The following is a 126210-nucleotide window of genomic DNA, read 5'->3' on the forward strand; positions in this document are numbered from 1 at the left end:
TCAAACGACTGTAAATGCATAATCTGAAAAGTGCTTTTCTACGTGGAAATCAGCGGTGGAGCCGATTCTTCTACGTTCCTCGTTGTAACGGTCAGCCTAGGATTCCACGAGCACTTCACTTGGGTTTCTCTTCTAACCCTCTGCCCTTCTGGAAAAGTGTTATTTTCTACCGACTTCATATGTCAGAGAAACAAACCTCCTTCGACTTGAGGAGCTTCTAAAACGCTTTACTTCCCTGAAAAGTGAAAACAGGTGAGACTGAAACAAGCATTTTTGTCCGGAGTCTGAAATACAGAAAAAGCAGCCGCTGGGCTTCCCTGGTGGCGCAGTGGTTGAGAGTCCGCCTGCCGATGCAGGGGACGCGGGTTTGTGCCCCAGTCCGGGAAGATCCCACATGCTGCAGAGCGGCTGTGCCCGTGAGCCATGGCCGCTGAGCCTGCGCGTCCGGAGCCTGTGCTCCGCAACGGGAGAGGCCACAGCAGTAAGAGGCCCGCGTACCGCAAAAAACAAAAAACAAAAAAACCAAACCAGTTTCAACACCTGTAATCAATCCGGCTTTCTCTGCTACACCTGGGGCGGAAGGGGCGGAGACTCCGCTTGCGTCATAAACCAGCGCCGGAAGTTGGCTGCCATACAGCGGCGAGGCGGAATCTGTTCGGAGCAGCCGGGAAGTTTCTCCGTGTTACGTGTGTAGGTAATTGGCGGATTGGGGGGTGGGTATTTGGGCCAAAACTGGAAAGACGCTAGGGGCTAAACAGGTCTGGTGTGGGGTTAGAGTTGGGAGAGACTGGGGATAGAGTCGATGCTGTTAGGCCTTTGCCTCTTAAGTTGTTGGGTTGTTTGCCTCTTTAGCTTTTGGCGTTTTAGCCGTTGGGAGTTATTTCTTTGTTCTTCCCTTATCTTCGGTTCGCATGTTCTCCTGTTGAGGGATACAGTTTTTTGGTAATCTCTTGCTAAAGTTTGGAACTTGTGTTAAATGAAGACGCGAGCTTTGCAGTCAGATCTAAATCTCTGACTCTTAACAGATGAATAATCCTGCCCAAATTAACTTCTTTAAACCCCAGTTCCTTCATCTGTAAAATAAGAGTAATACCTCCTAGAATTGTTGTAAAGATTATAATGAAATAGCATGCATAATTGAAATGACATATGTAAAGTGTTTATTATTGTGTCCAGTTTGGGGGTAAATGCACAATACGTTGTTTTTTTGTTTCGTTCTTTAGACCCACCTATAGGATTTGAAAAAAGCACAGATTAGGAATTGGGACCTTTTTAGCTTTCTCCGAGAAACATGAGGCCTGGTTAGATTTGTGAGGACGCCATTTGAGATATTAAATATTTGAGTCTGTGATTTCAGGGACAACAATGGACACCCAGAAGGACGTTCAACCCCCAAAGCAGCAGCCAATGATATATATCTGTGGAGGTAAGAGTAACACAAAAGTAAGAGTATTTCACCTCAGTTTTAAAAAAATTATTGCATTTATCTTTGGCTTAAATGAGTCATCTTTAAAGTTAGAAAGCAGAACAACTTTAACAATCTTAAAAAAAAATCCTCTTATTAAGATTTCATTTTCTTTCCTAGGAAAAATGCCACTGTCTTTTGTCTGCCACTCTTTTTCTTTCTCCCTTAATATGTTGGTAATGGCAACATACCCTTGAGACTGAGTATACTATATTTTAGTGCTTTGGGTGAAAAGTATGGTTAAGATAATTTGCTCGTCTGTGATATTTCTCTTTTAGGCATTGAATAAACGTGTTTTGTTTCTAGAATGTCACACAGAAAATGAAATAAAATCAAGGGATCCAATCCGTTGCAGAGAATGTGGATACAGAATAATGTACAAGAAAAGGACTAAAAGATGTATCCTTCTAACTAAGCTTTATGACTATGAGATAAGAGGAAGTGAAAAATAATGCATGGTTTGATAGTCAAAGACTAATTTCTGGTAAAAATGGTAACAACTTGGATTACTTACCAAAAAAACAAAAGGCATGATTAGCATTTTCATGGACCAGTACTCCAGTGTATAGACATATACTAAATAATCTAAATACTAGTTGATTTTGGCTTTCATAAGTGTATTTTTTCAGGGATTCTGTATATAAGTACTCATTCTTGAGCTTCAGTTTATGGGCAAACTAAATGATACAAGGAGAAATACAGATATTGAGTTTGTATGCTACCTAATGGAATAAGTGAGGCTTACAAATTAGCTGAAAGACTGAGAGTAAATTGTTATGTAATAACTACCAGTGTTTTTTAGATCACTAAATTATCACTTTTAACACTGCTTTAGTGTTTCTTGGTGCATTGGTCTCTTGTATCATGGGGGGGCTAATAATTAAAATAGTTTATTTTTTTAGTTCATTTCTAATTATAGTAAATAGTGAACTTCATTCTTTTGTGCATTTTAGATTAAATAACTAGCTTATTGCAAAGAGAAAGTGACTTGGAAGTATTAAATTTTTAATATAATTTTGAAGTACTTATTTTGTCCTTAACTCAGTTTTTGTATAGTGGTGGTTTTTGATGCTCGATGAAAGATGAAATACAGAGGAATGTCTTCATTTGGATTTGGATTTGCTATTAATGTTGTCATATAGCTTTTGATTAGTGTACTTTATGAATACAACTATATACACATGATTTCATTTTAAAAACCATATTGTACTTAGGTATCTATTAATAGCTTATATAAAGATAGTTTTGTTCAGTTACATGGTTTGTAATTTAATTTTATCGTATATGTAATCTGACACACAATGAAGGTTAAAAGTGATTCCCCAAACTACACTTTAATCAAAACCTAGAATCATCTGGGGCCCTTGTTAAAAATGAAGTTTGCTAGGGCCCTTTAAAGGTCTGATAAGTAAGTTCCTAGGAAACCACTGTTTTACATCACCAATTGTTTGTAAACTCTCCAGCGTCATTTTGTATAGAGTATACCAACGCACTTACTATCAGTGTGCATACCTCATTTTGAGTTATAATTTATTTGTTAACTTGGCATAGGTCTTTCTTTATTTGTATATAATGCTTGACTGTTTTTTAAATCTTTGGCAAGGGAAAAGAAACTTTAATGATTGCTTTCTCTAAGGCAAAATCAACCCCAAGTAAAGTAGATGAAGCAGACTATTAAGGCAGGTGCAGTTTCCCAGGTGTAATCATTAAGGTAAAAAACTCTGCTTTCAGGATATAGAAAAAATAGGAGTTGGTTTACACTAAATTGGATGAATGTTTAAAGCTTTTGCCTTGATAGGGATGTGGATGCTCAGATACTCCATCTGTTCCAGGATTCGATTAGATATATTTCAACTTTGTTAATAGTTTTGTGTGTCTCGCACATTGAAAGTATTAACTGTGCAACTGTGCCGTTTAAAAAAGAAAACAAAGCATTGTTTCTACTACCATCCTCAAATATTAAGTTCTGTAAATTTATTATGTGCTATACAAAGTACTACCATACTTAAGATTTTTAAAGAGTGCTTCCTTGGTCCAGGTTTTCCTGGACTGTGGCTTTCATAATTTTGTAATTCTGCCATGTTCCTTTTTTTTTTTTTTTGTGCTATGCGGGCCTCTCACTGTTGTGGCCTCTCCCATTGCGGAGCACAGGCTCTGGATGCGCAGGCTCACTGGCCATGGCTCATGGGTGCAGCCGCTCCGCGTCACGTGGGATCTTCCCAGACCAGGGCACGAACCCGTGTCCCCTGCATTGGCAGGCAGACTCTCAACCACTGCGCCACCAGGGAAGCCCTGCCATGTTCCTTCTTGAGCTGGTCCTTTTTGTACAAGAGTCCCAATAAATATCTCTTTATGACAGCCTCCTAAACCACAACTCATTGGGTAATGTTGCTCTTAACTATTCTAATTTCATCATAGGTCCTTTGTGTATCAATAGTTTAATTGAATACTGTTATTTGGTTAACTAGACAGTGGTTTAATGGGAAAAGTATTAACCACTGGAACTCAAGACCATCGTTTCAGTTACCTCTTCGTGTCCCCATCATCTATAAAATGGATGTAATTTTACCTCTTGCCTACCTGGACAGTTTTAAGAAAAGGTAAAATAGATATAAAATTGCTTTTAAAAGATCCTTTTGAATAGTACTCTATAAATATAAAAATCAGTAAATCTGAGCTTGAAGCTAATACATAACTTGTCCCCTACTAAACTGCTTACCAGTGGCTGTAAACATGCAGGTCCATCAAAAATATCAATACACGGAAATTGGTTCAAATCCAGCGCTGCTACTCAATTACTGGCCAGTTTATCTCTTTTGACTTCAGCTTGTCAAAGTCAAGGAATTAATGATAGTTCAGTGCTTTTGGACTCTGAAGCTATCTTCAGAGATTGAAGTTAATGACATTCAAAACTAGTAGATGAAATCATAAATGACCAATTTTAAGAAGATTAAAATATCACATAAAGTGAGAAAGTGTAAACTGAGAACATGTAAAAACAAGTTGCCTCCTTACGTGTACAAATACATGCACATCCATCCACCCTCCACCCTCTGCCCAGACTTAAAAGATTACTGGGTCTGTTCTGTGGGAATGGACAATATAGGGACGGGATGGTGGGAAGCCAGTTAGGGGCCACCTGTAAAAGTTCAGGCTAAGAGTAATGGTGGCTGGGCCAGGGTAGGCGTAGAGGGAGTGAGAAGTAGCTGGTTGTGAGATATGTTTTGAAGTTGAATAGGACTTACTTGTGAATTGGTTAGTACTTAGGAGCACAGTAAACAGTATGGACTTCGGCAAAAGGCTTTGGGTCCGTATTCCCAGAGTGTCCCTTGTTCTATGTCAGTGACTACCAAGATTCACTTTCCTTATTTGTAAAATGGGCATGAAATAATAGCACCTATGTCAAAGGTTTGCTGCAAGATAAAATTAAATACTCCATAAAAACTCTTAATCTAATAACTGTTAACACCATTACAGAAAGTATTAGCATTTTCTGCACAGGTGCTTGTATCAGTCTTAGGATTAGTCTCAGTTACTGGTCTTGCTGTTTTCCATACTCTTTAGTTTGCTCATTGTAGAGTCCTAACCGCTGGACCACTAGGGAAGTCCCAGCTTGCTCATTGTAAAATAGAAATTGCACAGCACTGTCTTGCTGAAAATTCTTAGTAGCTTCCCATTTTGATAAAATGAAAACTATTGGGAATAGTATATTTGGTAATAGTATAGACTCCTTTCCTGCCTCTGTCACCACTTCAACCCACCTCTCAATCTTGGTTTTAAGGAGATGTTTGCAGTTCCTTAAGCAGATAACAGACCTTTTTGCCTGTGCTCCTGCCTTTCTCTCTGCCTGAAATGACCTGTCTTGTGTTCTTCCCCAGTGTCAGAATGCCATCTAGTTTTCTGTATTATTGTGGGGAAGTCCAAAACTATTCTTCCTAATGCTTTGTATGTGACCTGTTTTCGCTCTAGAAACTTAGAATTTTCTTTGCCAGTGTCCTGAAATTTTGCAGTTTGTGCCTTGGTATGGGTCTGTTTTCCTTCCCTGTTTTGGTCACTTGGTGGGTGCTTTCAGTCTGGAAACTCAAGCTCTTTAATTCTGGAAAATTTTCTTGAATTGATAACTTCCTACCCTCAGTATTCTCTCTAGATCTTTTAAATCTAATATTAGACCTAACTTTTTCATCTTTTTCGATTTCCTTTTTCTTCTTTATCTGCTCTGTGAAAGATTTCTTCAACTTTACTTTCTAATCCATCTATTAATTATTGGACGCAATGTCTTTATGAAGATGATAGTGGTAATTTTCATTTGCCTGCATAGTCCATTTCCTTTGAGTTAGTTTTTATCCTGCTTGTTTATTCAGCATAATTGTATATGTACATAATTGTAACCAGAAAAAAACCAAAGTGTGCGTGAAAAGAAAATTACAGGGCACGTGGAATTGCAACTCTTATTTCTCGGCTAACGTTCTTCTGTTCGGGTGAAGCTGGGTCTGCAAGGCCAATCAGCCGGATGGCAAACCGGAGACTAGCCTGTCATCACTCAGAGGCCCTAATCCCCGCCCCCGGCGGTCCGCCGCAAGCCCTCGGGTGCCGGAGTGGGGCGGGGCGACACGCCCCTCCTTGGTTACGAGCCGCGCGACTGGTGGTGTGTGGCTGCGGCTTCCGCAAGGCTTGGGGTCTGAACTAGGTGAGTATCTGCAGGCCAGGAGTAAACTACGTCTCTCTATCGCAATCCCTTCCTCTGGGAGCCGGGGTGGAAGACGGACCCGGAGGAGCAAATGCGCTATCGGACTGCAGTTGGAGGGATGTCCTTGTCGGCCGGGGCAACAGCCTGGGGGCCTTCTGTTTCTCGGGCCTGACGGTGGCGGATGTTGGGGCAGAGCGGCAACGCTGAGGTGGTGGTGCGGCGGGGAGGTTCCCGGGCTCTGGCGGCGGCCACCGGTCCTTGTGAACAAAGCAGAGGAATGGGGAGAAGTTTCGTAGAGTCCTAAAGTGCCCCTTGACCGTTGCGGGTTGGCTGTAGAGCTCCCGGATCTCAGGCAGTCCCTGACCCGCGCTGTACATAGAAACCGTTGCTACTGCTGGAGGATGCCGTTTCCTTCCGGTCTCTGGCTGCAGGTGGCGCCCAGCCCTGTGGATGCTGGAAAGAACGTGCCTAGGTGGAAGAAAACCATTTTTCGTGTTACTAGCCCATTGCAATTTGTGCTGGAGGTATTACTGATATACTGATTAGGAAGTATGGGAAATGGATGTGGATTAGGACGGTGGAGAAGAAATTAACGCCAATTAGGACCAAAGTTTTCTAATCAGAGGCAAAGAAATTGCAAACAGATGTGGAAGAGTTCTAAATAGAGCAAACAAAGTATTGTATGACTTATTTTTTGGAGTTTGAGAGTTAACGTTTAGTGGTCTTGAGAATCTCTCCTACCCACCCCCCCACCAAGTGGTAGTTTTCAAAAAGGATTCTCAGAAACGTTGAAACAGTGTTCAGAATAAAATTCGCTTGATTAGGTAAGAGGTGTCTTTATCATTTCAAATGTTTTTCACCATATTTTATTCAAATCATAAAATCTCAGGGGCTTCAAGATTCTATTGGCAGGCAGATTCTTAACCACCACGCCACCAGGGAAGTCGGTATATAGTAATTTAGCCCGATGAATGTTAACTGTTCTTATCAGGGAGAGAGAATTTACAATGAGTAGCTTCCTCCTCAGAAGAAATACTCCATCTCCTTTTCTATGGAAATGAAAAATAAATATTACAGAAGTACCTAGATGGTTACTACTATCCAAATTGAGTATTAATGTATATATTAGATTCATAACTATTTTCCTACACTATATTTCAGCCATGACTGCCAAAGATTATCCATCATTGTGGGGCTTTGGAACAACAAAAACATTTAAAATACCTGTTGAACATTTGGATTTCAAGTATATTGAAAAATGTTCAGATGTTAAACACTTGGAAAAAATTCTTTGTGTGCTCAGGTAAGCATTTAAAAATCATATCATGTTTCAGTTTGCCAATTTTAATTATATTGTTGACTTCTAAAATTCAAAGCTACGTTAGAAATTTTGGAGCAGATTTTCCAATATTGAAATTGTTGTTTTTGTCCATGTTAGGTTCCAAAATAGTGGTTTCAATCCTGTGGTTAGTTTGGCGGGTTCTGGCTAGATCTACTTCCAGCACAAGACTTAGGCTAATTAGTATCCAAGAGGGCATTTTTCTTGCTTCCTGGCACTTTCTAGGAACCGGTAAAGCAGCTGTTAGGAGGCACCTGCTTATGCTGATAAAGTGCTTTGGCACTCTCCCACTTCACACTATCTGCCAGCAAAGGTGGGTGACTCACTGGGAGCCGTCGCATGGGGGATGGGGTGGGGGGGACCCCAGAAGTCAGGGAATCAAGGCCTTTTCTGGGTAAGAGCCCTGTGGCTGTGATTGTCAAACTTTAATATTTGCCAAACATGGTGGTTAGAAAATGCAAATTTGAGGGCCCCACTCCTAGAGATTCTGTTTCAGGAAATCATGAGTGGAGCCCAGGAACGTGTTTTTAACGAGCACACTGGCTGATCAACATGCGGGTGGTCAAGGGAACTCTACAAGAAACACTGCCCTGTGGCCTACCGACCTGTGCCACCTGTTTGGGGTTTTTTGAGGGTTTGTCATTTGGAGGATCGCCTCATTACTGCAGAAGCACTTGTGAGCACAAACTGCCCATTTCCGGGACATCAATAGTATTCCTTTTGCTCGGCAGTGGTTCTCTCTTTTCTTTCCTCTGATGCCCTTCCTTACTGCTGTGTCCTTTCCTTTTTCTTTCTCTTTTTTTTCCTTTTTCTTTCTTATCACCTTTAGCCTCCTGTCCTTCCTAAGCATCCCTGCTTGTCCCCAGCCAGTGTTGATGTAATAGCCTCATCATATCATTGTTTTCCCTCTCGCTTTTCTCAACATATAAGAACGTTTTCATTTTTATTTGATTAAAGACTAAAAGAAAATGTGAAGTTTATGGGGTGAAAGAGTTTGAAAGACATTTTATGAATAGCCTAATTAAATTGTATTGACTTGGGATTATTTTTTTAATTTACTTTGAAAATGGGATTTATTTTTATTTTTCTAAAAATTTAGAAGTAAACAGATTCACAAGAATGGGGAAAAGATTGATTTTCCTTAAAAAAAAAAAGCAAAAGAGAACGCATGTCTCTGTATAACTAAGGAAGGAATTCTGTTCCTTGAGTGGTTGAATTTAGAGGTGTGTTGTTCTAAACTGTTCTTCTGCCATTTTCTTCCTATCCCTTTGGGGGGAAAAAGAAAATGAGCTAGAACAGTAACTCCTCATTGGAAAGTAAGTCCAAAGTCTCACTCTTTGCCTGTCTCTAATAATGAATTTCCATTTATAAGTTTAAAATTACCTTATATGCAAAATGAACATATGTGTGCTAAAGAGGAGAGAAAATGTTACCTATTCAACTTTTAAAGTGTGTGATGGAAATTGATGTCTTCTTTGGAGCTCCTTTTTCCCCCTTCATCGCAGTACTCCATAGATTAGCATGTGAAAGTGGAGGTTGCTCTAATTGAGGACGGTGAGGGGAAGGCAGCAGCTCAGCCTTCATCCTCATTTGGGGCAGACTGTGAGATCTCTGTGGAACCCCTGGGCTCCATGGAACCCAGCTTGCAAACCACTGGTCTATATGATCTCTAAATGAAGTGGTAACTCTAAAATTCTGAATTTTTTAAAAGGTCTGGTGAGGAAGGATATTATCCTGAACTTACTGAATTTTGTGAAAAGCGCCTTTCAGGCTTGGCTCCTGGAAGTAGAGCTTTGAGGAGAGAGAAACCTGCAGCAACAGCAGCCAGTTTCACAGCAGAAGAATGGGAAAAAATTGACGGTGATATAAAGGTATAGAGTAACATCACTTTTTGTGACATTGTTGTGGATATATATCTACTTTACTTATCTGAAATCCTAGGCTTCCTTTTTTTGTCAGTAAAGGGCTTTTAGTAGTAATTACTTAGGTGGTACTGGCTGCTTCTTACACCGAGGAGAATATTGTGAATGTGTGTGTGTGTGTGTGTGTGCGTGCGTGTGTGTATGTCTGGATTTGTTGGTGGGGGGTGGGGAGGGCATGCTCATGTATTTTATTTTTTTTATTTTTTTAACATAAATTTATTTATTTATTTGTTTTTGGCTGAGTTGGATCTTTGTTGCTGTGCGCAGGCTTTCTCTAGTTGCAGTGAGCTGGGGCTACTCTTCGTTGCGGTGTGCGAGCGTCTCATTACAGTGGCTTCTCTTGTTGCGGTGCGGAGACTCTAGGCGTGCGGGCTTCAGTATTTGTGGCACATGGGCTCAGTAGTTGTGGCTCGCGGGCTCTAGAGCGCAGGCTCGGTAGTTGTGGTGCATAGGCTTAGTTGCTTTGCGGCATGTGGGATCTTCCCGGACCAGGAATTGAGCCCGTGTCCCCTGCATTGGCAGGCAGATCCTTAACCACTGCACCACCAGGGAAGCCCTGCACATGTATTTTAAATGACTGAATAATATCCCATCCTATGAAAGGAACATAATTCAGTCAGCATCTATAAATAGTGTTATGTTTGTTCATAATTTTTTTGTACCATCCTGGTTGTTTCCTTGGGATAAATTATTAGAATTCAAATTACTTGATCAAAGGCTCTAAATATTTTTAAGGCTGTTGAAACACATTTCTGTGTTCTCAGGAAGTTGTACCTTTGTACTCTCCCACCAGCAGTGTGTAAGAATGCTCACTTAGGTACTCTTCACTTGAAACTGTAATCATTCTTTACATTTTAAAGTCAATTAAACAGTTAAAAAATGATAGTACGTAGTGTATTGTTTGTTTACTAGTATCGTTAAATTTTTAAAAATCTGTCACTTGAATTTCGTATTTTGTTAATGACCTGTTTCTGTCTTTACTGATTTCTTTTAATCAGCTTTATTGTTATTATTCACATTCAATAAAAATTAGCTATTTTATAAAACAAACAAATGTATGCAACAAAGCAGAAACAGACTCACAGACATAGAGAACAAAATAGTGGTTACCAGTGGGGAGAGGGAGGAAGGAGGGGCAGGATAGGGGTAAGGGATTAAGAGATACAAACTACTGTGTATAAAATAAATAAGCAACAAGGGTGTACAGCACAGGGAAACAGAGCAATTCTTTTGTAATAACTTTAAATGGAGTATAATCTATAAAAATATTTAATCACTATGTTGTATACCTGAAACTAACATAATATTGTATATTAACTATACTTCAATTTTTAAAAAATTAGCGATTTTATGGTAATTTCACTGAGTTTTGACAAACTGAATTTGCTGTGGAATATTTCCATTATCCCTAAAAGTTTTGTTTTGCCCCTTTGCAGTCAGTGCTGACTCCATACCCTGGCTCCGGGCAACTGCTGAACTGCTTTCTATCATTATAGATTTGCCTTTTCTAGACTTTCATATAAATATAATTATATAGTGTATCTTCTTTCATGTCTGGGTTCTTTCACTTAGCATGATGCTTTTGAGATTCATCTATGTTGTTGCATGTGTCCACAGTTCATTCCTTTTAATTGCTGAGTAGTAGTGAATTGTATGGATATCTCACAGTTTAACCATTTACCCATTGATGAACAGATGCCAAAATGTTTTCCAAAGTGGCAATCAATCCTGCCAATAATGGATAAAAGTTCCACTTGCTCTATATTGTGGTCCATACTTAGTATTGTCAGGTTTGTTAATTTTAGCTATTCTATTAGGTATATAGTGGTATCTCATTGTGGTTTTCATTTGCGTTTCTCTAATAAGTAATGATGTTGAATGTCTTTTCATGTACTTATTTGTCATCCATATATCTTCTTTTGTAGAGTGTCTTTAAATCCTTTGTCCATTAAAAGAAATAGTTTTTTTGTGTTCTTATTGAGTTGTAAAATACACGTCTTTCATGTATTTTACACACAAAGATACATCTTTGCAAATATTTTCTGATATTGTGTGGCTTGCCTTTTCATTTTTTTAACAGTACCTTTGAAAGAGCAAACGTTTTTACTTTTGATGAAACCGATTTTTCTTTTTATAGTTTGTGCTTTTGTGTCCTATTAAGAAATCTTTGTCTAGTTCAAGATCCCTAAATTTTCTCCTCTGATTCTTCTAGAAAGTTTATAGTTTTAGCTTTTAAATATACGTCTAAGATCTGTTTCATTTTTTAGACACACACACAAATATATACATACACACACATACATATATTTGTACATACTAATATGGATATCCAAAAGTTCACGTGTCATTTAATGAAAGATTATCCTTTCCTCATTGAAATTCTTGGTACCATTATCAAAAATCAACTGACCATGTATGTTTAAGTCTATTTCTGAACTCTCTCTATTCTGTTCATCAATCTAAATGTGTGTCTTTACACCAGTACTCCATTGTCTTGATGACAGTAAGTCTATTTTTTAATTTTAATTTTATCAACATTGGAGTATAGTTGATTTACAGTGTTGTGTTAGTTTCAGGTGTACAGCAAAGTGATTCAGTTATACATTTTTATATATATTCTTTTTCAGATTCTTTTCCCATATATGCACTAAGTCTTGAAGTCAGATAGTGCAAGTCCTCCAACTCTGTTCTTCATTTTCAGAGCTGTTTTGAGTGTTCCAGGTCCTTTACTTGCGAATTTCTCTCTCTTTTTTTTTTTAACCTCTTTATTGGGGTAAAATTGCTTTACAGTGGTGAGTTAGTTTCTGCTTTATTACAAAGTGAATCAGTTATACGTATACATATGTTCCCATATCTCTTCCCTCTTGCGTCTCCCTCCCTCCCACACTGCCTATCCCACCCATCCAGGCGGTCATAAAGCACCGAGCTGATCTCCCTGTGCTATGCAACTGCTTCCCACTAGCTATCTACCTTACGTTTGGTAGTGTATATATGGCCATGCCTCTCTCTCACTTTGTCACAGCTCACCCTTCCCCCTCCCCATATCCTCAAGTCCATTCTCTAGTAGTTCGGTGTCTTTATTCCTGTCTTACCCCTTGGTTCTTCATGACATTTTTTTTCTTAAATTCCATATATATGTGTTAGTGTACGGTATTTGTCTTTGTCTTTCTCTTTCTGACTTCACTCTGTATGACAGACTCTAGGTCTATCCACCTCATTACAAATAGCTCAATTTCATTTCTCTTTATGGCTGAGTAATATTCCATTTTATATATGTGCCACATCTCCTTTATCCATTCATCCAAAGATGGGCACTTAGGTTGTTTCCATCTCGGGGCTATTGTAAATAGAGCTGCAATGAGCATTTTGGTACATGACTCTTTTTGAATTATGGTTTTATCAGGGAATATGCCCAGTAGTGGGATTGCTGGGTCATATGTTAGTTCTATTTGTAGTTTTTTAAGGAACCTCCATACTGTTCTCCATAGTGGCTGTACCAATTCACATTCCCACCAGCAGTGCAAGAGTGTTCCCATTTCTCCACACCCTCTCCAGCATTTATTGTTTCTAGATTTTTTGATGATGGCCATTCTGACTGGTGTGAGATGATATCTCATTGTAGTTTTGATTTGCATTTCTCTAATGATTAATGATGTTGAGCATTCTTTCATGTGTTTGTTGGTAGTCTGTATATCTTCTTTGGAGAAATGTCTATTTAGGTCTTCTGCCCAATTTTGGATTGGGTTGTTTGTTTTTTTGCTATTGAGCTGCATGAGCTGCTTGTAAATTTTGGAGATTAATCCTTTGTCAGTTGCTTCATTTGCAAATATTTTCTCCCATTCTGAGGGTTGTCTTTTGGTCTTGTTTATGGTTTCCTTTGCTGTGCAAAAGCTTTGAAGTGTCATTAGGTCCCATTTGTTTATTTTTGCTTTTATTTCCATTTCTCTAGGAGATGGGTCAAAAAGGATCTTGCTGTGATTTATGTCATAGAGTGTTCTGCCTATGTTTTCCTCTAAGAGTTTGATAGTTTCTGGTCATATATTAAGGTCTTTAATACATTTTGAGCTTATTTTTGTGTATGGTGTTAGGGAGTGATCTAATCTCATACTTTTACATGTACCTGTCCAGTTTTCGCAGCACCACTTATTGAAGAGGCTGTCCTTTCTCCACTGTACATTCCTGCCTCCTTTATCAAAGATAAGGTGACCATATGTGCGTGGGTTTATCTCTGAGCTTTCTATCCTGTTCCATTGATCTGTCTTTTTGCTTTTGTGCCAGTACCATACTATCTTGATTACTGTAGCTTTGTACTATAGTCTGAAGTCAGGGAGCCTGATTCCTCCTGCTCCATTTTTTGTTCTCAAGATTGCTTTGGCTATTCGGGGTCTTTTGTGTTTCCATACAAATTGTGAAAAATTTTTTTCTAGTTCTGTGAAAAATGCCAGTGGTAGTTTGATAGGGATTGCATTGAATCTGTAGATTGCATTGGGTAGTAGAGTCATTTTCACAATGTTGATTCTTCCAATCCAAGAACATGGTATATCTCTCCATCTATTTGTATCATCTTTAATTTCTTTCATCAGTGTCTTATAATTTTCTGCATACAGGTCTTTTGTCTCCTTGGGTAGGTTTATTCCTATATATTTTATTCTTTTTGTTGCAATGGTAAATGAGAGTGTTTTCTTGATTTCACTTTCACATTTTTCATCATTAGTGTATAGAAATGCCAGAGATTTCTGTGCATTAATTTTATATCCTGCAACTTTACCAGATTCATTGATTAACTCTAGTAGTTTTTGTTTTCTTTCTTTTAAACATCTTTATTGGGGTATAATTGCTTTACAATGGTGTGTTAGTTTCTGCTTTATAACAAAGTGAATCAGCTATACACATACATATGTTCCCATATGTCTTCCCTCTTGCGTCTCCCTCCCTCCCACTCTCCCCATCCCACCCCTCCAGGCTGTCCCAAAGCCCCGAGCTAATATCCCTGTGCCTTGCGGCTGCTTCTCCCTAGCTGTCTACCTTACTACGTTTGTTAGTGTGTCTATGTCCATGACTCTCTCTCGCCCTGTCAAAACTCACCCTTCCCCCTCCCCATATCCTCAAGTCCGTTCTCCAGTAGGTCTGCGTCTTTATTCCTGTCTTACCCCTAGGTTCTTCATGACATTTTTTTCCCTTAAATTCCATATATATGTGTTAGCATACGGTATTTGTCTTTTTCTTTCTGACTTACTCCACTCTGTATGACAGACTCTAGGTCTATCCATCTCATTACAAATAGCTCAATTTCATTTCTTTTTAAGGCTGAGTAATATTCCATTGTGTATATGTGCCACATCTTCTTTATCCATTCATCCGATGATGGGCGCTTAGGTTGTTTCCATCTCCGGGCTATTGTAAATAGAGCTGCAATGAACATTTTGGTACATGACTCTTTTTGAATTTTGGTTTTCTCAGGGAATATGCCCAGTAGTGGGATTGCTGGGTCATATGGTAATTCTATTTGTAGTTTTTTAAGGAACCTCCATACTGTTCTCCATAGTGGCTGAACCAATTCACATTCCCACCAGCAGTGCAAGAGTGTCCCCTTTTCTCCACACCCTCTCCAGCATTTATTGTTTCTAGATTTTTTGATGATGGCCATTCTGACTGGTGTGAGATGATATCTCATTGTAGTTTTGATTTGCATTTCTCTAATGATTAATGATGTTGAGCATTCTTTCATGTGTTTGTTGGCATTCTGTATATCTTCTTTGGAGAAATGTCTATTTAGGTCTTCTGCCCATTTTTGGATGGGGTTGTTTGTTTTTTTGTTATTGAGCTGCATGAGCTGCTTGTAAATTTTGGAGATTAATCCTTTGTCAGTTGCTTCATTTGCAAATGTTTTCTCCCATTCTGAGGGTTGTCTTTTGGTCTTGGTTATGGTTTCCTTTGCTGTGCAAAAGCTTTGAAGTTTCATTAGGTCCCATTTGTTTATTTTTGTTTTTATTTCCATTACTCTAGGAGGTGGGTCAGAAAGGATCTTGCTGTGATTTATGTCATAGAGTGTTCTGCCTATGTTTTCCTCTAAGAGTTTGATAGTTTCTGGCCTTACATTTAGGTCTTTAATCCATTTTGAGCTTTTTTTTGTGTATGGTGTTAGGGAGTGATCTAATCTCATACTTTTACATGCACCTGTCCAGTTTTCCCAGCACCATTTATTGAAGAGGCTGTCCTTTCTCCACTGTACATTCCTGCCTCCTTTATCAAAGATAAGGTGTCCATATGTGCGTAGGTTTATCTCTGGGCTTTCTATCCTGTTCCACTGATCTATCTTTCTGTTTTTGTGCCAGTACCATACTGTCTTGATTACTGTTGCTTTGTAGTATAGTCTGAAGTCAGGGAGCCTGATTCCTCCAGCTCCTTTTTTCGTTCTCAAGATTGCTTTGGCTATTCGAGGTCTTTTGTGTTTCCATACAAATTGCGAAATTTTTTGTTTTAGTTCTGTGAAAAATGCCAGTGGTAGTTTGATAGGGATTGCATTGAATCTGTAGATTGCTTTGGGTAGTAGAGTCATTTTCACAATGTTGATTCTTCCCATCCAAGAACATGGTATATCTCTCCATCTATTTGTATCATCTTTAATTTCTTTCATCAGTGTCTTATAATTTTCTGCATACAGGTCTTTCGTCTCCTTAGGTAGGTTTATTCCTAGATATTTTATTCTTTTTGTTGCAATGGTAAATGGGAGTGTTTTCTTGATTTCACTTTCAGATTTTTCATCATTAGTATATAGGAATGCCAGAGATTTCTGTGCATTAATATTGTATCCTGCTACTTTACGAAATTCATTGATTAGCTCTAGTAGTTTTCTGGTAGCATCTTTAGGATTCTCTATGTATAGTATCATGTCATCTGCAAACAGTGACAGCTTTACTTCTTCTTTTCCGATTTGGATTCCTTTTATTTCCTTTTCTTCTCTGATTGCTGTGGCTAAAACTTCCAAAACTATGTTGAATAAGAGTGGTGAGAGTGGGCAACCTTGTCTTGTTCCTGATCTTAGTGGAAATGCTTTCAGTTTTTCACCATTGAGGATGATGTTTGCTGTGGGCTTGTTATATATGGCCTTTATTATGTTGAGGAAAGTTCCCTCTGTGCCTACTTTCTGGAGGGTTTTTATCATAAATGGGTGTTGAATTTTGTCAAAAGCTTTCTCTGCATCTATTGAGATGATCATATGGTTTTTCTCCTTCAATTTGTTAATATGGTTTATCACATTGATAGATTTGCGTATATTGAAGAATCCTTGCATTCCTGGAATAAACCCCACTTGATCATGATGTATGATCCTTTTAATGTGCTGTTGGATTCTGTTTGCTAGTATTTTGTTGAGGATTTTTGCATCTATGTTCATCAGTGATATTGGCCTGTAGTTTTCTTTCTTTGTGACATCCTTGTCTGGTTTTGGTATCAAGGTGATGGTGGCCTCATAGAATGAATTTGGGAGTGTTCCTCCCTCTGCTATATTTTGGAAGAGTTCGAGAAGGATAGGTGTTAGCTCTTCTCTAAACGTTTGATAGAATTCACCTGTGAAGCCATCTGGTCCTGGGCTTTTGTTTGTTGGAAGATTTTTAATCACAGTTTCAATTACAGTGCTTGTTCATATTTTCTTTTTGTTCATATTTTCTTTTTCTTCCTGATTCAGTCTTGGCAGGTTGTGCATTTCTAAGAATTTGTCCATTTCTTCCAGATTGTCCATTTTATTGGCATAGAGTTACTTGTAGTAATCTCTTATGATCTTTTGTACTTCTGCAGTGTCAGTTGTTGCTTCTCCTTTTTCATTTCTAATTCTATTAATTTGAATTTTCTCCCTTTTTTCTTTGATGAGTCTGGCTAATGGTTTATCAATTTTGTTTATCTTCTCAAAGAACCAGCTTTTAGTTTAGTGATCTTTGCTCTCGTTTCCTTCATTTCTTTTTCATTTCTTTCTGATATGATTTTTATGATTTCTTTCCTTCTGCTAACTTTGGGGGTTTTTTGTTCTTCTTTCTCTAATTGCTTTAGGTGCAAGGTTAGGTTGTTTATTCGAGATGTTTCCTGTTTCTTGTGGGCTTGTATTGCTATAAACTTCCCTCTTAGAACTGCTTTTGCTGCTTCCCGTAGGTTTTGGGTCGTTGTGTCTCCATTGTCATTTGTTTCTAGGTATTTTTTGATTTCCTCTTTGATTTCTTCAGTGATCACTTTGTTATTAAGTAGTGTATTGTTTAGCCTCCATGTGTTTGTATTTTTTACAGATCTTTTCCTGTAATTGATATCTAGTCTCATAGTGTTGTGGTTGCAAAAGATACTTGATACCATATTAATTTTCTTAAATTTACCAAGGCTTGATTTGTGACCCAAGATATGATCTATCCTGGAGAATGTTCCATGAGCACTTGAGAAAAATGTGTATTCTGTTGTTTTTGGATGGAGTGTCCTATAAATACCAATTAAGGCCATCTTGTTTAATGTATCATTTAAAGCTTGTGTTTCCTTATTTATTTTCATTTTGGATGATCTGTTCATTGGTGAAAGTGGGGTGTTAAAGTCCCCTACTATCAATGTGTTACTGTCGATTTCCCCTTTTATGGCTGTTAGTATTTGCCTTATGTATTGAGGTGCTCCTATGTTGGGTGCATAAATATTTACAATTGTATATCTTCTTCTTGGATCTATCCCTTGATCATTATGTAGTGTCCTTCTTTGTCCCTTGTAATAGTCTTTATTTTCAAGTCTATTTTGTCTGATATGAGAATTGCTACTTCAGCTTTCTTTTGGTTTCCATTTGCATGGAATATCTTTTCCCATCCCCTTACTTTCAGTCTGTATGTGTCTCTAGGTCTGAAGTGGATCTCTTGTAGACAGCATATATATGGGTCTTGTTTTTGTATCCATTCAGCCAATCTGTGTCTTTTGGTGGGAGCATTTAGTCCATTTACATTTAAGGTAATTATCGATATGTATGTTCCTATTCCCATTTTCTAAATTGTTCTGGGTTCGTTATTGTAGGTCTTTTCCTTCTCTTGTGTTTCTTGCCTAGAGAAGTTCCTTTAGCGTTTGTTGTAAAGCTGGATTGGTGGTGCTGAACTCTCTCAAGTTTTGCTTGTCTGTAAAGGTTTTAATTTCTCCATCAAATCTGAATGAGATCCTTGCTGGGTAGAGTAATCTTGGTTGCAGGTTTTTCTCCTTCATCACTTTACATATGTCCTGCCACTCCCTTCTGGCTTGCAGAGTTTCTGCTGAAAGATCAGCTGTTAACCTTATGGGGATTCTCTTCTGTGTTATTTGTTGTTATTCCCTTGCTGCTTTTAATATGCTTTCTTTGTATTTAATTTTTTTTTTTTGGATATTTAATTTTTGACAGTTTGATTAATATGTGTCTTGGCGTATTTCTCCTTGGATTTATCCTGTATGTGACTCTCTGTGCTTCCTGGACTTGATTAAGTATTTTCTTTCCCCTATTAGGGAAGTTTTCAACTATAATCTCTTCCAATATTTTTCTCAGTCCCTTTCTTTTTCTCTTCTTCTTGTGGAACCCCTGTAATTCGAATGTCGGTGCGTTTAATGTTGTCCCAGAGGTCTCTGAGACTGTCCTCAGTTCTTTTTATTCTTTTTTCTTTATTCTGCTCTGCAGTAGTTATTTCCACTATTTTATCTTCCAGGTCACTTATCCGATCTTCTGTCTCAGTTATTCTGCTATTGATCCCATCTAGAGTATTTTTCATTTCATTTATTGTGTTGTTCATTGTTGTTTGTTTCATCTTTAGTTCTTCTAGGTCCTTGTTAAATGTTTCTTGCATTTTCTCTATTCTGTTTCCAAGATTTTGGATCATCTTTACTATCATTATTCTGAATTCTTTTTCAGTTAGACTGCCTATTTCCTTTTATTTGTTAGGTCTGGTGGGTTTTTATCTTGCTCCTTCGTTTGTGGTGAGTTTTTCTGTCTTCTCATTTTGCTTATCTTACTGTGTTTGGGGTCTCCTTTTTGCAGGCTGCAGGTTCGTAGTTCCCGTTGTTTTTGGTGTCTGTCCCCAGTGGCTAAGGTTGGTTCTGTGTGTTGTGTAGGCTTCCTGGTAGTTGGGACTAGTGCCTGTGTTCTGGTGGATGAGGCTGTATCTTGTCTTTCTGGTGGGTAGGTCCACGTTTGGTGGTATGTTTTGGGGTGTCTGTGGACTTATTATGATTTTAGACAGCCTCTCTGCTAATGGGTGGGGTTGTGTTCCTATTTTGCTAGTTGTTTGGCACAGGGTGTCCAGCACTGTAGCTTGCTGGTCATTGAGTGAAGTTGGGTCCTGGCGTTGAGATGGAGATCTCTGGGAGATTTTCGCCATTTGATATTATGTGGAGCTGGGAGGTCTCTTGTTGACCAGTGTCCTGAAGTTGGCTCTCCCAGCTCAGAGGCACAGCACTGACTCCTGGCTGCAGCACCAAGAGCCTTTCCTCCACACGGCTTTCGCGCTGCCCTAGTCTCGTAGCTCCTGCCACTGTTCCTCAGGCCGGGTCCTTGTGGGAGCTGCTTGCCAATTTCTACAAAATACCTTGCTTGTATTTGAGTTGGGATTGTGTTGAATTTGTGGATCAGTTTTGGAGGAATTGATATCTTAACAATATTGAGATTTCTGATCCATGAACATATATTTTTCCTGTTCATATAGGTCTTTAATGAAGCAGTGTCTCATAGTTTTCAGTGTATACTTCTTATTTTTAATGAAATTTATTTCTAAGTATCTAATATATTTTATGCTACTGTAAAAGTTAATGTTTTAATTTAAATTTTTTTGCTCATTCTTAGTCACTTCAGATATGAAATTTTATTGGTTTATATAAAATTTATCATCTTAACCTTTTTTTTTTTTTTTTTTTGCGGTACGCGGGGCTCTCCCTGTTGTGACTCTCCCGTTGCAGAGCACAGGCTCTGGATGCGCAGGCTCAGCGGCCATGTCTCACAGGCCTAGCCGCTCCACGGCATGTGGGATGTTCCCGGACCGGGGCGCGAACCCGTGTCTCCTGCATCGGCAGGCGGCCTCTCAACCACTGTGCCACCAGGGAAGCCCCTATCTTAACCATTTTTAAGTGTACAGTTCATTAGTGTTAAGTATATTCATATTGTTGTGCAACCAATCCCAAAAACTTTTTCATCTCCAAAACCGAAGTTCTCTACCCATTAAATAACAGCTCTCCAATCCTACCCCCACCATCAGCCTGTGGCAACCACCATTCTACTTTCTGTTTTATTTATCTTTTGATCTGTTTACGTTTTTAATTTTTTTTGCAGTGTAGTTGATTTACAATGTTGTGTCAGCGTCAGGTGTGCAGCACAGTGACTCAGTCATACATACATATATATCTATCTTTTTCTGGTTCTTTTCCCTTATAGGTTATTACAAAATATTGAGTATAGTTCCCTGTGCTACACAGTAGGTCCTTGTTGATTATTTTATATATAGTAGTGTGTATGTATTAATCCCAAACTCCTAATTTATCCCTCTCCCCCTTTCCCTTTTGATAACCGTAAGTTTGTTTTCTATGTCTGTGGGCCTATTTCTGTTTTGTTTATAAGTTCATTTATATCAGGTTTTTTTGGATTCCATATATAAATAATATCATATTATGTTTGTCTTTGTCTGGCTTTTCACTTAGTATAATCATCTCTAGTCCATCCATGTTGCTGCAGATGGCATCATTTCATTCTTTTTTATGGCTGAGTAATATTCTGCTGAATAAATATACCACATCTTCCTTATCCATTCACCTGTTGATAGACATTTAGGTTGCTTGCATGTCTTGGCTGTTGTAAACAGTGCTGCAATGAACATTGGGGTGTGTATATCTTTTCCAATTACGGTTTTATCCAGATGTATGCCCAGGATTTGGATTGCAGTATCATATGGTAACTCTATTTTTAGTTTTATAAGGAACCTCTATACTGTTCTCCATAGTGGCTGTACCAATTTTCATTCCCACCAACAGTGTAGGAGAGTTCCTTTTTCTCCACACCCTCTCCAACATTTATTATTTGTAGACTTTTTGACGATGGCCATTCTGACCAATGTGAGATGATACTTCATTGTAGTTTTGATTTGCATTTCTCTAATAATTAGTCATGTTGAGCATCTTTTCATGTGCCTTTTGGCCTTCTGTATGTCTTCTTTGGAGAAATGTCTCTTTAGATCTTCTGCCCATTTTTTTGATTTTATATATATATATATATATATATATATATATATATATAAAACTGTATTAGCTGTTTGTATATTTTGGAGATTAATCTTTTGTCACTTGCATCATTTGCAAATATTTTCTCCTATTCTGTAGGTTGTCTTTTCGTTTTGTTTGTGGTTTCCTTTGCTGTGCAAAAGCTTTTAAGTTTAATTAGGTACCATTTGTTTATTTTTGTCTTTATTTCCATTATTCTAGGAGATGGATCTAAAAAGATATTGCTGCAATTTATGTCAAAGAGTGTTCTGCCTATGTTTTCCTCTAGGAGTTTTAAAGTATCCAGTCTTAAATCTATTTTTATTTATTTATTTATTTATTTATTTGCTGTACGCGGGCCTCTCACTGTTGTGGCCTCTCCCGTTGCGGAGCACAGGCTCCGGATGTGCAGGCTCAGCGGCCATGGCTCATGGGCCCAGCCACTCTGCGGCATGTGGGATCTTCCTGGACCAGGGCACAAACCCATTCATGTTCCCTGCATTGTCAGGTGGACTCTCAACCACTGTGCCACCAGGGAAGCCCTTTAATTTATTTTTGTATGTGGTGGGAGAGAATGTTCTAATTTCATTCTTCTACATGTGGCTGTCCAGTTTTCCCAGCACCATTTATTGAAGAGTCTGTCTTTTCTCCGTTGTGTATTCTTGCTTGCTTTGTCATAGATTAGTGACCATAGGTGTGTGGGTTTATTTCTCGGCTGTCTGTCCTGTTCCATTGATCTATATTTCTGTTTTTTGTGCCAGTACCATACTGTTTTGATTATTGTAGCTTTATAGCATAGTCTGAAGTCAGGAAGCCTGGTTCCTCCAGCTTCATTTTTCTTTCTCAAGATTGCTTTTGGCTCTTTGGGGTATTTTGTGTTTCCATACAAATGTAAAATTTTTTGTTCTAGTTCTGTGAAAAATGCCATTGGTAATTTGATAGGAATTGCATTGAATGTGTAAATTGCCTTGGGTAATATAGTCATTTTGACAATATTGATTCTTCTAATCCAAGAACATGGTATATCTTTCCATCTCTTTGTGTCATCATCGATTTCTTTCATCAGCCTCTTATAGATTTTGGAGTACAGAGCATTTGCCTCCTTGGGTAGGTTTATTCCTAGGTATTTTATTCTTTTTTATGTGATGATGAATGGGATTGTTTCCTTAATTTTTCTTTCTGATCTTTTGTTGTTAATGTATAGAAATGCAACAGATTTCTGTGTGTTAAGTTTGTATCCTGTGACTTTACCAGATTCATCGATGAGCTTTAATAGTTTTCTGGTAGCATCTTTAGGATCTTCTATGTATAATAAGTATCATGTTATCTGCAAATTGTGACAGTTTAACAACTTCTTTTCCAGTTTGGATGCCTTTTATTTCTTTTTCTTCTCTGATTGCTGTGGCTAGGACTTCAAAAACTTTGTTGAATAAAAGTGGTGAGATTGGACATCCTTTTCTTCTTCCTGTTCACCATTGAGTATGATGTTAGCTGTGAGTTTGTCATTTATGGCCTTTGTTATGTGGAGGTATGTTCCCTCTTTGCCCATTTTCTGGAGAGTTTTTATCATAAATGGATATTGAATTTTATCAAAAGCTTTTTCTGCATCTATTGACCATTCTACTTTCTGTTTCTTTGAGTTTGGCTAATCTAAATACCTCATATCAGTAGAATTTTAATTTCAATTTCTACTTGTACATTGCAAGCTTATAGTTATCTAAAATTGGCCTTTTTATATTGATTGTGTATCCTGTGTCTTGTTTAATTCAAACTAACACATTCGTTCTAGTAGCTTTTTTTGTAGATTCCTTGGATTTTCTTTATGGAAGATTATGGCATCTGTGAATATTGAAAGATTTTCTTCTTTTCCATACTGGCTGCCTTTTATTCCTTTTACTTGCCTTATTCCATTGGCTTGGACCTCTAATACAATGTTGAAATGAGAGCAGATATCTTTGTCTTGTTCCCAATCTTAGGTGAAATCATCCAGCCTTTCATTATGTTACTTTTAGATTTGTATAGATGTCCTATATCAGGTTGAGGAAGTTCCCTTTTGTTCCATGTTTGATGGATGGAGAATTTTTATCATGAATGGATATTGAATTTTGTGAAATGCTTTTCCTGCATTTATTGAGATGAACATATGGTTTTCTTAGTAGTCTGTTAATAAGGTAATTTATGTACACTGTTTTTGAGTGTTATAGTAACCTTGCATTCCAGGATAAACCCTACTCATCATGATGTATCTCTTTCATATGGATTGGATTGCTAAAATTTTGTCAAGGACTTTTTGTGTCTATGGATCATGAGAGATATTGGCCTGTAGTTTTCTTGTAATGTCATTGTCTAGTTTCTTAGCAGGGTACTGTTGACCTCAGAGTGAGTTGGAAAGTATTCTCTCTTCTTCTGTTTCCTAGAAAAGCTTGTGTATAATTGATATTATTTCTTCCTTAAATGTTTTCTAGAATTTACCATTGATGCCATCTGGGCCTCAAGTTTTCTTTATTGGTAAGGTTTTAACTATTAATTCAGTTTCTTTAGTAGACTCAGGGCTATTCGGGTTATCTTCAGAGCTTTCTCTCTGTCCAGCTCTCTCCTCTCAGAAATCTTGCCTCCTCAGTTCTTGCAATCTTGGTCTCCCCAAAGTCTGACCTCCGTTCTTCTAAATTCATTGAGACCTAAGACTGTTTCCTTTCCCTATGCTGTAGCCTGGAAACACTAGGCAGTCAGTTTGGAGCAAATGTAGGGTTTACCTCATTTGTTTTCCTTCTTTCCAGAATTACTGTCCTGTGCTACCTGTTGTCCAGTGTCTGAAAACTATTGTTTCATATATCGGGTTTTCTGAAGTTTAGGCAGGAGGGTAAATCTAGTCCCTGTTACTTTGTCAGAGCCAGAAGCTCCTTTATTGACTTTTCTATTGATGTTTCTTATTTATTTGTAGGAGTTCTTTCCTACATATTTTAATTTTTCCCTCAATTTGTTAATTTGCCTTATAAGTTTTGTGTGTGATGTTTATTTTTTTTTATGTAACCACACCTCTTCATTTTATCCTTTATGATCTTTACATTTGTTTTATACTTAGGAAGACTCTGTCTCCACCAGATACATATTTACCTATATCGTCTCATAGTTCCTTTGTGGGTTCATTTTGCTTAAGAAATATATATATTTTTAAACAGACTCTGGGAAAACAAATTTTTTTGGTTTTACTTTATTTTATTCAGCGTATTTTTTTCTGAGGTAAATCATACACTTGAAAACAATTTTGAGTTATATGTATTCTCTAACTCAGAATGCTAATTTTTAAAAACTTTCAGCTTTCTCATTTTGTCATTTTATTGACTTGAGTTTGAAAATTTGGTAATTAATCTACAGGTTAAAATAGCAGTTCTTATCCAGCGGTCTTTGGCTTTATTTTCTGAGGGGTAAACAGCCGTTTTAATTGCAGGGCCTGTTTGTTCTTTCTCGGTCAATTCTTAAGTTAGTTTCCTTCTCATCTTTCCTTCATACTTTTCTTGCCACTTCTCCCTCTTTCCCATTCTCTCTCTCCCTTTCCTCCTCTATAATCCTTCCTCTCTCCTTTTACCTTTCTTCCCTTGTTTTTCTTTTTCTCTTCCTGTTTCTCCTGTTTGCCTCCTTTTCATCCTCCCTGCCTCCTATATGGGTAGGACAGTTAATATAGTTTATCCTAGCCCCTATTTGAAGAGTGTCTGACAAATATTAGACCCTCACTATATATCTGCTGAATAATAAATAATAGAATTTCACAGATAATAAGTAAATATCTTACTCAGTTTTTCTGGCCTCTGTGACGATTCAGTTTAATAAACATTATTGTAAACCTAGTATATGCCAGACACTGTGCTGGGTTTTTTTGTGTTTTTTGTTTGTTTTAAGTACTTCACCTTTTCTTGTATCTAAGTTAAGTTTTTCAGGGAATTTGTTTATTTTATCTAACTTGCAAAGTTACTGGTATAAATTTGTCTAAAACATCCCCTTATTTTTTTTAATATCTGTAGAATTATTAGTGACGTACCTCTTTTATCCCTGATACTAGTAATTTGTATTTTTTCCTTTCACTTTCTTTTGACTAGTCTTGCTAAGTGTTTGTCAGTTGTATTAATTTATTTCCAGAAAAACTAGTTTTGGGCTTCCCTGGTGGCGCAGTGGTTGAGAGTCCACCTGCTGATGCAGGGGACATGGGTTCGTGCCCCGCTCCGGGAAGATCCCACATGCCGCGGAGCGGCTGGGCCTGTGAGCCATGGCCGCTGGGCCTGCACGTCCGGAGCCTGTGCTCCGCAGCGGGAGAGGCCACAACAGTGAGAGGCCCACTCACCACAAAAAAAACAAAAAACAAAACAAAACAAAAAAACTAGTTTTGAATGTTGATTTTCTTTATTTTTCTATTATCTGTTTTATAGATTCCTACTTTTATTTTTATTTCCTTCTACCTACTTTGGCTTTAATGTGTTTTCTCTCTCTTCATTAGTTTTTTAAGGTAGAAGCTTAAATAATTGGATCTTAAGCCTTTCTTCTTGTTTAAAGTTGTATATTTCTCTCTAATACTTTATCTGAATCCTACAAATTATATGTCATGTTTTCATTATCACTTAGTTCAAATTATTTTCCAATTTCCCATCTGATTTCCTTTTAACCCATGATCTCTTTATAAGTGTATTGTTTAATTTCCAGTTACTTGGGGATAATTTAAATACTTATTATTACTGAATTCTAGTTTAGGTCTGTTGTGGTCAGATACCATACTTTGTCTAATTTCACCCCTATCTAATTTATTGAGACTTTTTTTGGCCTATGTTCCATGTGCTCTTGAAAATAACATAGAAGTTTTTAATATTGATTAGGTCAAGTTGGTTAATGTTCACAGCTGCTATAACATTACTGATTCTCTTTTTGTCCACGTTTTCCCTGTGTCCATTCTACTGTTAATCAAATAGATTCATTTTGGATACTGAGTTCTTCATTTTCAGGATTTCCATTAAATCTTTTTAAAGTTTCCATTCTTCTCCCAAAGTTCTCAATTGTTCATGCATGTTGTCCACCCTCCTCAGATATTTACTGTAGCTGTTTGTAAGTCCCTATTTGTTACTTCCAACATCCTTCCACTCTATGAGTCTGCTTCTATTGACTGTGGGTAATGTTTTTCTGCTTCTTTGTCTTTCTTGTTATTTGTATATTTTATACTGACCACTGTATATAAAAAAATCAGTGGAATCTGAAGTAATTAATATTTAACTACAGAAAGGAGCATGTTCCTTCTGTCAAACTGCTAGAGTTGGAGACTGGGTCAATCTAATCTGTATGTTAAGTTGCAGGTGATGTGCTAAGGTTCTTGATATTAAGACATAGGCTCTGCCCTCAAGGAACTTACAGTGTGGTAAGAGGGACAAACAATAAATAGAGGATTTAAAATCTATGCTAAACACAGAGGAGGAACACTTTCAGCCCAACCAGGAAGTTCAGAGAAAGTTTGCTGGAAGGGATGATGAAAAAGATCTTGTAAGATAAATAAAGTAGGAAGGGCACCAATGAATGTAGGAAGGGCTCCAATGAATATACTGAACAATACTGAACTGTACACTTAAAAATAGTTACGATGATACATTTTATGTTATTGTATATTTTCCTACAGTTGAAAAAAAAAACGAGAGGGTAAGAAGGGCATTTCAGGTAGGGAAAAATGGCATGATCAAATTGTCACCTAAAAATTGACCCACAGTAAACTATGATGATGTACAGTCCTTTCTAATGCCTGGTTAATTATTTCAAACTGTATATTTACCTTCTTTTTTCCTCTCTTCTTCTTAGAGTTGGGTATCAGAAATTAAAAAAGAAGATGATAAAATACACTTTCAAGAAAATGAAACATTTCCAGCAATGGAAGATAATTTGCCTCCAGTTCGTGGTTCAACCAGCCATCTTCATGTTGCCAAGGTAGGCCTTTTTGGTGTGGGGTGTGAGTGGTAGGGGGAGAAAGTTGTTTATTAAGAACATTATCTTGATTTAATCAGTGTAGCCGAAGTGTGATGTCTTGTAGGCAGCTGGGGATTTTTTTTCAGGTGATCGTGTGTCATCACCTTCTGGAGTAGGCCTCACCTGGAGATCAAAATCAAACAGTATTTTCATTTGAAGGCTTGCATCTTGAGTTTACCACCTTCCTCATTTTTTCTTTTGCTGTTCTGTCTCTTCTACTCTGACAAGTTTTGATGAGTACTTAAGATCCAATTCAGTGTGTGAGAGTTTCAGGGAGTAATTTCATGTACCCAATAGAGGTATAGAGGGAGTAGTTTATTACACAATTAAGTATGATTTAAAGCATTAAACAGCTGAATTAATCTGTTTAACCGATTAAACATGGATTTCAAGCAGTTATAGATATCATTTCTCTGTTTAGTGCATTTCTCCCCCCATTTCCAGCCCCTCATTTTTATTCCTCTGAGATTGGTCCCTATTTTGCCATGCAGATCTCTCCTTGGTAACCCATGGCTTCCATAGAGAAGGGGCTTGTTGGAGTTCCAGGTTCACTTAACTTCAAGTTAAAATTGAGCTTCTTGGCATCCACCTGACCCTGATATTATAGAAACCAGCCCTTGTCTCCAGTGGGCTTTCGCTTGGATCACACATTCCATTCCCTCTGCCCTTCTTTTTTTTTTTTTTTTCTTTTATTCCTATCATCTTTAAGAGGATGCTTACCTAAGTTTCTTCATTTTGGGTTGAGTCATTCTTGTTTTTCTCGTCTCTTCTTTGAGTACCCAGTTTTATTTGAAAAACATTCATAGCCTTTTCATCACTCTGCTCCTTGGTAATTTACCTTCCTGGGTCTTTTTACTCATTAGGAATTACTCAGGTAACTGAGGTACAAAGTAAGTAAGTATAGGAAGGATACTACTGTCTGTAATCAGTGAATTCGTATTTATTGAACACCCATTATGTGTTAAGTCTGTGTCCTGAAACTATAACAACAAAAAACATTTGGTCTCTGTCCTCAAAGAGCTTATAGTACAGTAGGAATAGACAGACTAGTAGTACAGTGGTTCTCAAAGTATGGCCCGTGGATGCTGATTGTCCCAGAGATCCTTCTAGGGGATCCAGAAAGTCAATGTTATTTTAAAAAATAATGCTGATGCTTTTGTCTCTTTCACTCGGTTGACATTTGCACTGAGGGTAAACCTGCTGGTGCCTTACCATGAATCAAGGCAGTGGCACCAACTGGACTAGTGGTCATTGTTTTCTCCACTGCTGTGCACTCATAGTAAAAAATTCCAGTTTAACTTAAAAGTGTCTTTGATGAAACAATAAAACTTTTTTGTCATTAAATCTTGAATCTTGAGGACATATCTTTTTAACATTCTGTGTGTACCAAATGTAAAATAGATAGCTAGTGGGAAGCAGCCACATAGCACAGGGAGATCAGCTCCGTGCTTTGTGTCCACCTAGAGGGGTGGGATAGGGAGGGTGGGAGGGAGTCGCAAGAGGGAGGAGATATGGGGATATATGTATATGTATAGCTGCTTCACTTTGTTATACAGCAGAAACTAACACACCATTGTAAAGCAACTATACTTCAATAAAGATGTTAAAAAAATACTCTGTGTGACAAAATGAGGAGTACACAGAAGGCACTTCACTGTGAAATGAAATATGGTTATCATAAGAAAAAGCACTTGTGTGATTGACCGCCAGCCGAAATAGCAACTCTTTCCTGGAACAATTTTTACTTGAAGAAATGACTGGCAGACAAGCTATAGTTATTCAGAGTTGAGTTTTGGGCAGACATTTTCTTGGAAATAGTGCAATGGTCTATCACTTCAAAGAAATCAATGAACAGTATTTGTTGCCAGTGCTAAAACCTGAGCTTTCAGGTAGAATTCAGAGTATTTCATATTATTGGGGGCTCTCAAATACCTACTTGTGACAAAAAAAATTTCCCCTTAAGGGAGACGCTTAGTGACTTTTATGATGAGCTCCATGAGGATTTTTTTTTTTTTTTTTACTTTTAAACAATTGAGATATAGTTGATGTACAATATTATACAAGTTACAGGTGTTATAACAGTGATTCACAGTTTTTAAAGGTTATACTCCATCTATAGTTATAAAATATTGGCCATATTCGCTGTGTTGTACAGTATATCCTTGTAGCTAATTTATTTTATACATAATACTTTGTACCTCTTAATCTCCTACTCTGGTTTTGCCCCTCCCCCTCCCCTCTCCCCATTGGTAACCACTAGCTTGTTCTCTGTATCTATGAGTCTGTTTCCTTTTTGTTATATTCACGAGTTTAGTTTTTAGGTTCCACATATAAGTGATATCATATAGTATTTGTCTTTCTCTGTCTGACTTATTTCACCTAGCATAATACCCTTCAAGTCCATCCATGTTGTTGCAAATGGTAAAATTTCATTCTTTTTTATGTTTGTATACACTACTTCTTCTTTATCCATTCATCTGTTGATAGACACTTAAGTTGCTTCCAGATCTTGGCAATTGTAAATAATGCTGCTGTGTACATTGGGGTGCATGCATCTCTTTGAATTAGTGTTTGCATTTTATTCAAATACATACCCTGGAGTGGAATTGCTTGATCGTAGGGTAGTTCTATTTTTAGTTTTTTGAGAAACTGCCATACTGTTTTCCACAGTGGATGCACCAACAGTGTACAAGGATTCCCTTTTCTTCACATCCTCTCTAATATTTGTTATTTATGGTCTTTTTGATGATAGCCATTCTGACAGGTGTGAGGTGATATCTCGTGGTTTTAATTTGCATTTCCCTGATGATTAGTGATGTTGAGCATCTTTGCGTGTGCCTGTCGGTGAACTCCATGAGGATTTTAACAGATATGATTTTTTAATTGTATAATGAAATGTAGGAATATTTGGAAGATCTGTGTAACTCCTAATGACCAATGATACAAAATCGTGCTTGTATAAATGACCCATTCAGATGGTTTCAAATTATGACTTTTAAGAAATCATTTAAGAAACTATTTGTAAAAAAAAAAAAAAAAAAAGAAACTATTTGTGAGCTGTTGTTTGCTTTCCTCCCATTCCCTTCAAGGTGCTTGCAGTGGACATGTGACCTGGGTTGAGCCACTTAGTAGCACCAAGCTAGTGCTTGGTCAGTGATGGGCCCATAACTGAAGCTAGCCAGAGTCCTTCCCTGGGATTTCTCTAACTAAAGATGGAGAGAAAAGTCACTCTCCTTTTCCTTTCTGATTGGGAGGCCTGTGAGGTTATAATCCCAGACTGTGTGTGGCCACATTTGCAACTACATAAAAGCAAGCAGACAGCAGGGAAAACAAAATCAGGGAGAGAGAAGCAGAGACTTCTGGGGGGAGAGAAGGAGAAAAGGGGAGAGAGGGAGAGCTATAGAAAGAGGGTATATGAACCCTTTATCCAGAAATACCCCTGCCCTTTCATCAGCTTGGTTACATAAGCCAATAATTTATTCTTTTTAACTAAAATTAGTTCAAGTTGGGTGTCTGTCATTGCAAGCAAAACAGCTCTGTCTAACACAGCAAAGTAGTTATACTTATTTCTTCAATGCCTAGGTTTTAAAAGAATGAATGATAGTTTAGTACTTTTCTATTATAAGAAAAATCAATAATAATCACATTTCACACATATAAGTTTTAAAATTTTATATATGTACTTAAAGTCCTGCCCACCACTCTCATAATTAACTACAAATTTAAAATTACTTTTTAACCTGCTGTATATTATTATGTTAAAAAAATTATAATACTGGAGTTGTTGTAACATCAAGGGTACCTATTTTTCTTACCCATTCAATTTGTGTACCTTAATCCAGTACTACACATTTATAGGAAAATCTGCTAATCTTATATTAAATATCTCATAAAATATAATTTTTTCTTTCAGGAAAAAAATTCTAAAAGTAGACCAGCTAAAAAGAAAATTCCAAGGGATTATGCAGAGTGGGATAAGTATGTTTTATATTTCTGTATATAAAAATTCTCTACCATAAAATACTGTAATAAATTCTTTGTTGTTTTAAACCTGAACATATCAAATATCGTTATGTCAGTAGAGTACTAAGAGTATTTGGATTAAGCACTCTTGATTTTGTTTTTTCATTAAATAAAAAACTACTGCATCCTTTTATTTATAAGGGTAACCAAAAATAACTAATGTAATACTTATAGCCATACAAAATAAAAAATAACAAATTTTTAAATAAAGAGAAATTGGTCACAATTTTAATACCAAAGTTCCACACAGTTTACGTCTGATTAATATTTAAGTTCTTACTAAATTCCATGTTTTCTAGGAAGGAATAGAGATGACTTCTAATACAAACCTATCATATATTTTTGGAATATTATTTCTAAAGGCATGGTGATACAAATACAAGAATATCAATAATAAATTTTACTCTCTTGTTTGTATTGAGCTTTTTTTTTCTAGTTTTATTATTCTTTCATTTAAGATTTGACGTGGAAAAGGAATGTGCGAAAATTGATGAAGATTACAAAGAAAAAACTGTAGTAAACAACAAGTTGCATTTGTCTAAAATTGAGACAAGACTAGATACAGCAGGTAATTTGGGGAAAATAAGAATAATTTAGTAGTCTCTAAATTTTTTGAAATACAATAAAAGCTGTTGACCCAAAGACATTCTCTTTAAGTGCTGCAGATTTCCATGAAAAGTTTATGGATTTTCTCCAAGAGCTTACCACCTCTAACAAAATCCATTCTATCCTTTAACTTCTTAATTTTATGAGTAAGAGTTACGATATTTAAATTTAGTAAGACTTAAAAATATATATGTAAACCTATTTTTTTTACTGTAATTCATTTTTCATTCCCTTTTTCAAATCATCTTTTTCCTCCAAATCCCTCAAATTTTTTTCTTTTTGCCTCAAAACAAAAAGATGGAGCAGGTTGTTTTCACTTGAAGTCCACAGGTGTATAGTACCATTAAAGTAAAACAAAACAATTATTCAAAAAATCTAAACCTTCAAAAATTCTGATAAATTAAAAAAAAGAAAAGAAATATCTCTAAACTTAGGAAACTTTTATCTTGTTTTATTTATTTTATAATTTTCTGCTTCTGTTAAAATAAGCATTCTTGGGTTTAAATTTGTTAAAGTTGTACTAAGTTATATTTTTACTTATAGCAGGTAACATTTATTTCTAGGTCTAACTGAGAAGGAAAAGGATTTTCTTGCTATTCATGAAAAGGAGAAAGGTAATGAAGCTTTTAACGCAGGAGATTATGAAGAGGCTGTGATGTATTATACTCGGTGAGCAGATTTTCATTGTGGTTTAAACTTGCCATTTATTTGTCTATGTTTTAATTAATTTATTTTATTTTTTTGGCTGTGTTGGGTCTTCATTGCTGTGCGCAGGCTTTCTCTAGTTGTGGCAGGTGGGGCCTACTCTTCGTTGCGGTGCATGGGCTTCTCATTGCAGTGGCTTCTCTCGTTGTGTAGCACGGTCTCTAGGCACACGGGCTTCAGTAGTTGTGGCTTGAGGGCTCTAGAGAGCAGGCTCAGTAGTTGTGGCGCACAGGTTTAGTTGCTCTGCGGCATGTGGGATCTTCCTGGACCAGGGCTCGAACCCATGTCCCCTGCATTGGCAGGCGGATTCTTAACCACTGCACCATCAGGAAAGCGCAAAACTTGCCATTTAAAAAAATGATAATATTTAAATTTAATTGTTGAAATGATGTAAATAAGCTAAATAATCAGTGTCAGAACCACTTAAGATATTGTACTTGTGATTTATCATAAATTCACTTGTGTTTGCCTTGTTTTCTCAATAATTTCCTTAAACGTCCAAGCTCCCACTTCATCCCCACTTTTGACAGAGGTTCTAACTTTACTGTTTTACAGAGAAAATAGAAGCTGTCTGAATGGAACTCGACAGAAAGTTCATATAGCATAGAGGTTAAGAACTCAGGTTCTATAGTCAGACTGCCTGGATCCTAGTACTTATGGTGCTACCTCCCACCACAGGGCCTTTGCATATGCTGGGTCCTCCATCTAGCATACTATCCCCTCTTCTCATGATTTAGTTAATTCTGACTTATTCTTCAGATCTCAGCCCATGTCTCACTTCTTTGGGGAAGTCTGCCTTTAGTTTTCAGGCTAGGTTAAACCTTCACCCTACTCAGTTTAACCCCCCCCCAATTTACATACCCATATAGTAATCTTAACTCTACTTTGTTGGAGGTACAATTCAAGTGTGTGTGATTTGGCACTAACTGGACTGTAAGCTCTGTAAGAATAAAGCCCACTTGTCATTTTTTTAATATCATTGTATCCCTAATACCCAGCAGAGTACCTGGTTCATAGTAGATGTTCATTGTACGCTTGCATGAACTTATGAAGCTCTTACAGTCTATGAAAAGTAAACTAATTTCCTAAAATATTGTTAGAGACAAACTGTGCTTATACAACCACTAATGCTATCTTAGAGCTAAACTCTGTACAATCTTGCTTCCACCTTTGGAAAGAAAAATTTTTTTTAATGTTGTTGGTGTCTGTAAAGAAGTTTGCTCAACTGTTTAAGTGAACATACAAAGTAAAGAGGATATTGAGGTATCATTCGTTCAGTACAGCCTCCCCTGTTCAGGCAGGTGGATGTCAGCTCTGGAATTTTGTTTGTCTTTTTGTAGATTTCCACCAGTGGAGAATCTCTTGCCTATTACAGGGAACAGACTTTTTCTTGTCTTCCTCTTTGAAGAAATCACAGAGGTGCAGAATTAAAGCAGCATATTGCAATGGTTAAGGGAACTCAAATTGCCACTTTTCTGGCCTTGGGTAGATTCTTCACCTCTCTTACCTCAGTCTTCTCAATGCGATGAGACTATAACAGTGCCTACCTCAGAGCAGCTGTGAGGATTAAATAAAACAACATGCTAAAAGGCAGGGTAACACGATGGTAAAGAGAACAGGTGCTGGAGTAGACAGTTGGGATTTAGATCCTGACTCTACCATTTCCAAGCTTGTGGCCTTGGGCATGTTACTTAACCTTTCCGTTACATCTATTTTCTCATCTGTAAAATCGTAAGGGCAGTAATGCCTCCTCCGTGGATTATAATGAGGATTAAATGAGTTGACTGTTTAGTGCCTGGCATGTGGGAAGTACTCAGTGTCAGGTACTCGTGTTATTTATTCTTACATGTATTTTCCATGTTTGGTCTCTACCCAGCTGTGTAATTTCTTTATATTCATCTTTAATGATCTTAGTAAATTGACACTTTCTGTGACTTTCCCATTTTTTTTTTCTGGATTTAGAAAATTTAGTGCACCAATACCCTTATGTTTCCTATATCTAGGAATACATTATTTTACAGCATTCCAAATCAGTTTTTTAAGCAACAGCCAGGTAGGTTTTAAATTCTTTTCATTAATTATTTTGCATTCATACCCTTAATGTAGCAAAATTTACTCTCTTAAGGTCTGTATTCCTCAATTACTACTACTCTCTTGTTTCCTTCAATTAAATTCCTTTGATAAAATTATCATTTCCTTAGATTTAAATTTACTTTTAGATTACAGACTAATTTGTATCTGTTAACACAATAACAACTTAATAAAGGATATTAGTTGTGGTTGGTTGCTCCTTTTTTTTTGTACTAGAAACTTGTCCCTAAAGAGTAAAAAAATATGTATTTGATATTTGATGTTAACTAAACTGGGTTTTTAAGAGATCTGTGGGTATTTAAGTGATAATGTCACTTCTAAAGCCAGAGTCAACTTTAAATCTCTTAACTGGATATTTAAGCATCTGTCCAAACATTGATTTAATATGTTTATAGAATTGTATGTTATTATTTTTGATGATACAAGCCATATTCGTTTGCTAGAGCTGCCATACAAACTGTCACAGACTGAGTGGCTTAAACAACAGAAATGTATTTTCTCACAGCTCTGGAGGTTAGAAGTCTGAGATCAAAGTGTCTGTAGGGTTGGTTTCTTCTGATGCCTCTCTCCTTGGCTTGTAGATGGCCATCTTCTCTCTGTGTCTTCAAGTGAGCTTTCCTCTGTGCATGTCCGTGTCCTAATCTCGTCTTCTTATAATGACACCAGTCATATTGGATTAGGGAACACCCTCATGACCTCACTTTAACTTAATTATCTCTTTAAAGACTATCTCCAAGTATAGTTACATTCTGAGGTGCTGGGGGTTAGGATTTCAACATATGAATTTGTGGGGACACAATTGTACCCATAACACGAGCTGTGATTGTTTTACTTACAACTTTAGATGAGTTTCTCTATCTTATGTTTTCCTGTCATCTGCTTGTTGCCATTAAGTGTTTCTTTTACAGGAGCATATCAGTGCTTCCCACAGTAGCAGCCTATAACAATCGCGCTCAAGCGGAACTCAAACTACAGAACTGGAATAGTGCTTTTCAGGATTGTGAAAAGGTCTTGGAGTTAGAACCTGGGAACTTAAAGGGTAAAAGTGTTTATAGAATACCTTTAAATTTGCAACAGGATCTGTTAAAGACCATTTGTAGACACTTATATTTACACTAAAAATATTTCAGATAAACTCATATTTCTATATGTGAATCATTACCTTCCTCAAGTTACTTTTAATTTCAAGTTTAACTTGGAATTTAAGTTCCTAATTATTTGCATTGAAGTAGCTAATAATCCCAGATGACTGATTGAATAAAGTGTACATGTGTTTTAAAAGAAATATCTCATGCTTGCATTTGAATTGTGGTTTGTGTTTTTTTTTCTTTCAACTTTTTTTTATTGTGGTAAAATTGACATAACATAAAATTTACCACCTTAATCATTTTTAAGTGAATAGTTCGGTGGTATTAAATACATTCATATTGTTGTGCAGTCATCACCACCATCCATCTCCAGAACTTTTAAAATCTGAAAGTGCACCCATTAAACAGCAACTCTCTATTCTCTCCACCCACCCCAGCCCCTGGCAATCACCAGTCTGCTTTCTGTTTCTGTGATTTTATTATTTTAGGTATGTCATATGAATGAAATCATACAGTATTTATCTTTTTGTGACTGGCTTATTGAACTGTATCTTTTTATTCAAAAATAAATTTAAGTATAATTTAATATAGATTTAAAAATATTTATTAATGTAATACAATAAGTCTACACCAGAGCTCTAGAACTTTCTACCAGCTGCTTTGTGGGCTTTTCCACCTAGATGTCCATAGACATTTTAAATTAAATGTGTCTAAAACTGACTACATCTTTCCACCAACACCTGTCCTGTGTTCTGATTTCCTGTCTCAGTGACTGCACCACCTTGCTGTGGTCCAAGCCTGAAGTATGCAAGTCAGACTCCACTCTCCTTTTCTGTTATCAGGGAGTCATTCCAAAAGGAAGTGGCATAAGTTATAACAGACTCATTCTATTTCTTTAAATACTTACGGATTCAGATAAATATAACCACTTAATTTTTTTTCACATGCCTACAAACATGGATGGGCAGAAACCATGGTTGTGCTGAGGGTAGATCCCAGTGCATCAGACTGACTGTCATCATAATGGATTGCTCTCCTTTCCCCAGTAGAGTTCTCCCGTGCCTGTGTGTTGTTTCTATCACAGAGTACCGGTGGGCTCCCAGCTTTAGGCAGGTGCCTGGTAAAGGTTTTACGATCTCCTGATGGGCCCACACCATCACTGTGCCAGGCCCTGTGCCATGTAGTACATGTATTAACTCCATTAATTTTCACAACAGCTCAGTAAATGTGCAGGTACTATTATTAGCACACTCATTTTACAAAAGGACACTGAGGCATAGAGTGATTGAACAACGCACCTAAGATCACACTGCTAGTAAGTGACAGAGCCAGGACTCAACACTGGATGAGACATCAGGAGCCCACATTCAACCACTGTGCTACTCTTCTGCCAGTAGAATGGCCTTCTGTTTTCATTCTTCCTTGATTGAATAATTCCTTAAGCACCAGAATCTTCACTATTTAAAAAAAAATTTGACAGAGCCACTATGGCCATCATTATGGCCATAAAGCATTGAAAAGTCTTAGGTTTTCTTAAGTGGATAAATATCTTCCTGTTTAAAATTTTATTTTTTACTCAAAAAATAATTGCTCTGAATGCAATGTGGTATTTGATTACATCCTGGAACAGAAAAAGGACATTAGTGGAGAAATTGGTGAAATCCAAAGAAAGCCTGTAGTTTAGTTGACAGTATTGTACCAATGTTATTTTCTTAGTTTTGGCAAAAATACTGGCGTTATATAAGATGTTAGCATTCGTGAAAGCTGGGTGAAGGTATATGAGAACTATCTTTATTAGCTTTGCAACTTTATGTAAATCTAAAGTATTTTCCAAAGTAAAAAGTCTTTAAAAATGGTATTTGTTATATCATGAATATTTCTTTATGGACAATCCCTTCTGAAATCTGAGTGGTAATAGTAAAAGCTAAACTTGTACTTATGCTACAATTTTGATTACACTTATGATAAAATGATTTATCCTCTAGATTTTCGTGGCTCATTCTAGGACTAAAATCAAACTAGTGAAATTTATGTTTTAAAATAGCATATTGGGACTTCCCTGGCAGTCCAGTGGCTAAGACTTCACATTCCAATGCAGGGGGTGTGGGTTCAATGCCTGGTTGGGAAGCTAAGATCCTACATGCCTGTGGCCAAAAAACCAAAACATAAAACAGAAGCATTATTGTAACAAATTCCATAAAGACTTTAAAAATGGTCCACATCAAAAAAAAAATCTAAAATAAAATAGTGTATTAAATCAGATATAAATATCTCACTTTTCAGAATTACCAAGACTGATTCTTTTCAAAATCATGTCTAACTACACAAAATTCTCTCATTATATAATTAATAACAATCGGACTAGGAAGGCATTCATTTCAGTATTAAAAAATGATCAAATTAGATATTGTAACCTACAAAAAAAAAAAAAAACCCTGATACAAATTGCTAAAGTATTCAATTTCTGAACCTAGTTGACATAATCACCAGGATTCCTTCAGTTCCCTGTGCTATAGAGATTTCACTAACAGCCCAGATTCTGGGTCAGGTGCTGGTCAGTAATGTACTAAATTTAAAGGAAGGGTTTTCTAAATGTTCATAAAGTGGAAATAATACGAGTGATGATTATAAGGAGGAACATGTTACTGTTTAGTGAAGACCTTCCCATTATTGTAGCACAGCATGGTGCCTCTGAGGGGTGAGGTACCGAGTCTCTCAGCCCTTGGAGGAGCTGGCAGGGACTGGAGCACCCAGAGGGCCAGGTCGTTGGAAGTTGATGTAGTTTGCACAATCGCATTCTAAACTGTTCTATGTTACATATATACTTAACACTTGAAAAGTGTGTTATAATCATAATGCCATATGTTAAAGTATGTCTTTTATTTTGGTAAATTTTCAGCTCTTCTGCGCCGTGCCACTACGTATAAACATCAAAACAAGCTCCAGGAAGCTATAAAAGATTTGAATAAAGTACTGGCTGTTGAACCTGATAATGAGTTGGCCAAAGTAAGTACAGAAAGTAATACCTCACCTAATTCTATAGTTTGCTATTTCTGTATTTATGTTAAAATGATATCAGTCTTGCTGGAAAAATGATGTTGAGGATTAGGACACAGCTTTAAGAAATAGGTATGAGGAGCTTCAAGATGGTGGAAGAGTAAGATGTGGAGATCACCTTCCTTCCCACAGATACATCAGAAATACATCTACATGTGGAACAACTCCTACAGAACACCTACTGAGCGCTGACAGAAGAACCCAGACCTCCCAAAAGGCAAGAAACTCCCCACCTACCTGGGTAGGGCAAAATAGAAAAGAAAAAGCAGGGACAAAAGAATAGGGAAGGGACCTGCACCAGTGGGAGGGAGCTGTGAAGGAGGAAAGGTTTCCACACACTAGGAAGCCCCTTCGTGGGCGGAGACTGCACATGGCGGAGGGGGGAAGCTTCTAGGCCACGGAGAAGAGCGCAGCAACAGGGGTGTGGAGGGCAAAGCAGAGACATTCCTGCACAGAGGATCGGTGCTGACCAGCACTCACCAGCCCGAGAGGCTTGTCTGCTCACCTGCCGGGGTGGGCGGGGGCTGGGAGCTGAGGCTCCGGCTTTGGAGGTCAGATCCCAGGGAGAGGACTGGGGTTGGCTATGTGAACATAGCCTGAGGGGGGCTACTGCACCACAGCTAGCTGGGAGGGAGTCTGGGGGGAAAGTCTGGAACTGCCGAAGAGGCAAGAGACTTTTTCTTGCCTCGTTCTGTGGTGCACAAGGAGAGGGGATTCAGAGCACTGCTGAAACAAGCTCCAGAGGGGGGCATGAGCTGCGGCTATCAGCGCGGACCACAGAGACGGGCGTGAAATGCTAAGGCTGCTGCTGCAGCCACCAAGAAGCCTGTGTGCAAGCACAGGTCACTATCCACACCACCCCTCCTGGGAGCCTGTGCAGCCTGCCACTACCAGGGTCCTGTGATCCAGAGACAACTTCCCCAGGAGAACACATGGCACGCCTCAGGCTGTTGCAACATCACACCAGCTCTGCCACCGCAGGCTTGCCCCACATTCCGTACCCGGCCTGACCCCGGCCTTAGGGAGCCAGAGCCTTTAACCTCATCCTGTCTGAGCGGGAACAGATGCCCTCAGGCGACTTACATGCAGAGCCAGGGCCAAATCTAAAGGTGAACCCCAGGAGCTGTGCAAACAAAGAAGAGAAAGGGAAATCTCTCCCAGCAGCCTCAGGAGCGGTGAATTAAATCTCCACAATCAACTTGATGTACCCTGCATCTGTGGAATACCTGAATAGACAATTAATCATCCCAAATTGAGGGAGTGGACTTTGGAAGCAATGATATACATATGTTTTTTTTTTTCCTTTTTCTCATTTTGTGAGTGTGTATGTTTATGCTTGTGTGATTTTGTCTGTATAGCTTTGCTTTTACCATTTGTCCTAGGGTTCTGTCTGTCCGTTTTTTGGAGTTTTCTTTAGTATAGTTTTTAGCATCTGTTATCATTGGTGGAATTGTTCTTTGGTTTGGTTGCTCTCTTCTTTCTTTATTATTTTCAAATTTTGTTTTTATTTTTAAAAATTATTCTTTATTTTATAACTTTATTTATTTTTTACTTCCCTTCTTTCTTTTTTTCTCCCTTTTATTCTGAGCCGTGTGGATGACAGGGTCTTGGTGACCAGGCTGGGAGTCAGGCCTGTGCCTCTGAGGTGGGAGGGCTGAGTTCAGGACATTGGTCCACCACAGACCTCCCAGCTCCATGTAATATCAAACAGCAAAAATATCCCAGAGATCTCCATCTCAACGACAAGACCCAGCTCCACTCAACGACCAGCAAGCAACAGTGCTGTACACCCTATGCCAAACAACTACCAAGGCAGGAACACAACCCCACCCTTTAGCAGAAAGGCTGCGTAAAATCATAATCAGATCATAGAAAATCCAAAACACACCACCAGATGCAGACCTGCCCACCAGAAAGACAAGATCCAGCCTCATCCACCAGAACACAGGCACCAGTCCCCTCCACAGGGAAGCCTACACAACCCACTGAACCAACCATAGCCAGTGGGGGTAGACACCAAAAACAATGGGAACTACAAATCTGCACCCTGCAAAAAGGAGACCCCAAACACAGTAAGTTAAGCAAAATGAGAAGACAGAGAAACACACAGCAGATGAAGGAGCAAGGTAAAAACCCACCAGACCAAACAAATGAAGAGGAAATAGGCAGTCTACCTGAAAAAGAATTCAGAATAATGATAGTAAAGGTGATCCAAAATCTTGGAAATAGAATGGAGAAAATACAACAAACGTTTAACAAGGACCTAGAAGAACTAAAGAGCAAACAAACGATGATGAACAACACAATGAATGAAATTACAATTCTCTAGAAGGAATCAATAGCAGAATAACTGAGGAAGAAGAACAGATAAGTGACCTGGAAGATAAAATAGTGGAAATAACTACTGCAGAGCAGAATAAAGAAAAAAGAATGGAAAGAATTGAGGACAGTCTCAGAGACCTCTGGGACAACATTAAACACACCAACATTCGAATTATACAGGTCCCTGAAAAAAAAAAGAAAAAGAGAAAATATTTGATGAGATTATAGTTGAAAACTTCCCTAACATGGGAAAGAAAATAGTCAACTCCAGGAAGCGCAGAGGGTCCCATACAGGATAAATCCAAGGAGAAACATGCCAAGACACATATTAATCAAACTATCAAAATTTAAATACAGAGAAAAAATATTAAGAGCATCAAGGGAAAAACAACAACATACAAGGGACTCCCCATAAGGTTAACAGCTGATCTTTCAGCAGAAACTGTGCAAGCCAGAAGGGAGTGGCAGGACATATTTAAAGTGATGAAAGGGAAAAACCTACACCCAAGATTACTCTACCCAGCAAGGATCTCATTCAGATTCGACAGAGAAATTAAAACCTTTACAGACAAGCAGAAGCTAAGAGAATACAGCACCACCAAACAAGCTTTACAACAAATGCTCAAGGAACTTTTCTAGGCAGGAAACACAGGAGAAGGAAAAGACCTACAATAACAAATGACAAAAATTTAGAAAATGTTAATAGGAACATACACATCAATAATTACCTTAAATGTAAATGGATTAAATGCTCCAACCAAAAGAAATAGACTGGCTGAATGCATACAAAAATAAGACCCACACTTATGCTGTCTACAAGAGACCCACTTCAGACCTAAGGACACGTACAGACTGAAAGGGGATGGAAAAAGATATTCCATGAAAATGGAAATCAAAAGTAAGCTGGAGTAGCAATTCTCATATCAGACAAAATATAATTTAAAATAAAGACTATTACCAGAGACAAAGAAGGACACTACATAATGATCAAGGGCTCAATACAAGAAGAAGATATAACAATTGTAAATATTTATGCACCCAACATAGGAGCACCTCAATACATAAGGCAAATGCTAACAGCCATAAAAGGGGAAATCGACAGTAACACAATCATAGTAGGGGACGTTAACACTCCACTTTCACCAATGGACAGATCATCCAAAATGAAAATAAATAAGGAAACACAAGCTTTAAATGATACATTAAACAAGATGGACTTAATTGATATTTATAGGACATTCCATCCCAAAACAACAGAATACACTTTCTTCTCAAGTGCTCATGGAACATTCTCCAGGATAGATCGTATCTTGGGTCACAAATCAAGCCTTGGTGAATTTAAGAAAATTGAAATCGTATCAAGTATCTTTTCCAACCACAATGTAATGAGACTAGATATTAATTACAGGAAAAAATCTGTAAAATATACAAACACATGGAGGCTAAACAATACACTTCTTAATAACCAAGAGATCACTGAAGAAATTAAAGTGGAAATCAAAAAATACCTAGAAACTAAGGACAATGAAAACATTATGACACTAAACCTATGGGATGTAGCAAAATCAGTACTAAGAGGGAAGTTTATAGCAATACACTACTACCTTAAGAGAAACAAGAAACATCTCAAAGAAACAACCTAACTTTACACCTAAAGCGATTAGAGAAAGAAGAACCAAAACCCCCAAAGTTAGCAGAAGAAAAGAAATCATAAAGATCAGATCAGAAATAAATGAAAAATAAATGAAGGAAAAAATAACAAATATCAATAAAATTAAAAGCTTGTTCTTTGAGAAGAAAAACAAAATTGATAAACCATTAGCCAGACTCATCAAAAAAAAAGGGAGAAGACTCAAATCAATAGAATTAGAAATGAAAAAAGAGAAGTAACAACTGACACTGCAGAAATACAAAGGATCATGAGAGATTACTACAAGCAACTCTGTCAATAAAATGGACAACCTGGAAGAACTGGACAAATTCTTAGAAAAGCACAACCTTCTGAAACTGAAACAGGGAGAAATAGAAAATATAAAGAGACCAATCACAAGCACTGAAATTGAAACTGATTAAAAATCTTCCAACAAACAAAAGCCCAGGACCACATGGCTTCACAAGAAAATTCTATCAAACATTTATAAAAGAGCTAACACCTATCCTTGTCAAACTCTTCCAAAATATAGCAGAGGGAGGAACACTCTCAAACTCATTCTTTGAGGCCACCATCACCCTGATACCAAAACCAGACAAAGAAGTCACAAAGAAAACTACAGGCCAATATCACTGATGTACATAGATTCAAAAATCGTCAACAAAATACTAGCAAACAGAATCCAACAGCACATTAAAAGGATTGTACACCATGAACAAGTGGGGTTTATCTCAGGAATGCAAGGAACCTTCAATATACGCAAATTAATCAATGTGATACACCATATTAACAAATTGAAGAATAAAAACCATATGATCATCTCAATAGATGCAGAAAAAGCTTTCAACAAAATTCAGCACCCATTTATGGTAAAAACCCTCCAGAAAGTAGGCATAGATGGAACTTACCTCAGCATAATAAAGGCCATATATGACAAACCCACGGCCAACATCATACTCAATGGTGAAAAACTGTAACCATTTTCACTAAGATCAGGAACAAGACAAGGATGCCCACTCTTACCATTATTATTCAACATAGTTTTGGAAGTTTTAGCCACAGCAATCAGAGAAGAAAAAGAAATAAAAGGAATCCATATCGGAAAAGAAGTAAAGCTGTCACTGTTTGCAGATGATATGATACTATACATAGAGAATCCTAAAGATGCTACTGGAAAACTACTACAGCTAATCAATGAATTTGATAAAATAGCAGGATACAAAATTAATTCACAGAAATCTCTTGCATTCTTTTACACTAATGATGAAAAATCCGAAAGAGAAATTAAGGAAACACTCCCATTTACCATGTCAACAAAAAGAATAACACACCTAGGAACAAACCTACCTAAGAAGACAAAAGACCTGTATGCAGAAAACTATAACACACTGCTGAAAGAAATTAAAGATGATACAAATAGATGGAGAGATATACCATGTTCTTGGATTGGAAGAATCAACATTGTGAAAATGACTATACTACCCAAAGCAATCTACGGATTCAATGCAACCCCTATCACACTACCACTGGCATATTTTCACAGAACTGGAACAAAAAATTGCACAATTTGTATGAAAACACAAAAGATCCTGTATAGCCAAAGCAATCTTGAGAAAGAAAAATGGACCTGGAGGAATCAGGCTCCCTGACTTCAGACTATACTACAAAGCTACAGCAGTACAGTATTGTACTGGCACAAAAACAGAAATATAGATCGATGGAACAGGATAGAAAGCCCAGAGATAAACCCAAGCACATATGGTCACCTTATTTTTGATAAAGGAGGCAAGAATATACAATGTAGAAAAGAAAGCCTCTTCAATAAATGGTGCTGGGAAAACTGGACAGCTACATGTAAAAGGATGAAATTAGAACACTCCCTAACACCACAAAAATAAGCTCAAAATGGATTAAAGACCTAAATGTAAGGCCAGACACTCTAAAACTCCTAGAGGAAAACATAGGCAGAACACTCTATGATATAAATCACAGCAAGATCCTTTTTGACCCAGCTCCTAGAGAAATGGAAATAAAAACAAAAATAAACATAATGGGACCTAATGAAACTTAAAAGCTTTTGCACAGCAAAGGAAAACATAAATAGCAGGAAAAGACAACCCTCAGAATGGGAGAAAATATTTGCAAATGAAGCAACTGACAAAGGATTAATTTCCAAAATTTACAAGCAGCTCTTGCAGCTCAATATCAAAAAAACATACAGCCCAATCCACAAATGGGCAGAAGACCTAAATAGATATTTCTCCAAAGAAGATATACAGATGGCCGAGAAGCACATGAGAAGCTGCTCAACATCACTAATTATTAGAGAAATGCAAATCAAAACTGCAGTGAGGTATCACTTCACACCAGTTAGAATGGGCATCATCAAAAAATCTACAAACAACAAATGCTGGAGAGGGTGTGGAGAAAAGGGAACCCTCTTGCACTGTTGGTGGGAGTGGAAACTGATACAGCCACTATGGAGAACAGTATGGAGGTTCCTTAAAAAACTAAAAATAGAACTACCATACGACACAGCAATCCCACTACTGGACATATACCCTGAGAAAACCATAATTCAAAAAACAGTCATGTACCACAATGTTCATTGCAGCTCTATTTACAATAGCTAGGACATGGAAGCAACGTAAGTGTCCATTGACAGGTGAATGGATAAAGAAGCTGTGGCACATATAAACAGTGGCATATTACTCAGCCACAAAAAGAAACGAAATTGAGTTATTTGTAGTGAGGTGGACGCAGAGAATGGACTTGAGGACATGGGGAGGGGGAAGGGGAAGCTGGGACAAAGTGAGAGAGTGGCATGGACATATATACACTACCGAATGTAAAACCGATAGCTCATGGGAAGCAGCCACATAGCACAGGGAGATCAGCTTGGTGCTTTGTGACCACCTAGCAAGGTGGGATAGGGAGGGTGGGAGGGAGTCGCAAGAGGGAAGAGATATGGGGATATATTTATATGTATAGCTGATTCACTTGGTTATAAAGCAGAAACTAACACACCATTGTAAAGCAATTATACTCCAATAAAGATGTTAAAAAAAAAAAAGAGAGGTACATCTCAGACAGTCCCAGTGTTAACATCTATTTGAAGTGGAAGAAAGCTGGCTCTTAAATTGTCCAAAATCATAAACCTACTCCTGAAGGACAAATAATTTTCTCTTTCCTGAAGCTTTGTAGGCAATTCTTTTCTTTGAGCCAAGTTCAATTTATTATGCAAATGGTGTGGAACTTTCCTAGGTAGGATTAAGCATGAGCTTGACGGCCATAAAAGAGTGTTTATTTCTTAGTTTGCGTGATAACCATAGCATCCCTAACAGTAAACTGACCCAGATATGCACTTAGCGGATCTGTATTCAATCCTAAGGAGTAGAGGTAAGTGTCAAGAGCTGTGAAGGGCCTGAGAGTTTACCCTACATGTAAATTAGCAAGGTGGCCTAGAAGAATATACAAGATTCCTGGGTCAGGCACAAAAGACTTTGCTACTCATGGCATGGCAAGCCGATGAGCTTGAAGCTCATGTCCGTTACCCTGGCCACCAAGTTCCGTGTGGGCGGCAGAATGCCCAGATAGGGCATTCTCTATTTCCCAGGGCTGTTCTCAGTACAAACATCCTTAAAAAGATAATCTAGGTCCCTTTCACCAAGTGCAGATACAGCAGGAAGACAGCTGTCTGTGAACCAGAAAGCAGGCCCTCACCAGAAACCAAATCTGCTAGCACCTTAAACTTGGACTTCCCAGTCTTCAGAACTGAGAAATAAATTCCTGTTGTTATAAATCAAAGAAAAAAAAAAGAACAAAGGTGGTTTAGCTCCTCTGCTTACAATATATTCAGAAATATGGGAAACCCCTGGAGAACTGTCTTCCACCAATAAGTTGTCACTGTTTCCACATACCTTTCAGGTTATCTAACTCTTTCTGAGAGGCAGCTGATGTCCCTACTGTATCAGCTGCAATTATCAAGTCAGCATTTCAGTGGATTAGGTTTAGGGTACAGCTTAGGAACACATCTTGACCCCATAGTATTTCCTTTTTATAGTGGTATGTTCATTAAAAAGTTAGCATTTTAATATTCTAAAAAAAAATTGAAACAAGGAAAAGCACTTTTAATTTTACTATCCAACATAAGTTCATGTTTACATATTAACTTTAGACCTTAACCAGATACATTTTTACCTTAACCATATGTAAAGATTAACTCAAAGCGGATCATATACCTTAATATAAAACTTGGAGTATGACAGTTCTAGAAGAAAACATAAGAGAAAATCTTTATGACCTTGGATGAGACAAATATTCCTTAGGTGTGACACAGAGGCATAATCTATAAAAAGTTGATAATTGGGCTTCATCAAAATTAAAAAGTTTTTATTTATTCTATCAGAAGAATAAAAAGACAAGCCATAGACTGGGGGAAAATATTTGCAATCATGTATCCAACAAAGGGCTTGTGTCCTGAATATATACAGAACTTTAAAAACTCAATAATAAGAAAACAAACAGGTTGATGAAAAATAAGCAAGATATTTGATCAGACACGTCACCAAAAGTTACGTGAGTGGAAAATAAGCACATGAAAAGATGCTCAATGTCATTAGTCATTAGAGAAACATAAAACCACAAGAGATACCACTACAAACCTGTTAGACAGCTAAAATGAAAATGATTGACCATACTAAGTGTTGGTGGGCATGTGGGAGAACTGAAACTTGGGAATATAAAATGATCCCACTGCTTTGGAATACAGGTAAAAAGTTAAACAAAACAATCATACACCTACTGCATGACCCAGTCATTCCACTCCGAGTATTCACCAAGAAAAATACAAGCATATGTCCATACAAAGATTTAAGCACGAATGTTTATAATGGCTTCATTTGTAATTGCCAAAAACTGAAAATAGCCTAAAATGTCCATCAATAGGTGAATGGATAAACAAATCGTTTTGTAAGCATATAATAGAATACTACTGAACAATAAAAGGGAATGAACTAATAGGTTCATAAGACGACATGGATAAATTTCAAAATAATTATGCTAAGTGAAAGAAGCCAGACAAAAAGAGTATATGTATTATGATTCTACTTATATAAAAAACTGGAAAATACAAACTAATCTATCGTAACAAAGAACAGTGGTTGCAGGGATGAGCAAAAGGGAATCATAACAAAAAGATAGGAAGAAACGTTTTGTGAATGGTGGATATGTTTATTATTACATCAAAATCTATTAAAACTTGTGCTCTTTAAGTATGTGCAGTTTATGTCAATTATACCTCAGTAAGGTGTTAAAGATGAGGAAGGAAGCACAATGGTTTGATATATTTTTAAAATTTTCTAGTTGGCATAAAATATTAAAGAACTTTCAACATGACTCTTAAAAAAACATGTATAGTATGGTTTAATTCGTATAAAACTAGACACCTCTGTTTGTATATGCATACAAATATATCCAGGAAGATGATCATCAGAATGTCAATAGTTTATCTGAGTGGCAGGATTTCAGATGATTTTTTTCTTCCTTCTTTTATACTTGTTATGCTTTAAGTTTTTTACAGTCGACATGTATAGTTCTAATCAGACAAAGCAGTGAAGTTGTTTGAAAAGAAAAAGACCACCATAAGAAGCTTTATCTTAGTTATCTTTATTCATTTTTTAATATCTTGATATTCTTACCTGCAAGAATGGTTATACTTTTTACTAAAGGAAAAAGTTTTCTTTAATGTGGCGATTATGTTTCAGAAAACCTTGTTAGAGGTTGAAAGAGATCTGAAAAATTCTGAACCTGCATCTGAGACTCAAACCAAAGGAAAAAGGATGGTTATTCAGGAAGTAGAAAACTCAGAAGATGAAAATGACAAGGACAGTGGAAGAAAACATGAAGATGGCATTGGAGATAACAGTAAGACATCTTTTCTCTTTGGTTTATGCAAAAAAAAAAAAAAAAAACACAACCCTATCTTGTTATATGATGAGCTGGCTCAAATTTTCTCTTTGTACAGAAATTCTTAGTCTACCAAATTTTTCTAGCCTTTACCTTGTAAGTCTACAAGCAGGTTTTTCCTTCATCTTTTTCTTAACACAGCTCATTTCTTTTTCTTTTCTTTTCTTATTGCGGTATAATTGACTTATAACATTATGTTAGTTTCAGTTGTACAACATAATGATTCAATATTTGTATGTATTGTGAAATTATCACCACGATAAGTCTAGGTAAAATCTTTTTCTTGGGGCTTCCCTGGTGGCACAGTGGTTGAGAGTCCGCCTGCTGATGTAGGGGACACAGGTTCGTGCCCTGGTCCGGGAAGATCCCACATGCTGCGGAGTGGCTAGGCCCATGAGCCATGGCCGCTGGGCCTGCACGTCCGGAGCCTGTGCCCTGCAAAGGGAGAGGCCACAACAGTGAGAGGCCCGCATACTGTAAAAAAATTCTTTTTCTTAATACAATCTCCCAAACCCATTTTTCTTCATAATCTTGCATCTTTTCTAGTGCTCAATTTAATTCCTGATTAAATGGCTGCCTCTGTGACACCAACCATTTGCAAGTTAACCTATGTCCATCTCTTAGATGATTGTTTTATATATAGCTACTTGGTTGCAAAGAAATATGTTGGCTTCAAAGGGGTTGTTTGCCTAAAAATGAATGCACTGTTGGAATGCCCTGTAGCTATGCGTGCCTCTCAATTTTTTTTTTAAAAATGCAATTTCACTTTTGATGTAATTTAAAAAAAACTCTAGACTATATAAAGCTTAATCTTCATAATATAAGACAATGAAAATTACATCAACTTTAAGGGGAAAAAAATCTGCCTTTTCATTTGACCAGGGGAGAAAAGTTTTTCTTTTTTCTTGAGAGCCCCTGAGCAACTGAAGGGGAAATGTCAGCTCTGAAAATCATTCACAGGTAAAAACCAACTTTAAGTAATTTGACAGAATATTTTATTTTAGGGAAATATAAAATGTTCAAGTCATTCAACTTTAAAGAAAGAACAAGGAGTATAAGTTTGTTTTCATTCGTGGCAAAATATATAGTGTAAAATATATACATCAGCTTAAAATATGATCAGTTAAGCTAGGATAAAGACAAAAGCACAGAAAAGAAGGGGGAAAGAGATGAGGCAGAGTAGAGCACCCAAGAAAGATGGAAAAGAAAGTGAGAGCATCAAAGGGATAAAAAGGAGAGTTTAATGTAAGCAGCTTTTCAAGGATTGAGGCTCACTTTTTCCTTAAATAAATTTATTTATTTATTTATTTTTGGCTGTGTTGGGTCTTTGTTGCTGCATGCGGGCTGTCTTTAGTTGCGGTGAGCGTGGGCTCCTCTTCATTGCGGTGCGTGGGCTTTTCATTGTGGCGGCTTCTCTTGTTGCCAAGCATGGGCTCTAGGCACACAGGCTTCAGTAGTTGTGGCACACAGGCTCAGTAATTGTGGCTTGCCGGCTCCAGAGCGCAGGCTCAGTAGTTGCCGCGCACGGGTTTAGCTGCTCCACGGCATGTGGGATCCTCCCGGACCAGGGATTGAACCCGTGTCCCTTGCATTGGCAGGCGGATTCTTAACCACTGCGCCACCCAGGGAAGTCCCGATTGAGGCTCACCTTTAAGCAAGTTCTGGGAGCAAATGTTTTTCTTATGTTTATATTTAGCTTAAGATAATTAGCCAAGCATCTTACAATTAAAGGAAATCATTTAAAATCTTATCTGGAACAAGATATACTATAAACTTTATCAATTGCCACTATTTTTAAATTATTTTTTAAAATTTACATATAGTAAAAATGGACTTTTTGGTATACAGTTGTAACACGTGTATAATTTCATGTAACAGCCACCGCCGTCAGGATCCAGAACAATTTTATCACAAATTGTTGGCTAAAAGGAAGGCAAAAAAGAACACTTCTTTTTGCTTTCCTTTTAGCCAAACCCTTCCATCACCCCAAGCCTTGGTCGTTGATCTATCCTCTGTTGCTATAGTTTCACCTTTTCCAGAATGTCATATAAATGGAATCAGAGAGTATATAACCTTTTGAGACTAGCTTCCTGCACTTAGTGTAATGTCACTGAGATTCATTCATGTAGTTGCATGTATCTTTGATTTATCCCTTTTTATTACTGAGTAATACACCATTATATGGATATACTGCAGCTTGTTTATCCTTTCATTTGTTGAAGGACATTTAGGTTTTTTCCAGTATTTGGTATTTATGAATAGAGCTGCTATTAATATTCATGCACAGGTTTTTGGGTGAACGTACGTTTTCATTTCTCTGGGGTAAATACCAAGAGTGGGACTGCTGGGTCATATGGCAAGTGTATGTTTAACTTTATAAAACATCTCCAGACTGTTTTTCCAGAATGGTGGTACCATTTTTCATTCCCATTAGCAACACATGAGAGTTCTAGCTGTTTCACATTCTTGCCAGCATTTGGTATTTTATTTAAAAAATTTTTTTAGCCATTTTATTAGGTGTATAGTGGTTTCTCACTGTGGTTTTAATTTGCATTTTACTATTGGCTAGTGATGTTGAACATTTTTTCTTGTGCTTATTTGCCATGTCTATATCACTTTTGGTAAAGTATCTGTTGAAATTATTCCACCAGTTTTTAAAGTTGGGTTGTTGATTTCTTACTGTTGAATTTTGAGAGTTCTTTTCATATTTTTTTTTTTTTTGCGGTACACGGGCCTCTCACTGTTGTGGCCTCTCCCGTTGCGGAGCACAGGCCCCGGACGCGCAGGCTCAGCGGCCATGGCTCACGGGCCCAGCCGCTCCGCGGCATGTGGGATCTTCCCGGACCGGGGCACGAACCCGTGTCCCCTGCATCGGCAGGCGGACGCTCAACCACTGCGCCACCAGGGAAGCCCCTTTTCATATTTTTGATACAAGTCCTTTGTTAGATGTGAGATCTGCAAATATTTTTTCCCTATTTGTAGCTTGTTTTTTCTCATTCTTTTATCAGTGTCTTTCACAGAAAAAAAGGGTATTAGTTTGATTAGAGTCCAGTTTATCAAAATTTTTTAATGGGCTGGTGATTTGGTGTCATATCTTAATGCTTTGACTAAGCTAAAATCATGAGGATTTTCTCCTGTTTTCCTTTAAAAGTTCCATAGTTTTATACTTATGTACCATTCTGAGTTAATTTTTTTATTGAGATATAACTGACATATAACATTCTATTAGTTTCAGGTGTACAACATGATTCAATAGTTGTATATATTGTGAAGTAATTGCCACAATAAGTCTAGTTAAAAACCATCACCATACATAGTTAAAAATTTTTTTTCTTGTGATGAGAACTTTTAAGATCTCTTTTAGCAAGTTTCAAATATATAATAGAGTATTATTAACTCTAGTCACTATGCTGTACATTACATCCCCATGACTTACTTTATAACTGGAAGTTTGTGCCTTTTGACTCCCTTCACCCATTGCACACGTGTGCACATGTACACACACACACACACACACACACACACACACACACACACACAGATACGCCTCTGGCAACTATCAGTCTGTTCTCTATGAGCTCGGTTTGGTTTTTCTTTTTAGATTCCACATATAAATGAGATCATGTGGTGTTCATCTTTCTCTGTCTGACTTATTTCACTTAGCCATACTGAGTTAATTTTTCTATGAAGTGTGAGGATTAGATTGAGTTTCACTTTTTTGCATATGGATGTCCAATTGTTCCAAAACCATTTGATGAAAACTATCCTTACTCCTTTGAACTGTCTTTGCACCTTTGTAAAAAAAAATCAGTTGGCCATATTTGTGTAGCCAATAGAATCTAACGCTGGGTTCAGTTGTTTTCCACTGACATATGTGTCTGTCCCTTTGTCAATACCACACTATCTCGAGTGCTGTAGTTTTATAGTAAGTCTTAAAATCAGGTAGTGTGATTCCTTCAGCTTTATGTTTTTTTTTCAAAATAGTTTGGCTATTCTAGTTCCTTTGCCTTTCACATAGTTTTAAAATCGGGTTTTTTTCAATTACATTTTATTTTTCACATGCTGCATTCCTCCAACTTCTATTAATATTCAAGTATATTCCTTTATTACATAAAATCACTTAACAGTCACATATATTTGATGACTATTTTACCACAAGCCTATTTGTTATATTACTAAAATCTATATTTCTACTCACTGCAAAACACAGGGAATTTCCCACTGTATATCACTATAGTATATAGTAGACTATAATTGGACAGCAAATATGAGGTAGTTGAATCAGTTCTTTTATACCTAAAAAAAGTCATGCTGGGAATTTGATTGGAACTGCATTGAATTTATAAATCAATATAGGGAAGAAATGACATTGTAACTATATGGATTTTTCCAATCCATGAACATGGTATATCTCTCCACTTATTTAGGTCTTCTTTGATTTATTTCATTAGTGTTTTTTTAAGTTTTCAGCACACAGATACTGCACATACTTTGACAAATTTATACTTAAGTATTTAGATTTTTTGGAGCTATTGTAAAGAATATTTTTTTAATTTCAGAAAATTGAAAATTGAATTGTTCATTGCTAGAATATGAAAATATCATTTATTTTAAAAAATATGTTGACCTTGTATCTTGCAGTCTTGCTAACTCACTGATAAGTTCCAGGATTCTTTTTGTAGACTCCTTGGAATTTTTTTCATAGACAATTACATGGTCTGCAGATAAGAACAGTTTTATTTTTCTAATTTCCAATCTATACCTCTTTTCTTGCTTTTTCTTACTTTATTGAACTGGCTAAGGGCTATGGTGTTGAATAAACATGGTGAGAGTGAACAACCATGAGCTTTGTTCTTAATCTTAGAGGGCAAGCATTCAGTCTTCCGTCATTAAGTTTTCTGTTAACTGTGGGTTTTTGAGAGATGGGCTTCATCAAATTAAGGAAGTAACTTTCTATTTCTACATGACTGTGACTTTTAATCTCAAATTGATGTGAACTTTTAATCTCAAATTGATGTAAACTTTTCAAATACTTTTTCTGCAGAAATTGATTTGATCATGTGGTTTTTTTTCTGTAATCTGTTAGTCTATTGGATTATGTTGATTGATTTTCAAAAGTTGAGCTAGCCTTGAATTCTTGGGATAAACCCCATCATCATGTATTATTGTTTTCAGGATTTTGTCTGTTATTATCTTGTTGAGGAGTTTTGCATCTATGTTCATGAGAGACATTGGACTATAGTTTCTCTTTTTTTTTTGTACTGTACATGTCTGGTTTTGGTATCAGGATAATGGCAACGTCAGAAAAGTTGGGAGCTGGAATGTGCTTCCACCACTTCTGTTTTCTGAAAGAGATTGTGTAGAATTGATATTACTTCTTTTAAAATTTGGTAGAATTTGCCAGTGAAACCATCTGGGCCTGGAGGTTCTTTTATGAAAGACTTAAAATTACAAATTTAATTTCTTTAGTAGACATACAATTGTTTAGGTTATCTGTGTTTTTCTTCAGTGAATCCTGAGTTTAGTAGTTTCCAAAAAATTGGTCCATTTCATCCAAGTTGTTGAATTTATAAGCACAGTTCATAGTACTCCCTTATTATAGCTTTAATGTCTGATTGACCTGTAGTGATATCCTCTCTTCCTGAGAGTGGCGATTTGTGTTTTCTCTTTTTTGTTTGTCAGTCTAGTTCGAGGTTTATCAATGTTACTGATTTTTTCAAATGTTTCATTGATTTTTCTCAGCTTTTTAAAAAAATATCTTTATTGGAGTATAATTGCTTTACAATGCTGTGTTAGTTTCTGCTTTATAACACAGTGAATCAGTTATACATATACATATAGCCCCATATCTCTTCCCTCTTGCATCTCCCTCCCACCCTCCCTATCCCACTCCTCTAAGTGGTCACAAAGCACAGAGTTGATCTCCCTGTGCTATGCGGCTGCTATCCACTAGCTATTGATTTTATATTTGGTAGTATATATATGTCCATGCCACTCTCTCACTTTGTCCCAGCTTACCCCTTACCCCTCCCCATGTCCTCAAATCCATTCTCTAGTAGGGCTGCGTCTTTATTCCTGTCCTGCCCCTAGGTTCTTCAAAACCTTTTTTTTTTTTTAGATTCCATATATGTGTTAGCATATGGTATTTGTTTTTCTGTTTCTGACTTACTTCACTCTGTATGACAGACTCTAGGTCCATCCACTTCACTACAAGTAACTCAATTTTGTTTCTTTTTATGGCTGAGTAATATTCCATTGTGTATATGTGCCACATCTTGTTTATCCATTCATCTGTCGATGGACACTTAGGTTGCTTCCAAGTCCTGGCTATTGTAAATAGAGCTGCAATGAACACTGTGGTATATGACTCTTTTTGAAATACGGTTTTCTCAGGGTTTATGCCCAGTAGTGGGATTGCTGGGTCATATGGTAGTTCTATTTTTAGTTTTTTAAGGAACTTCTATACTGTTCTCCATAGTGGCTGTATCAATTTACATTCCCACCAACAGTGCAAGAGGGTTCCCTTTTCTCCACACCCTCTCCAGATTTTATTGTTTGTAGATTTTTTGATGATGGCCATTCTGACTGGTGTGAGGTGATACCTCATGGTAGTTTTGATTTGCATTACTCTGATGATTACTGATGTTGAGCATTCTTTCATGTGTTTGTTGGCAATATGTATATCTTCTTTGGAGAAATGTCTGTTTAGGTCCTGCCCATTTTTGGATTGGGTTGCTTGTTTTTCTGGTATTCAGCTGCATGAGCTGCTTGTAAATTTTAGAGATTAATCCTTTGTCATTTGCTTCATTAGCAAATATTTTCTCCCATTCTGAGGGTTGTCTTTTGGTCTTGTTTATCGTTTCCTTTGCTGTGCAAAAGCTTTTAAGTTTCATTAGGCCCCATTTGTTTATTTTTGTTTTTATTTCCATTTCTTTAGGTGGGTCAAAAAGGATCTTGCTGTGATTTATGTCATAGAGTGTTCTGCCTATGTTTTCCTCTAAGTTTTATAGTGTCTAGCCTTACATTTGGGTCTTTAATCCATTTTGAGTTTATTTTTGTGTATGGTGTTAGGGAGTGTTCTAATTTCGTCTATTTTTACATGTAGCTGCCCAGTTTCCCAGCACCACTTATTGAAGAGGCTGTCTTTTCTCCATTGTATGTTCTTGCCTCCTTTGTGAAAGATAAGGTCACCGTATGTGCGTGGGTTTATCTCTGGGCTTTCTATCCTGTTCCATTGATCTATATTTCTGATTTTGTGCCAGTACCATACTCTTATTTACTGTAGCTTTGTAGTATAGTCTGAAGTCAGAGAGCCTGATTCCTCCAGCTCCGTTTTTCTTTCTCAAAATTGCTTTGCCTATTTGGGGTCTTTTGTGTTTCCATACAAATCGTGAAATTTTTTGTTCAGGTTCTGTGAAAAATGCCAGTGGTAGTTTGATAGGAATTGCATTGAATCTGTAGATTGCTTTGGTGGTATAGTCATTTTCACAATGTTGATTCTTCCAATCCAAGAACATGGTATATCTCTCCATCTATTTGTAGCATCTTTAATTTCTTTCATCAGTGTCTTATAGTTTTCTGCACACAGGTCTTTTCTCTCCTTAAGTAGGTTTATTCCTAGGTGTTTTATTCTTTTGTTGCCATGGTAAATGGGAGTGTTTCCTTAGATTTTTCATTAGTGTATAGGAATGCAAGAGATTTCTGTGCATTAATTTTATATCCTGCTACTTTACCAAACTCATCGATTAGCTCTAGCAGTTTTCTGGTAGCATCTTTAGGATTCTCTATGTATAGTATCATGTCATCTGCAAACAGTGAAAGCTTTACTTCTTCTTTACCCATATGGATTCCTTTTATTTCTTTTTCTTCTCTGATTGCTGTGGCTAAAACTCCAAAACTATGAATAATAGTGGTGAGGGTGGGCAACCTTGTCTTGTTCCAGATCTTAGTGGAAATGGTTTCAGTTCTTCACCATTGAGGACGACGTTGGCTGTGGGGTTGTCATGTATGGCCTTTATTATGTTGAGATAAGTTCCATCTATGCTTACTTTTGGAGGGTTTTTATCATAAATGCGTGTTGAATTTTGTCGATACCTTTTTCTGCATCTGTTGAGATGGTCCTATGGTTTTTCTCCTTCAATTTGTTAATATGGTATATCACATTGATTGATTTGCATATATAGAAGAATCCTTGCATTCCTGGGATAACCCCACTTGATCATGGTGTATGATACTTTTGTATGTGTATGATCATGGTGTACGATACTTTTAATGTGCTGTCGGATTCTGTTTGCTAGTATTTTGTTGAGGATTTTTGCATCTGTGTTCATTAGTGATATTGGCCTGTAGTTTTCTTTCTTTGTCACATCTTTGTCTGGTTTTGGTATCAGGGTGATGGTGGCCTTGTAGAATGAGTTTGGGAGTGTTCTTCCCTCTGGAGAATAGTTGTTACCTCTTCTATAAATGTTTGATAGAATTTTCCTGTGAAGCCATCTGGTCCTGGGCTTTTGTTTGTTGGAAGATTTTTAATCACAGTTTCAATTTCAGTGCTTGTGATTGGTCTGTTTATATTTTCTATTTCTGCCTGGTTCAGTCTCAGAAGGTTGTGCTTTTCTAAGAATTTGTCCATTTCTTCCAGGTTGTCCTTTTTATTGGCATATATTTCCCTGTAGTAATCTCTCATGATCCTTTGTATTTCTGCCGTGTCAGTTGTTACTTCTTCTTTTTCATTTCTAATTCTATCGATTTTAGTGTTCTCCCTTTTTTTCTAGATGAGTCTGCCTAATGGTTTATCAATTTTGTTTATTTTCTCAAAGAACCAGCTTTTAGTTTTATTGATCTTTGCTATCGTTTCCTTCATTTCTTTTTCATTTATTTCTGATCTGATCTTTATGATTTCTTTCCTTCTGCTAATTTTGGGGGTATTTTGTTCTTCCTTCTCTTATCTCTTCAGGTGTAAAGTTAGGTTGTTTCTTTGAGATGTTTCTTGTTTCTTAAGGTAGTATTGTATTACTATAAACTTCCCTCTTAGTACTGATTTTGCTGCATCCCATAGGTTTAGTGTCATCGTGTTTTCATTGTCATTTGTTTCTAGGTTTTTTTTTTTTGTTTTTTTTTGCAATAAGTGGGCCTCTCACTGTTGCAGCCCCTCCCATTGCGGAGCACAGGCTCTGGATGCACATGCCCAGCGGCCATGGCTTACGGACCCAGCCGCTCCACGGCATGTGGAATCTTCCCGGACCAGAGCATGAACCCATGTCCCCTGCATCTGCAGGCGGACTCCCAACCACTGTGCCACCAGGGAAGCCCATTTCTAGGTATTTTTTTGATTTCTTCAGTGATCTCTTGGTTATTAAGCAGTGTGTTGTTTAGCCTCCATGTGTTTGTATTTTTTACAGATTTTTTCCTGTAATTGATATCTAGTCTCATAGCATTTTGGTCGGAAAAGTTTCTTGATATGATTTCAATTTTCTTAAATTTACCAAGGCTTGATTTGTGACCCAGGATATGATCTATCCTGGAGAATGTTCCATGAGCACTTGAGAAGAAAGTTTATTCTCTTGTTTTTGATAGGAATGTCCTATAAATATCAATTAAGTCCATCTTGTTTAATGTATCATTTAAAGCTTGTGTTTCCTTATTAATTTTCATTTTGGATGATCTGTCCATTGGTGGAAGTGGGGTGTTAAAGTCCCCTACTATGATTGTGTTACTGTCGATTTCCCCTTTTATGGCTGTTAGCATTTGCCTTATGTATTGAGGTGCTCCTATGTTGGGTGCATAAATATTTACAATTGTTATATCTTCTTCTTGGATTGAGCCCTTGATCATTATATAGTGTCCTTCTTTGTCTCTTGTAATAGTCTGTATTTTAAAGTCTATTTTGTCTGATATGAGAATTGCTACTCCAGCTTACTTTTGATTTCCATTTGCATGGAAGATATTTTTCCATCCCCTCACTTTCAGTCTGTATGTGTCCCTAGGTCTGAAGTGGGTCTCTTGTAGACAGCATATATACGGGTTTTGTTTTTTTATACATTCAGCCAGTCTATGTCTTTTGGTTGGAGCATTTAATCCATTTAATTTAAGGTAATTAGCGATATGTATGTTCCTATTACCATTTTCTAAAATTTGTGTTTGTTAGTGTAGGTCTTTCCCTTCTCCTGTGTTTCCTGCCTAGAGAAGTTCCTTGACCATTTGTTGTAAGGCTGGTTTGGTGGTGCTGAATTCTCTTAGCTTTTGCTTGTCTGTAAGGATTTTAATTTCTCCATCAAATCTAAATGACAGTCTTGCTAGGTAGAGTAATCTTGATTGTAGGTTTTTCCCTTTCATCACTTTAAATATGTCCTGTCACTCCCTTCTGGCTTGAAGAGTTTCTGCTGAAAGATTAGCTGTTAACCTTATGGGGAGTCCCTTGTATGTTATTTGCTGCTTTTAATATTTTTGCTTTGTATTCAATTTTTGATAGTTTGATTAATATGTGTCTTGGCATGTTTCTCCTTGCATTTGTCCTGTATCGGACTCTCTGCGCTCCCTGGACTTGATTAACTATTTCCTTTCCCACGTTAGGGAAGTTTCAACTATAATGTCTTCAGGTATTTTCTCAGTCCCTTTCGTTTTCTTTTGTTCTCCTGGGACCCCTATAATTTGAATGTTGGTGTGCTTAATGTTGTCCCATAGGTCTCTGAGACTGTCCTCAATTCATTTCATTTTTTTTCTTTATTCTGCTCTGAAGTAGTTATTTCCACTATTTTATCTTCCATGTTACTTATCCATTCTTCTTCCTCAGTTATTCTACTATTGATTCCTTCTAGAGAATTTTAAGTTCATTTATTGTGTTGTTCATCATTGTTTGTTTTCTCTTTAGTTCTTCTAGGTCCTTCTTAAACGTTTCTTGTATTTTCTCCATTCTGTTTCCAAGATTTTGGATCATCTTTACTATCATTACTCTGAATTCCTTTTCAGGTAGACTGCCTATTTCTTCTTCATTTGTTTGGTCTGGTGGGTTTTTTACCTTGCTCCTTCATGTGCTGTGTGTTTCTCTGTCTTCTCATTTTGCTTAACTTATTGTGTTCGGGGTCTCCTTTTTGCAGGCTGCCGGTTCGTAATTCCCATTGTTTTTGGTGTCTGCCCTCAGTGGCTAAGGTTGGTTCAGTGGGTTGTTTAGGCTTCCTGGTGAAGGGGACTGGTGCCTGTGTTCTGGTGGATGAGGCTGGATCTTGTCTTTCTCGTGGGCAGCTCCGCGTCTGGTGGTGTGTTTTGGTGTGTCTGTGACCTTATTATGATTTTAGGCAGCCTTTCTCGTAGTGGGTGGCGTTGTGTTACATCTTGCTAGTTTCTTGGCATAGGGTGTCCAGCACTGGAGTTTGCTGGTCGTTGAGTGGAGCTGGGTCTTGGTGCTGAGATGGAGATCTCTGAGTGATTTTTGCCATTTGATATTACATGGAGCTGGGAGGTCTCTGGTGGACCGATGTCCTGAACTTGGCTCTCCCACCTCAGAGGCACAGGCCTGACGCCCGGCTGGGGCACCAAGACACTGTCATCCACACAGCTCAGAATAAAAGGGAGAATAAAGGAAAGAAAGAAAGTGATATAAAATCAAGTTGTAAAATAAAAAATAATCATTAAAAATAAAAAAATTTAAAAAGTAAAAAAAAACAAAGCAAAGAAAGAAAGAACAGAGCAACCAAACCAGAAAATAAATCCAGCAATGATAAAAGTGCTAAAAACCATGCTTAAAAAAAAAAAAGAAAAAGGCAGACGGAACCCTAGGACAAATGGTAAAAGCAAAGCTATACAGACAAAATCACACAAAGATGCATACACATACACACTCAACAAAAAGAGAAAAAGGAAATATATATATATATATATATATATATATATCATTGCTCCCGAAGTCCACTGCCTCAGTTTGGGATGATTCGTTGTCTTTTCAGGTATTCCACAGATGCACGGTACATCAGGTTGATTGTGGAAATTTAATCCACTGCTCCTGAGGCTGCTGGGAGAGATTTCCCTTTCTCTTCTTTGTTTGCACAGCTCCTGGGGTTCACCTTTGTATTTAGCCCCGCCTCTGCGTGTAGGTTGCCTGAGGGCATCTGTTCTTTGCTCATACAGGATGGGGTTAAAGGAGCAGCTGATTGGGGGCTCTGGCTCACTCAGGCCAGGGGAACAGATGGGTACAGAATGTGGGGCGATCCTGTGGCAGCAGAGGCTGGCGTGACGTTGCAGCAGCCTGAGTCGTGCCATGTGTTCCCCCAGGAAGTTGTCCCTGGATCATGGGACCCTGGCAGTTGCGGGCTGCACAGGCTCCTAGGAGGGGAGGTGTGGATAGTGACCTGTGCTTGCACACAGGCTTCTTGGTGGTTGCAGCAGCAGCCTTAGTGTCTCATGCCCATCTCTTGGGTCTGCACTGATAGCCATGGCTCACACCCATCTCTGGAGCTTGTTTCGGCCGTGCTCTGAATCCCCTCTCCTTGCGCACCGTGAAACAGCAAGGCAAGAAAAAGTCTCTTGCCTCTTTGGCAGTTCCAGACTTCCCCCCACAGACTCCTTCCCGGCTAGCTGTGACGCACTAGCCCCCTTCAGGCTGTGTTCATGCTGCCAACCCCAGTCCTCTCCCGGGGATCTGACCTCTGCAGCAGGATCCTCAGCTCCCAGCCCCCACCCGTCCTGGCAGGTGAGCAGACAAGCCTCTCGGGCTGGTGACAGCTGGTTGGCACTGATCCTCTGTGCAGGAACCTGTCTGCTTTGCCCTCTGCACCCCTGTTGCTGCGCTCTCCTCCGTGGTTCCGAAGCTTCCCCCCGTCACCCCCATCTTTGCCAGTGACGGGGCTTCCTAGTGTGTGGAAACCTTTCCTCCTTCACAGCTCTGTCCCACTGGTGCAGGTCCCATCCCTATTTTTTGTCTCTGTTTTTTCTTTTTTCTTTTGCCCTACCCAGGTATGTGGGGAGTTTCTTGCCTTTTGGGAGGTCTAAGGTCTTCTACCAGCGTTCAGTAGGTGTCCTGTAGGAGTTGTTCCACATGTAGATGTACTTCTGATATATTTGTGGGTGGGAAGGTGATCTCCACATCTTAGTCTTTCACCATCTTGAAGTTCTCACTTCTCTGCTTTTTTATATTTTTCAGTTTCATTGATTTCTGTTCTTTATCATTTCCTTCTTTTTGTTTGTTATGGGTTTATTTTTCTTCTCTTTCTCTAAGATAGTTTCTCAAATGGAAGCTTAGAATGTTGATTTGAAACTTTTTTCCCTAACATAAGCATTTGATGCTATGCTTTCTTCTAAGTGTGGCATTAGCTGCATCCCATACATTTTGATACATTGTATTCTCATTGTCATTCAACTGGAAATATTTTCTAATTTCCTTCAAGACTCCCTCTTTGACCCATATGGCATATTTAATTTCCAAATTTTTGAGACATCAGTAATCTTTCTGTTATTGATTTAAAGTTTACCTCCGTGTTATACAGTAGAAACTAACACACCATTGTAAAGCAGTTATACTCCAATAAAGATGTTAAATTTTTTTTTAAATAAAAAAATTTTAAAAAGAATGGAAATATAAAAATAAAAACCTGTAAAGTTTACCTCCGTTAAGGTCAGAGAATACACTTTGTGTTACATTATTACTTTCAAATTTGTTGAGGCTTTTTTTTATGACATAGGATGTATTATTTCTTGATGCAGATTCCACGTGCCCTTGAAAAGAATGTTATTCTGCTGTTTTTTGGTGGAGTGTTTTATAAATGTCAATTAAATTAAGTTGGTTGATGGTGCTGCTTAGTTCTTTATCCTTGCTGATTTTGTTTACTTGTTATATTCCTTACTTTTCTTTCCTTATTGAGGAGTATTGTTGTCTACAGTTGTGGATTTGTCCATTTCTCTTTTTAGTTGTACCAGTTTTTGCTTCACGTGTCTTGAGGCTCTGTTGTTAGAAATATTCATGTTTAGGATTTCTGTGACTTGTTGGTCAGTTGATCCTTTTATCATTATATAATGTTTCTCTATCTTTGGTAATTTTACTTGCTTTTAAGTCTGCTTTGTCTGACAGTAATATAGCTATTTCAGCTCTCTTTGGATTAATATTTTCACAGTATATATTTTCCTAGGCTTTTACTTTAACCTACCTATATAATTAAGGTGGTTTTCTATTAGACAGTAAATAGTTGGGTCTTGTTTTTAATCTTACTATCTCTTGTCTTATAACTGTTATATGTACACCATTTACAATTAATTATTGATGTTTGTAGTAGGTCTAACATTGTATTATTTGTTTTTCTGTTTCTTCCCTTTGTTTTTTGTTCAACTTTTTTTCTTTTATACCTTCTTTTGAGTTATTTAAATATTGTTTAGTTTTACATTTTAAAGTATTGATTGTGTTTTTTACTGTATTTCTTAGTACATTCTTTTAATGGTCCCACTAGGAATTTATATATACATACTTTCCACATTTTACTTAGAATTAATATTTTACCACTTCCAGTGGAATGTAAAAAAAAAAATCTTACCACCATATCAGTCCCTTTATCCACTGTCTTTATGTTGTAGTTATCATATGTGTTATATCTACGTTCATTGGTATTCCCATTAGACAATGTTATGCTTTCTGCTTTCAACCTCTCTACATTTTTTAAAGAATTTAAGAGGAGAAAAAAAACAGTCCTTTATTTACTCAGATATTTATCATTTCTACTGTTCTTCCTTCATTCCTAATGGTACGTGTTTCTTCCTGCTATCATCTCCTTTACATATGAAGTATTTCCTTTAGCATTTCTTTTCAAGAATGTCTGCTAGAGATGAATTCTCTTAGTTTTCCTTTACTGAGGATGTCTTTATTTCACCTTCATTTCTGAAGGATATTTTTGCGGGCTATAGAATTATGGTTTGACAGTCCTTTGTTTCAGTGTTTTAAACATTTTGCCCTGCTGCCTTCTATCCTTCATGATTCTGATGAGAAATCCATTGTTATTCAAATTGTTGTTCCCCTATATTTGATGCATTGTTTTCCTCTGGATGCTTTCAAGACTTTTTCCTTTGTTTTTATTTTTATTTATTTTATTTTTAATTTTTTGCGGTATGCAGGCCTCTCACTGTTGCAGCCTCTCCCGTTGTGGAGCACAGGCTCCGGACACGCAGGCTCAGCAGCCATAGCTCACAGGCCCAGCCGCTCCGCGGCATGTGGAATCTTCCCAGACTGGGGCATGAACCCGTGTCCCCTGCATCGGCAGGTGGACTCTCAACCACTGCGCCATCAGGGAAGCCCTGTTTTTATTTTTTAGCAGTTTGATTATCATATGTCTTGATGTGCATTTCTTTGAATTTATCCTTTTGGAGTATGCTGAGATTCTTGAATCTATAAGTTCATGTCTTTGCCACATTTGTGAAGTTGTCAGCCCTAAGTTCTTCAAATTTTTTTCTGGACAACACTATTTTTCCTTTCCTACTGGGACTATTATGACACAATTGTTAGACCATTTGGTATTGTCCTACAAGACTTTGAGGCTCTGTTCTTTTTTTCCCCCAGTTATTTTTCCTCTCTCTTGTTAAGATTGAGAAATTTCTCTTGATCTGTATATTCAAGTTCACTGACCTTTTCCTCTCATCTCAATTGTATTATTGTAGCCATCTGGTGAATTTTTAAATCTTGGTTATTGTATTTTTCCATTGTAATGTTTCCATTTGGTTCTTTTTTTTTTTGAAATCTTCTATTTTTCAGCAAAACTTTTTAATCTTTCTATTCATTTTAAGAGTGTTTGCCTGTATTTCTTGGAGCATGGTTAGTATTGCCACTTTAAAGTCTTTGTTTGAGAATTCATAACATCTGGTTATCCAGGGTTTAGTATTACTTAATTGCCTTTTTCTTTGCCACATGTTGAGATTTTCTTTCTTCTTCACTTGTAAGGAATTTTGTACTGTATATTAGCAATTTTTAATATTATTATATGTGATTTTCAGTTTTGTTTAAATCTGATGGGGAACTTTTACTTTAAAGCAGTTAATCAATCTGGTTAGTTTTGGGTAACAGTTCTCCTACCTGACTTCCGTGGACTATGGTTCTAATGTCAGTTTAGTTTCAAAACCTTTGCAGCACTATTTGGATCTGTCCCACTTGTGCACCACCCCATGACCAACTGGGGCCTGGGTAATGGTTTCCCCCGGAATTCACTTCTCAAAATTTTTGGTAGGATGTTTAAGGTCAGATTTATGCACATGGATCACCTGGTGGGTAAGCTCATTTCAGTTACAATTTTATGCAATTGTTTTCTTAAGTTCCCTCCTCTGTGATTCTTCCCTACTCTTTCTGGATGCCAGATGTTTTCCTTCCTCTTCCTTTGGCTAGAAAGCCACACTTTAATTCTACTGTACACTTCCCATGACTATGTGCCTCCAGTAGTGAGCAGCAAGAGGAAAGAGAAAAAAAAAAAAAGCAATGGGGATATCCTTGGGACCACAGTTTCTCTGACCAGAGATAAGAGTTCCTCTCCCTCAAAGTTTTAGCTATCTACTTGGCTGCTACTGCAGCTGCTGAAGGATTGCCTGGGAGCTGGGATTGGAGAGAAAGGAAAAACAAAACAAACAAACAAACAAATAGAAACAGGGAATTTCCCCATAGGGGCCAACTATTTCTTTTTTTTTCTTAAGATAAATAATAAAGGGGACCTCCTAAAGCTCTTTTTTCTCCATACCCAGTGCAGTTTTGGGTTTTAAACTGACTTTGACCCAGGCTAGGAGATATCAGAGGAAAGAAAAATGAGAAACTCACTGCTGTTTGGGAGGTATTTCCAATTCTAGTTCCTTTCCCCAATCAGCCTGCTACCATTTACTTTTCAGTGTCTTCATATAACTGCTCCATGAATTCTGTCCCAGGTTTTTAGTTGTATTCAGTGTGAGGGACAGGGTGGATTATGTTTACTCCACCTTGACAGGAATTGCTCTTCTTACTACTTTTTTTTGGGGGGGGGGAACAATTAGCACACTTGAAGAACTGTGAAAGTGCTTTACTTATATTATTTCACTTAATCCTCAAGGAAGCTATAATATCCATACTTTTTATAGATTAGGAAACAGAAGCTTAGAAAGGTTATTTGCCACATTTGCATAGGTTATAAGTCATATGGTTAGGATATGGCCCCAAATCTGTGAGATTCTAAAGTGTATCTCTTAAACATGGTTATTAGATACCAACTAAGGAAGTACAGGTTCTATAAAACCCAGGCTGAATATCACCGGGCTACACTGTCAAAGAAACAGATGTAATTTGGTGTTTATCCACTCTTGTGCTGACGCTGTACTAAGAACTCTTATCAGAGGTTGAACATATGTTGAGAAACAAGTGGGTTAATGACTAATATGATCATTTTTGATTAAAGAATGGGCAGAGGAACTCAATAGACATTTTTCCAGAGAAGACATTTATATGGCCAACAGGTACGTGAAAAGGTACTCAACATCACTAATCATCAGGGAAATGCAAAGCAAAACCACAATGAGATATCACCTCACGCCTATTTGAATGGCCATCAACAAGAAGACAAGAGATCACAAGTGTCAGTAAGGATATGGAGAAAAGGGAACTCTTGTACTATTGGTGGGAATATAACCACTATGGAAAACAGTATGGAGGTTCCTCAAAAAATTAAAAAATAGAACTACCATATGATCCAGCCATCCCACTTCTGGGTATATGTCCAATAGAAATGAAATCACTATCTCGAAGAGATATCCATTGTTCATTGCAGCATTATTCCCAATAACCAAGATATGGAAACAATCTAAGTGTCCACCAAAGGATGAATAAGTAAAGAAAGTGTGATACAAACACACACACATGAACATTATTCAATAATAAAGAAGAAAATCCTGCCATTTGTGACAACATGGAGGGAACTTGAGGGTATTGTACTAAGTGAAATAAGTCAGACAGAAAAATACTCTATGATCCCACTTATGGTGTGGAATCTTAAAAAAGCCAAATTCATAATAATAGAGAGTAGAATGGTGGTTTCTAGGGCGGAGGGGTTGGAGGTATTGGGGAGAAGTTGGTCAAAGGGCATAAACTTCCAGTTATAAGATGAATAAGTTCTGGGGATTCAGTATAGCATGATGACTATAGTTAACAATACTGTATTATTGTTAATAATACAGGTGCTTGAAAGGTGCTAAGACTTGAAAGGTGCTAAGACAGTAGATCTTAAATATTTTTATTACAAAAGTAATAGTAGTTCTGTGATGGATGTATTAAGTAACCTTATTGTGGTAATCATTCTGCAGTATATATGTGTATGAAATCACCATACCGTACAACTTAAACAGTGTTATGTGTCAACTGCATCTCAATAAACATACTAAAATGCCCTCTTCACAAATAGAGATAAACAGCAAAGGGCTAATCAAAAATTAGTAATACATATGGTTCCATGATTAAAAATCTGAGTTAGGATTACTGTAGTGTAATATCACTTAACAGATTGATATGTTTCTCTCTGAATTAGGTGGTTATCCCTAAGGTAAGTCCCATAGGGAAGCAATATTCCCATTCAGATTTCCAAGCAGGCAGAGCTTTAAGAGAACCATTTCTGATCCTGTCATTCATGCCCGCCCCCCCATAATTATTTTGTAGATTAGGGACTATATAAAAGTGTGCAAGATTCAGAAAACATAAATGTCTTGATGAGGAAGGATATAAATTTTAAGACCAGTTAGTTCCCTTTTATCAGAAGCAAATCAAGATTAGGTAGGTTAAATGGCTGGAAGCCCAGAAGTAGTGCTTTTAAGATGAAGTAAGAACAGTGGGACTATATTATGTTCACTTTTACCAAGTTCCATTGTTAGATAATATGTAAAAAGAGGTCCTGGAGCCTTGGACAAGATAGGAGAAATCCAAGTCACTTTTAGGAAAATAATGTGAAAGCCCAGAGGGAGGTTATCAAACTGGAATCTTTGCCTGTGGTTCCCCTCCCACCACATTCCAAGAAAGAATTCTTAGTCATTATTGGGTATGATGCAGGGAGCCCTGAAGACCATGGGAAAATGCAGCAATTAGTGTGTTCTATCCTCGGCTGATACTGCTGCTTCCCTGTGGGCTCCACCTGGGTTGGCCAGGCCCAGGTCAGCCAGACTGAGGTACAACATAACCAATGGGTTTAATCTAACAGCTGACAGTTGCTGAGCACCTACTCTGTGTCAGGTACTGAGATAAGACAATTGATAGGCTTTCTTCACCTGTCCTTTTGAGGACTGCTATGAAGAAAAATACCTGTCCTCGCCAGGCTGATTGGATCTGGGATTTGAGTTCATGGGCTTTCTCGGAAACTTCCCTATTTGTGTTTTCCTTCCCTAGTAGAGAATATTTAGAAGTGGCCGTCAGAGGAAAGTAAGCCTCTAGACTCCCTTGTAGTGCTGTTGCTTATTCTCCACTTAAAAATGAAATATAAGAAAATTAAACAGTCATTGACAAACAGAAGAATAAAATGTAAATATTCCTCTTGTCCTAGAATTGGTGGGATCAGGAGGTTGGAAGGGTGGGGATTTCAAAGAGTTAAAACAACAGACAAAATCATAAAGAGAAAGATGAATTATTTTGATTATGTAAAAATTAAAAACTTGTATAAGACAGATGCCATAAAAAAAATAAAAGGCAAATGACAAATTAGTAAAATGGCAAAGGGTTTATGACCTTAAATATGAAGAGCTTTTACAAAACAGTAAGACCAAGTAAAGAGCCTAGTACCAAAATGAACAAAGCATAGGAACAGAGAAATCACTAATGAAGAAATTAAATGATCAATACATTTTTTTTCTTTTGCGGTACGCGTGCCTGTCACTGTTGTGGCCTCTCCTGTTGTGGAGCACAGGCTCTGGACGCGCAGGCTCAGCAGCCATGGCTCACGGGCCCAGCCGCTCCGCAGCATGTAGGATCTTCCCGGACCGGGGCACAAACCTGCGTCCCCTGCATTGGCAGGTGGACTCTCAACCACTGCGCCACTAGGGGAGCCCCGATCAATACATTTTTGTATTGCTAATAAAAAGATGAAAATTAAATATAGATTTTTTTTTCTCCCATCAAATTGACTGAGATGGAAAAACAAAGGTATTCTTTCTTGTCAATGGTAAGGTAAAATAAGCATTCTTTTTAAAAACTTGAGATATAATTCATATATCATAACATTCATCCTTTACAAATTCAGTAGATTTTAGTATACTTACAAGGTTGTACAATCATCACGACTGTCTAATTCCAGAACATTTTTATCATCACAAAAAGAAATCCCATTCCCATTAGCAGTCACTCCCATCTCCCTTTCCCCTGGCAACTACTAATCCACTTTCTGTCTCTACAGATTTGCTTATTCTGAATATCTCATGTAAATGGAATCATACAATATGTGGCCTTTTGTGTCTGGCTTCTCTCACTCAGCATAATGTTTTCAAGGTTTATCCATGTTGAAGCGTTGAAGTATGTATCAGTACTTCATTCCTTTTTTTTTCTTCCAGTTTTATTAATATATAATTGACATTAGCACTGTATAAAGTTTAAGGCATACAGCATAATGATTTTCCTTACATACATCATGAAATGATTATCACAGTAAGTTTAGAAAGCATCCATTATCTCATATAGATGCAACATTTTTAAAATAGAAAAAAAAATTTTTCCTTATGATGAGAACTCTTAGGATTTATTCTCTTAACAACTTTCATATATAAAAGTGTTAATTATGTTTATCATGTACATTACATCCCTAGTACTTATTTACCTTATAACTGGAAATTTGTACCTTTTGACTGCCTTCATCCATTTCCCCCTCCCCTCATTCCCCACTTCTGGTAACCACAAATCTGATCTTTTTTCTATGAGCTTGTTTGTTTGGTTTCGAAGTATAATTGACTGACAACATGTTAGTTCCTGCTACACAACTTAGTGATTTTGTATTTCTATACATTTCAAAATGATCACCACAGTAAGTCTAGCTATGATCTGTCACCATATGAAGATATTACATAATTATTGACTATATTCTCCATACTGTACATTTCATACCTGTGATTCATTTATTTTTGCAAGTGGAAGTTTTTACTTCTTAATGTCCCTCACCTTTTTCTCTCTTTGCCTCAGCCCCTTCCCCTCCAGCAACCATCTGTTTGTTCTCTGTATCTATGACTGTGTTTGTTTTATGTTTGTTCATTTGTTTTGTTTTTACATTCCACATATAAGTGAAATCATTCAGTATTTGTTTTTCTGTCTGACTTAGTTCACTAAGCATAATACCCTCTACATCTATCCATGTTGTCACAAATGGCAAGATTGCATTCTTTTTTATGGCTGAGTAATATTCTATTATATATTTTATGTACATTTATTTATATATGTATGCTACATCTTCTTTATCCATTCATCTATTAGTCGTTTGCTTCCATATTTTGGCTATTGTAAATAATGCTGCAATGAACATAGAGGTCTGTATATCTTTTCTAATTAGTGTTTTTGTTTTCTTCAGATAAACACCCAGGAGTAGAATTGTTGGATTGTATGGTAGTTCTGTTTTTAATTTTTTGAGGAATCTCCATACTGTTTTCCATACTGGCTGTACCAATTCACATTCCCACCAAGAGTGTACAAGGGTTACACTTTCTCCACGTCCTCACTAACACTTATTATTTGTTGTCTTTTTGATAATAGCCATTCTGACAGGTGTGAGGTGATAGCTCATTGTCATTTTAATCTCTGATGATTAACGATTTTGAGCATCTTTTAACGATTTTGAGATGCCTGTTGGCCATCTGTGTGTCTTCTTTGGAAAAATGTTTATTCAGATCCTATGCCCATTTTTTAACTGGGTTGTTTGGGTTTTTTTGCTATGAGTTATATGAGTTGTTTGTATATTTTGAATACTAACTCATCAGATATATTGTTTACAAATATCTTCTCCCATTCAGTAGGTGGCCTTTTCATTTTTTCATAGTTTCCTTTGCTGTGCAAAAGCTTTTTAGTTTGATGGAGTCCCATTTGTTTGTTTTTACTTTTGTTTCCCTTGTCTGAGGAGACATATCCAAAAAAATATTACTAAGACCAATGTCTTAGTACTTCACTCCTTGTTATGGAAAATAATATTCTTACATTGATAATATCACATTTTCTTTATTCATTAATCAGTTGATGGACACTTGGGTTTCCACTTTTTGGCTATTATGAATAATGCTTTTGTGAACATTCATGTACAAGTATTTTTTGTTTGTGTTTATGCATGTACATATGTTTTTAATTTTGGGGGGTATATACTTAAAAGCAGAATACTGGGTTATATGGTAACTCTATGTTTAACTTCCAGAGGAACTGCAAGACTGTTTTCCAAAGTGTTTATACCATTTTATATTCTTACCAGCAATATATAAGGATTCCAATTCCTCCACATTCTTGCAAACACTTGTTATGGTTTGCCTCCTTGAGTATAACCATCCTAATGGGTGTAAAGTGGTAACTCCTTATGGTTTTGATTTGGATTTCCCTAATGACTTATTATGTTGACCGTTTTCCATGTGCTTATTAGCCATTTGTATATCTTGTTTGGAGAAATGTTTATTCAAGTCCTTTGCCCATTTTCAAATTAGGTTGTCTTTTTATTGTTGCATTGTAACCGTTATTTATGTATTCTGGATATTAAACCCTTATCAGATACTTGATTTGCACATAATTTCTCCCATTCTGTGGGTTTTTTAACTTTCTTGATAATACCCTCTGATGCACAGAAGTTTTTAATTTTGATGAAGTCCAATTTATCTACTTTTGTTACTTACACCCTTGGTGTCATATATAAAAATCCACTATTAGGACTTCCCTGGCAGTCCAGTGGTTAAGACTCTATGCTCCCAATGCAGGGGGCATGGGTTCGATCCCTGGTCGGGGAACTAAAATCCCGCATGCCATGTGGTGTGGCCAAAAAAAAAAAAAAAAAAATCCACTGTTAAATCCAAGGTCATATAGATTTACTCCTATGTTTTCTTCTAAGAGTGCTACGGTTTTAGCTCTTATATTTAGGTCATTGATTTATTTTGATTAGTTGAGGTAGGAAGGAGTCCAACTTAGCTTTGATTTTTTGTTTTTGTTTTTTGACATGTAGAAACCTAGTTGTCCTAACACCATTTGTTAAAGAAACTATTCTTTCCTCATTGAATGGACTTGGCACCTTTGTGCAAAATCAGTTGGCCATATCCACGCACTTATGGTCAATTAATCTACAACAAAGGAGGCAAGAATATATAATGGAGAAAAGACAGTCTCTTCAGTAAGCGGTACTGGGAAAACTGGACAGCTCCATGTAAAAGAATGAAATTAGAACATTTTCTAACACCATATACAAAAATAAACTCAAAATGGATTAAAGACCTAAACGTAAGACCAGGAACCATAAAACTCCTGAAGAAAATGTAGGCCAAACATCCTTTGACATAAGTTGTAGCAATATTTTTTTGGATCTGTCTCCTAAGGCAAAGGAAGCAAAAGCAAAAATAAACAAATGGGACCTAATTAAACTAAAAAGCTTTTGCACAGCAAAGGAAACCACCAACAAAACAAAAAGACAACCTATTGAATGGGAGAAGATATTTGTAAATGATAAGATCAATAAGGGGTTAATATCCAACATATATAAACAGCTCCAACAACCCAGGTCAAAAAAACGACTCGATTAAAAAATGGGCAGAAGACCTGAATAGACATTTTTCCAAAGGAGATATACAAACGGCCAACAGGCACATGAAAAGATGACCAACATCATTAATCATCAGAGAAATGCAAATCAAAACCACAATGAGATATCACCTCACACCTGTCAGAATGGCTATCACCAAAAAGACCGCAAAGAGCAAATGTTGGCAAGGATGTGGAGAAAATGTAACCCTTGTGCACTGTTGGCGGGAATGTAAATTGGTATAGCCACTGTGGAAAACGGTATGAGGGTTTCTCACAGAATTAAAAATAGAACTACCATATGATCCAGCAATTCCATTCCAGGGTATATATTCAAATAAAATGAAAACAAATACTGTATGCTAACACATATATATGGAATCTGAAAAAAAAATGGTTATGAAGAACCTAGGGGCAGGACAGGAATAAAGATGCAGACATAGAGAATGGACTTGAGGACATGGGGAGGGGGAAGGGTAAGCTGGGATGAAGTGAGAGAGTGGCATGGACATATATACATTACCAAATGTAAAATAGATAGCTAGTGGGAAGCAGCTGCATAGCACAGGGAGATCAGCTCAGTGCTTTGTGACCACCTAGAGGGGTGGAATAGGAAGGGTGGGAGGGAGACACAAGAGGGAGGAGATATGGGGATATATGTATATGTATATGTATAGCTGATTCACTTTGTTATAAAGCAGAAACTAACACACTATTGTAAAGCAATTATACTCCAATAAAGATGTTAAAAAAAGAAAACACTAATTTGAAAAGATATATGCACCCCAATGTTCATAGCAGCATTATTTACAATAGCTAGGATATGGAAGCAACTTGTGTCCATCAACAGATGAATGGATAAAGAAAATGTAACAGACACACACACTGGACTACTACTCAGTCTTAAAAAAAGAGTGAAATTTTGCCATTTGCAACAACATGGATGGAATTGGAGGGTATTATGCTTAGTGAAATAAGTCAGAGAAAGAGAAATACTATATGATAAAACTTATATGTGGAATTTAAAAAATAAAATAGTGGATATAACAAAAAAGAAACAGACTTACAGACATAGAGAACAAACCAGAGGGGAGAGGAAAGCAGGGAGGGACAAGGTAGGGGTATTGGATTAAGTGGTACAAACTACTATGTGTAAAATAAATTAGCTACAAGGGTATATTATACAGCACAGGGAATATAGTCAATATTTTATAATGACTATAAATGGAACATAACCTTTAAAAATTGTGAATCAGTATTTTGTACACCTAAAACTTATATAATATTGTAAATCAACTATACCTCAAAAAAAATAATAAAGGTGTATTAAAACAAACAAACAAAAAAAAAAAACCACCTGACTGACAGACATGGTCCAAAGCTGTGGTTTTTAGATGTTTCAATGATTTGCATTTGATAAAAATTCAAACATATTTTACCCTAAGAAAACAATCACATGGCCATAGATGCATGGGTTTATTTCTGGACTCTCTATTCCATTGGTTTATATGTCTATCCTTATGTCGTACCACGCTGTTTTGATTACTGTAGCTTTCCATAAGTTTTGAAGTGTGAAGTGTAAGTCCTTTGATTTTGTTCTCTTTTTCAAGATTGTTTTGGCTATTCTAGGCCCCTTGAAAATCCACATGAATTTGAGGATCAGCTTTTCCATTTCTGCCCAAAAAGCTGTGGAGTTTTGATAGGGATTATGTTGAATCTGTAGACTGCTTTGTATAGTATTAATATTTTAACATTAAGTCTTCCTATCTATGATCAAGAGATGTTTTTCCTTTTATTTAATTTCTTTTTTTTTAAAGGATCTTTTTTTTTTTTTTAGATGTTGCGGGTAAGAGTTTATTAATTAATTTATTTTTGCTGCGTTGGTGTTGGGTCTTTGCTTCTGTGCGAGGGCTTTCTCTAGTTGTGGCAAGCGGGGGCCACTCTTCATCACGGTGTGCGGGCCTCTCACTATCACAGCCTCTCTTGTCGTGGAGCACAGGCTCCAGACGCACAGGCTCAGTAGTTGTGGCTCATGGGCCTAGTTGCTCTGCGGCGTGTGGGATCTTCCCAGACCAGGGCTTGGACCTGTGTCCCCTGCATTAGCAGGCAGATTCTCAACCACTGCGCCACCAGGGAAGCCCTATTTAATTTCTGTCAGCAATATTTATTATACAAGACTTTCACTGCCTTGGTTAAATTTATTCCTAAATATTTTATTCCTTTGGATGCTATTGTAAATGTAATTATTTTCGTAATTTCCTTTCAGGATTTTTCATTGCTAATTTATAGAAACAACTGATTTTTGTATGTTGAGCTTGTACCCTGAAATCGCTGAATTTGCTTATTAGCTCTAGTAGTGGTTTGTGTGTGTGTGTATTCTTTGGGAATATATGTACATTTATATATATATAGGTATAGATAGATAATCTGTATATAATCATGTCATCTTTGACATAATCATGTCACCTCTGTAGATAATCATGTCATCTATGAATAGAGATAGTTTTACTTTTTCCTTTCCAATATGTATGTCTTTTATTTCTTTTTCTTGTCTAATTGATCAGGCTACAACTTCCAGTACAATGTTGAGTAGCTGCAGTGAAAACAGCATCTTTGTCTTGTTCCTGAGCTTCAGGGGAAAGTTTTCAGGATTTCACTATTGAGTATGATGTTAGCTGTTTTTCATAAAAGTACTTTATCATGTTGAGAAATTTTACTTCTCTTCTTAGTTTTCTGAGTGTTTTTATCATGAAAGGGTGTTGGATTTTGTCAAGTTCCTTTTCAATGTCAGTTATGACCGTGTCAGCTTTTCCCCTTGTCCTTTAATGTCATGTTGCATAGATTGATTTTCTACTGTTGAACTACTCTTCCATTCCTGAGATAAATCCCACTTGGTCATGATGTATAATCCTTTTAACAGTTTGCTAGTATTTCATTGAGGATTTTTGTATCTACCAGCTACCCAAACCACCCCACCCCAGGGTACTGAAGTCTTTGTGGTCTTCAGATCTAATGATTTTCTTTAATCCTTATGCAGTCAAAACTCTTGGCCATTCCTTCCTTTGATATTGGTTACTGTTGACTCCTTTCTCCCTGAAATACTCTTTTTTCTTGGTTTCTGAGGCATTACACCCTCCTGTTTTCTCTCTCATTTCTAGGTACTCCTCCATCTCCACTGGAGATTCTGATCATCCTTTAAGCGTTTTTTTTTTTGTTTTTTTTGTTGCTGTTGTTTTTGTTTTTGTGGTATGCGGGCCTCTCACTGTTGTGGCCTCTCCCGTTGCAGAGCACAGGCTCCAGACGTGCAGGCTCAGTGGCCATGGCTTATAGGCCCAGCTGCTCCGTGGCATGTGGGATCTTCCCGGACAGGAGCACAAACCCGTGTCCCCTGCATCGGCAGGCGGACTCCCCACCACTGCGCCACCAGGGAAGCCCCCCTTTAAGTGTTTTATTTCTTAGGATCCTTTGGAAGATCTCGGTGAGTCCATTCACACTCAAACTTCAGTGATCCTTTTTATGCCAGCAATTCCCAAGTCAATGTCTCTAGATGAGGCCTCCTCTGACCTACATTTGGAGCTACCTCCTGAACAACTCCTCTGGAATGTCCCACAGGTAGTTAAATACCCAACAGGACTCACAGGTCTTTCATGTTCAGGCCTCTGCTTACCTTTGCAGGAAAATGTTAAGGGGCATTTCAGTCTTAAGGAAAGAGGTACAGCATTCATTTCATTTGAATCTCAGTTATGTTGGTTTCTAGCTCTTCATGCTTGAGAGAATTCCTTAGCTTCTTCCATGTGTTTCTCTTGCTTCATTTGTAATGTGGGGACAATACTTGGTATGAAGATTAACAATAATGAAAAATGATAATGTATGTAAAGGTCTTGACCCATGTTAAGTTCTAAATAAATGGCAGCTATTTAGTAATAGTATTGGTCAGACATACAAGGGAATAGAAAATAATACTAGCTGTCCATTGTTTCTACTGACACTGACTTAAGCTTCCATCCATTTTTATGCTGGGTGGGACTTGAGCAGCAGATACCAGATGAAGAGTACTGGAGCCTTGCTCTGGGTCCCATTTGGGGATTTATCTCTATAATAAGATCATCTTTTTATTGTTAAGCCCCTTTTGGTTAGTGATCCAAAACTGGATGTTATTCTGCTGTATAGAAAGCTGTATTTATTAATTAGTGTGTTTTTATACTCATTGCTTGCCTTGAGGTGATCATCCATCCACTGATTTTTATTTAAGTACTAGTGGTTTTCTACTTCCTCTGTCTTTGTGCTTCAAATTCTGGCTTTACCATTCATGAAACAGAATGGGAAATAGATTCATTAAAAATCAGATTAGAATCTGTTACAAGAGAAAGCTGGGAAGTCTCTGCATTTAGTGCTTTGAAATGATGAATTGCTTTGTTTAAATATTAAGACACCATCAATGAAATATTTATGCATCATTTGCCTATTTAAATATCAATTCAATAATCAATTATTTAAGCTCTGATAAGTACCTGAAATCTTTCAATCAAGATCAAAGGAACTTTTAAGTTTGAATAAGGTATTGTACTGGAAATTTTACTATCTTTCTAAGGTTCACTTTAAAAACCAGGTGCCTGTTTTATGTGAGTTCTTTGCTAAAATAATTTTTAAATGGCTTAAAAATCACTTGGACTTTTTTTTTTTTTAATTATCTTCTCCCAGTCCCTTAACATAAGGAAAGGGTGCCCTAACTTTGGGTGCAATTATTGTATTCAAGTTTTAGTAACTTCATTCATTCATTTCTAAACTGTAAATGGAAGAAAAGTACATATTTTGTAAGACCTACCTCGATACGTATGCGTTGATGAAAGGAATGATTTTGAAATGCCGGTTTTCACGTCCCAAGCTCTTCAGCGTTTGAAGAGTTAAATCCGGGGTTGGCTTCCGTCCCTAGCCCGGGAAGCCACTAGGGCTCGGAGCGCGACCTCCGCTGTTAACCCTCTGGGCCAACCGGCCCCCCAAAGGCGCCGGAACCGCTGGATTCCGGCCGAGGGGCGGGCCCACTCTGCCTGGCTTCTCCCGCGACCCCGCCCCTGCGCCGGCACCGCCGCGGCCTCCCTGGTAGTTGCTCGCGATGATGCAAACGCTCACTTCCCGCATCCACTCCCCACAGAGGCCGCGGAGCCGGCGCCTGCCGGGCGCGCCGCCGAGCCGCGCGCCATGGGCAACATCCAGAAGAAGCTGACTGGCAAGAGCGAGGGCGGCAGGCGGCCGCAGAGGGGCGCGCCGCGGCGGGGCCGGGCGCCGGAGGCCGGCGCGGACAAGCGGCACCGGCCGCGGGCCCCGGCGACGGCGGGCGGCTCCAATGGGCACCCGGGCGGCGGGCGGCGCTCGGGGGGCCCCGCGGCCAGCGCGCCCCCTAGTCCCGGCGCGTTCCCCGGACCTGGCGCGCCGCCGGCGCCCGCCGCCCCAGTCGGCCCCGCCGGCCTGAAGAGCCAGGGCAACGAGCTCTTTAAAAACGGGCAGTTCGCCGAGGCGGCTCTCAGGTACTCGGCGGTGATCGCGCAGCTGGAGCCTACAGGTGAGTGAGCTTCGCCCGCGGGGTCCCTGTCCCCTCGGGCTGCGGCTCGCGGGACCTAAAGGGGCCACCGCGGGAGAGGCGCGGGCCACCTCCCGATTGACAGGCGCTCGCCCTGTAGGTTCCTTCCCAGTAACCGAGGGCAGGACGGGAGCGACTCCACCTCCGGGAGCTGTACCTTGGAACGCGTAGCGTGTGCCCGGGCGGGGCACGGTTGCAGCGGTCCCTTACGGGCTTGGCCTCTATGGCCACTGCGGGCACAGGGAGGTCCTCGGAGCTGCATTAGCAGCGGGGTGTAGGACTGCAGTGCCGCGGGAGACCTCAGCTGTCTGCTGAACTGTGATTTCGCTAATGGATTTTAACTGTATTTAATTAAATGTGATTTTAGGAAGTGGAAATGCAGATGATCTAAGTATCTTATATTCAAATAGAGCAGCATGTTACCTAAAAGACGGAAATTGCAGTGGCTGCATTCAAGATTGTAACAGGTAAGCTGCCCGTTTTCAGCTTTGTCAAGAGATTATCATTTCACTGTGATGAATGCAGTATTTAATATACTAAATTTTCTGCATAAGAGTCTAATTAAGACATTTAAGATGTGTTAATTGGTTAACACATAAAACTCGTAAATCCTTTCACATATATGAAGACAATTATAGAAGATTGTGCAAACTTTTTTCACTTCCACTGCTATCACGTTAATTCATACTCTTTTTCACATCAGTCTCAGAGTACTGGAGAAGCCTTCTAACTAGTCTCTCTGCGTCCTCCAATCCACTGTGGCATCAGAATAGCTTTTCCTGAAGCATTATTTTGTGCAGACTGTTTCACCGGGTGTTCAGTGGCTCTGTATGGTCTTCTAGATAATTATAACCTCCTCTGTCACCACACTGCCCCCCAAAAAAGCTTTCTCCTCCCATTTGGTTCACATCTATAATGCCCTCTGTACATCTTTGCTTTTCAGAAATCCTTCCTCTTCAGCTTCCCCATCCTCTCTGCTTTCCTGATCACCTCAGGCTCTGGTCATCTGCATGGCTGTAATGCTTGCACTGTCACTCTCACACCTGTAGGTACTTATGTCATCCACTGCATTGGATTTTAAGCTCCCTGAGGTCAAGAATCATGTATTATAGGGTTGCATCCCTCAAGCACATTAGTCACCCATGGTACTCAACAAGTTACATGCTGAGATGGATGAATATATTTACATGAATAAAAAGTATCATTTTACCATTAAATAATAAGCCTGCTTCAGGAGCCCTTTGGAAAGAAGCTACTGTTAGTGCATCTAAAAAATAAGAAGCCATATGTACTGGTTTAACCTTCACAGTTGTGGTTTACTCCTGTAGTCTGGTATAATTGTTAATATCATCCCCTTTCACTCTCAGAAGCCCTAGTTTGGACAGTAGCATGTGTGGACACCTTGATTATAAGGTAAACAGTTTTTTTTTCCATTGATAGTATCAGTTTATTGATATGGATAAAATCTTGCTGGTATCTGTGCCTGCAGTTTAAAAAGAAGGCCATGAGCTGCTTGGATTTTTTGCCGATTTTACATATTCATATTTAAAATCAATAATATTTATATTCACATTGGTCTGACTCTAGACCCCACCTACTGCTGTGCTATCTCACACTAGCTAATTGTTAGGTTTTCAGGATCTTGTGAGTTGGTTGAAGTCAAGTTGGTAGTTGAAATCTGCCATGGTTGGAGTACTACTATAATACCATGAAAATTGGCAAATGCCCCAAACCTGGGCCTCTTTTCTCAGGAGAGCCGGTTGTTACACATTCACTGCTGCCCATAACTAACAACAAGACCACGTGTATTTGCAGGTTATGAGGCACGTTGTGATTTGCAGCTAAGAACCTTTCAGTTCAAGTGTGTGATGGTAATATATTACCCTTCAGACTTGGTCTTCCTTCAGTGAGTGAGTTCAGGACTCTAGTTACAAACAGTGGACTCACTTTATCCTTAAGTGAGAGTAAGGTGGCAGACATTTTCTTGCTAAAATGTGTTGTTTCAGTGTAGACCCAGGAGGAAGTCACAGAGGAGACTCTGGGGTCAGGAGTGGGGGTGGTCGCTAGAATGGAGGTTTGCCCTGGAGGAGAGCGGGGGAGATTGCCTGCAGGGGAGGGAGGGAGGGAGGTGGGTGGTGGTTTAGGTAAGGTGTCCTTAGTTAAGAGCTGTGTTCTAGGCTGAGGAATCTGGTTCTGCTGGTCAGTACTGACCTTTCTAGAAGCCGACCTACTTAGATGTTTTCTTTGATACCTGGTGTATGAGTCTTAGCATAAGGAGCATGGTGTGATTTTACGCCAAAGCAGCGATTCTCAAACTCATTTCAGTGCCAGGGAAACCATGATTTACTTATGTGAACATGTTGAAATATGGCTGTATTTAAATATGTATAAACTAGGAACCAATTATTAGCAGAAGGATGACTGTTTTCTCTTCACCTGAAAAAGATTACATACATTTTAAAGGGAGCCTATTTTTTAGTTTTTCAGTTAATTATCTTTGCTCCTTGGAGAGTTGTTTCCTGTTGCAGGAGCACTTATTACAAAACAAGTGGTTGCAGCATTCAAACAGCGAAAAAGAAAAACTGCCCAGGGCAGTTTAAAATAAGGGAGAGGGGGAACCTATGAAATACCTTTGTATGCATTTTGGGGGAAAAGTCTTTGATTTTAAGTGTCTGCACTCCTGGGGCCTACTCTGAAGCACTTCCCTTGAGCTCTTTCCCAGGGGCTTATGGAGAGCAGCTGCTGGGAGCCTGAGGCTGTTTGAGGAGCTCAGTGGCTGCAGGCCCTGCCCTCTCCTCCCCTGAGCATCTCCAGGTTTCTAGGTTAGGCTTCCAGGTGAAGCATGAAACAGGGTTATGACACCTAAGAAAAGTTTAAAACCAAATGATTTTAAACAATAAAACAATTTCTAGAAATAATTCTAGAATTATTTCTAGAAATTCTAGAATTATTTCTAGAAATTACTTGTCATTCTCATAATTGCTTATCAGCTAAAAGAAGAATCTTCACTGTTCCCATCTATCAGAGAATCTTTTTGGGTTATCCAAACCACATCAAAAATCTTTCACTGATTTTCCATTGAGGGTATTCTGACAGAATCAAGATGAATGAATGTTGCCTAGTAATTCTCTGCTTTTTCTCATCTTTGTTGCTCACAGACGGACTTGAAATTAGAAGACGATGTGTTAACTTGAATACTTAAGCTTTTGTAAACTCTGGTTTAAAAGTTCTCTGTGTTTGTTTTTATGAATGGATGTGCTTTTTTTTTTTTCTTTTTTTCTTCTAGTGGAATTCTCACTTAAAAGGTCACATTCATTTTCAGGACTGCGGTTAAAGAGAAAAAACCTTGCATTTACTTGGTTGGGCAATGCTAAAAATTAAATGCATCATCTCATTCAGTTTTAGATTCCACGCCTACCTCAGGTCTCTCTTGTGGATAAATAGCACCTTGGGTGTTGGAAGTCTTTGGTAAAATGGGGGTAGTCTTGTGTTTGTGACCTATATTTATAATCACTGTGTAGTTAATATTCCCTATGCATTTAACTAAGGTAGATTTAAGGCAGTGGTACAGATGCCCAGAAACCTGTTTTCTAGTGTTTGAGTGTTTTTAATAGACTTTAATTTTATTTTTAAAATAACTTTACTGGTCACAAGAGTAATACATACCTATTATACAAAAAAATCTTAAAACCCAGCACAACGCAAAGGAGATCATTAAAATCATCCCCAATCCTAACACTCAGGCAAAGCAAAATTGGTTATTTTTCAAAGAAATGAAGCTAATTAGGTTTAATGACATTTCTAGAACAAATTCTATGATACACAGCTGAGGAACACACCCAGTTGAGTATCTGTACGACGTAGAGCAGCGGTCCCCAGCCTTTTTGGCACCAGGGACCAGTTTCGCGGAAGACAACTTTTCCTCGGATTGGGGGGATGGTTCAGGAAGTAATGCAAGGGGCTGCGAAGATGGGGAGCGGCAGATGAAGCTTCACTTGCTCACCCACTGTTCACCTCCTGCTGTGCAGCCCGGCTCCTAACAGGCCGTGGACTGGCATCGGTCCGTGGCCCCGGTCCGTGGCCCCGGGGTTGGGCATCCCTGAATGGCAGGTGACTCTGAGTTCCTTTATCTGTGGTGCTCTTGTTTCTGTTCGTGGTAGAAAGAGCGTAGGCCCTGCAGGTTCATTTGGGAGGGGTTTGCCGAGTCCCTCCAGTGGCCTGGCAGTGATCTAGGCACTGGGATACAGTGATGATCAGCTCCCGCAACGCCAGTGCTTTCCTGCAGCTTAAATTCAGAAGAACGGGCACGTGGGCAGACTGCTCCCTGTGTCTCTCCATTTCCTCACCTGCAACATGAACATGTTACTATTTACCTTGCAGGCTTGTTGTGACATTAGATGAGAATGTCTGCAGAGACTAGCAATGGCAGATGTTGTCGGAGCTTCCTCCTTCCAGATCACTGTAGACAGGAATAGACAGCAGATCTCTAGGACTGTTGGGGAAAAAGTCAAGAAGCCCTCACTCGTGCTTTTCCTGAAGCAAGTTAAATGTCTGATATATAAAATGCTCATGCATAAGAATTAGCAAACCTTTATCCCCACTGTGGGCAGTCTGGCACAGAGATTTGTTAGTGGATTATAGCTCTTCGTAGGATCTCTGCACGGAGTACTTCTTTACAGTTTCAGTTGATTTTGTTAAAACTAAGAGTACAATAGTTTTCATTCATAAATACAATCTTTTGATTGTATTCTTTGTTTCAGAATATAATGAAGTGCCTTAAGTAGTGAGGTAGCTTTAAGCAGTTACTTCAGACAAAACCAAGGAACATAACCTTGAAATACATCTCTAGTGATATTGGAAATGCTTCACGGACTAAAAAGTACAAGGTGAAAATTCATGACTTGCAAGAAATCATTGGGTACTTACTCCCTTGATTTCCTCGGGTCTATGTTTGAAGCCCTTTGGCAGCAAGTAAATCATAATCACCTGTATTAAGTTTTGGAGAGCTTATTTTCAAAATGCAGTGTAGGTTTTGTGGTTCTGTGCTAAGTGCCTTATTAAATACATAGGTGCAAATAAAAATTTTCCTTTTAATCTGTCAATAACAAGAACCTGTTGAAAGCCTACTCTGTGCTTGGTGCCATGATGGGCTCTGCTAGTACACAGGGGAGTGGGAGGGAGGGCACCGCCTGCTGTCAGGGAGTTCAGTCTCACTGGGGGAAAGAGTAAATGCCAAAGGGCTTCGATACTGTTTTAAAAGAAAGGAAGTAACCACAGATTTGATTGCTCTGCTACTCTGGGTTTGCCTTTCTGGTATATTGCCAGATCCCCAAGGTAAAATATCAGATATGAATGCATGTGAGAGTCCAGTCCTATCGGATACATTCAGTTAGTGTAAGTAAGGGAGTAATTTTCAAAACAAATGACAGTGTAATATTTCTGTCTCCTTTAGGGCTCTGGAACTTCGTCCATTCTCAATCAAGCCTCTTCTTCGACGAGCGATGGCCTATGAAACTTTAGAGCAGTATCAGAAAGCTTATGTGGATTATAAAACAGTGTTGCAGATAGACTGCGGAATCCAGATAGCAAATGACAGTGTTAACAGGTAACCTGATCAGAGACAGCCGCCTGAGGTCTAGTTGTTTTCTAATGGAATGAGATTTTATTTTCCTCCCCTCCTTCAAGAACGATGTCAAAGTGTAGACGTGTTCTTCGTTATTGGCATTACATGAATGATTGTCTTCTTTCATTCCTTCAAAACCAAATGGTTTTGATGGATGTCTTCATGGGCCTGTAGATATTTGTGTTATGTGCCCTTTAAATAGACACTCATCTAGGATGAGTATTAACTTAAAATGGCAAAATAGCACAGAATTTGGTTCTAATTTATATTATGACCTATTTACCCCCCGGGTGAGAATGGGAAGGTAAGAATTTCCAGACTTCATAAATTGCTTTCAGGTGAACTTTGAAAATTACTACTTGGATAACATTTCTAGGTATGTAGAATATTTTCTGATCCCATTTGTCCAAAGTATAATTTCTTCCAAGTATGTGTATATTACACGGAGCCTTGTGTTGGTCTAGTGTACCATGCCCCACTCCCCACAAAAAGACAGAAAGGGAAAAAGAAAATGACATAGCCTCTGTCTTTAAGTAAACTAGAACATAGCTAGGGGGAACAACTTAACATAAGACAGATTCTCCCCAAGTGTGAACATTAGTGAGGTGGGGATCACAGAGAGGTGAGGCTGCCTCTGTCTGTGTGGGCCACAGTTGTTGGAGAGGTGAAGGGCGTTGAGAGACCACGAGGGGACCTTGAACAAAGCTATGGAAAATGAGAATGGCAGGTTTCAGATTAATTCCTTTTTTGAGATCCTGCCTTACCTCCCCACCTGGTCCCGCTGCACTTTGGAGAAAAACTCTTGGAAAGATCCGTGTGGAGAGTGGGCAGCCATTCCTTGGTGCTTCTACTCTGTGGTCGCTCAGGACCTGTCTGGTCCCAGCCTTTCCGGAAGTAAAGGGTAGATATTGGTTATTGGATCTGAGTGGAACCAGATGGAACCATGGGCATTCACGGCTTGGTCTCCATCCTGTAAAATCAGGCGTGCCACTGAGAGCTCTCCAAGCCTTTTCTCCTGCTGCGCAGCTGCCTCGCTGCACGTCATCTGCTGCCTCCTCATATGTGTCTGAAGGCTCTTCTTCCCCCTTTTTGTTTGGTTAATTCCTTCTTGTCCCGAAGAAGAGGACTTTCCCTGATCCACCATCTCCCCAGCACACGTGCCCTTCAGGCTCCTTTCCTACCACCTATGCCTTCTTTCCATATTGTTTGTAAATTCTCTGCCTTCTCTTTTTGTAAAGTTCTTTTTCTCTTATTCTTCTAGGAGTTCCTGGAGGTCGGGGTTGTGTTTTATCTGTCTCTGTAGTTGCGGTACTTTGTACAGTAGGCATCCTCAGTAAAATTGTGTGGAATGAATGCATTCTCCAACAGACAGAGCGTGGCTCACCCCATGCTGTGGAATTCTGCTCTTAATTTGCCCATCCTCTGTGTGGGAGTCTCCGAGATGGTTGGGGAAAGTAGGATCTTCTCCCAGGGTTAGGGGTTCTCATGAAACAAAGAAGCATCTGACAGAGAGACAAGGGGCCTGTTGAGGAGGTGTTTTAGGAAATCTGGTTCATAATGATAGGCTGAATGGTCTGAAGGGAGGAATTTATGTCTGAAAGACTGGGCATTCACATTTCTGAACCTTCTGCATTATACTTTGTTAAAAAATTGAAGTAAAATTCACATAGCAGCTAAATTAACTATTTTAAGGTGTACAATTTAGTGGCCTTTAGTACACTCACAGTGTTGTACAGCCACCACCTTTAACTAGTTCCAAAATATTTCATCCCCAAAGGGAAACTCTGTCCCCCTTAAGCAGCCACTCCTCATCCTCCCTTTCCAAGCACCTGATCTGCTGTCTCTATGGATTTACCCTTTCTGGATAGTTCATATAAATAGAATCATACAATATGTACCTTTGGCGTCTGGCTTATTTCACTTAGCATAATGTTTTCAAGGTTGGTCCGCGGTGTGGCATGTATGTTGACGTCATTTCTTTTTATGACTGAATAATATTCTGTTGTATGGATGTATCACATTGTGTTTATCCGTTCATCCGTTGATGGACCTTTCAGCTGTTTGCACCATTTGGCTGTTGTGAATAGTGCTGCTCTGAACATTCACGTGCAAGGTTCTGTTTGCATACGTGTTTCCAGTTCCTTTTGGCGTACACCTAGGCATGGAATTGCTGGGTCATATGGTAATTCTGTTTAGCTTTTTGAGGATTGTATTGTAATTTTTATATGTACTCAAGAAGGTTCTTTTACACAAATTGACTTTTAAGACTCATTCATTTTTTTTAATTGAATGGCTCTTGCTGATACATCGTTTTATAAGATGAGGAGGCTTTGTCTGGTTTTGCCACATGTATCTTCGATAAAATACCCATTTAGAAAATTTCACTATACCTTTTCATGAATCCCATATTTATGCTTGCTTTGCCACCAAAGCCACAGCAGCTTTTTTTCTTCTTAAATTTAAACATCTGTGCCTATTTTGTATGTGTCTTCCATTAACCATATCCCTCCCCAGGAATCTTACGTGTTACATTTCCCTGCATCTACTTATTTATTCCCAGGCAACACATCATCTCTTTTCAGCTGCTGCTTCCTTACCTCTCTGCTGGTAATACAAGTTTTGCTTGAAAATTCTTTTATTCTAAAATTTTCTTTCTTTTTCTTCTGCTGCTGTGGGTGGTTGTACATTTATTTTTTCAAATTTATTTTTTACACTAAAATATATGAGATGTGGTTATCATAGCCAAAGATCACTATTGAAATTTCGGTTTATGAAATTGCAGGGAAAGTGTATGTATTACATTTGCCTCTATATATAAATATAAAATTTTTTTCACAGAAAAAGTACTACTGAGCTAACTAATTGGAATGCATTCTACTAATTACCAGTAACTACTATCAGTCTTGGAGACCACCTTTTTAAAATTATTTATTTATTTTTAACATCTTTATTGGAGTATAATTGCTTTACAATGGTGTGTTAGTTTCTGCTTTATAACAAAGTGAATCAGCTATACATATACATATGTCCCCATATCTCCTCCCTCTTGAGTCTCCCTCCCTCCCACCCTCCCTATCCCACCTCACTAGGTGGTCACAAAGCACTGAGCTGATCTCCCTGTGCTATACAGCTGCTTCCCACTAGCTAGCTATTTTACATATGGTAGTGTATATATATCCGTGCCACTCTCTCACTTCATCCCAGCTTACCCTTCTCCCTCCCCGTGTCCTCAAGTCCATTCTCTACTTCTGCATCTTTATTCCTGTCCTGCCCCCAGGTTCTTCAGAAGCTTTTCTTTTTTTTTTTTTTTTTAATTTAGATTCCATATATATGTGTTAGCATACCGTATTTGTTTTCCTCTTTCTGACTTACTTCACTCTGTATGACAGACTCTAGGTCCATCCACCTCACTACAAATAATTCAATTTTGTTTCTTTTTATGGCTGAGTAATATTCCATTGTATATATGGAATATTTTATCCACATCATCTTTATCCATTCATCAGTCAATGGACACTTCGGTTGCTTCCGTGTTGTGGCTATTGTACATAGAGCTGCAGTGAACATTGTGGTACATGTCTCTTTTTGAATTATGGTTTTCTCAGGATATATGCCCAGTAGTGGGATTGCTGGGTCATATGGTAGTTCTATTTTTAGTTTTTTAAGGAACCTCCATACTGTTCTCTATAGTGGCTGTATCTATTTACATTCCCACCAACAGTGCAAGAGGGTTCCTTTTCTCCAAACCCTCTCCAGTATTTATTGTTTGTAGATTTTTTGATGATGGCCATTCTGACTGGTGTGAGGTGATACCTCATTGTAGTTTTGATTTGCATTTCTCTAATGATTAGTGATGTTGAGCATCCTTTCATGTGTTTGTTGGCAATCTGTATATCTTCTTTGGAGAAATGTCTGTTTTTTTTAATTTTAATTTTTGTTTTTATTTCCAGTTCTCTAGGAGGTGGGTCAAAAAGGATCTTGCTGTGATTTATGTCATAGAGTGTTCTGCCTATGTTTTCCTCTAAGAGTTTTATAGTGCCTGGCCTTACATTTAGGTCTTTAATCCATTTTGGGTTTATTTTTGTGTGTGGTGTTAGGGAGTATTCTAATTTCATTCTTTTACATGTAGCTGTCCAGTTTTCCCAGAACCACTTATTAAAGAGGCTGTCTTTTCTCCATTGTATATTCTTGCCTCCTTTATCAAAACTAAGGAGACATAGGTGCGTGGGTTTATCTCTGGGTTTTCTATCCTGTTCCATTGATCTGTATTTCTGTTTTTGTGCCAGTACCATACTGTCTTGATTACTGTAGCTTTGTAGTATAGTCTGAAGTCAGGGAGCCTGATTCCTCCAGCTCCATTTTTCATTCTCAAGATTCCTTTGGCTGTTCGGGGTCTTTTGTGTTTCCATACAAATTGTGAAATTTTTTGTCCTAGTGCTGTGAAAAATAACATTGGTAGTTTGATAGGGATTGCATTGTATCTGTAGATTGCTTTGGGTAGTATAGTCATTTTCACAATGTTGATTCTTCCAATCCAAGAACATGGTATATCTCTCCATCTCTTTGTATCATTAATTTCTTTCATCAGTGTCTAATAGTCTTCTGCATACAAGTCTTCTGTCTCCTTAGGTAGGTTTATTCCTAGGTATTTTATTCTTTTTGTTGCAGTGGTAAATAGGAGTGTTTCCTTAATTTCTCTTTCAGATTTTTCATCATTAGTGTATAGCAATGCCAGAGATTTCTGTGCATTAATTTTGTATCCTTATACTTTACCAAATTCATTGATTAGCTCTAGTAGTTTTCTGGTAGCATCTTTAGGATTCTCTATGTATAGTATCATGTCATCTGCAAACAGTGACAGCTTTACTTCTTTTCTGGTTTGGATTCCTTTTATTTCTTGTTCTTCTCTGATTGCTGTGGCTAAAACTTCCAAAACTATGTTGAATAACAGTGGTGAGAGTGGGCAACCTTGTCTTCTTCCTGATCTTAGTGGAAATAGTTTCAGTTTTTCACTACTGAGGACGATGTTGGCTGTGGGTTTGTCATATATGGCCTTTGTTATGTTGAGGTAAGTTCCATCTGTGCCTACTTTCCAGAGGGTTTTAATCATAAACGGGTGTTGAATTTTGTTGAAAGCTTTTTCTGCATCTATTGAGAGGATCATATGGTTTTTATTCAATTTGTTAATATGGTTTATCACATTGTTTGATTTGCGTATATTGAAGAATCCTTGCATTCCTGGGATAAACCCCACTTGATCTTGGTGTATGATACTTTTTTGTTGTTTGTTTGTTTGTTTTTTTGCTGTACGCGGGCCTCTCACTGTTGTGGCCTCTCCCGTTGCAGAGCACAGGCTCCAGACGCGCAGGCTCAGTGGCCATGGCTCACGGGCCTAGCCGCTCTGCGGCATGTGGGATCTTCCCGGACCAGGGGAAGAACCCGTGTCCCCTGCATCGGCAGGCGGACTCTCAACCACTGCGCCACCAGGGAAACCCAAGTGTATGATCCTTTTAATGTGCTGTTGGATTCTGTTTGCTTATATTTTGTTGAGGATTTTTGCATCTGTGTTCATCAGTGATATTGGCCTGTAGTTTTCTTTCTTTGTGACATCTTTGTCTGGTTTTGGTATCAGGGTGATGGTGGCCTCGTAGAATGAGTTTGGGAGTGTTCCTCCCTCTGCTATATTTTGGAAGAGTTTGAGAAGGATAGGTGTTAGCTCTTCTATAAATATTTGATGGAATTCGCCTGTGAAGCCATCTGATCCTGGGCTTTTGTTTGTTGGAAGATTTTTGATCACAGTCTCAGTTTCAGTGCGTGTGATTGGTCTGTTTATATCTTCTGTTTCTTTCTGGTTTAGTCTCAGAGGGTTGTGCTTCTCTAAGAAATTGTCCGTTTCTTCCAGTTTGTCCATTTTATTGGCATAGAGCTGCTTGTAGTAATCTCTCATGAACTTTTGTATTTCTGCGGTGTCAGTTGTTACTTCTCCTTTTTCACTTCTAATTCTATTGATTTGAGTCTTCTCCCTTTTTTTCTTGATGAGTCTGACTAATGGTCTAACAATTTTGCTTATCTTCTCAAAGAACCAGCTTTTAGTTTTATTGATCTTTGTCATTGTTTCCTTCATTTCTTTTTCATTTATTTCTGATCTGATTTTTATGATTTCTTTCCTTCTGCTAACTTTGCGGGGTTTTTTGTTCTTCTTTCTCTAATTGCTTTAGGTGTAAGATTAGGTTGTTGGAGATGTTTCTTCTTTCTTGAGGTAGGATTGTATTGCTATAAACTTCCCTCTTAGAACTGATTTTGCTGCATCCCATAGGTTCTGGGTCTTCGTGTTTTCATTGTCATTTGTTTCTAGGTATTTTTTGATTTCCACTTTGATTTCTTCAGTGATCTCTTGGTTATTAAGTAGTGTACTGTTTAGCCTCCATGTATTTGTATTCTTTACAGATTTTTTCCTGTAATTAATATCTAGTCTCATAGTATTGTGGTCAGAAAAGATACTTGATACGATTTCAATTTTCTTAAATTTACAAAGCCTTGATTTGTGACCCAAGATATGATCTATCCTGGAGAATGTTCCATGAGCACTTGAGAAGAAAGTGTATTCTGTTGTTTTTGGATGAAATGTCCTATAAATATCAATTAAGTCCATCTTGTTTAATGTATCATTTAAAGCTTGTGTTTCCTTATTTATTTTCATTTTGGATGATCTGTCCATTGGTGGAAGTGGGGTGTTAAAGTCCCCTACTATGATTGTGTTACTGTCTATTTCCCCTTTTATGGCTGTTAGCATTTGCCTTATGTATTGAGGTGCTCCTATGTTGGGTGCATAAATATTTACAATTGTTATATCTTCTTCTTGGATTGAGCCCTTGATCATTATGTAGTGTCCTTCTTTGTCTCTTGTAACAGTCTTTATTTTAAAGTCTATTTTATCTGATATGAGAATTGCTGCTCCAGTTTTCTTTGGATTTCCACTTGCACGGAATATCTTTTTCCATCCCCTTTCAGTCTGTATGTGCCCCTAGGTCTGAAATGGGTCTCTTGTAGACAGCATATATATTGATCTGTTTTGGTATCCATTCAGCCAGTCTTTGTCTTTTGGTTGGAGCATTTAATCCATTTACATTAAGGTAGTTATCGATATGTATGTTTCTATTGCCCATTGTTTTTGGTTTGTTATTGTACGTCTTTTCCTTTTCTTGTGTTGCCTGCCTAGAGAAGTTCCTTTAGTATTTGTTGTAAAGGTCGTTTGGTGGTGCTAAATTCTTTCAGGTTTTGCTTGTCTGTAAAGGTTTTAATTTCTCCATCGGATCTGAATGAGATCCTTGCTGGGTAGAGTAATCTTGGTTGTAGGTTTTTCCCTTTCATCACTTTAGATATGTCCTGCCACTCCTTTCTGGCTTGCAGAGTTTCTGCTGAAAGATCAGCTATTAACCTTATGGGGAGTCCCTTGTATGTTATTTGTTGTTTTTCCCTTGTTGCTTTTAATATTTTTCTTTGTATTTAATTTTTGATAGTTTAATTAATGTGTGTCTTGGCATGTTTCTCCTTGGATTTATCCTGTATGGGACTCTCTGTGCTTCCCGGACTTGATTAACTATTTCCTTTCCCGTATTAGGGAAGTTTTCAACTATAAACTCTTCAAATATTTTCCCAGTCCCCTTCTTTTTCTTTTCCTCTTTTGGGACCCCTATAATTCAAATGTTTGTGCATTTAATGTTGTCCCAGAGGTCTCTGAGACTGTTCTCGATTCTTTTCATTCTTTTTTCTTTATTCTGCTCTGTGGTAGTTATTTCCATCAGTTATCTTCCAGGTCACTTATCCGTTCTTCTGCCTCAGTTATTCTGCTATTGATTCCTTCTAGAGAATTTTTATTTCATTTATTGTGTTGTTCATCATTGTTTATTTGCTCTTTAGTTCTTCTAGGTCCTTCTTAAACGTTTCTTGTATTTTCTCCATTCTATTTCCAAGATTTTGGATCATCTTTACTATCATTATTCTGAATTCTTTTTCAGGTAGACTGCCTATTTCCTCTTCATTTGTTTGGTCTGGTGGGTTTTTACCTTGCTCCTTCATCTGCTGTGTGTTTCTCTGTCTTCTCAGTTTGCTTAACTTACTGTGTTTGGGGTTTCCTTTTCGCAGGCTGCAGGTTTGTAGTTCCCGTTGTTTTTGGTGTCTGCCCCCGGTGGCTATGGTTGGCTCAGCGGGTTGTGTAGGCTTCCCTGTGGAGGTGACTAGTGCCTGTGTTCTGGTGGATGAGGCTGGATCTTGTCTTTCTGGTGGGTAGGAACCACCTTTTTTTTGAAAACAGATTTTTCCCAAAGACATAATTCAGTTTTGTTTTAAAATCTAAGTATGATATTTTGTAAGTTTAAAGTGATAATCAGGGATGTTATCTCAATATTATGATAGCCATTAGCAAATATCATTAATACAAGGGCCCTTGTAGTAGACTCCAATATCCTATTCTTTCATCTTTATGCATATGAAAACAAAAAGAGTGGATAATTTTAGAGATGTAAAAAAACACAAGGTAAAGAGTATCTTAACCACAGGTAAATGTTTCCAGAAGAAGCACTATTCCATGTAACTGCTACTCCTCATCAGTTTTAACAGCCAGTGTTATACACCTGCCTTTCGTATACACTTTCGGCATAGAAATTCCAAAGTACTTCTGTTTATTCTCAAGAGTAATACATTATCAATTTAGTAATTATATGAAATGTTATGCAGGGGATATTTCTTCTAGGCCTCCTAACTTTTAGTTTTATACTTTTTTAAAAATTAAAATTTTATTGCATATACATTAAAAAGTTTTTAAACTAATTAGAAATGTCTTAATTTTTTCTTGTGATGCAAAAAGAATCTAAAGTTACATAGTTTGGGGCAATTTTTTTTTTTTTTGTGGTACGCGGGCCTCTCACTGTTGTGGCCTCTCCCGTTGCGGAGCACAGGCTCCGGACGCACAGGCTCAGCGGCCATGGCTCACGGGCCCAGCCGCTCCGCTGCATGTGGGATCTTCTTGGACCGGGGCACGAACCCGTGTCCCTGCATCGGCAGGCGGATTCTCAACCACTGCGCCACCAGGGAAGCCCTGGGGCAATTTTTAAGAGTCCTTTTTAAGACTGTTTATGTGGATAGCAAATGGCTTGATTGTGTGCTTTCTACAGGGAAGTACAGAAATGCATCGCATTTGTACATTTTACTCTTGATATGACCTCCACTAATGTAGAAAGCAAACTGCATGATCAACAGAGGAATCTGATTTTCTTTTTAGGATAACAAAAATCCTAATGGCCCTGGATGGACCAAGCTGGCGGGAGAAGCTGTTGCCCATTCCTGCTGTGCCCACTTCCGCACAGTTGCGAGCTTGGCGGCCTGTGGCAGAGACGCCGCCAGACCAAGTGGGAGGTTCCCGCAGCCATCACCAACCGGGCATCACAGGTAGGGTAAGCCTACACTTATTTCTTCTGAGGGTTATCGGGAGCTGTGCATATATTTTCACAGTAAAGCAGAAGGATAAGTGCCTGAACTCAGGCGTCCGCTGTGGGTTTAAGTTAAGACCCTGTTCTCCCTCTTTCTAACTGCAGAGTCTTAGGAAGTTGCCACATACCTCCAGTGTTTGTATATGAAAGGGGGAAATATGAGTAACTGTCTCATGGAGTTATTCTCAGGAATAAATGGAGAGTTGCATATGAAATACTTAGCACATGTGCTGACTGTAAACTTATAGTAGCCTCTTAATAAACATTAAGTCAGCATTATTATTAAAAATAAGAAAAAAGAATTGAGTAGCATATAGTTCTCTACACACCATGTATGTGGCAAGGCTAGTTTAATGAGATTGATGTTTTTGAAATAATCAAGCAAAATAAAGCCCTAGGAATCACCCTGGCTACTGTGATGAGATTGTTATAGAAAGCCAAGGAAGGAAGAGATAGGGGCATTAAGAAACTACCATAATAATCCAGTCAAGAGATAAGGGTGGCTTGAATAAAGAGGGTAGTAGAAGAGGTAGTGAGAATTATTAGATTCTAGTTACAATTTAAAGGTAAAGCTGACTAGTTGGATGTGGGAGAAGAGCTACAGATAATTTCAGGGTTTTTGTCTTGAGAAAGTAGAAGGATGGAAGTGCCATTTATTAGATGGGAAAACTGCAGAAAAATTAGATTTGGAACAATCAAGAACTCAGTTTTGGACACATCAAAACCTACTAGACATTCAAAAGAACTTAGAGTTTGAGAGGGGAGGGAGGTTGTATTGACATATAAACTTGGAAGCAGGCAGGTTATGATATTTCAAGTTATGAGGTTAGATGAGATCACCAAGGTTTTACAAAGTATAATTGAGAGATCTAAAGATTAAGTCCTAGGGAATGCCATGATTTATTATAAGAACTTCTATGTACTTCCATATGAATTTTATAAATCTCACCATGCAGAAATTCAAGAATGTCAAAGATGCAAGGCTTTAATCTAAAACATCGTTTGGTTGTTTACATTTAAGCTTGGGGATAGGGCTATATAACATCTGACTTTGGTTTTACAAAGCAGAGAGGGAGTAGGAACAAAAATTGTTACTCTGTAGTAGCACCTTTCTCCCATCCTGTGGTGTGTTTTGGGGAACATGCCCAGGAAGATCTCTATTAAGTAACAACAAGAAAGTATACATTTTTTTCAGGCTGTGCCACCATGCCAAGGGAAGGGACCAGAGCCTCACAAATCATGAAATGACTGACAGAAGTTGGGGTCACATGGATCCTTGTAATTTAATCCCAGTTTTCTTATAAAATAAATTAAAGGTTTTCAAAAAAAAAAAAGCCCTACAACATATATCTAGCAGTACCTCCTTCTGCCTTGTATCGTAGTTGTTCACATACATACATACATCCCCACAGTGCTTATCTCAGAACTTTGTGCAGAGTGTTTAGTGTGGCTTCACGCTTGCCTTCTGCTTGAATCTGGCTGAGGCTCCATTTCTCCTGCCTGCTTAGGAACCCCATGTGTGTCTGTGTCGAGCTTCATCTTGCAGGCACGCTGAGCCATGATGTCCCAATGGCTCACCCTTTTCATTGCCTAGAAAGAAGATGCCAGGAACTTCTGCCAAGGCTTTTAGATGGTTCAGCAGTCCTGGGAAAAACATGGAGATCTCTAGCTTCTAGAATCCATTATTAATGGGGCCTGGCACAAAGCATTTACTCAGTAAAGGGTAGCTATTCATAACTAATAACGTGCCTATACTAACCATACTATAGACATGTGATAGTGAATCGTCAGCACAAGAATAGTCAGCTCTTTCTGTTCATAGTTGTGTACTAACTGTTAGACTGGATACCAAAGACTCAGAAACAATGTAGGAAGAAAAGCTTCAGCAAAGTTTTTCAGCAAATTGGAAGAGAAAAAATCCTCTGTAATATTCTGTTTTAGAGCTTAGATATACCAAGATTTATGGGGACTGTCATTTGGCCACATAGTGTGAGTTCTTTTGAAACATGAAACATTAGGCAGAAATATTCTGTAATTTGAAATAAAGGATGAAAAGTTAACATGTCATGCCATTTGTGCAGAGGGACAAATAAGATTATTTTTTACATTCCAAGTGTATACTATAAATTCAGTACCTCTAATCAAGATTTTTAGATCACAGAATTTAAAGGCATATTTTAAAATTTGTTATGCAATTTTATTTTATATCAAGATACTCCATAGAGTAAAGTTATTACATAGATTTAAAACTTTAAATCTTAACATTTTATGTATGTTAGAAAACTTTGGTTGCAAGTAACAGAAAATCTGTTGGCTTATAAGTGTAAGGAATTGTTTTGGCTCAAGTAACTGAAGGGCCCAGACAGGCTCTGAAATCGGGCACAACTTGTCAGGGCTCGGGCTCTGGCCAGAAATAATAGAACTGTAGCAGTTTTAGACTTCATGTCTGCACATATCAACGTCCAAAGGGAGAGAGACATCATTGCTTTTGGTGGCATTAATTTAATAATGAGGAGATATGTTGCCCCAAAAACCCAGCTTTTTAATTAAGCCTGTTATTCTGTTGGCTGAGCTCTGTTGGTATTTATTCTAATAGGTCATGTGCCCATTGCTGAACCCCTCCCTGTAATGAAGAAATGCCGTGCCATGCGTTCCCGATCAGTGAGGTCAGCATCCCCTGGACACATGGGCTGAGTAGGAGAGGAGTGATAGCTGAATGAATGCTGAGGTACCCTTAGGAAGAAGGAAATGGATCCCGAGTGAGGAGTCAGCCATGCTCACTGCAAGATAATAGGCAATAGTAATAGTTGGGACTCTGACTGCAGATAACAGAAAACCCAACCATTAATGTCTTAAGCAAAAGAGGTTGTTTATCAGCACCCCTTGTGGAAAAGGCCACAAGTAGGATAGCTGCAGGGATGACTGGATTCGGCACTCAGAGGTTATTTGTTAGCTGTCTGTCTTGGCCTCTCTCTCGCTCTGTTGGCCCCATTCTCAGACAGATTCTCCCCTTGCATCGCACAATGGCAAAATAGCTCCTCCTTTTATCCTCATGTTCCACGGCAAAGAGCAAGAATTACCTTACCAGAAGCTGCCACTAAAATCTTATTGTAGCTCATTGGCTCTCATAGGTCCATTCCTGACCAATTAGATTATTGTGGCCAAGGGAACATAGTGTGCTGGTTAGTAAAACAAAGATTACTCCAAAAGGTAGGGCTAGGGTGGGATTTGCTTTACGTAAACCTTAGGAGCAGAGAGTGGAGGAGGTGTGATTCCAAGGAAACTCGGACTGTTGGAAGATGTCTAATTCAGGCTTTAATGGGTTTGTTTGTTCACTTTTCATGAAGTAGTTACTACACTGAACACTAGATATTTCTATCTCTAGCAGAGAAAAGAAGGCGTGCCAATATGGATAAAAGGATAGAATCACTTGTATTTTATTTTCTAATTTGAAAAAATAGTGTCATAATTGTATAATCATTTTTACTTATAGCCAATTTATCTTTTTAATTTGTATACAACGTTTTGTTCCATTTAGACTTTAGCTCTGTATGGTTTGTGGTCACTTAACTTACAGTATACTTAAAGTTTTGTGAAGGTGCTTATATGAATACTTGCTCTTTTTTGTGTGTGTCCCATAGATGAAGAAATGTTTAAAACCCTTAAAGAAGAAGGAAATCAATGTGTAAAGGACAAAAACTATAAAGATGCCCTTAGTAAATACAGTGAATGCTTAAAAATTAACAACAAGGAATGTGCCATTTATACAAACAGGCAAGTTCTTTGTAACTTTCTATATTTCTTATGTTCATAGTTTTGATGAAAAAATTATAAATTAATTGCCAAAGTTTATTACCATGATTCTGAGACTCTGTATAGCAAATTGTTTTAAGTGAGTATTTTTTAAAGAGGTGGGGCTATCGGAGAGATTGAAAACATGATGTGTCTCGGAGCTGGGAGGTCTGACGTGGGCTGCGTTAGGTTCCCGCGTGGCCATGGCTGCCCTGGCTGGTGCTGCTTTGATTCTCCGTGGTGTGTGGCCTCGCCGCGGCTCGTGGGGAGGCCTCAGCGCGGTCCTCCAGAGTGGGAGCAGGAATCAGCTGCCTTTCAAACTAGTGTCTTAAGGGCCCCTTTTCTCTTGAAATGCTAAGGGAAGGGCCCGGCATCTTCTAATGTGTAGTAGGAATGGGCAGATTTTTCAAGAATGCTGCTCAGGTGCCATGTTTAACACATTATGGTAAAAAAGATAGTTAACCTAGAATATGGTGATTTGGGGATTTTTAGGACACAGATAAGAGTCTGCAGTGACAAGGAAGAATAAGGTATGGTTCCTAAAGAATAGGGGCTCAGCATGGGTTCTCCTAGCCATTTCAGAAAAAACTTTTAATCTCTCACTGCTTTGTTTTTGTACATGTTTTCCTCTTTTGGCAACCTTTTTTGTGAAAGATTCTGTCACTGAACCCAAGAGGTACTTTTCTACCCTTCTCCTGTTCAGCCTCGGTGGCCTTGGGCATCACTGGCCACTCAGTTTTTCCTGGAGACCACCTCTCCTCCTGGCTGCGGTGCAGACAGCTCACTTGCCTGGCTCTCCCCTTCTGACTTTTCTTTTTTCTTTCCCTGGTGTTCTCGGGCTTCTAAAGGCATAGATCCCTTGTCTGCTCTAATGTTCTCTGGGCCATTTAATCCTCTCCCCAGCTCCATTTACCACCTTCCAATTATGTCCCCCAAATCTGTCTCTGAGCCCTGCACCTGAGCACCTCCCTCCCTTCTGCACTCACGGTGGGTTATCATCCCTGACCCACACCTCCCTCTCCAGTCTGTCAGCAGCTCAGATGTCCTACCTTCTAAATTCCTCTTGGGTGTGAGCCTTTCTGTCCACCCTCACCGTCAGCCCCTCCTCCGGCTGACACCGGCTCTCCCTGGACGTCTGCAGTGCCCTCCCAGGTATCCCCGCACAGTCATGTTCCCTCTGATTCTCCATGCTGCAGCTGGAGCGATCTTCTTAAAACATGGTGAACGGATCAGCCTCTGCTTAAAAACCCATCACTGGACTACCATTAACCTTGGGATAAAGCTCAGCCTCCTGACGGGACCTTTCTGATCTGGCCTCCCACTCTCCCAGCCTCATCACCACCATAGCGCTCTTTTCTTAGTCCGTCAAGAGCACCGTGTTCTCTGTCACCGTAGGACTTTGCACGTGCTGTGCCCTCCCCACATATTAAATCTCAGCCCAATGCTTTCGCATTGGATAATTCTCACTTTGTACTCTGGGCTTCAACTTAAACGCCACTTCTTCTGGGACGTCTTCCCTGACTATTCCTCCCCTGGCTTCAGCTCCACCAAATGTGTTGAGAGTCTCAGCTCTGTGCTACCAGAGCATCCTCTACAGATTTTATTGTTTGCTTCTTTTGACTGTCTCTTCCCCTAGACTGCAGCCTCCTTGAGGGCCAGGACTGTTTTGATTGCGGTTGTATCCCCAGGGCCCTAATTTCACATATTGCAAGAAAATGCCATAATTGGAGGAAAATGTTAGGTTTCAATTGCAGCAGCTGTGGTATAGAAACGGACTTATTTATCTATTTTCTGATTTCTGTTAGTTGTCCAAGTTTATAGATATGTTGTTTTTACTTCCATAATGCTGAGTTCCATTACATACCAGAGCCCTCTGTTACTTGAAGCTGGGCCAGTTTGAAGAGGCAAAGCAGGACTGTGACCAGGCGCTTCAGATAGATCTCGGGAATGTGAAAGCATGCTATAGACGAGCTCTTGCTTACAAAGGACTCAAGGTGAGGAAATCTTCATTTTAATATATAAATGTCAGCTCTGAACAGATCATGTGGTTTTCATGAACATAAATTGTGGGCTCAAGGAATGGCAGTGACATCATCCTGGGATTTAATCCCAGTTCTGTACTCAGCAGTCCCAAAACCTTGGAAGATGCCTCAGATTTCCCCGGACTATAATGTGGAGCTAGATAATTTCTAAGATTCCTTCCAGCTCAAAAACGATGATTTATTTTCTGATTTTCTAAGGAGTGTTGTTAGTTATAATAGGTCCACTTTAAAGGACAGGAAGGTTTGTTTGAATTACTGAAGGCCATCATCACCGCCACTGGATTCCTCTAGCAGGGGACTGGGGTTGTCTGTAGGGTGGGAGGGAGGTATCGGAACGGAGAATGTGTTCACCCCATGGACGTTGGTAGAGACATGGCAGAGGCTGGGAAGTCTGTTGTGATTTGGGCTGTAAACTGGCCGGTGGTCAGTGTGAGGCTATAGGATGGCATTCTTCTCTAAGAAAACCACACCATTATTTTCAAGGAAAGTATTGTATAATTACATTTTTCTTTATGATGATTCTTCTGTGTGGAAGACTTGAGTGAATGTTCACATTTGTAGAAAATAACATGACAAGGAAAAATCAGAACATACTGGGAAATGGCATTTCCTGAAATGGTATTTTTAAAGAATCAAGTTGATTAAGGTTTAATACAATGAAATTCACACATTGTCAGTGTACAGGTCATTGACTTTTTTTTTCCTCTTTAAAGTTTTTTTAAACTGAGATATAATTGACATTTTATATCAGTATCAGATGTACAACATAGTGATTTGGTATTTGTATATACTGTGAAATGATCACAATATGTGTAGTTCACCACACAGTTACAGATTTTTTGTGTGTGACGAGAACTTTTAAGATTTATTCTCTTAGAGACTCTCCAGTATACAATACACGATTACTATCTCGAATCACCATGCTGTTTACATCTCCATGACTTATTTTATAACTGGAATTTTGTACCTTTTGAGGGTCTTCAACCTTTCCAACCCATCCTCCACACCCCAACTCCCACCTTGCCTCTGGAAACCACCATTCTGTTCTCTGTTTCTGTGAGTTCAGGTGGTGGGTTTTTTGGTTTTTTTGGATTCCACACGTAAGTGAGATCATAAGGTAACTGTCGTGTCTCTGTATGACTAATTTTACTTAACATGATGCCTTCAAAGTCCATGATGTTGTCACAAATGGCAGAACTTCCTTCTTTTTTATGGCTGAATAATATTCCATTGTGTAGATATACCACATTTTTCTTTATCTCTTCATTCACTGATGGACAGTTTGGTTGCTATTGTAAATAACGCTGCAGTGAGCATGGGAGTATCTTTTCAAGTTAGTGTTTTCGTTTTCTTTGGATAAATACAGGTTTCTGTCTCAGGTGGCTGAGCAGTACAGTGTGATAAGGGAGGGTGTACAGCAGGAGGGAGAGATTTGAGGGAGGAGCGTTGACCTTATTGAGTTTGAGAGAGTTCTTGTAATTCCCTGCCCATCACTGACAGGGAAATATCTAAAAATATATTCCATAAAACCTAGGTTTTGTTGAGAGAGGGTGGTCATGTGTTTGTGTCCTGTATCAAATGAGTATGACCTGTGTGCACTGAGTGCTCAGGCTTTTCTAGGTCCTAGATCCCCTCGGGCTGCAGTGGAGCCACACCTCTGCCCCTTAGCAGCTGGGGCCATGCAGCTGCCCTCCCTTTCCTCCCCTCCCCCACCCTTCTAAGTTTGTTATATAGCACACAGATGAACAGGCAAGTGAAGAGGTGTGTAGGGCGAGGTCCAGGAATGTCCTGAGCGCAGGAGCTTCTGTCCCCATGGAACTGGGGTGCGTCACCCTCCCAGCATGTGGATGCCCCCACTCACCAGCCCAGCAGCTCCACAGCTGCACTGTGTCCTGTATTCACAGTGTGTTCAGGGCCCAGGCGACCTGACCAGTCCCCTCCCCTTTCTTTTGTTAGCAACATACTCATTTGTAAACCTCATGTAAAGATTTCCTAGGTGGTGTGTGGCACCATGAATTACAAGAGGCTTCTTGAAAATGTACTCAAGTGTTTTTGAACTTAATGGATTTGGGTCCGTGAGGCACCCATGATCTGCATGACTCGTGAGTTTATATATAGCCAGACCCTTAGAACAGGTTCATCCCGTACTGGCTGCCTGACTCTTTGAACTTGTTTACTTGATTCAAAGTCAGAAGTTGTACCTAATGAAAGACCGGAATTTTATACTTCCTTGGAATGAATTCTAGAAATTGTATTACGATGCAGAAAGATAATCCCCATTTTTAGCAATGCTGTCCCGCTGGAGTATGAGGCTGGCATCTTTCCTGGTCTGATTTCTTATAACTTGATCTGTATACCCTGTAGTTTGAGTTATGTGCCAAGTGAACTTAATTTCAGGATCTTCAAAGGCTACCACTGCTTATAAAACGCATCAGAACTCACACCTGGGTCAGCTTCCTCTGTGTGACCGGTGAGGAAGTGGCACAGGGGCTCACAGGGAGCTGGGGTCCTGCCTGTGCTTTCTCAGATATTTTGTTTTCTAGCTTGCTTTATTTTATTTTTATTTTTTCTGTGTGCCGGGTTTGAAAAATATAGGGCTTTTCTTAATGTTCAGCTGTTCTTCATAAGAAAAGATAATTGAACATTTTGCTTTTACTTACAATTTATATGCCACTCACGTGCTAGGCTTTGGGAGCATAGAGGTGGTAAGACATAGTGCCTGCCTTAGGGAATTCACAGCCAACCGGGGATGCTATCAGGCCAAAAGTATCAAAAAGGGTAATATCGTATAAAATAATTGCTGTTATTGGAGTTTAAGCACATTTATTGATAGTAAATGTTATCACAAACACATGTGATTATACTTTACCTTTTTTTTTTTTTTTGAGGCCTGATAAGGTCATTAGCAACTTTTAACGTCCTCCTTTTTGCTGGAGCCGCACTTTTCTCTCTGTGTGAGCTCTGCTCTGCCCCCCACTCTGCGTGGCTGGCTTCCCTTCAGGTCCTTTGTTCTCCGACACCCGTGTCAAAGGAGACTCCTTCCCCTCCTTAGCATCCGTCTCCATCCTTGCTTCTCTTAATTGCATAAATGACAGTGCACGCTTACTTTATTTATTCATTTGTTCACTTGTTTTCTTACTGTTTCCCCTCATAAGACGTAAGCTTCCACAAGGGCCGGGGCCCTGGCTGTCCTTTCCCCCATGGTGTCCTAGCCCCTGGCCCACGGAAGGGCCGGATCTGGTCTGACGCTGTGTTGACCCGGCCCCTCCTCTGCCACCGCCTCCCTGCTCCATGGCCATCCCCGCACCTCCTGCTGTCAGGCCCTCTCTTCACACTTGCCTGCCTCTGTTTAACATTTATCAAAGTGTATTTCTTGCTTTCTTAGGTTTCTTCCAACCAGACAGACTGGTCTTTAGGCACAGCGTTTCCTTGAATGGATGAAAAAATAGTCATGTCAACTCCTTGCTGGTGGCCTTCTATTTCCAAGGCTGCAGCTCACAAATCTCCATTTTCAGGCCTCTCACTTGAGCTCCACAACTGTCTTATCATTCACCTTCTGCTCATTGCTGCTTTCATCATCTCAAAGATTACCTTTCTATGCCTCAGTTTCCTTATCTTTAAATGGGGGCAGTAACAGTATTTATAGGGCTATTGTGGGACTAAAATAAGAATACTTGCAAAATGTTGAGACGGGTAAGAGTTAGCTATTATCACTCCCTCAGCTTGCCCCGCTGCCCCCCCCTTCTTGCCTTTCAGTATGATTCCGTGCCTGGAACACCTAGGATGAAAACACAGTGTCATTTGTCTTTTGTAGCAGGTTTTCCAACTGCGCTGTTGTGACAAAGTGCTATGTGGAGATTGTTGTTAATAGCGCTGATGTACTACAGTTTGTAAATAATTTACCTTTTTAAAAAATAAGTTAGAGCAGGTTTAAGGTTATCCCTTTTAAACACATCACTCTTGCTCTAGTATGTTGCTGGGTGGAGTGGGAAGGGCCGCGGCATTACAGCTCGTCCCCCAGGGGTGTCACGTAACCACCAGCTTATTTTACCTGGGCTTCAGCATCCAGTGCATGCTGTTATTATATGTCATGAGTACTTGAGAGGTGATACGTCATTGGAATTCCTGGCCTCCTCACAGAATCAATTTTGGCTTAATCAAAACATGGGTCTAGTCTGTAGTTCTAGAATGTGGCTTGTCACAACAGACTGTGATTCTGTGGTGTCCGTCTCTGCCAGCAGATTCTGTGCAGTGTCTGGTTAAGCGTAGATCCCTTCTCCTTCCCCTCAACCTCTCCAGTGTATTGCCTGACTCTTTATGGAGGAATAAAGGTTGACTCTAGGCTGTTTGAGCAGTAGGCAACCAGCAGGGTGTTACAGAACAGGGCATCATGGTAACAGCTAACACTGGCCCAGCTCTTTCTAAGGCTAAGCCACTCCCACGTTATTTTATTAATGAGCTGACTACTCGGCACAACCTCGTGAAAACTAGAGTAGAATCTCTTCTCATCCTTACTTTCAAGATGAGAGAACTAAAGCTCAGAAAGCTGAAGTGGGATCTTGCTCAAGCTTTCATTACTAGTAGGTGCTGATGGGAGGCTGCGCTCTTTCATCTATTCAGCAGACCACAAATGCCGGTGTGTGCCAGGGACTATGAAAGCTGTGGTGGTACAGAACTTAACTTGCCTTCTAACCCCAGATTCCGTGCTCGCTCTTCTGTAGAGGATGGCCGCCGTGTTGTGGGCTACAATATTTTAGCCCAAGACTTATCTCGTAGGCCTAACTTTACTACTGCGGTACCAATGGAACCCACTACACACACTCTGTGTAGTCATCTCACCAATTTCACTCCCACCTGGGCTCATCTGTGCCCCTTCTCCTTTTATGTATGAAAATTATTTTCTCTGCCTTCCTGCTTTCAGAATTATCAGAAAAGTTTAAACGATCTCCATAAAGTTCTCCTACTAGACCCAAATATTATTGAGGCAAAAATGGAACTGGAAGAGGTAACCAGAATCCTGAATGTTCAGGATAATGCAGCATTATTCAACAAAGAAAAGGAGAGAAGGAAAATTGAGATTGAAGAGGTATGTATATTTGGCTATCTCTGAAAGTACTCTTTTGGAGATCCTATACTCATATGGGATTCTGAGGTCATATTCCTATGACTTTAAAAATTTTCATGTTTTTATTCTGATGATCAATGAAGACATTTTAACAAATGACAAGATTTTTCTTTTGTTGTGATAATTAGCCATTGCATTTCCCAGCTTGGGTCCAAGGACCCTTGGGTGTCTGCATTCTTCCTTTCTGTGCTCCCCTCCCCCGGTATCACCTGGCCTGTGGTTTTATTGCTTCCACTCCAGGTTGCCCTGCGAGCCTGTGGCCGCTGAGCTTTGCTTCCTGGTCGACCCAGAGAACCCTACAGGACTGATTCAATTTCAGTGGTCCTGCACGCCACACCCCATAGAGGGTTCGTGATTGATTTAGACCTTTTTTAGTAAACTTGTAAGACCGGCCTCATCAGGGGTCCTGGACTACCCTAGAATCAAACCTACCTTTGTGATTTCAGACAACTGGATGTGTTGTGCTGTAGCCTTTTGTTTTGCCTTTAGTGAAGAATGTCAGCTCTTGGATTCCTGTGTATTCATGAATACTATATCAGCTACCTATCATCTTACATTTCTAAGAGTTAGAGGCTAATATGTGAAAGAAGCTAGGGAGTTTTTTCCCTCTAAGGAGGGGAGGAAAAAGCTGTTTTAAGAGAATTGAAAAATGTAAGTTGACTTCTCTATCAAATGTAACGAAACAAGTAAATGTAAAATTTATCATGAAGAAGAGATATAAAGTTGTTACAGGTCTTCTTCTATGCAGCAGCTTTTACTTGTGGAAAATTATAAAATTTCACTGTCATATTCTCAGTGTCAAAATTTTTTTTTAAACTTTAAAAATGAATGTTTTTATGAATGGATCCTTAAAGTTCTCTTCCCTAAAAAAAAGTAGATTTTATGATTATTACAAGTTATATATTTTTCACTTAGAACTTGACTAAACTACAGTCCACTTGTGTTTTTCAGTTCCTTCCCGTTTTTTGGTTTTGTTTTTTTTTTTTTTTTGCGGTACGTGGGCCTCTCACTGTTGTGGCCTCTCCCGTTGCAGAGCACAGGCTCTGGACGTGCAGGCTCAGCGGCCATGGCTCACAGGCCTAGCTGCTCCGTGGCATGTGGGATCCTCCCAGACCGGGGCATGAACCCGTGTCCCCTGCATTGGCAGGTGGAGTCTCAACCACTGCGCCACCAGGGAAGCCCCCTTCCCATTTTAATGAAGGTAACTTGGGGTGTGTGCAGTGGCCGTTGTGTCACAGTGTAATTTGTCTCCCCCTGAAGGTGAATGAAGGCCAGAAAGAGGAGCCTGAAAGGACCTCGGAGGACGTCTCCACTGACTCCCATGCTTCTGAGATGGGGGACACAAGCAACGGGCCACGAGAATTCTATGAGAAACTACCAATCCCCAAGCCTAACAATGCCTACGAATTTGGCCAGGTTATAAACGCAGTCAGTACTAGGAAAGATAAAGAAGCCTGTGCACACCTGTTAGCCATCACTGAACCGAAAGACTTGCCAGTGTTGTTGAGCAACAAACTTGAAGGGGATACATTCCTGCTCCTCATCCAGTCTCTGAAAAATAATCTTGTTGATAAAGATCCTTCTTTGGTATATCAGCATCTTTTATATCTGAGTAAAGCAGAAAGGTTTAAAGTAAGTGTCAAACTATGTTATTCATGGAGATTGATTTTTTTTAGGGGTTTTATAACAACTTTAAAATGCCAGTTTGTATGCTAATATAATTTTTCTCCTTCTTTCAGATGATGTTGACACTGATTAGCAAGGGCCAAAAGGAGCAGATTAAACAGCTCTTTGATGACCTCTCAGACACACCAAACAAACATTTTACTTTCGAAGACGTGCAGGCCCTCAAAAGGCAGTATGAGCTTTAAATAAAGATTATTGTTAGATTTCTTCCATGCATGTATGTGTTCCAGTAATGCTAATGAGATGGTATTGTAAAAGAGTTGCATGGATAAAACCTGGCTTAGAAAAGATCCCTTGGTCTGGACTATAAACTATTTTACTTATTTTTATACATAGAACACATATATTCTACAATCTGCTTTTTATTAGTTGTAAATATTTTCTTATGTACCAGAGCTAACATCTTTATATTTAATAATAAGTATATCTGGAACTCGTTAAGATGCATTTTAATTTATATTATACATTTTCTTTTAATAACTTGTTAAAATTTTGAGTTAAATTACACTTCTTTGGGTATGAAGGAGTCCTGTTAAGTTTGATAGAAATGTATTTCTTTACAGTTCATTTTTAAAAGTGAAAATCATTAACAGTGATTATTACATCACTTTTATTTCCTGCTAAGATATATATAAATCCCATTTTATACTACTTGTGGATTACAGGCCTCTAAGATGAAATGTAACACTTAAGTCTAGAATATGAAATGATTATTAAATAAATTGTGATTATTAATTTACAGCTATAAGAGGAACTTATTTTTTTCTAATATGGAAGCATTGCCTAATAATTAAGAACAAAAACTGCCTGAAATTCTACTACTTTTTACTAGATTTTTAAAGGCAAGTTTCCCTTATGTGTTGCTTATACAAGCAATAACGAAACAACCACTATATAAAAGCAACTAAGCCTGCATTTCTATTTGAATTGTCACTCCCACACTTCCCCCAAACATTTTAAATGACTTCTCCCTCTTTTTTTCCCTCCTCCTTTAAGCATAATCATATTTATTCCCTTCGTGCAAAAGGGAAAGTGAAGAACTCTTTATATTGAGAGCTCCCTTGTTAACTGGGTCAGAGCAAAGGTGTTTCTTACGATAAAACCTTCAGGTCTCTATCAGTGTGCTGTCATTTATTCCTGTAGTCTTTGGTCAGGTTTCTTCTTCTGAAGCATTTTCTTGCTCTTTAGAAGAGCAGACGAAAGATGACTATCACATTCATTATTACCATATCCATTATTATCTAATATTTAATAATTAAAGAATATTTAAAGTATTTTGGGTAAATGGTTTCAAACTGTGCCATTTTTTAAAAAAAACTATTCTTTCCTAAGCTCATAAATGAAAATCTGCTGTGATGGGTATTTAACTCTAGTCTTCAAGCAAATGAACAAAACAGTCTTCTCCTTTTGAATGATACTAAGTTTCTGTGCAAGTACATGATGGAGTGTGTTAGTAACTTTACAGTAGAAACATAAAAAGGAAACGTTCTCTTTTACATACCCAGTACTAGCTGCATGGGGCAGCCTCTCCTGTGGAGGAGGTGGGAAGCAGTGAGCAAGTGCTGGGCTGTCCCAACCGTTGGGGTCACACCTGGAGAAACTTGTTTCTCCCCAGCCGGAGTCCTGAGGGGGGACCTCCATGACTGAAGGAAGGGAAGAGAAAGTGAAGGAAGCAGATAAGAATATCAAGGGCATTAAAGGAGCACAGTTCCTGCAGACAGCTTCAGGACTTCAGCAGGAAGTCTGCCCACAAGCCTCTGGGAGTACCCTACTTAGGGATCTCCCTGCTGGGTCCGTGGGCATCCCCAACACCCCAAGTGCTAAACCCACACTTCCTGCCATTCTGTGGCCAGATCCGTCTGCATGCTCCTGAGTGCTGCAGCAGTGAGAGCAGGCGCAGTAGTTGGAGTATTCTCAGAAGGATGGACCAGAGTCTGTGGGTAAGGGAGAAATTGCAACTGGAGCTATAACACTACCTTCTGGAAGACAAAAGAGAGGTTTCCAGCAGCCGGTCTGGTGAGTTCTAAGAATCAGGAGAAACATAAAAGGTTAAGAATTCTGCCACAAGGCAGAACAAGAAGAGTGGAGCAGGGCTACCCATTCAGAAACCGAGGAAGCCCCTCGTATAGCAACACCAATGATTAGTATCCCAACTGAAGGCAACCAGTAAAGATTTAAGGAGGTGCCTGCTACTTCAAATGCCAAAAGAGCAAAACAAAAATACAAGGAACATGAAAAATCAAGAAAATATGTCACCTCCAAAAGATACCAATAATTCTCCAACAATTGAGCTCAAAGCAACAGAATACTCCGGTGTAGCTGATAAAGAGTTCAGAATAGCTGTTTTGAAGAAACTCTTCTGACAGAAGCTGTTCTGAAGTGAGCTACAAGAAAACTCAGAAAGACAGCTTAATGACAATAGGAAGGCAAATACGTGAACAAAATTAACACTTTACCAAAAAAATCACAAAAAAGAACTAAACAGAAATTCTAGTGAATGAGATGAAGAATGCACTGGAGAGCCTCTGCAGTAGCGCAGAGCAGATGGAAGACAGAATAAATGATTTAGGGGATGAGAATTTTGAAATAAATCAGAATAAAAAAGAGCAAAGAAAGCATGCATGCTCTATGGGACTTGAGACAGAGAGCAAATATCAATACTAGAAGAATTGGGGATCCAGAGGGAGAAGGGGATAGAAAGTTTACTTAAAGAAATAATAGCTGAAAACTTCCCAAATCTGGGGAGACGTGGACATCCAAATTCACAAAGCTAATAGATCACCCTGTTATCTAAATGTGAAAATACCTTCTCCAAGACACGTTGTAATGAAACTACCAAAGATAAAGAATTCTAAAGGCAGCCAGTGGCGGGGGGGAGGGGGGGGGGTGAGTGTAACCTACAAAGGTACATCCATTGGGCTATCAACAGGTTTCTCACTAAAACCCCTGCAGGCTAGGAGAGAGTGGGATTACATATTCAGAGCATTGAAAGATTAAAAACTCCCAGCCAAGAATATTCTATCTAGCAAAGTTATTCTTCAGATATAAAGGAAAAATAAAGGCTTTCTCAAGACAAACAAAAGCTGAGGGAGTTTATCACCATTAGACCTGGCTTGCAAGAAATGTTGAAAGGAGTTCTTCAAGCTGACATGAAAAGAGGCTCATCAATGACATGAAAACACCTTTATACCTGTAAAGGTGAAAAATACATGCTCAAATTTAGAAAATTCTAATTCTATAATAAGACAGTATATTAGCCACTCAATTACAGATAAAGGTTAAAAGAAAAGAGTATTAAAAGTAACTATAGCTACTATAATTAAATACACAACATAAAAAGATTGTGACATCAAAAATGTAAAAGGGGGGATAGTGAAGGGAGGAGTCTTCATAGGTGAATGAAGATGCTGTCAGTGTAAAATGGACTGTTTCATCTATGAGCTGTTTTAGCTAAGCCTCACAGTAGCCACAAAGCAAAAGTCTAGGGCAGATTCATGAAAGATTTCAGAAAGGGAAAACAGCATATCACCATGGAAAATCACCAGTTTACCAAGATGAAACAAAAGGAAAAAGAAACATAAGGAAAAAACAGAAACAGAGGGGAAAGAAACAATGGAAATAGAAACCAGAAAGCAATCAATAAGATGGCAATAGTAAGTCCGTACGTACATATCAATAATTACTCTGAATGTATGGATTGAATTCAACAGTTAAAAGGCACAGAGTGGCTGGACTGATTAAAAAAACAAGACCCAACTATATGTTTCCTTCAGGAGACTCACTTCAGCTTTAAAGGCACACAGGCTCAAAATGAAGGGATGGAAGAAGATATTCCATGCAAGTGGAAACCACAAAAAGTGGGGATAACCATACTAATATCAGACAAAATAGACCTTAAGCCAAAATCAATAACAAGAAGCAAAGAAAGTCATTATGTAATGATAAAGGTGGTCAGTAAGCAAGAATTTATAACATTCATAAAGATGTATGGGCTCAATGTAGGAACACCTAAATACATGACTAAGTGGGATTTATCCTTGGGATACAAGAATGGTTCAACACGTGAGTTAATAAATCTTATATACCATATTAACAGAATGAAAGAAATAAATCACATGATCATCTCAATAGATGCAGAAGAAAGCATATAGCAAAATGCAACATCCTTTCATGATAAAAACCCGCAACAGATTGGATATGGAAGAAACATAACCTCAACATAATGTGGGCCATACGTGACAAGCCCACAGCAAACATACTCAAGTGAAAAATTGAAAGCTTTTCCTCTAAGGAACAAGGATGCACACTCTCACCATTCTTATTCAATACTAGTATCAGAAGTTCTCACTAGAGCAACTAGGCAAGACAATGAAAGAAAAGGCATCCAAATAGGAAAGGAAGAAGTAAAATTTTCATTATTTGCAGACAGACGATATGATTTTATATACAGTCAGCCCTCTGTATCCATGGCTTGAATTCTGGGGTTGATTGAATCTACAGATTTAGAATCCATGAGAGGTTTATATAAGGGACTTGTGCATCTGTGAATTTTGGTATTGGTGGGGATTCCAGAAACCAGTCCCCCACAGATACCAAGGGACGACCATATAGAAAATTTTGGTCTCAACCAAAAAAACTCTTAGAACTAATCAAATTTAGTAAATTTGCAGGATACAAAATCATACAGAGATCAGTTGCATTTCTGTACACTAACAATGAAACACCTGAAAAATAAAACTATCCCACTCACAATAGCATCAAAAGCAAAATACCAGGAATAAATTTACTCAAGGAAGTGAAGGATCTGTACAATGAAAACTACAAGACTTTGTTTAAAGAAATCAAAGATGATGGGCTTCCCTGGTGGCGCAGTGGTTGAGAATCCACCTGCAGGGAACACGGGTTCGAGCCCTGGTCCAGGAAGATCCCACATGCTGTGGAGCAACTAAGCCCATGTGCCACAACTACTGAGCCTGTGCTCTAGAGCCCGCGAGCCACAACTACTGAGCCTAGAGCCCATGTTCTGCAACAAGAGAGGCCACCGCAATGAGAAGCCTGCGCACCACAACGAAGAGTAGCCCCTGCTCACCGCAACTAAATAAAACCTGTGCACAGCAACAAAGACCCAACACAGCCCAAAATAAATTAATTTTAAAAAAAGGAAATCAAAGATGACTCAAACAAATGGAAAGATACCCCACACTCATGAATTGGAAGAATTAATATTGTTAAAATGTCCATATTATCCAAAGCCATCTATAGATTCACTGCAATCCCTATCAAAATTCAAATGGCATTTTTGACAGAAATAGAAAAAGAAATCCTAAAAATTTGTATGGAGCCACAAAAGACCCCTATAACCAAAGCAATTATGAGAGAGAAGAGCAAAGCTGGAGGCATCACACTTTGACTTCAAACTATACAATAAACCACAATAATTAAAACAGTATGGTACTGGCATAAAAATAGACACAGACCAATGGAACAGAATAGAGACCCCAGAATTAAACCTCCACATATATGCCAACTAATATTAGACAAGGGAACCATAAACACCCAATGGGGAAAGGGTGGTCTCTTCAACAAATGGTATTGGGAAAACTGGGTAAACAAATGCAGAAAAAAGAAATTGGACTCCTCTTATACCACTCAGAAAAATTAACTAAAAATAGATCAAGGACTTATAAGACCTGATACTTTAAAGTGCCCATCAACTGATGAATAGATAAAGAAGATATGGAATATATATACTCAAAGGAATATTATTCAGCTATGAGAATGAAGGAAATCCTGTCATTTGTGACAACGTGGATGGACCTTGAGGGTATTATACTAAGTGACATAAGTCAGAGACAAATACTGTGTGATACCACCTATATGTGGAATCTTAAAGCTGAATTCATAAAAACAGTGTAAAATGGTGCATATCAGGGGGTTAGGGGTGGGGGAATAGAAGAGATGTTGTTTAAGGGTCCAAACTAACAACTAGTAGATAAATAAGTCCTAGAGATCTAACACAGCGTAGTGATTATAGATAACAATATTGTATTATAAACATCAAACTTGCTAAGAGACTAGACCTTAATTAGTCCCACCACAAAGAAGAAATGATAATTATGTGATGTGATAAAGGTGCTAGCTAGCAGTACCACAGCAATCATACTGTAGTATAGAAATGTATCAAGTAACATGTAGTACACTGTAAACTTATACAATGTTATATGTCAAATATATTTCAATGTAAAAAAAATTGCAGGTGATATTTTTTTTTAGCTTCACTTTGTGCCAGACACTGTGCCTAGTTTATCATACATTGTCTAGTTTAATCCTAATAACTCTGTTACAGATGAGGAAACCATGGCACAGAGAAAATTAAAAACAGAAAATTTAAGTTAAATTAAATCCTTATGCATTAACAAGGATTACAAATGCAGCAAATGGCCAGTCCAAGATTCAAACCTGGGCAGTCTTTCTTTTGAACTCATATGCACTGCGCTGTGTAATGGAAAATTTTAAATATATGAATGGAATAATGAGTAAGGTGCCTGGCCTTTAAGAGTTACAGCTTAGTAGAGGCAATGGATATGTAAATTTGCCAACTCTGGTACCCCAGTAGAGGCATTTAGAGTGATTACACAGAGCAAGAGGAGTGCCCAGCCCTGCCGTGAGAAGGTTAGGAAAGGTTTCAAGGAGTTAATGTTGCAGCTTGAGTTTGCCATTTGGATGCGAGAAAAGGACGTGCCAGGCAGTGGAGACACAAAGGCATCAAGATGCATAGTGATGGCGCGTGTTGCATGAAAGGGTGAAATATCTGGACCTGTTTGGGGAACTGCATTTCATCTTAGTACTAGTGGAGCCTAAGCTTTGTGTGATAAAGCCTGAAGGAATTATAATGGGATAAAGTAGAGAGCTGCATGCTGCACGTGAAATGGTAGCAATATCAGAGTTTTAATTATACAAATAGTTCTTTTCCTAGTCAGGCATTACCACTCTTAACCAGTACCTGGTTTTCTTCCCCTTCTGGGCATACCCAAAACGGTACTTTTCGGCCTCTTTGTGATTGGTTGGAGCCAGGTGACCTCTTCTGCCAATAGGGTAGAGCAGGGGTCCCCAACCCCCGGACCGCGGACCCGTGCTGGTCTGCACCTGGTAGGAACCGGGCTGTACAGCAGGAGGTGAGCAGCGGGCGAGCGAGTGAGGCTTCACTGCCACTCCCCATCGATCCCCATCACTTGCACTCAGCACGCCTGGACCATCCTCTCCGTTCGCTCACGTTACCGCCGAACCACCCCCGTCGGTGGAAAAACTGTCTTCCACGAAACGGGTCCCTGGTGCCAAAAAGGTTGGGGACCGCTGGGGTAGAGGTAAAAGCTGTCCGTCACTTCTGGGCCAGCGTATGCACGAGCTGGCACAGAGCCCTCACGCTCAGCCTTTTCCCTCGCTGCAGTGACTGAGAAGGCCTCACGTTCCAGTTAGTGGGTCACAAGATGATGACCCCTCCAGCAGCCTGGTGCTTTGAGTGTGGGCCTGAAGCAGAGGCCTGCTAACCTGCCCTGGGCAGAGAGCCTAAACAGGAAAGAAGCTTTTTTGTGTTGGGCCACTGAGATTTTGGATTGTTTGTAATTATATCCAAAGACTTAATCTCTCACAGTCTGTTTCTGTATCTCTTCCACCTTAAGTCCTTAAATCTTTCATGAGTTCCTGGCCTGTAAAGCCAACTTCACATGGTTCATCTCCACCTGGATGTCTCATTACTACAAATGTAATGTCCCCCAAACTAAGCTCTGTTCCCTCAAACTTAGGCTTCACTTGTTTAGTGAAAGTTACCAGCATTCATACACTGGCCTCGGCCAGGAACTCTGGCTTCATCCTAGACTTTCCTTGCTCTCTCAAACTCCGCATCCAATACTTCATCCAGGCAACTTGTTTCATTACCCAGTATGGTGCACTCACTCAACACTGTCTGCTCTCAGGGCTTCCCTGGTGGCACAGTGGTTAAGAATCCACCTGCCAATGCAGGGGACACTGGTTCAAGCCTCGGTCCGGGAAGATCCCACATGCCGCGGAGCAACTAAGCCCGTGCACCGCAACTATTGAACCCGCGAGCCACAACTACTGAGCCCACGTGCCACAACTACTGAAGCCCACGCGCCTAGATCCCATGCTCCACAGCAAGAGAAGCCACCACAATGAGAAGCCCACGCACCGCAACGAAGAGTAGCCCCTGCTCGCTGCAACTAGAGAAAGCCCACGCGCAGCAACAAAGACCCAACGCAGCCAAAAATAAATAAATAAAATAAATAACTTAAAAAAACAAAAAAAATACACTGACTGCTTTCGCACGGAATGTTTCCCTGCTCCCGATGCTCTTCTTTCTTCCCTCTCCCCTCCAGAAACACCCACAAGAGTGAATTCTTAGTCATCTTTTAAAATCCAGTTCAAATGGATTTTAAAATCCAGAGGGTTTTCCTCACCTCCCTTGGCTGAGTTAGATGATCTGTCTTTGTTTCCTCATGGTGCCATGCGCACAGCTCTATCATAGTTCTAAGCACTGCTGCGGTGTTCTGAGTTGACTTGTCTATGACAGAGAATGTCTCGTTTAGTTCTGTTCCCTATCTTGATGAGCAAAATGGCTGACACAGTAGAGACTCAATAAATCTGCATGGAATGAAAGAGAAGCATTGCTAACTTTATCATTATATGTTAGGGTACATATATTAAAGTATCTCAGCAGAATGTTTGCACTTGTCATATCTGATGGGTTGCTGTAAATCATGCATCCAGAAGTAGAAAAGTCTCAAAGTAATTCTCTATTAGAGTGAGGGTGATTTATCATCAAAGTTTAAACTCATGCCTTAGGGACCTTTTTAAGCAGTTTCTAGACTAGGAGTGAAGGACAAAATAGTAAAACAGAAAAGGAGAGAAAAAAAAAACACAGGCTCTGAAAACTATACATGACAATATACCTGAGCAAATCATAATCATTAAGTTTGCATATTTTAAATGATTAATAGATACCATCTCGCCGACAATCATGTTTGTTGTGGAATAACCTATGAAAATACCTTTTAAGCTATACACCACAGAAGAGACTATCATTATTTCTGGTTCATGGACAGTATGAAAGCTCCCTCTGTATAGAACCTGAGTCTAGGATTCTACGTCTCCTAACTGTGGCCCATCAGTTAATGTCCAGCCTCTGCAGTTGTTACCACATGATCCCACGGTCCACTGCCCTGGCTACCCTCAGCCTCCTGACCTTAGCAGAAATAACTAAGGCCATCCCATATGACTGCTCCAATCAGCTTCCCTTCCTCATGGCTTATGACCAAATGTTCCCTGCTCCTTCTCTCTCCCAGAAAACAGTATTCCTCTCCTTCCTGATGCTGATCCTTGATCCCACCCCCAAGAATAACACCTCTTTTGCATCTGCAATATGTCCCTTTCTATTACTGCCCCCCCTCTCAGCCTACAAACTGACTCAACTCTTCCCACTACCTAAAGAAGAGTCCCTCTTTCAACATCCAAGCTTCCATCCTTTTCTACACCATCCTGTTTTCAAAAATAGATAATTTTCTCCATTTTCCCCACCTCCCAAATTTCCTGTTTTGAAAGAAATTTGGCTTCTACCTCCCATCACTATTGAAACTGCTCTCAACCGCCTGGATCAAATCCAGAAGGCTTTTCTTAGTCATAGAATTGTGTTACACTCTTGCAGCCTAAAGAAATTTTTTAGAGATAGTCTCACCTAAAGCTAATCCCTTTATTTATACTGAAGCCCAAATAAGAACACAACAGAATATTGTGTAGTATGAAACGCTGTGAAGTGGTGACTGCGTTGGTTTTGCCCTTTTGCTGAGATTTGTGGGCGAAGGAGGTGAAACTGAAAGGTGAAGAAGCAAAGCTGTAAGGGCAGCTATAATACCGAATCTGAACTGGCTACTGTACTTCTGAATCGCTCAGAATGAGCGCCAATCTATTTAGGCATATATATGCAGAGAGTTCCTCCTTCATGAGCAAGATATCAAGATTAATCATGAGTTATAGCAAAACTTACATTAGAGTGAGTTCAAAGATAGTTTATTATACTTGCCTTTCTATTATTTCATGGGTTTGCTATCTAGAAACAGGATGAAGCAAAGCGGGTTCATTAGGAATTTGTTTTACTCTGTTAGCCAGTTGGCACCACCCAGACCAAAAGGACCCCTAAGGACTGATGTGGAAGTCATGGGCTGCTGCCTCTCTCAATTCCCCACACGAGAGACGTCTGTTAGTGCGAAATCTGTCTCCAGAATACAATGCATTTCGTCAAGTTTATCAGTTTTGATACCTTTTGCCAAAAATCAAATAAAAGAGATGGTTGAAGGTTAATTAATAAAGATCAGTGAAAAAGCAGCAGGAGACAGAGCTGCCCCTTCTTTTCTTCTGGGAAACTGCTTTAGTGCATAGACTTTGGCATTAGATAAACCTGGAATTAAATCCCAACTCAGGATTTAATTGATACTCAGGAGCTGTATAACCTTGAAGACTTTAGATTCCTCATCTGCAAAATGAGGAGGGATACCTTCCTACCACTCAGGGTTGTAGGATTATGTAGTTCTTGTAAAATGCCTGGTGTTACTTCATAAGTTCCTTATCTTACCTTCTATGTATAGAACTCCTTTCTTCCCATAAGTATAATGATCTCATCTATATTGTTAGAAAAGGATAATAAAGCTATTTTCAAATATTAGGGACACCTTTATATTTACTTACTGGGTAAGTCACACACATCAAAACCACGCCAATAGAAATGGGATAGCCAGAGAAGTGGTCTGGTGCCTTCTCCTGGAAATCAGTCATGTCACAACAGCCAAGAGATGACTCCACATGTTGAGTTTAACAACCTATTTGTAATAGTGTGTGCCGCTTCCAACGTGTCACTGTTCTGAGAGTGAGCCAACACAGAGGTATATTCAGAGTCTGGCATAGCTTGGTAGGTGCTTAGCAAATGCTGAATGAATGAATCTAAAAGAACACTGCGCTAAAAGGTACCCTGGTTTCCAAAATTCAGATTAGAGAAGTTCCTATTACTGAGAACTTTACAGTGACACTCTATAAATATTTCTCAAACAGTAGTTCTTGGAATATTTGCATCAGAATCACTTGGAAATCTTAGAGTCCAGGGGTTGGGAATCTAAATTTTAAAATATTTCTTGTGATTCTTAGGCAAGTTGGAATATACACCCACTGTCCTAGAAGCTGAGTGCATAATAACTAATTAATATCTGAGTTGCATAAGCATCTAAGTGAACTAAACCATTTATGACCCTCTGAATAAAGTATTGTAGGGGATAAGTAAAAAGATAGCTCCTGCTTTTAATGAGCTTATGACTCATTTGGAAGGAACGGAAAATAAAACCAAGTTCAAGAGACTCTAGTAGGAAAAAAAAAGCATCAATATAACGTTCAAGTGTCAAAGTTATTAAAAGGGCCAAAGTTAATCAAGAACATTTTCAGGAAGAGGTAAAATCTAAGCCATATTTTTAAATTGACTTGTGTTGATGAGAAGAAAGAGCTCAGTCTGATTGAATTACTTTACTGTAGAATTTCCAGTGTCACAGTGCACTGGAAACTTAGTTTGAAACTCTGCCACTGTCGGCATGCTTCACTGCGAAGTGGTCAGAAACCAGTCAGGATACTTACAAACCAAACTCGGTTTTCTATTTTTCTTATTTTATATGTGAACTATATCTCAATTTTTAAAATTGAGGGGGGAAAAAAGCAAACCATCCAATTCAGACAACAACTTAGGGTCAAATTCCAATCATTTCAAACAGGTCACCCCCTTTAAGTGTGTCACCCCTTTAATTTATCAGAAGGAATAAAAGCTATGGATGTGTGAAAGCCTAAATACTTCCATGCTACAATGGGAAACGAGCATGTCTAGTCTTAACCATTCCCATTTAATGCTGTATTGGAGGTTGAAGCCGGTAAAAGAAGGAAAAAAAGAAAAGTTACTAAAGGCTTCCAGACTGGAAAGGAAGAAATAAAGCTGTCTTTATTTGTAGACATGATCGTCTGTGTAGAATAATCCTAGAGAATCTGCCAAAAAAGTATTAGAATTAATAAATGACTTAGAATTTTGTAGGATTTCCAGATCAATCTACAAAAATTGTATTGCTATACAGGCAACCTTGGAGATATTGCAGGTTTATTGTGAATATCACAATAAAGTGAGTCATATGAATTTTTGGGTTTCCCCAGTGCATATGAAAGTTACATTTACACTATACTGTAGTCTATTAGGTATGCAGTAGCATTATGTCTAAAAAATTGTATGCACCGTAATTAAAAAAAACTCCATTGATGGGCTTCCCTGGTGGCACAGTGGTTAAGAGTCCTCCTGCCAATGCAGGGGACACGGGTTCGAGCCCTGGCCCGGGCAGATCCCACATGCCACGGAGCGACTAAGCCCATGCGCCACAACTACTGAAGCCCGCACGCCGTGCTCCGCAATAAGCCACTGCAATGAGAAGCCCGCGCACCGCAACGAAGACCCAACGCAGCCAAAAATAAAAATAAATTAACTTAAAAAAAAAATACTCCATTGCTAAAAAATGCTAACCATCATCTGCCACAAAACTTCAGTTTATTAAAACACCGTATCTTCAAAGCACAATAAAGCAAAGTGCAATAAAACAAGGTATGTCTGTATACTATTAATGAAAAATCAGAAATTGAGATTTTTTTTTTAAATCTACAAAAACGGTTTTTGAAAACTACAAAACACTGTTTAAAGAAATTTAAAAAACTAAATGGATAGATACAATGTATTCATGGACCAGAAGAGTCAATATCATTAAGATGCTAATTGTCCCCCAATTGATCTATAGATTCAATTGAATCACAATAAAAATCCCAGCAGGCTCTTTTGTAGAAATCTAGAAATTCCAGTATAAAAACAGTATTCAGATCACAGGGAAAGGATAGATTATATAACAGTGTCATCACAAACAGCTTTCTAAATGGAAGAAAATAAGATTGGACCTCCATATTACATACTAAACATAAATTCAATACAGATTAAAGCAAAGGTAAAAAATTAAATAACAATCTCTCAAGAAACCTAGGAGACTAAGTATCATTTAGGAGCAGGGGAGACCTTAACCACGATTAGAGGCCTGAAATATACCATTAGACACATTTGAAAATTAGAGCTTTCATATGGCAAAATAATATATATGAGTAAAGAGTGTATGGGGAGCCTCTGAATTATCTTTGCAACTCTTCTTTAAGTTTAAAAATATTATAAGGCTTCCCTGGTGGCGCAGTGGTTAAGAATCCACCTGCCAATGCAGGGGGCATGGGTTCGAGCCCTGGTCAGGGAAGATCCCACATGCCGCGGAACAACTAAACCCATGTGCCACAACTACTGAGCCTGCGCTCTGGAGCCCGTGAGCCACAACTACTGAGCCCACGTGCCACAACTACTGAAGCCCGCACACCTATAGCCTGTGCTCCACAACAAGGAAGCCTGCGCACCGCAACGAAAGAGTAGCCCCCTAAAGCAGAAACTAACACACCATTGTAAAGCAATTATACTCCAATAAAGATGTTAAAAAAAAAAAGAGTAGCCCCCACTCACCGCAACTAGAGAAAGCCCGCGCACAGCAACGAAGACCCAATGCAGCCAAAAAAAAAAAAAAAAAACACAAATTCTAAACAAAGTTGAAGAAAAAATTGCACAGCAAGAAAAGTTAAAGTCAATAATCAAATACTAGATTTAGAGAAAAATGTAATAAAAATATAACTTAGTAGTAATATATATAATATAGAGCTATTATGATAGCTATAATATATAATAAAGATATCTTTTAAACTGACAAGGAGAAAACAACTCAAAAAATATAGGCAAAAAATATTAAAGTCAATTTAGAGAACAGCGAATCAAATACCATCATTTCCCTCCCCTCATAAGAAAGAAAACCACACAAAAATGTACAAATTCACTCACAGGGATATGAAAAATCAAGTAGTAGGTATTACTTTATACCAAACAGCCTTGCAAAAACTATAAAGCTCCTAATATCTATTGTTGGTGGAATACAGGGGAAAGAGGACTCGTGTATTGTTAGTGGAATTGGAAATTGTGACAACCTTTTTGGGAAGGCAATCTGATAATCTTATTAAAGTTAAAAATACATATACTTTTCAGTGTAGCTATTTGATTTCCATGAATCCATCTCCCATACTCCAAACCACCAGAAAACAAGGACTTATGTATGAGGATGTTTCTTGCAGTGTTTGTAGAGAGGAAAACAAAACAAAAGAGACACAAAGTGAATACCCATGAACATGCAGCCATCGAAACGAATGAACTGGAGCTCTATCACGTGACTCGGACTGATTTCTGAGATATTGAGAAAATCGCGACAATAATCAATACATATACGCACTGTGTAAGATTATATGAATGTAGAGAAAGCTATGCTATCACACATACTTGGTCATTTTCAGTGGTTATGGGGGAAGGTAATGTGGGAAGAAGGGTAGAGAAGGGAAAGGGGGGAGCAAAGAAAAAAGAGAAAGGAAAAAGGGGGACGGGGAAAGAAAGTCTTGTGCACAGTTTATTTAAACTCTCAGTAGTATTTGTCTCTAAAACATCAGTTTGCACATTACCTCTAAAGCAACGATGATTCTTTATTTAGCTGAACGTATTACATTCTCCTTAAACAGAAAAAAAAAGCCCCCAGAAACAAAAGTAAAATGCCTTGGCTATTCCAACCCTGAAAAAAGATGTTCCAGTGGCTGTCATACATCCTAGAATATTGACGAATTAACCTATTTGGCATAAAACCTTGTTAAAAGTTTCAGCCACTGTCTTGCTTCAAAACTTATTCTAGTGGACAATGTAATGAAGTGATTGGTCACCAACTCTGAGGCCTTGGTCCACAAATATTCTCATGTCTTTGCTCAGTTGTTCTGTCCCATCATAGCAAGCTTATCCTCAATTCCCTCTCCGTAGATGAAGTACTTATTAAGCACACACATAGGAAAAAGTAAAGATATGGTTCTTGCCCCCGAGAGCCTACAGTTTCTTTCTTTTTAAGGTTTCCGGTTTCCTAGTATCCTGAATTCAGAATTTGGAGGCACCTGGTACACATGGGGTTGTGAAATATCTAAGTTTTTACCTCCTTCATGCAGGCCAAAAGGTAGCAGAAATAGGTGCTCCAACATTATTAGGCAAAAAGCTGCAAAGAAAAACAATAAAAGCAGGAATATGTCAGCACCAGACAACCAGCAAATTGCCACACTCTGGGATTAGCAAACTCTGTGATCACAGAGGAAAGAGCTTGCCTCACCTTGCTGCTCCTATTATGTAAATGAAAAGGAACTGCTTACTAACCCTGAAAATGTGGACCTCCGTGGTATAAAAAAAAAAAATTCAGAAGGTCCAGACAGCCTTAATAACAATTTCTACCAAACATTCAAGGAAGACATAATTCCAGTCTTACATATACTCTGATATTGAAGTTTATCCCAGGAGGTTAGTTTAACATTTAAAGAATCAAATTCACTATGTTAACACATTAAAGGAATAAATCACAATTACATGATAGATGACCCTCCCCCCAAAATAGCAGCCAATAAAATTCAGCATATTTCCCAAGGTAAACATTCTTGGCAAACTAAGAGTTAGAAAAGAATTTAATAATTTTGATAAAGGGTATCTACAAATATATCTACAAATATAACTGAAATATAAATATCGTAATTAATGGTTGAAATGTTGAAAGGGTTCTCTTTGAGATTATTAATGAGTTAACAATGCCCCCCAAACCACTGCTATTCAGCATTATGCACTTGAAGTCCTAGCCAGTCCAAATGCGCCAGAAAAAGAAATATATGATGCAGCGATCAAAGAGAAAGATTTGAATCCCTGTTCTGCCACTAACCAGCAATGTAATTCTGGGCAAAATGCTAACCCTGTGTCTCAGTTTCCTCATCTGTAAAATGGGGATAATGAGTACCTCCTTCACAGGGTTGTTCTAAAGAGTAAACGAGAATATTTTAAAAATACATAGAAAGTGTTTTGACACTACAAAGCACTGTAAAAGTGTTTGTTAAATAAAAAAAAAATTATTCACAGATGACTGTGTATAGAAAAATCTCAAAGAATCTAGAGACAAACTCTTGGAATTAAGAGTACTGTTCCCTAGATGCAAAATCATTACATAAAAATTAGCCACATTTCTATATACTAACAAACAGAAAATGATACCTAAAAAATCAAGTACCCGGGAATAAAACTTTAAAAAAGATGTGTTGCCGCGGAGTGGCTGGGCCCGTGAGCCATGGCCGCTGAGCCTGCACGTCCGGAGCCTGTGCTCCGCAATGGGAGAGGCCACAGCAATGAGAGGCCCGCGTACCGCAAAAAAAAAAAAAGATGTGAAAGATCTCTAGAGGAATAATTATAGGTTCAATGCAATCCCAACCAAAATTGATAGAATGCAACAAGGTTATTCTAAAATGTTTATGGAAATGTAAAGTGCTAAGAGCAGTCAAGACACTCTCCAAGAAAAACAAGGTGGCCAACGTATTTCTAGATATCAAACAAATTCCAAGACTGACGTCTAACTCGTCCATTAACTCACCTGGGGGAAGATCTCTTTCTGGAATGCTCATCCAATAGGTATGTCTTCATAGTTCCTCCCTCACTTCCTTTAGATCTTTGTACCAATGTCACCTAAGAAGACATCTTTCCAGTTTTCCCTGTATAAAACAGCACTACCCAATACTTCTGGTCACTTTTCCCCCCATCCCATATTTTCATAGCATCCACTATCTGACATTATTTTAAGGTATGTGTATATGTTTTATTTATGTCACTCGCTTGACTATAAGCTTGCTGAAACCAGAGAATGTTTATTTAGTACAATGCTGTATCTCCAGATTTACTTTGTTGAACGAATAAATAAATTGGCAGAAATCACAAAGATTCTCACTGGCATAGGAAACGTAGCGATTAAATTTGAACTAAACTTATAAACTGCAAACTCTCCTTCACTATTCATATATTAAATGATGGCTACCAAAATGCTATAACTCTCCCCAGGTTTAGAATACTATTTTGGGCATCCAGAAACAACCAGTATGTAAATACTGGCTTTAAGCAATGATATCTCATACTTAATTAAGGGAAATAAATGAAACAAACTCATTAAAAGAGCCATATAAAGTGTAGCTGGAAATCTTAATTGACTCTAAAATTGGCAAAATGATATAAGGAGTAGGAGTTTAGGTATTTTGCTCATGTTATGTATGAATTAGTAGCTCTGATGGTTTTCAACATATATTTTATCCTTTGGTGATCAAAGTTTATTTTTTTTTAATTGAAATATAGTTGACATACAATATTATGTTAGTTTCAGGTGTACTACATAGTGATTTGACATTTACATACATTACAAAATGATCGTTATGATAAATCTAGTAACCATCTGTCTCCAAAGTTATTACAGTATTATTGACCATATTCTTTATGATGTATATTACATCCCTGGGGCTCATTTATTTTATAACTGGAAGTTTGTATCTTTTAATCCTCATCACTTACTTTGCCCAAAGCACCCTCCTTCCCCCGAATCTGGCAACCACCCATTTGTTCTCTTTATCTGAGTCTGTTTTCATTTTGCTTTTTTAGATCCCACATATAAGTGAGATCATATGATATGTGTCTTTGACTTACCTCACTTAGCATAATGCCCTATACATCCATCCATGTTGCTGCAAATGGCACAATTTCATTCTTCTTTATGGCTTATATTCACATGGAAAAACCCGAACTTTTGGCCAACACTGTATGTGTGTGTGTGTGTGTGTGTATACACACACACACACACCTTCTCTATCCATTCACCTACTGATGGGCACTTAGATTGCTTCCATATCTTGCCTATTGTAAATAATGCTGCTATGAACATAGTGGTGCATATATCTTTTCAAATTAGTGTTTTTGTTTCTTCACAAAAATACCCAGATCTGTAATTGCTGGATCATTTGGTAATTCCACTTTCAGTTTCTTGAGGGGCCTCCATACTGTTCTCCATGGTGGCCGCACCAATTTACATTCCTACCAACAGCGCAGGATGGTCCCCTTTTCTCCGCATCCTCGCCAATACTTATTTGTTTTCGTTGTCTTTTTGATTACAGTCATTGTGACAGCTGTGAGGGGCTATCTCATTGTGGTTTTGATTTGCATTTCCCTAATGATAGTGATGTTGAGCATCTTTTCATGTGCCTGTTGGCCATCTGTATGTCTTTTCTGGAAAAATGTCTATTCAGGTCCTCTGTCCATTTTTTTAACGGAATTTTTTTTGATATTCAGTTGTATGAGTTCTTTATATATTTTGGATATTAACCTCTTATCACACATATCATTTGCAAATATCTCCTTCCACTCAGTAGGCTGCCTTTTCACTTGATAGATGGTTTCCTTTGCTGTGCAAAAGCGCATGGGCCTAGGACTTGGGCTCCTTTCGAATTTCTCCCTCTGCATTGGGACTGTGAGCACGTGAGACTTTTCATGTGCCCTCTAAGAGCAGACTCTCTCTATCCTATAGCCCTCCAGCTCTCAAACATAAGCTCTGCTTTTTAGAATCAGCATGTTTTTCAAAAGCCCTATTTTCAAAACCAGATGTCCTGGGGGCTCATCTTTTGGCGTAGAACTCCTGGGCTAGGAGCCCAACATGGGGCTCAGACCCCTCATTCCCTGGGGAGGACCTCTGTGCTTGTGATATTCCTCCCATTTGTGGGTCACTGACCTGGGGGTGTGAGTCCTGACTATACCGAGTCTCCACCCCTTCTACGCATCTGTTGTGGCCCCTTCTATATATCTTTAGCTGTGGAAAATCTTATCTGCCAATCTTCAGGTCATTTTCATAGATAATTCCTCTGTAAATCATTGTAATTTTGGTGTGCCCGTGGGAGGAGGTGAGTTTAGAGTCTTCCTTCCCCATCATCATGTGGAAGTTCTCCAAAATTTGTATTTAACTAGACAATATACTATGGAAAATCTTACATATTTACAAATTAACCCAAGTTCTGGTGAAAATAAGTTAAGAAAGATGAATTGTATAAATTTAACATAAAAAGCTTACTAACTCAGTGCTCTGAAGCTGGAAATTTGTACATTTAAGAGAATTCAGTTAAACTGGTAGCCCACACAATAAACAGTAGGGTATATGATCACTATCTGTGTATTCTTTCTCTCACCACTATGCGATTTTCCCCTTAAAGAAAGCAAAGTGTAAAGGGCTTTTAAAAGATTTTGATGTGTTAAGGCCTGTCTTGAACTGTGGAGTATTCTCTTATGCTATGATAGCCCAAGGTTGAGCTCCAGAGGAATCTGGTTTGGTCCTTAATTAATCCAAGTTTGAAGGAACTCCTTAAGTCAGTTGAAAGGATTAGGCCATTTTTAAAGTGAGACTGAGGCAGTACTGGTTGGGGTACAACCAGGAGAGGGATGGGGTGCACCGACTGCACAGGCCTCCTAACTCGGCACCGTCTTTGCCGTATTCCTCCTAAGATCATTTAGCTTTCCATTTACTCTTTAGCTTTTTTACAGAAATGTCAAGAAGGCAGTCAACATATTCATATATATTATTTTCATGAAGTATTAACTATGTAACAGGAAAACAGAAAAACCATCTATGTATTTTATAGAGGCTATGAGAATAGAAAGCGTTTCATTACAATTATTAGCTTGAATTTAAATGGCTCTAGTTTCATAATCTAATGTTGCCAGAGTAGAATCTCTTAGAAGTCTTTTAAGATCTTTTTACTTTTCTTCTTTTTTTTTAATCTTTGTTTTTATTTTACAAATTTATTTATTTATTTATTTTTGGCTGCATTGGGTCTTCGTTGCTGCACACGGGCTTTCTCTAGTTGCGGCGAGCGGGGGCTACTCTTCATTGTGGTGCACGGGCTTCTCATTGCAGTAGCTTCTCTTGTTGCAGAGCATAGGCTCTAGGTGCACGGGCTCAGTAGTTGTGGCACACGGGCTCAGTAGT

The 126210-nt window shown here is 38.6% G+C and overlaps 2 protein-coding genes across 2 annotated transcripts; both read left to right on the forward strand.

Annotated features, from left to right (window-relative positions):
• The first annotated feature begins 630 nt into the window (after positions 1–630).
• Positions 631–2544, forward strand: POLR2K (RNA polymerase II, I and III subunit K). Its single transcript, XM_065895602.1, has 4 exons — positions 631–713; positions 1345–1426; positions 1772–1864; positions 2522–2544. Exons 2-4 carry the CDS (start codon positions 1366–1368, stop codon positions 2542–2544), a joined length of 177 nt encoding a protein of 58 aa, XP_065751674.1. The 5' UTR covers positions 631–713; positions 1345–1365.
• A 4771-nt stretch (positions 2545–7315) lies between these two features.
• Positions 7316–106341, forward strand: SPAG1 (sperm associated antigen 1). The gene is made up of 19 exons (XM_065895420.1): positions 7316–7455; positions 9203–9362; positions 27456–27581; positions 31534–31598; positions 32102–32211; positions 32813–32918; positions 35954–36084; positions 39033–39139; positions 48929–49088; positions 77975–78199; positions 78275–78382; positions 78768–78867; positions 83853–84005; positions 93304–93470; positions 97153–97285; positions 99171–99297; positions 104267–104431; positions 105731–106102; positions 106210–106341. Exons 1-19 carry the CDS (start codon positions 7316–7318, stop codon positions 106339–106341), a joined length of 2787 nt encoding a protein of 928 aa, XP_065751492.1.
• The last annotated feature ends 19869 nt before the right edge of the window (positions 106342–126210 follow it).

Source organism: Phocoena phocoena, chromosome 17 (genome assembly GCF_963924675.1).
Source record: "Phocoena phocoena chromosome 17, mPhoPho1.1, whole genome shotgun sequence".
Lineage (NCBI taxonomy): Eukaryota > Metazoa > Chordata > Mammalia > Artiodactyla > Phocoenidae > Phocoena > Phocoena phocoena.

Bases quoted from the DNA above. Each gene is read 5' to 3' on its own strand.
- POLR2K (XM_065895602.1), top strand. From the start codon at position 1,366: ATGGACACCCAGAAGGACGTTCAACCCCCAAAGCAGCAGCCAATGATA. The intron at 1,427-1,771 runs GTAAGAGTAACA...TTTTGTTTCTAG, and splicing joins AATGATATATATCTGTGGAG to AATGTCACACAGAAAATGAA. The intron at 1,865-2,521 runs GTATCCTTCTAA...GTTTTTGTATAG, and splicing joins CAAGAAAAGGACTAAAAGAT to TGGTGGTTTTTGATGCTCGA.
- SPAG1 (XM_065895420.1), top strand. From the start codon at position 7,316: ATGACTGCCAAAGATTATCCATCATTGTGGGGCTTTGGAACAACAAAA. The intron at 27,582-31,533 runs GTAGGCCTTTTT...TTTTTCTTTCAG, and splicing joins GCCATCTTCATGTTGCCAAG to GAAAAAAATTCTAAAAGTAG. The intron at 97,286-99,170 runs GCAAGTTCTTTG...ATTACATACCAG, and splicing joins TGTGCCATTTATACAAACAG to AGCCCTCTGTTACTTGAAGC.